A 144179-nucleotide genomic window follows, 5' to 3' on the forward strand; every position below is an offset into this window, starting at 1 on the left:
GAGTGGTACTCTATCGTCAGGTATGCACAAACACTAATACACAATACTTATATATAATTGCCCCCCCCTGTTTTTGAACATTTTCATTTATGCAAATTACTTAGGTATTTTAAGATCCTTAAAGGGACACCCCAACGGCAGAAGAATGCATAGTAAAGTACATGGTGATTGGTGAGTACTTTAAAATGCATTATTACAAACGCAAAATAATATCTGCCACCATAATATCTGCCACACCAATCCAGAGGTGAGGTTAAGGTTAGTGGGCCCCAGGTGCAGTGTGGGTGCTTCACCTAGGCAAGTCACGGTGTCACATGAGAGCTCTGAATAGTAATGGTGCAAATGGAGGCAGGAGAGCAGCGCAAGGGTAAAGTCTTTAACAGCTGAGCCTACCTTCTCCACCAACCATTTCCACTTCCCTGTTTCCTTTCCAGTGGCTCCCCTTTATCTATTGCCTCTTCTTTCTTTGTCCTCTTCTCCCTGGTATCAGCTCCATTGACCAGGTCTCCCGGAGCACTTCTGCAAAAGAGTGGAGCGTCAGCGCACATCTTCTCTCCCGAATAGAGGAATGCAGGAGAGACTGCATCTGTGATGTGCGCCATGCCGCCACGCTTCTGCAGAAGTACTCCAAGAAGCCAGAATATCGCAGACAGATTCACAGAGAAAGAGAAGTGTTTCTGCACCTGTCTTACTCCTCTTGAAGTACTTCTGCAAGCACAGCCTACACAGAATGACATCATATGAGGACACCATCTTTCACTGGGTCAGCACTAGGCAAAGCCCAAGGTCTAATATTCTTATTCATCAAACCATAATGGATCCCTAATCCAACTTCAGTGTCAGTGTCATAATCTGAAACTGGTCAAACAATAAATGCTCATAAATGGAATGTGATAAGCCTGGTCTTCTCAATATGGTTTTATTAAAGGGACCAGTAAGATCAAAAGTCAGAACCTGGCATATATAACACAACAATTAGAAATACAAGAATTAATGGATGTTCATCCTATTACACAATTCACATAACTTTGCATTAGTATATGGCTTCTGTATAGTGGAATTGAAGAAGGATCTGAAATGCCAACATCCTAACCTGGGACCACCGTGGAATTTATATATTAGTATACAGAAATGTACTTTAAATCTTTTATACAATCTCTTCCCCTCTACACGTAAGTCACTAAAGCATATTTTGCCATTTTGGGGAATGTATCACAGAATCTTGTATCTAGTCAACTGCAAAGCGACACAGACACGCAGACTCCTTCCTGTAGATGCATCTTTTTTTGTCACAGACAAATTTGAAAATACTTAAGGCATGGAATATCCTTTTTTTTTTATAAAAGTGGATAGAGTATTTTTGGGGAAAAAAACATTCGTAATTTATCATGTAAACAAAAGTTTTAACATGATCCATTATTTATCTAATTAACAGGGAAGGACAGTCTTCATAAAACATTTCTCAGTCTGAGCAGGGATTATCAAACTCACATACACTGTATGACCAAAAGCATGTGGACACCTGATCATCACACCAGGGGCATTAATATGGAATCCACCCCCCAGTCTCTACCTTTCTGGGAAGGCTTTCCACAACATTTTGAAGTTTGTATAATTTGATCCCATTTAGCAAGAAGGCCCAGCTCTCAGTCAGCTTTCTAATTCATCCTAAAAGGTATTCAATGGGGTTAAAAGTCGCCCAAACTGGGTGCAGGAGCTCAGCAACGTGACCCCCCATTAAGCCAGAGTTCAATATATGACATGTTTAAGGTGGCTTCCTGCGTACATGTTTGCGTGCAATGTTCTCGCACTGTTGCAGCATCCTATCACGTGTATACATCAGACAGCTGCATGCTTAAACAGGAACTACTGCAAAATGTTTATAACTTGTATCATATTAAAAATACATGTTCAGTGTTGCATTGTTTTGTCTTTTTTAACAGTCCTAGGTTTTGGACTAAGGTCATTTTTTTTATGGCTACATATTTGTCTTTTGTCTTTGTCTCCTAGCTGTGTTATCTTCATATCTGGGAACTTCTGGGCTCCGGCTACCCGGAGCCTTTCCTTACGGGACGCGGCCAGGACTGCACACTGACGTCGGCGGGCGGTCCCGCTGACATTGGATGGCGGTCCTACTGACGTCGGGGGCGTTCCTGCTGACGGCAGCGAGTTAACACCCCCATTTAAAGAAAAAATGGGCGGGGCGTGTCAAGACCCCGCTCCCGCGACCCGGATGATTTGGGTCTTGACCCGGAGAACCGGAGGAGCATCACTCACCCGGCAATCTCCGGGTCAAACCCGGAGAGTTCCCAGGCATGGTTATCTAATCTCAGTCTAATAGTCAAACACTGAGACTCCTTATCACACTTATCTCTAACAATAGAGTGTCTCAGTCTAAATCACCAAGCTGGACACTCTGACTAATGAAAATCTATACAGTGACACATCGCCATAAAGAATCAGCTCAGTGTGGTGTTTGAGTAGGGAAAGTAACTCAAAATACAACTTGATTGACAACAATGGCAGCCTGCCGGAGGTTTATGAGAACAAAGTGAAATAAAACTACGTTTTCTTCAATGCTAGGTTACAGTGTACATACCTGTAATTAATTCTCAAGGAAAAAAGATCTTCTGTATGGATTTTCCCTTGTTTAGGATCAAGCCATGCTTCGTGACATTAAGCTTGCCTTACTTTAATTTACTCCTAGCAGAAAAAGCAGATGTTCTAGATAATTCAACAGCTGCAGCAGTTTAAAGCTGTGCAGAGTTTAATGTCTGGGGTTCACATTTTACAATCCTCATGAGTCAGTCCAGCAGAAACCAAATCCCACTCAGCGATCTCTAAACATTCCATCTGGAGTCAAATTATTTTCCCACTCAAATGATCTGTAATCTACACATGTATGAAGAGCTACTCTTTTTTTTATTATTTTCTGAGCTTTTGCCCAAATTATATTTACACAGATTATTTTTTTTTAGCAGTGTTCCGTTTAGGGGAAATGTCAACGTAAAGATTTCTTTAAAGTACAAGAAAAGATGCTTGTAAAATTGATAACATTCATGGATCATTTGCAGAGGATTTCCAGACTAAAAAACACTAGTGGTGATATATCCTATGGATGATTTCCTGAAATAGCCCAGGCACTTCCATTCTTATGTACATAGTGTCTGCCAGCATAAATCCTTTGTACGCCATATTCCTTACCCTTTAGGTCACAAGAAGTATAAGAGCACATTTTTAGTTGATGTCATAGATGTAGTGGATCAATTCACAGTATGTATATAATACTCTTAATACTATTACTAGCAAATGTATAGCCCTAAAGATAAATAGCAGTAGAGCTGTAAAGCTTAATGGTGAGTAGCAAAAAAAAGTACCCAACACCATCATCCAAATCATGATGTAAAAATAGTTTTAAAAGAAAAGTCCTAAACATTTATTTCCTAGTAATAAACGAACTTACCTCTACAATACATATCAAAAGGGCATCTTAATGTTAGAAAATAGTATGCAATTTTTAGTGGTTGTGTTTATGGGCATTGCAAAGAGGACTCCAGAAGCCATTCCGGGGTAGCCCTGGTTTTGGACCATGGAATCGAATAAATGCATAAATGAATCACTGGCTCCATTTGACAACCTGTGTCAATGTAGCAAATCCTACAAGAGAAGATACTGGATGGAAAACCAGGACTCCATAAGCTGCACCATGACAGTGGAGGATGACCTTTAGGCATCATTCTCCCTGGCCCTCCTGGAATGCATGAGGTCTTTATATTTCTTTTGGTGCCTATAGCTTTGACTTCTCCTTGAAGGTTATGTTAAATCAATTTGAATAAGTGCTGGTGGAAACACCCTGTTTAACAATTTCAAAGCTGAACTGGCTGTCAGCTTCATGCAGGAACATTATTTGGTAGCCAGTTGAGCACGGGGAGACATGGAGCTTGAAAACCCTCTTAGTGGTTTTTAACTTTTCTTGTTTCATGTTCCTGTCCATGTGTATCACTCCACCTTTTGACCTATCATATCTGCTCTCCTAAACTGCCTGTAATTCCTGTCTCGCAATCTGACCCCCATTGCCAGCCATCCCCTTCATTTCGCCTGTATAAAAATTTGGTATTTGTGGCTGCATCACCCTCTATCCACCCTCCATCCCCTTTCTTACTAGGTAGCTCCATATGATTTGTAGTTTATTTATGATTATGTGAAGAAGACCTTAAAAGAGTTTGAGGGGGTTTATATTAGACTTGCGCATTCGTCTTCGGGCGAACATGGAAACGAGCACGAAGAGGCCGTTTTTTTGTTCGTGCCGAAGACGCGCCGAAGAGAATACAGTGCCGGCAAAACGTAGGAGAAGACGCTGCCGCAAAAATTTCAAACAGGAGTGAGCTGATCCTTGTCTCTCCAATCAGCTCACTCTTGTGACGTCACGCTAAGGGTCTCGTCCAATGCCTGTGCTGCTGTTTTTTGAATTCTGAAGGCGCCTTTATAAGACCAGAGCTTGCCTGAGAGATCCATTCATTTTTCGCTGTGACTGCTTTGGCAACACTGCTGTGCTGCATCCGAGCGTTACAGAGAGATTGTTCTGTTCTGTGTGAGACTGGTAAGGCTCAGCCTGCCATTTCTCACAGTGTACTGTTCCTCACTTCAGTTCTACTGAATTAATAATATTTAATAATAATAATTTTATTAATGTAATAATTTTTTTATTTCATTTGTCATCAACTGTGTAGTGCTGTTGAGTTGACAGTGCACTTGAGTTGGGGTGCCTTTGCCCTGGGCTGGCACTAGTGCCTACTGCCTGTCCTGCTTAAATAAATTAAATAATAGAATTTATAAATAATTTAATAGAATATATTATTAATAATTGAATACATATAAAATTATATATATATTTGTCAGTTATATATACTATAGTTAGTATAGTATTAGTAATAGTATACTAGTGTAGAGTGTACTGTAGACATTCAAGACATCTACTAGTGTCTAATCTAAAATCAGTAATATTAATAATTAATAATTGAATACATTATAAAACTATATATATATTTGTCAGTTATATATACTATAGTTAGTAATAGTATACCAGTGTAGAGTGTACTGTAGACATTCAAGAAATCTACTAGTGTCTAATCTAAAATCATTAATATCAATAATTCTATAATTCTTATCTTAATAGTTAATTAAATTAGCTATAAATATAATTAATAATTACTACTATCTTATAGTTCAGCTAATCTTATTAGTACTGGTCCTGCAGCTCTATAGTTTGTGCTTTGTTTTAGCAACAGCAAGAGACCAAGTAAATTTTTCTTAATTAATAATATTTCATTTTATTTCATTTGTTTTGCTCACCTCAGTCCATCAGTGAAGTGAACTTGTTGGGCTAGGGAGTGCAGCCGCATAAGTGCTGTGTTCTTTTTTGATCAGCAAGCAGTGATGTTAACTGTTTTGCAAAGATTTTCTCATTTATTTTACATTTTATTTTAATTTTATTAAAAGTACCCTTAGTGTTTTGCTCACCTCAGTCCATCAGTGAAGTGAACTTGTTGGGCTAGTGAGTGCAGCCGCATAAGTGCTGTGTGTTTCAGCAAGCAGTGAAGCTAACTGTTTTGCTGTGACATTTTATTTTATTTCTAATTTCTTTTCAAGAAAAATTGACTGTGTGACGACAACAACTGTACTAAGCAAAGCTTCAAGCTACTAGCTGTAGTACTAAAATAATTCTAATCTTTAATCTTCTTAATCTATAATATATTATATAATATAAATTCTAATTCATAATCTATAATATATAAGTAATTCTTTCTAATTCATAATCTATATTCTATCTGTAATCCATAATATAAATAGTTCTAATCTATTAATATAATATAATATTATATATACCAAAGCAATCTCATTCCTTCGTAGGGAAACCCCCCCCACCACCACCACCACCCCCACCTCTACCGCCTCTACCACCACTAGTGCTGCGCCCACCGGTACCCGCCACGCCATGTCCTCCTAGTACCTCTATATATTTTTGTAAAGACAGTTAGAGAGAGGGCTACACATAGTGGAACTCCACCTAGCGAGGTAGCAGAGGAGCCTGAGACTGAGAGGCCAACTGCAGAGTCTGTTCTTCCTGCTCGCACTACTACTAGTCACGAGTCTCACAACGATATCAGTCTTAGCTCCAGCCTAGCAGGAATTCCATTCGATCTGGCTAATGAAGAACTAGACTATGAGCCAGAGGAAGTAGAGGAGATGAGTGGTCAGGAATCAGATTCCTCAGGGAGCAGTGTCCAAATGACTAGTGCACAATTTTCCCCTGAGCCTCCACCTTCTCCGCTACGATCATCACCATCACCACCACCAGCAGCAGCAAAACCTAGCAAATCTAAACTTAAAGCAATTAGCAGTCCCACTATGGCCAGTACTGTTACCACCAGTCCCACCACCACTAGTTCTGCCTCTGTTCATCCACCCCGAGCAGTAGGAGCAGCACCCAAGGCACACTCCAAGGCTATGCGCGCCCCAATGGGAGCACTTTGAAAATGTTGAAGAAGGGCGCTATGGAAAGTGCAAACATTGTGGGAAGCTAATAAGCAGAGGGAAAGTGTCTGGCCATTTTACCAGTGCTAGCATGAAGCATCACCGTAGCACTCAACACAACGCTGTGCTATTGGGGAAAGATGCAGAAGTAAAACTTAGTGCAGGCAGCATAGCTGGTGGCCGGGGAAAAACCCCAACAGCTGCTTCTGAGCCAATAGCAGCAGCAGCAGCAGCAGCTAGTGCTGGCAGCCAGAGACCAAGGCAGGTTGGAGCACTGCATATCCAGCCCACCCTGGAACAATTTGTTTCATTCCAATCCAAAATGTCAATGCCCAAACAGCAGGCCAATAAAGTAACGCGACTTATTGGTCAGTTCATTGCTGTTGGAGGGGCATCCTTCTCTATGATCGAAGGGGAGCCTTTCAAACAATTGATGGCGGCTGTGGCTCCACAATATACAGTTCCGTCACGTTCCACTTTCAGCAGGAACATTGTCCCCTCATTGTATCGGTCCTGTGTTTCAGCAGTGAAAGAGGAGCTTTCCAAGGCTGCTGGTCAGTCTGTTAATTTCACAACAGATTTGTGGAGTGCACCTAGTGGGCAGCATGCCTTCTTTCTTTGACAGCACACTGGTGGCAGCCCGGTGTGCCCAAGGAAGCTGCTGCAGCAGGCTACCGATCATTCCTTCTCCATGCAGAAGTGATGGATGAAAAGCACACTTCCCAAAATATTCTGCATGCGATGAGGAAAATGTTTAGCCTTTGGGTGGGAGCAGAGGCAGGCACCAATGTTGAAGTTGGTTTTGTGGTAACTGACGGAGGTGCCAATATGGTGAAAGCGCTGCGAGATGGTCATATTGTTGGTGTGCGCTGTGCAGCCCACATCATCCATCTTGTAGTGAAGGCAGCAATGTCAGAAGGAACTAATGTGGCAGCAGTAGTTCTGTCCCGCTGCAGAAAGATCGCTGGGCACTTTCACCATAGTGTTAAGGCTAGCCAACTTTTGAGGGAAGAGCAAGAGAGGTCAGGTCTTCCCGTACACTGCCTACGTCAGGATGTCAGTACACGGTGGAACTCCACGTTAGACATGCTGGAGAGGATTTTGGAGCAGCAGAGGGCAATCCATAATCTTGCCTCAGAGCACAATATTGGGATTACCTCTCCATTGAATATGGAGGATTGGACAGTGATCGCCCAGCTAGTGGCAGTCCTTAAACCATTCAGGGATGCCACAGAAAATTTAAGCTCAAACACTGCCAGTCTGGCCCAGGTAATCCCAGTGTTCTCCCATCTAGGCAGCAAGATGGATGTGTTCCTTGGAAACCGTGAGGCTGTTCAAGGTGGCACTCTACATCCTGACGTAGCAGCCATAGTCAGGAAGCTGAAGGATCTGCTAAAAGTACACCTTCGCAAACGCATGGAAGAGAGTCCCGAAATGATGCTAGCGTGCCTTTGCGATCCAAGAATTAAGGGAAAGCTAGCTTTGAAATTCAATGTTCTCAGTAGCTACCGGGAGCAATTGGTCAACAAGGTGCGTGACTGGCAGCGTAAAATGGGAATGCTGTCCGAGGAGGAAGAGGTGCAGGAGGAGGAAGAGATGATGTGGTCTGCTACTCCTAGCAGCAGCATCAGCAGCAGTGCCACAAGCATCACAACAACACAGCTGAGTGGAGCAGCTGCGTTTTGGGAAGAGGCACTTGGGAGTGTAGTTGGACCATCTGACAGGGCTAGCAGCAGAAAGGAGAGTAGTGCTGCTGAAATGGTCACACTTTACCTCTGTAAAGTTCCTTCTGCACCTAATGTTGATCCTCTTAGCTACTGGGATGAAAAGAAGAGTGTGTGGCCTGCACTCTCTTGGGTTGCGCAGCAGCTTCTATCATGTCAGCCAACCACTGTTCAAAGTGAGCGCGTGTTTTCTATGACTGGAAACATACTGAGTCCACAGCGCTCACGCATGGCACATCATCTGATGGAGCAGATCGCCTTTCTTAAATTCAATCTGCCCAAGTTGGGTTACCCAGCTCTTAGCTTGGAAAATTATTTTTTTTTTCCTCTAATGTTTAAGGTAGTTTCTCCCCCTGGTTGCACGTGTTTGTGGTGTGGCAACGTCTGCTACCTCCGCCGGTGTAGCCAATTTACGTTAGGGCCTAGTGTCTGAGTTCTGGAAGTCCGCTCCCAAACGCCATGGACTGACAGACTTTGATGCTTTGCCCTGGGGTGAAACAGGTGAGCGGGTCATCAATTGCCCACTCATTCGCCTTTCCCAATTCTGCTGCTGCTGCTGCTGGTTGTGGTGCCAGCGTCTCTTCTCTGCCAGTTCGCTTCCTGGCTAGTGTCATGCCTTAAATGTCCAAAATGTTTAAGGTAGTTTCTCCCCCTGGTTGCACGTGTTTGCGGTGTGGCAACGTCTGCTACCTCCGCCGGTGTAGCCAATTTACGCTAGGGCCTAGTGTCTGAGTTCTGGAAGTCCGCTCCCAAATGCCATGGACTGACAGACTTTCATGCTTTGCCCTGGGGTGAAACAGGTGAGCGGGTCGTCAATTGCCCACTCATTCGCCTTTCCCAATGCTGCTGCTGCTGGTGGTGGTGCCAGCGTCTCTGGAAGTCCGCTGCCAAACGTCTAGGACTGACAGTTGTTTGGATGCTTTGCCCTGGGGTGAAACAGGTGAGTGGGTCGCCAATTGCCCACTCATTCGCCTTTTCCATTTCCTTTTCCATTTTCATTTAATTTTTTTCCGTCTGATACACAACCTACCAAACATAACACACACAATAACACATATAACACAGTGACATAACACATAACACACATAACACACACATGTACAATTCACAAATCACAAGGACCTTTCCTCCTGTTATTTGCCCTGGCCTTCACTTCCACACTCACTAGCATTAACACTATAACTCACACTTCACCCTATAACATTTTTCCATCTACATAGCTGCCAACAGACCCAACTTTTTCAGGGACAGTCCTGCTTTTTTCCTGTCCCATCAAATTTAGCTAAACTAGGTATGCTAGTGCACATAGGTATAGCTGGGTAGGGTAGCACTACAACATTAAATAAATATAATAAAGTAAATAATAATAAATATAACTTTAAAATAAAATTCAATAAACCCATTAAAATTAAAATTAAATTATTATTTAGACATAATACATCTTTAACCAAAACAGTGCACTGCTATTAATCTTAAAAATAACCGTACATTAACCCTAAGCTATTTTTTAGTTCTTGTCCAACATTTTTCCATTCGCATACCTGCCAACAGACCCAACATTTTTGTGGACAGTCCTGCTTTTTTCCAGTCCTGTCCAGTAAAAGTTGGGTTGTTGCAAAGTATGCCATTATAAATAGCAAATGTTAGGCATGTATTACAAGTGGTCCAAAATCAATTTAAAAATGTAAAATAATCCCTATTCTTTTATTAAACATCTATGGATGTGTGACTGTGTATGATAAAAAGGAGGCCAAGTTCCATTTGTCTAGGTCATTTTGTGTACAGTACGTCTCGGTACGTGTGTGCAACTCTATTGGTCGTTTCGGCAGGGGGCTCGCCTGCCATCAACGAATGAGGTGCATTCTGCAGTTCTGCGATTCATTTGTTGATGCCAGACCAGCCCCCTTCCGGCGACCAATAGAGTCGCACACACGTACCTTCACGTACCTGCTGCTGCTGCTCCGATGTGTTCTTAACCCCGTATTAACCCCTGCTACGCAGCCGGGAGAAAACGAAGATGAAACGAGCACGAAGAATGGCCACGAATATTCGCCCGAAAAGAAGACGAAGGGGTTTTTTTCTCCGAAGACGAGTACGAAGACGAACACGAAGAGCCCCCTGGTGCCCAAGTCTAGTTTATATGATGATTTGGCAGGGAACATGGGAGTTCTTAAGCTTCAACTTTGATTACTGTGTCCTTAGCTGTATTAATTTTGCAGAATGTAGTAACCCAAGTTACAAAGAACACACTATGAAGGTCATATAAATGATTTTAGTATCTTAAGTGAAAAGTTGAGTGGCAGATAAAAGGCTAAATTGAGACAAACTGTTTTGTGTTTCTGTTTGATGGGTTGGATTTGGGTACCTTAAAGTGAATTTTGAATGTGGCTGCTTTCTGAGGAAGTCTAAAGAGGTAAACTAGGGTTCTAACAAGTAGTTAAGAGGTTAGGAGGTTGATGTGTTTAGTGGAGAGATGTTTTGGAGCACATATATACCTTCCTCAGTATGTGAGGTAATGCAGTTTAAAGTTTATATGAAATAGTTTTGATGCGCAAATCATAGTGATCCTATGACATGAGGTCTTCTAGTGGCATTAAACATGCTAATGTTCCAATAGTAATGATTTTTTCTCTTCATTAGACACTAAACTAGAGACTAAAGAATATAATGCTTAGGAGAGGTGTATTTACTTTGACCTCCTTGAACAGTAGCACTGTTCTCCTTTTTCTCTGGCAGAAGGACTGTTCTCCTCGGACCTGCCATCCTTGGCCAAGTTGGTCTACACCAGAATATACCAGTGGTGCATAGTGAAGTTTATAAGGAGCTATAAAGCAGAAGGAGGTCAGCCATTTTGTTAGGTTACTTTTTGTTTTGTTTAAAACAGTCAATTATATATCAGTGCAGAGTAGAGGCACAGAGAATCCATGGGATTTAATTTCCTAGGCAGGTGCTTCCAATTATTGATTGAACTGTAAGATGTTCTCTTTTTGTTCAAGTTGGTGATAGCCAATTGCCCTACCCTTTGTAACTCCCACCATAATCTGTGCCCTGTGTGCCTCCCACCACAATCAGCCCTTGTGCAGCTGATCCAGCTCTTCAGTGTGCTGCTGCTGCTGACTGGACACACAAAACCTCTCATTGACGGCATAAGACTGTACTGTGTGGCCGCATGTATTTCCATTGTGTTCTTGCCTCAAACATACACATACCTCCCAACTGCCCTGTTTTCAACATGACAGTTCCAATTTTCAAGCCAGATTGGGCTCATAAAAATTTATGCTGCACACATGACTCCCCACATTATGTCTAAAGTGGTTGGTTAGTTTGGTATATTTATTTAAATATACATTCTAACTGGAGGAATTCAATTTGCCTGAGAAGCAATTGTTTGAGACCATGATTACAATTTTGAGATTTTTATATTGTGATGTTTAACTGTTTACCACATGTGTGATTTAATTTATTTACTTTGTTTTACTTTTTAACCATATGTGAGTACATTTTGGTCAGCCTTTCATGTTAAGGTGAAACATATAATGCTTTCAACCGTTTACTTCATAGTAGATTTATTGTCTCTTTCTCGCTATCCTTCTTTTCACAAAGATGTTTGATTCATCCATCCTCCAGATTTTCAATGAATATTGTTAAGGAGATTTTGGATAACTTCATTTTAAATAAATTAAAAAAAAAAACATATTTTTTCCTGGTAGTATGGGCATGAGATATAACATTTGATTTCGGCAAGGAACTTACAAGGCTCCGAATCCCCCTATAGCAAGGTTTATGGAGTTTTTGTTCATCATTAAATGCTCACAATGGGCATATGTTTTTGCTTAGAATACTGTTACGAGTATATTTATGGAGGAGCAAAAAAAAAACCCTTAAATTAGTTCAGCTAAGAACAGCTAGCTTGCCCTCCGGGGATCCCTAAGACCAGGGGGCCCTTTTGCACCTCAAAGGCTGCAGGGTTCTGTATTAAGCCCATACTGAGCACGGACAACACTTGCCCCGTGTTGAGTCATCACTTAAAAGTGTCTCATATTTTAGCTTTCTTTTGTCATTACAAATAAGAAACAAATCCTTACTATAAGTATGGGCTATAACTGAGATGCTAGACAAGTCTCCTCCATAAGCAGAAACCACCTTCCCAGTGCAGAGGAAACTTGCCTCACATTTCAGAGGATCCACAAAACTTCTGAAGAGATCACCACCATGTCTGGAAAGTAACAAGGCGACAGATGGTCACAAAACTTGTTAAATGCAGCCCTGGAGTAATGTAGCAACAACATGGAGACTGTTGTAGAACATCGATGACCAAAGTAAAAACAAGAGTCCATGTTAAGTAACTAAGATGCTTTTTTTGAAGAGAAAACAAAAAGCCTGGTTAGGATATAAAAGCTTTGTTTCGTAGAGTAAAAAAGTATAGACCGATCTCATAAAATTCACTTTGCGTGAGGATGATGCCGCTGCACATAACACAGGCATTTTCATCTTGCAGTGGTTTCCCCTTGCAGTACCCCATCAAACTACACACAGCACAGGCAAAAATGTGCAGTCATCCCTAATTATATTTCACAGAGTTGTCAGGCACATGCATCTGAACAGCATCTAATGAATAGCAGCATCCACCATTTTTCATCATGCTGTGCTGAGTACTTTTACTATGCCAGAGATTAAAGTTTGATGCTAATTTGGCATTTTGATTATAATTAATGGTAACTAGATGTTTCTTATAATGCAAATCAAAACAAAGAAAAATAAGATAAAAACATATCTTTTGTGTGAAATCTACACCAAACTACCTAAAACCATGTGCCCCGGAAAAATCATTTATGGGTTTTTTTTATTACTTTGCTTTGAAATAAGACAGCTGAAAGCAAAAAGTGTTTCCCAATAGTTCTAAATGTTTGCACGCTGCTAGCCCCACCATATAGGTGAACTAGGCAATCACTAGGCAACCAAGTATCAGGGGATGTCACAGCTGGAGTTGAGGAGGCATGGCTAGCAAGGGGCAGCATAAGGTTGGTGGTGCCTGGGTTCAGTCTTTAAAAATCATATACTTATAGGCAAAGCCACCCTAACACCTACTTAGGACCATATTAACCTTCGGCGATGCCATAGGCTTGACCCAGGGCAGCACCACTTGCTGTGGCACCAAGCAGAAATTAACTATGAAGGCTATGCTGACTTGGCAAAGTCCTCCATAGTGTTAGGTGGCTGGTTGGGCAGATGAGTGATTTCCTTTTTTAGCTATCTTAATGAGCAGTGGTGCTATAGGGAGCCTGCTCACCCAAAAGGGTGTACAGCAGAGGGGCTGCGTCCTCCTGGACATGCAGCTGTTGGCCTAGTTGCTCCAGGCCAGAATAGTTCCCTGCACTCATTCACTCTAACACCATGCAGTTAAACATACATATACACCCTATCATCTATCTCCTCTCCCTTGCACCACTAACCCTAGGCTTACCCCTGACACTCTAGCAACATACACTGACTGACACCAAATACTAAGGCACACTCATGCTAACACCATACATACACATAATTATGCTAACAGCAACTCACACACTGACATGTTATGCACCCATGGCAACTGACTTAGCATTCACACTTATTGGTTATATCAGTGATTCTTTATATATTCAAGGTTTTTACTGGCCAGCCACCTCCAGTGGTTGGCAAGGCCTCAATCATCCTTCCAGCTCGCTCCAGAGTCTGGACTGGACATCCTGCCACTGAAGAAACAAGGACGGTTGGAGAGATCATGGATCTTTCTCTTTTTTTATGGCTTTGGAGGGGTGGAAATTTGGTGACTGTGGAGTGGGCATTTAGATGACGGCAAAGCAGGAGGCAGAGGTGAGTCTGTGTATAGGTAAATGATCAGAAAGGGAGAGGGTGTGTGTGTATGTATGAGTACCGGAACTTAATTTTTTACAAAAAAAGCACTGGATATATTACCAAAACTATCAAAAAAAGTAACAATCATAGTAACTTTTTTCCATACTTTGTATGTCATAAAAAAGAACGCGGCCCTTCTGAAAACATGGGCCTTGCAATTTCCCATTTTGTCCTTCTGGTAATAATTTGAAAAATATACTTTTCTCATTGGCTGTAGAAAAGTGCCTGCTGTCCTCCAGATGTTCACTTTGATTATCTCTTTATGTAAATTTCGACACTAAATTGTTGGTGAAACGTAAGCCGCTGTAATCAGTATCTTTATTCAAGGCATAGTTCACATCTGATGGTCTGGTGCTAGAAAAGGTTCGGACCAACTGCAGCACCAAGCAATATTTTTTTAATCTGTCGCTGGCCATACAATATAGGAATACGATTCTCCTCCAAGAAGGAACCATTGGCCTGTCCATGAGTACATGACCTAAAAGGACTGTGCGTCATTTACAGTGACAATGCTGTGACAGACGTGCATGGTAATCATACCTGGGCTGGAGTGGCAGGGTGGCAACCTGGTTATTCCTCCAAACTAGGGCTAACCCTCTAAAGTTCCCAGTCATGGAGACAGTCACACTTCCCCTGTATGTACTAAAATAACACCCGAGGCCTGAAAAAAATATAGACAGATTCTAGTGGACCACCCACAACATGCCAGTGGCCCGGGATAATGGCAATAAGTCTTTGACAATGCATTAGTGTGATTGGAATATTACTCTCCAGAAAACAAAGGTATCCTGGATATCAATTTACAATAATTAATAATAATATTATGATTTAGTGCCATCTTGTGGTCATGTAGTACACTTGCGTAACCATAATCAGAAACATGTTGCTTTTTTGTGATGTAGGGAAACTATAATGTCGTCTTTCATTTGCATAATTTATGAATATGGGCAGCATATATGTAATTTACCTTCATAAATGTATTATTCTAAAGTGATGTAAAATGAAGCTCAAAATATTTTAATGAATGATGAGTGGAAGCATTTTTAATGTAGGATAACTGCAGTGGCAGTTTTATAATTTATAAGGGGCACCATCTATACAAAAATACATTTTTCACCATACTGCAACCCCCCCACAATATATTTTTTCTGGAATCATATATTGTATTTATATGTAATACTTTATACAGTGCCCTCCACAAATATTGGCATCTTTGGTAAATATGAGCAAAGAAGGCTGTTAAAAAATGTCTGTTATTTAACCCTTTGATTGTTTGATTGTTTCTTATACTAAACTATCAAACAATTGCAAACACAACACAGGTATAAAAAAGAATGTTAAATATATGTGTGCCACAATTATTGGCACCCTTTTAGTCAATATATCTATAGTAAAATGTACTTTTCAGTAGATGCATCATGCATCATAAGAACACTATTCAAACTTTGCATCAGTCATATACATAAACCATATTGTGATTTCTGTAATATAGCTAAGAGAAATTTAAATATGTTTGGCTTTTCATCTACTAGCAATTTTAAAGCCACACCAAAGCCACAGTTATTTCCACGACAGATACATTTTTAAGCCCCAGTATCCACTGTTAATGGACCAGGCCAGTAGGTGCTTAGCAGGGTCACATGACATCAATCTAATAGTACGGCATCTCCCTCTGTATAGGAGCAGCAGTGCTGCCCGACACAGAGAGGTAATCACTGGAAAGTGAGTGTGTGGCTGGGTGTGTTGTGTATGGGATACCTCCCAACATTTCAAAATGTGAAAGAGGGACACTTTTATTTTTTTTTTCAAAAATCTCGCGGAACTGATACAAGCAATTGCACTTTACAATGTCGCGCTTGCATCGCCATTTAAAACACACTTTGTTTTTGTCAGCACAGTCATGCATATTAAAAATAACCAACACACTGAATTGAATTCCCATGAGGCTCAGCCAGACATACTACTTTCATGATGCTGGCTGAGCGTCATGGGAAGTGCAGCAACAGTAAAGCTGCAGACGCTAGCTGTGAACTAAAATTCCTATTATTCTCAGCCAGCCAGGTGTCCACCATAATGCTGGCTGAGCATCATTGGAAGAGTAGTCCACAGCAACAGAGATTTTTTTAAATGAAAAAAGGCTAATGTTAGCCTCCCTCCCAGGACCCTTACCAGGGCCGCCCCCCCCTTTTTACCCTTCCTCTCCCTCCGTCCCTGCCGCCCCCCCCCATTATCTACCCCCCCCCCATATTATCTACCCTTCCTCCCCCCCTTGTACTTACCTTTCAGCAGTCCTGCGGCGAATCTCCCTGTTCAGTCTCGGTGCCGGCTTGTAATGCTGAGCGCCGGAAATCTTCCGGCACTCAGCATTACAAGCCGGCACCGAGACCGAACAGGAAGACTCGCCGCAGAGGAGAGAGAGAGGGGCGCCGAGCTTTAGAAAGAAAGAAAAAAAAAAGGGCTTGGGGCGGCGAAGTGCCGCCCCTTCAAAAGTGCCGCCTGGAGCGGCTGCCCCATTCGGCTCCATTATCGGGCCGGCCCTGACCCTTACACACACACACCTGCCCATAAACACACATGATTATAGGGACCTGTCTAGTGACTAGTGGGTGCCACCCACCAGAACATATCAGAGTGACATTACTGGGGCCCCTTTAAAGAGGCAAAAAATGTGTTTTCTCTTGTTCTTACGGCAGATGCCACCGTCATCAGAAAGCAAGGGACTGAAAAGGGTCTGTAAAGAGGCTTAGCGCTAATTCAATGACACTGGTCAGTGCTGCTGGCTATGATTGAAGATAAGGAAAAAATTGGATACAATCACCTTTCATTGCCCCACTCAAATACTGGCCTATCCAGTTGAACACAAGACACTTGGTAATTGTAAAGTATGCATTTGTTCAGTACTAAAGGGACAGTCCAGCCATCATATGCACTTTAATGCATGTGATAGCTGAGCGATCCCTTTAAATGTATGTTGTGTCCCTTGTGCAAATGCATGGGGTATTCTGCTGAATTAATCAAATGCATTTGCCTCTTCCCTAGCTATTTTTCATGAAGGAGATTTGAACACACTTCCCTGCAAGTGATTTTACTTTTGCCAGTCACCTCCTTCTTGACGAACTCTGTTGGAGACCCTATACACGTGTGTGCTGCTGTGCAGGGGTAGGCAGCAACATTCTCAGTGAAGGCCATGATACTAAATGCTCCATAAGCCACAATATAACACACAAGCCTTGTGACAGGCACTGTTGTCCCTATACAGACACTTTGCCTACCCCTGCATCTGAGGAAAGTGCTAACATTAATTTAAATGGGATTGCTTTCTGAACCCTTTAAGATTACAGATGGCACCTGACAAGGCTGGTCTCTCTCTCCCCTCTTGTTTTTTTCTTTTAAGCCCTCAGGGATTGCAAGCATCATAGAAGTTGCACAGCTGCAGTTACCACCTAAGGTAAGTATTTGTTTCTGTTTTGAAGACTGCATATTAACCCCTTAATGACCAATGACGTCCCAGTCACGACATGCAAACCCGGCCAGTTAACGACCAATGACGTGCCTGGCACGTACTGGTATTAAACAAGCTTAGAAAGCGATTTACAATTGCTTTCTTCCCTTAAATGGTGTTGCTGTAATGCCTTGATGTTGAGACATTCAGCAACACCGAGATTTGCATCAGGGGCCATGTCTGGCCCCTCCCCAAGGCGTCAACATTTTAAAAGATTAGAAGGCGATCAACCAAGTCCAAAAATAATAAAATAAATAAAATAATTTTATTAAGTGCTAACATGCTAGTGCTGTATCGTAACAAAAATCCTTACATGGAAAGCGTTAAAATACTAGCATTTTAAATACCCAATGGGTATTGGTTCAAAGATAGGGCATAGGCACAGACTGACCAAAATGGAAAAAAGCACACCCAAATGTGGCATTTTAGCCCCAAACAACCCAACAAACCCATGAATGGGTGGTATCACTGTACCCAGATGTTGCTGAACACATATTGGGGTGTTGTGTGACAGTGACGTATACCAGAGTGGTAAATTCATACCTGAAGTACAACGTGTGTGGGGAAAAAAACACCAAAAAGTACCAAATTTCGACAAAGGCTGGTGGTAAAATTAGTGCATGGAAAGGGTTAAAATACTGGCATTTGAAATACCCTGGGGTGTCTAGTTTGCAAAAATATAAATGGTTTGATGGAGTAAATTAAAATGACCGGCTTCAAGATGGCCCAAATAGGACATAGTCGCAGAGTTGAAAAAGCTCCAAGTTAAAAAAATGTGCACTTCCCAAATGTGGCATTTTACCTCCCAAACAACCCAACAAACCCACGCATGTGGGGTATCACTGCCCTCGGGAGATGTTGCTGAACACATATTGGGGTGTTGTTTGATAGAGGCATATACCAGGAGCTAACAATTCATGCCTGAAGTTCAATTCCCTACATGGAAAGGGTAAAAAAAAACAGCATTTGAAATAACTTGGGGTGTCTAGTTTTCACAAATATATGGTTTGATTAGGTAAAATTGAATTAGCCGGCTTCAAAGATAGCCCACTTAGGACATAGGGCAGAATGACCAGATTAGAAAAAAATGGTTTTGAAATAGCTAAAACGCTACTTCTAATTATTGCCCTATAACGTGCAGAAAAAAAGCAAAAAACAAACAAACATTAAAACAATGGGTATTTTGCAGATGCTTCAAATAAAAGTAAGAAAAAGACCTTTTTTAAAAAAAATCACCATATTTTATAATTGTTTTAATAGTAAATTAGATGATATGATAAAAATAATGGTATCTAAAGAAAGCCCTGGTTGTCCTGAAAAAAACAACATATAATGTGTGTGTGGGAGCACAAAATGAGAAAAAAAGAAAATTACAGCTAAACAGCAAGACTGGAAAAATGTTAAAAGAGCCATTGTGCCAAAGTGTACTACGATTAAGAAACAGTCTTGTCATTAAGGGGTTAAAGTACTTATAGAGTACTGTATGATGCATTTTAAGTTAAAGAGGCTGTCGGAAACAGTTAACTGCCCCTTTTAAACAACAGGGCTGACATTCAGCAGCATCTAGCCAATACATCTGTACTGGGATCAGCATCTGTACTGGGATCAGCATCTGTACTGGGATCAGCATCTATACTGGGATCGGGATCGGCATAGAGTATTCTAGCCAGTCCTAAAAAAGTGTTTATTCCAATGCATTAGGCCTCCTGAGTATATATATAACAGTTGTCTGTTTGCAATAGAGAGAAGATCTGGTCATTTAGGGTCACCAGAGACAAATGAAACGAAGCTCCAGTAGTTTCAAGTGTGAGTGCGGCGCCCGTGCTTGCTGAGCCAGCCCTCTGTGTGTCCCGCAGCGTACTGATCATGTGCTTCTGCTCGTCACCAAGCCCAGAACCAGGAAATGCCGTCTCTTCTACTTTCACATGTATTTCCGAATTATTCCCGACTGTACAAACATGACTGAGGGGATCGGCGGCCACCCCGCGAAGGAGCTTCTCTATCGGCACTGAATTTCCGAGAATTGGATAAGAGCCCGGGAAAATGGGGCCCCTTGGAAACGACTCTCTTCCCCCTACTCTGAGTCCTGCGGTCCCCCCTTACGTGACTCTGGGCTTGACCACCGTCTACACCGTCTTCTACCTGCTGCTCTTCGTCTTCGTCTATGTGCAGCTATGGCTGGTCCTGCATTACAAGCACAAGAGGTTCAGCTACCAGACCGTCTTCCTGTTCCTCTGCCTGCTCTGGGCTTCTCTCAGGGCTGTGCTCTTCTCCTTCTACTTCAGAAACTTTGTGGAGGCCAACACACTGGGAGCCTTCTCCTTCTGGCTGCTCTACTGCTGCCCGGTCTGCCTTCAGTTCTTCACCCTGACACTCATGAACCTCTACTTTGCCAGGGTAAGGACCTAAAGTACAGTCACAATCTTTTTTTTTCCCTGGTGGCCAGTGAGGTCCTCTGCACAACACTTGCATCTCCGTAGGTTATCTGGGTGATCTGAGCTTTTCATTTACCGAAAATCCTGAAACATTAGTAGCAGTTTCTGGATGTCAATCTCAACTTGTTACTTTTCGGACAACATAGTCCGTTATGATTCAGAATCATTTGGGGTTTGTTTTGCTTTCTATGTTTAGTAAATACTTCCCTGTAGGCTGCCCTGACTTGGTATGAAGGTTCTTGTCCATAGATGTAGACTGGCTGTGAAGTACAGAAACCTCTATGTTGCTGTTTTGTGCCATCCCAATGCACCTCTGTGTGAGACGGGTTTACCCCCAGCCTCATTAGAACCCTAAAAGTGTCCTTCAAATACTCTCATTCACTCCACATCATCTGGACGGGTAATGGTCTCCTATGTCTCCAGGGTCTCCTGACATATAGCGGAGACATGGCATGGCATCTCTGGGACCCATGTTCTTATGTGTTTACCCCCTCCCCGTAACCCAGCAACCATGCCAATCTTATAATCTAATTAACAACGGAATAGTAAATAGTATTGCACCTTTCTAGGAGCAGGATCCCTAAACCTACAGTTCATAACCACCAATGTTAGAATTGTATTTAAAAATGTAAAGCAGCCATATTGATTTAAATCATATACACTCAGTGAGATGGTATTTCCATTCAATGGGCTATACCGACTACTTTGCAAAATGTGACTGTTTTATTATAAATAAGAATAGTCCGCCATTATAAATGCTATTATCTTTGTGAGGCTAACATCATGGTATAGAAAACTTAAGCTCCCTGAGAGTCATGCCAAGCACATTATTTTATGGAGAGGGTGGTAGATAAATGGAACAGCCTCCCATCAGGAGTGGTAGAGGCCATAATAATACAGTAAGCATAAAGCTATCCTGAATCTAAGACAAGGATCAAGTTCTTATCTGCTGTATGTATATATGTATATACAATATAGGCCGCACTTTTTTCCCCCACTTTAAGTCTTTAAAGTGGGGGTGCGGCCTATATTCGGGGTCTAGCGCCCGACGTCCAGGACATGCAGTCCCGGGCGCCGGGCAGGGTTAGGATACAGATCCCCCGCAGCGGTGCAGGGGACCTGCATCCTACTCCCCGATACGCTTAGACAGCCTCCCCTGCCAGCACTTTCCACGGGGGGGGGGTGCCGGCACGGGAGGTTGTCTAAGCGCATCGTGCGGATGGTCACCGGCTGCGGAGGTTGTTTACCCGCATCGCCGCAGCCGGTGACCGTCCGCACGATGCGTTTTACCTCTGCCCCCAAGACTTACCAGAGGAGACTCCCGGGTGTCTTGCGGGGCCGGCGGGGGACATCTACGCAATACGCGTATACAACTTCCGGTGCCGGCACATCAGCTGAGTGCCGGCACTGGAAGTTGTATACGCGTATTGCGTAGATGTCCCCCGCCAGCCCCGCAAGACACCCGGGAGTCTCCTCTGGTAAGTCGGGGGGAGCAGAGTCTTATCTCGGGGGGGGAGGACAGTGGCAGCATATCTCGAGGGGGGAGGACAGTGGCAGCATATCTCGGGGGGGGGGGGGGGAGACAGAGTGGCAGCATATCTCGGGGGGGAGGACAGTGGCAGCATATCTCGGGGGGGGGAGACAGAGTGGCAGCATGTTTTTTGGGGGCTTTTTTAAAGAAAAAAACTTTTTCTTTAAAAAAGCACCAAACTTTTAGGGTGCGGCCTATATACGGGGGCGGCCTATATCCGAGCCAATATGGTATATATAATATATATATATATATATATATATGTGTGTGTGTGTGCCCTTTTATGCATTTTTCCCTTGTGTCTTTGATCTGTAGCACCATATATAAATATACAGACTTCTTCATACATTTGTAAGGAAGTGAAATCAGGAACATACTGTTGTAAGAATTTCTTTGCGTTGGGTGTTTTTTTTTTTTTACTGCACTCAATTGATTTTCTTTGAATCACTTGGAAAATCCCTTGTGTTTTATGTGAATTCTCAATATAACAGTGTTTCCAAAGACTCTCAATTAAATGCGACGGGTACGATTAAAATACACGTAGCATTAAGTGGACTGTTGAAGGTGTACTTCATTCTTCAGATGGCATTTCTAGGTTATATCTTAAGATAAATCAATTTAAGAATGAGTTCTTTTGTTTGGAGCCAAAATATTCTGAACAGTGAATAGTCATGAGCTTGCAACTCCAGCCACGACACTGAGATGGGATAAAACATTTTGGAAGCTTATATATTATTATTATTATTATTTTCTTTTTGTCTTGAGACCAAATCATTAACATTTTACATTTTAATAATTGGATTAAAATTAATTATATAAACTAACATTTTATCAAAGTCCTGTGAGTGCTCCTACTTTAATATATACATATAATATGTGTTATTGGCTCGATTATAGGCCGCACCCTTATAGTTTGGTGCTATTTTAAAGAAAAATGTATTTTTAAAGAAAAATATACACAGTGGTTCTGCTTCATACTGCTTCACTTTATACATGGCTTTGACTGCTCCTTTAAGATGTGAATGTCACAGTCTAAAAGATACTAACCTGACATTTTCTTGTCTCCCACACACATTTGTTGCTGAATGCATATCATTGTCCACCAACAGTGTATGTCTGATTCAATAAAGAAGCCTCTGTAATTATAAACTGCAAGAACTGATTTGTGATAATGCTAGCTAGTTCCAACTTTTCTTTGTTGTGTGTGTGTGTGTATGCGATTCATTATGTATTACATGAGAGTTAATATTCCTAGATAAGTAAACGTCCCGTCTAAGGCATTCATATAATGTGAGATTGCAGAAAAAAAACCAGTTTAACAATCATATTTTCTGCTAATAAATTAAATAGCTGAAAATGCACGAAAATGATGTCATCAGCCTATAGGAAATACATACAAAACCAGTTTACGTGCCATGGAAATGTAAATATTTTTCTCATATAAACACGAGAATACCTAATACACAATAGAACATACGTCTACAAGTATATATTACTACCTAGTAATGCGATCTAGTATATATTTGTTATTTTCATGTAATAATCATACTTTTTACAGATTTATAATCAATATATATAATGTATTAACAACCTACCATCAGAGCAGGCGTCTCTTTAAAAAATTGTATGATTATGCCTCCAAATGTAGTTATCTCTCCCCATTGTTGAGTTGCTGACTAGTTCCTTAGGATAGGAAGATAATTTCATTGATTAGCTAATCCAGGCCCTGGCATCTCGGCTTCTACAAGAAGTGACTTCCAAGGTACTAATTTAACCAGACTGCTATTAGGGCTTTGGTGTTCATTTTGTACATGTGCTACTTCTCCCCCATTTATCAAGTGCACTGAAGTGTACCTTGAAAAAAATGACTTTCATTCTGGGGCTTGAAGTTACAGATCCAAAGGAGCGTGATAAAGGCAGGAGCACTGAATAAAGCTCTTCCCTCTTGTGCATGTTTAGTTCTGGGAATTGTTCCACAATATGTAATGCTTCTTTTGGTTATAGGCCCATTTACAGTTTTAGACAAGGCAACATTAAACTAGCAAATGGCGGAACACTGATCCATTAAGAGACTGACCATCTTCTTAGCTCCTGTTGACTAGGAGCATGTGTAAGAAGCATACTGAGGTATGCTCTCCTTTTAGCAGAGGCAGCTGGAGGAGGAGTTACATAAGGCAGACCAAAATTTTCTTAAAGGGGCTGCAAAATCAATTACAGTATAAATTCCATATACAAATAGTGTTTAAGTGGACCTTTATGGAAGTTACAACTATGTTTCCATGATGAATATCATCATGTAAAAGCATCCTCTTTTAAACCATTAGCTGTTGTTGTTCCGAACAAATAATCTTTAGCTCCTGATTATTGGCAGGTTGAAACACGTCAGGCCACAAGTACTATGCTATATAATGATTTAGAGAAATACATGTCACTATTATGGGATTTAAAGTATCTGCTACCATTTGTTGCTGTCATGTGCTTGCGTGTATGGGAAAGTATTTGTGTAGTCACAGGGGCGTTAAATATTTTACAGATCTATCTGTAGAAGAAGAAGTCCTTATCCATTTAACATAAGGACAGGATTTAAAAGCAAAAGACCTTGCAATGAATAGAATGTGTAAGGAAAAAAACATTATACCATGTAGTTTATGTAAATAAGGTACAGTTCTGTGCAATAATTTAATTTGATACAAATAATATCCACATATATGTAATCCGTGTCTTTTTTATTTCACAGGTTATTTTTAAAGCCAAATCCAAATATTCTCCGGAGCTACTGAAGTACAGGTGAGAGCTGTTGCCTACAAATAATACGATTATTTCAGATAACGGGTATAATTCCACTTACAGAGGATTATTTTCCTTTGCTCATTTTCTGGTGATAAAATAGAGAGTCGGGCACAAAGCTATAAATTATCCCTTCCCTATACCCCCATGTATAAATTAAAAAGCCAAACCCGAAAATCAAATGAAAAAGAAAGATACTTTATTTACTGCATAGGACCAAGTTCTTCCAGGAAATGAGGACGGAAAATTAATTATCTGTAAGCACAATTCCAGCTTTCACTTGTCATCCCTGGCAGCAGTACAAGAGTACAGAGTATAGCAAATATGGCATCAAAAACAAAGCCTTCTTTCCCGAAGGCTGTCTCGGCATAGGGGACAGACAGGGCTGAGAAGATATGCAGACTTCTCCATGTAACCATTTTACATATCATGTCTGAAGAGGTATCTGCCCTGCGTCCCCAAGATGTTGGTATGTGGGTATGCCTAATGGATGCTGGACAAAAAATATTGGGACTGCAATGTTACATTGACTTCACAGGGTTACATTGTGATATTTTGTACATTCACATTCTTGTTTCCATTTTTATGTGTATTTGCCATTGTTGAATGTGTGAGGAGTTTAGTCTGGAGGCAATGTTTTCTGTAGTATGCCTTGTCATTGTGTTATGTGTTAATTATATTCATGATGTGTATGTCAGTCTCCCCTCCCCTGGTAAAGTGGCTATATAAGCCATGTCCAGTGCCAATAAAGTGTTCTCTTGCGTCCTGCCTGGTGTGTCGTTGCGGTAGCAGGGATGTCCCACTATACCCCCTGGTTCGTGTCACAGTATCTCTTAGAGTATGATGGTAAAGTGATTATGTATTTATGCTTGTGAGTGTGTTTGTTAGTTAGGAAGGCAAAGAAATCCAGCGCCCAGGCTTCAGTAACCGTAGGTGGAGCTTTCCTCTTACAGCTTGCTGTGCTTTTGAATTAGTGGTCCATTGTGCAATTGTTGGTCTTGCCACTTTCCAGAAAAGGCCACCAGGAGATTAGAATCTACCCGCTGAAGTAGCAGTAGCCTCAGTCTCGAAAACTGGGTTTGGGCAGAGGATCAGTAACTTTGTAACGGTCTGATCTGAAAATGCCCCACATACTGTTTTGCTGGGATAGCCACTTTGATGAATCTCTGAAGCCCTGGGTGAATAAGAATATGCAGACAGGCATCTGAAAGACCTAGATAACCATTTGAAGGTATGGAAAAGAACTCCCAGAATTAATTGACTGCTTTAACTTAAAATGGATATTTATATCTTTCCAGGAAGCACAGATTGAGATTAAGTGAAATTTTGCCCAACACAGACATCTGTTTTTTGTTTTTTTTTACTTTACTAAAGTGAACTGGCCTGCAAAACCACTGTACTCATCAGATCATTCTGTGTAATGTCCTTTGTTTTATTGCCACTTATTTGTTACAAGCATGACCGAGAAGTTAGACAGGATTGGTTCATGTGTAACAACGAAATGCTTCTAACAAAGCGGGTGTATTTAAGGGTTTTCCCAGTTGAAGCCATCCGAGCATTATTGTATTATCTTAAAGCTGATGTCACCTAAAATAAAATCCAGGTTAATCAGTAATGCTTCAAAAATGCTTGAATGCCGTCTTCAATTTTTTTGGGGTACTACGTTGGAGTTTTTATATCGCCGTGTCACTGGACTGCTTCTTATCTCTACACGATAAAGCCATCTAGAAGTGGTTTATACCTGTTAACCCAAAAAAGTTACTATTGAAAGCTATATTTCTACTATGCAACTATGTTTTTCTCCACAGTATGAATAACACCAGGAGTGCTAGACATTTCTTTTGTAAAAAAATAAAAAAATAAAAATATATATATATATATATGTAATTACATTTGCTACATTTTAACACATAATCTGTGAATTTGTAATTAATTATATATAAAGTATACAGTAGTTAGAATTGCACTAATCTTATGGTAGACATTTCTGTCTACTGCGTTACTTATTAAATATTACAAATGCTATATTAACAATCTGTTAAATTAGACATTAAGTGGACCACCTAGTAAATGGGAAGTCATATTAATGCACTTTTTATGGCTTCTTCCAGAAATGACAAAGTAGTAGCTGCAGCCGCCCGTCTCCTATGTGGTCTGATGGTTCAAGCATCAGGAAAGCAGGTGGAGAAAGGGACAAATGCATATGGGGTTTATGCAGACCCCCTAATGCATTTTCAAGCTAGAAAACCAAAAAATCATAGCCTGTTACTGCCCTCATTGGCAGAAAAATTCTCCCTTTGAAATCAATGTGAGTAGTTTCTTTGAATTCGCTCAGGGGGGTCTTGTTATACATTTATTTTTGAGGACCACTCTGTTACAGTGTTGCCTTAGTGCTCCACGCTACTTTATCTTGCAATTTTGAATGGTGCCAGCTCCTTCATGTTGAAATTGCTTTTTGGACTCTATATGTTTGGAAATGTGTACATTAGCATTTTAAACACTTGACATAATCAAGTCAAATAACGTGGAAATATCTGTGGTATGTACTTACTTCATTACATACCCTAATACATAGTAAGTATTGGCTTGGAATTTTAAAGGGACACTCCAGCCATCCTATGACACTGTGTGGTCCCTTTAAATTACCGTGTTGTCTGTTTTTGCAAATGCATGGGGGGATTCTGCAAACGTTTTGCGCATGATATACTCACCTCTTAGTCACCTCCAGCACTAGCTCAGGGAACGCGGCAGATGGGGGTCTATTCAGACCCCATAAACATGTGTAGAAAGTGCTCCAAATAATTTCAGTGGGTGTACTTTTCCTGATTCAAGCAGCCAATCAGTGGCAACAATAGTCATAGCATGGAGAAGCGGGGCAGCTGCTGCAGCAGGGATAATTTTTTTTTGGGGGGGGGGGTTATTTTATTTTTATTTTGGAAGAATATGTATTAAAGTAGTCACAGTGGTATTGTTGGGGACATTAAGTCATGCCAACAGTATATAATGTTAATTTGCAGAAAATACAGCTTGCTGAAAGTCCTTATATGTCAGTGGTACTGTCTTTCCCTCCAGTTGCTATTAAATTGGTTGGTTAAGTGTTATGGGAGTTGTACACTAAAAGATTTTGTATCTACTATTTAATGTTTGGTGGGCTCTACTTCCACTTTTTAGTCTTTAGTCTTCTAAATGGACCATAGGAGGTACCTCGGTGCTGCACACTAACATATCTGCGTGTTTTGTTTTACAGGTGGCCCTTGAATTTAACTTTTCTAATTATCAGCTTGGTGTTCTTGGTTGTGAACCTTACCTGCGCTATACTTGTAAAGAAGGCGGATGCTAACATCGAGGTCATCGTTTCGATCAGGGTTGCAATTAATGACACCCTATTTGTGCTATGTGCAATATCTCTTTCAATATGTCTTTACAAGATATCGAAAATGTCACTGGCAGGCGTTTACTTAGAATCCAAGGTAATGTCGTTTTTTTTTCTTGACATAAGCATGCAGGAGTACATATACAGTATCTCACAAAAGTGAGTACAACTCTCACATTTTTGTAAATATCTTTTCATGTGACACTCTAATTGACCATTCATTTCTAAACCTTGGCAACAAACGTGAGTTTCTTCAGTGTTGTCCCATGAAAAGATATAATAAAATATTTACAAAAATGTGAGGGGTGTACTCACTTTTGTGAGATACTGTAAATTTCATTTGTTTTATTAGTCAGAAATTTGTGTAATGACACTGGTGGTGGTTTCGCAATATCACCATTTTGAAACCCATTTCAAAACTTTACACCAGCATCACCCCAGTCGTTTTTTTTCTCCATTGTGCAACAACCTAAAGGAATGCACCCAAAATAGAATTTGCCACCACTCAGGAACATTAAGGATCACATTGTTTTTGTCACTGCAAGAACTGTTAACATTATTAGTTTTTCACAGATTAGAACAATCTAGAACATGTAATATAACAGACAGTTGTGGTGGGTTATGAAGGGCAGAGTTATAGAGGTATGGATTTACACACCTACTGTGTATCCTTTGACACTTGCACTTGCCATGACTTTGAGGTGGATGTTGTTGGGACCAAGCACAGAGTCTGTACAACTCTGCACCCCCTGGGTCTAGGAGGGGTACAGGGGATCTTTGCTTCTGTGGCACAGACCTTTCTTCCCTGTACTTGTGTGAGCTTTGCATGATGTCCCTACCAGGGCATATATACGTGTATAATACCATTTATAGTGCTGGGCCCTGATATACTGAAGCAGGCTTAGTAAAGTAGCAGAAATGGGACATCTAAAAAGAAAAGAGCGGGTCAGGCATTTAGAACCATACGATTAGTCCACTTACCTGAGATGTAAGATTAGTTGCACAAGAATCTGGATCCCTGCTATCAGGGACAAGGTTTGGTTGTGATACGGCAAAGCAGGGGCAGCAGACAACACAGATTATAGAGATTTACAACAAGTACCCAAAGGCAGAAATTAGGGTTGTTGCAATCAGGAAACATCACAATGTGCAACCGCTTTTCATTTAGATGGTTACCACTAATGAAGAGTCAGGGGTATCTTTGTGCATCTCAGCTGGAATAGTCTTAAATGACCAACACACAATTAATGTACCGTATATATTCAGCACTTTATAGATTGTGTTACACAATGTTTTACATTAAACCTGATATTTTACTAGGGATCATCTGTGTGTCAAGTCACATTTATTGGAGTTACAGTGATCCTACTGTACACATCAAGAGCCTGCTACAACTTTGTTGTCCTCTCCTTGTCAGAAGATTCTCGGTACAGCTCATTTGATTATGACTGGTACAATGTTTCTGACCAGGCAAGTAAAATGTTATTTTTCATTCTCTTCTGATACTGTGAGGGAGATTCATAGATTGAAATATAACCATTCTGGTTTTTTTCAAACCTAATTTGCATTTTAAGCAGCTGTCCTCCAACACCTAACTCAATCCAGGTTGATCCTGTGCTGCAGAATACATGCAGAATATATGATGTAATATATGGCTGTAAGCTGAAGACCAACCTAGCTTGAGTAGCAGTAATTAAGACTGCAACCCATTAATTAAATTTATTAAGAAAGAAAGGTAAAAAGGGGCTTTAGTTTTCCAATTTGTATAATTTTTGAGGTACTGAAGAGAGACTTGGACTTGAACAGCAGGGATAGCGAAACAAATACAGTCAGCTTTACTGGCCCCTTAAAAATGCATCACTTCCCCCTACAATTGGCCTCAACAGTGAAATGCAGAGTATACCCTTCCTTAGGTTTTGGGGAATGAGATTTATGTACATCAGGCCAGGTGATGCCAACTGTGGGCTTTGTAAAGCAAATCTTCTTAGACCTCTGCTGGTTCCTAATGGAACCATCTTCAGAAATAGAAAGGAAGATCCACTGATTTGCTTTTATATTTAGATATATATACACTGATCAACCATAACATTTTGACCACTGACAGGTGAAGTGAATAACACCGATAATCTTATCATGGCACCTGTCAGTGGGTGGGATAAATTAGACAGCAAGTGAACATTTCATCCTCAAAGTTGATGTGTTAGAAGCAGGAAAAATGGGCAAATGTAAGGATCTGAGCGACTTGACAAGGGCCAAGTTGTGATTGCTGGGTCAGAGCATCTCCAAAACTGCAGCTCTTCTGAGGTGTTTCTATCAAAAGTGGTCCAAGAAAGGGAAAACTGTGAACCGGCGGCAGGGTCATGTGCGGCCAAGGCTCACTTATGCACTTGGGGGGCACAGGCTGGCCCGTGTAGTCAAATCCAATAGACGAGCTGCTGTAGCTCAAATTGCTGAAAAAGTTAGTGCTGATTCTGATAGAAAGGTGTCAGAACACACAGTGCATCACAGTTTGTTGTGTATGGAACTGGGTAGCCACAGACCAGTCAGGGTGCCCATGCGAACCCCTATCCACTGCCAAAAGGGCCTACAATGGGGCATGTGAGCATAAGAACTGGACCATGGAGCAATGGAAGAAGTGGAGGGAGTGTGATGATTTGGGCAATGTTCTGCTGGGAAACCTTGGGTCCTGCCATTCATGTGGATGCTACTTTAACACGTAGCACCTACCTAAGCATTGTTCCCTGACGGCGTTAGCCTTTTAAATTGCAAACATTTTCAAATCAGAGCATAGCAAAAATGGTTTAGGAATGGTTTGAGGAACACAACCACAAGTTCGAGGTGTTGACTTGGCCTCCAAATTCCCAAGATCACAACCCAATCAAAAATCTATGGGATCTGCTGGACAAACAAGTCTAATCCATGGAGGCCCCAACCCACAATTTACAGTAGTTAAAGGATCTGCTGCTAATAACTTGGTGCCAGATACCACAGCACACCTTGAGATGTCTAGTGGAGTCCATGCCTCAATGGGTCAGGGCTGTTTTGGCTACAAAAGGGGGACCTACACAATATTAGCCAGGTGGTCATAATGTTATGGCTGGTCGGTGTATATATATATTTCATAGCACTTAGTATTTATGACAGAGTTGTGTCTTTATGTTCCTAACAATAAGCTGCTTATGTTATTTCATTTCTCTAAAACACAGGCTGATTTAAAATGCAAGCTCGGAGACACCGGCTACATCGTCTTTGGAATTATTCTCTTTGTGTGGGAGCTATTGCCAACAAGTTTGGTGGTCTATTTCTTCCGAGTTCGAAACTCTGCACAGGACATGGTGGGTAAAATGTAGCTATATGTAACTTTTCATTCTTGTGGGTAATAAGAAATGTACTGTTTCTGCAACAAACAAAAGGGAATTGAAATGAATAAGCTTTTGGATCAGGAGCATATCCTGATAAGCACTTTATGAACGGTCAGATTTACTTAACACATCAACTTTATTTAGGCTATATTCATATTGTAGCTTATGAAAAAATGAGGCACTGCATTTCAGAAGATTCAAATACACAAATAAGTAAATATATACATATAATGTTGCATTTTTGTCTAGCTATCACTTTTGCAATTTGGATGTGTTAGCCCTGTCTTTTTCTTTTTTTTTTTAATTAGCTGGGCTAATACTCTTTTTAGTCTTTATCTAACAATGGTAGCTGTGTCACTGGGTCTGGGATCGTACACCAGTTAATTGGCCATGATTGTTATGCAGAAGCAGAGCTACATAAGAGAAAAAGACAGTACAAATCTATAGTTCCACTCTCATTTGTTGTATGGTAGTTGGCCACACTTAAAATATAAACAGAGTTTATTTTCTTACCACACTTGTGAATTGTTTGGGCCAAATGTGAGTGAAATTGGACCATAAAGTGTTGGAACTGTAGTTTCATATGCAACCATAACATCTAGTGTTTATGTATTTCATAAATAAGACTCAAAAACTAATTTAAAATGACATTGAACTGTTTTAGGGATATACAGAATTGTGTATTAAAGCTTTATGTTTTGGAACTGAAATTGTACTTATCAGTAGACTTTATTGGATCGCTCTTGCATTTCACAGACAAACTCTGGAATGGTTCCTGGCCACAGTTTTAGCCACAGATCCTATTTTTTTGACAATCCTCGGCGGTATGATAGTGATGATGACCTAGCCTGGAACATCGCACCCCAAAATGTACAGGGCAGGTAGGTAGCATTTGATTTAACTGTTCTGTTTTGAGCAAAGCAATCATGCATATTGACGTTTTTTTCTCTTTCTTCAGCTTTGGACCAGATTATTATGACTGGGGAAGTCGAAATAGCTTTGGTTCAAACACAGGGTCATTTCAGCGAGACTCCACAGTGGTTACGGAAGCATATAACCAGACCTAGATGGCTAGATATTTCCTTTATTTGCTTTTTTGATAGATGTCACTAAGGCAGCAAGTACGCAAGTAAAAGACTGCGTTCTGGATAAACAAGTTATGCTATGACCTGTACCATTAAGGCTAATAGGAATATTGTTGGGACCATTCAGCTTGCACTAATCGTACACCAATATTAAGAGTTGTTAGTTCTCGTCTTTAGTTCTGCACGGACTTATGGAATTCCGCTTGAGGTCAATGAAAAATAGCATAATCGTGTTTTTTAATATAAACTCTCTGAAGTGTTACTAATACATTCATTTACAGGAATGAATTATGTAAATGAAGAGCTAAAACAAAAACTTTGCACTGTTGTATAAAAATGAGTATATTTGCCAGCATAAATGTACTAGTACATTTAAAAAAATGTTTTTGCACCTGATGAAAGTACACTATTGTATTTGATTTCATTTTAGTTGAACTGACTTTTGTTAGGCTGAACGGAATTCATGTTCAACAATAAAGTCATGTTTTTATGGAAAATGTTTCTTTCAAGTTTGATTTATATTCCTATACTTCACACCTAAATCAAAGAGTACAGGGAAAGAGTATGGATCTATGGAGGTCAGTCACAAGACAATGAGGCTTCCAACATGCATGCATAGCAGATGGATTACAGAACATGTAGTCTGGTCTCCGCATGCCCTGATTTCTACAGATTGAACATAGTCATAAACCAGGATGGCTGAAGTCAGCAAAAATACCAGTTTTATGGGTCTGTGTGCATGAAATTCCCTGGAGAATATGTAGTGGACACTCACTGTCCTCTTAATTACTGTCTTGACAGCGCATGGTAGGCTATTAAAAAGGCAATGGTCCATAGGTTTTTTTTTTACTACTGTGACTAACCCAAAAGTCCACCTATAGACAGTATTTATGGGAATTTGTCATGAGGACATCACCTCAGCTTCATGAAACTGCCTAGCCACCAACTAACAAATTGTTTTTACATGCAACCCTTAATGGATAGGACTCATCCATCCATACATAAGCACACCAAGTGCATGCAAAATGTATTGTAAATATTGTGACTTTTTTAAATGTATGCTCACTGATAATGCATCTGCCCACATGCTGTCTACATTACTAGGTACATAAATCTGAGTCATCCATACCTTGGCACAATACTGCAACTTGTTCCCTGTTTTACCACTAAACACCGATACACACTATACCGTGGGCTGTAAATACCTCTCCTTCAGTAGCCCTCTGTTCCTCTAGTGCAGACTCCCCAGGTGTCTAATATCAGTTCCAGACATGGCCTCAAAAGGCTGGATGAGGGAACATCTTAATCTCCCCACCATATTCCATAGCACCATAGATCATTGGAAGAAAGTGTGGCGTGTCAGTTACTTTGTTAGACATCAGTAATGACCTTGGGTGAAGTTTGTATGATAACGTTTCAATTCAAGTTGGCAACATGGCAATTTTTTTCCCAGGGTCCAAGGCAAAACAATATACATAAATCACTGCTTAACCCCTTCAGTACCGGGACGTACCTGGTACTTCCTGGTTAACATTCGCCGGTAGACCGGGACGTACCAGGTACGTCGCCGCCAAAAAGCGGTCCCGCGTCGCACTGAACGCCGGGATCGCGAAGGGCTGGCTGCTACTGACCACTGGGCGACCCCAGCGATCGTGCAGCAGCCAATCGCTGTCACTTTCATGCACGTGATCACTTTAAAAGCGAATCACGTGCATGATTTTGAATATTGACAGATACAATGTTTGTAAGCATTGTATCTGCCTATATTACCCTGTCTCCCTCCTCCTCACTCGTGGTTGTGAGTTGGAGAGAGACAGAACACGTTGTTGGAGAGAGTCCCGAGCGTTTTGTATTAAAAAAATAAATAAATAAATAAATTTTTATATAATTTTTTCACTGCTGATCAGTGTTCTGATCAGCAGCATTTGACCCTAAGGGGTTAATTCTTTTTTTTTTTTTCTTAAAATTGTGGGTGGGTGGCTGTGGGTGGGTTAGTTAGTGGGGAATTGATTAGGTAGGGGTTAGGGTCTAGGGTTAGGTAGGGGAAAAAAATATATATATATAAAAAAAAATAAAAAAATATGGATAGGTTTTATACGGTGGAAGAGGCATATAAAATGTTGGCCTCAGACACCGACACTGCGTCAGACTCTGCCACTGACACTGCGTCAGATTTTGATGTGGGCCAGTTTACCAGCAGCTCTGATGATGCTGCACCCCCAGTTAAAAGGAGCCGTGTTGCTTCTACTACTACTATTACTACTACTCCTCCTGATCCCTCTGATGAGTGGATCCCTGCAGCTGGCACTTTTCCAGATGTTCCCCCCCCTTCACTGCCAATTCCGGCATTCATCCGGATGTCGCAGAATATACCCCAAGCCAGTTTATGGAGCTGTTCATGGGCAATAAGTTTTGGGAGGCGTTAGTTTAGCAAACTAACTTGTACGCTGCCCAGGAATTTAGAAATAAAGCAAACAAGCAAAAGGCATGGACTCCCACTGATGCGTGCGAGTTAAAAACATTCTGGGCACTCACCATGATAATGGGGATAATAAAAAGCCCACTTTAAAGTCGTACTGGAGCACAGACTCCATTATTTCAACCCCAATTTTCTCCAACACCATGAAAAGGGGAAGGTATGAACTCCTCCTCCGCTTTTTACATTTCAATGACAATACCCAGTGACTTCCCAAACATGACCCCACATATGACAGGCTTTTTAAAATTCGCCCCCTTATTTCTCACTTCCAAACTAAATTTCCTGCCGTTTATACCCCCAAGCGAGAAATTAGTATTGATGAGTCCCTAATGAAATTTAAAGGCCGGTTAGGGTTCAAGCAATACATTCCCTCTAAACGCTCCCGGTATGGGGTAAAATTTTATAAATTATGTGAGAGCAGTAGTGGCTACACATATTCCTTCCGGGTTTATGAGGGGAAAGATGCCAAGCTTGACCCACCAGGTTGCCCAGACCATCTGGGCATAAGTGAAAAAATTGTCTGGGACCTTGTTTGCCCCTTACTGAACAAAGGGTACCACTTGTACATGGACAACTATTATACAAGTGTCCCTTTGTTCAAGTTGTTGTTTTGCATGGACACCTGGGCCTGTGGCACCATAAGGCAGAGCAGAATAGGGGTCCCAAAACAGATTAGAGAAACCAAATTAAAAATTGGGGCATCCTTAGCTTTACGCCAACAAGAACTTTTTGCTGTAAAATATAGGGACAAGAAAGATGTGTGCATGTTAAGCACAATTCATGACGATGCCACTGTTCCTGTTACTGTCCGGGGCAAAACTCAGGTCCGAAGAAAGCCTACCTGCATCAAGGCCTACAATAGGCATATGGGGGGAGTGGATTTGGCCGATCAATTATTGCAGCCATACCTCATAATGAGAAAAACCAATACGTGGTATAAAAAGGTAGCCATTTATATAATGCAGATTGCTAGCTGAAAACTGTCAAAACTACCCTAGTTGAACACATTGACTCATCTACTGTTCATAAATATATACTTTTATGGGGTAATTTACAGTGAGGGGCTTCCAAAATCTCCCAAATGGGATATGGGCCCAGGAAACCAATTTCTGAAAATTCCAAATGTGAAAACTAAAATGCGCATGTTCCAGTTTTTCCCTCATAGCTTCCTCAAAAAATGCATGAACCATGCATGTGAGGCCTTGTTGGAACCAGGGGATGTTGGTGAACACAATTTGGTGTTTTTTTCTGCAGTTGCACACATTCTATACAAAATATAATATAAAATCTAAAGCAACATTGCAACATATGCAAAAAAAACAAAAAATATACAAAATTTGGCAGCAATTGGCGATAAAATCCCTGTTTGAAAAGTGTCAAAATTACCCTAGTTGTACACCTTGACTTATCTACTGTTCATAAACATATAATTTTGGGGGGATAATCAGTATCTGTGACAACTATTGCAGTTATTAGACTACCATGCCATTTCAAAAACGTGATGCATGCCTTGCAATATTTGCCCTATACTGGTCAAAATAGATAAAAATCCTGGCCATGTTGGGTGGTTTCCAAATCAGGACAACTTAATGAATATATTTGGGATATTTTTTTCCCATTGGTTCAATGTGTGTACAATTTGTATGTATACAAATTCATTTTTTCCCCACTTTTTCCAGTTTATTTCAAACAAAACAATGTACTACCCAGCTTAATATGGTTTAAAATGAAAGCCCTACTTGTGCTGAAAAAAACAATATATGATTTGTGCGGGTGCACCAATTGATAAGAGAGAAATTACAGTTGAAGAAAGACATGGCAAAAACGGCTCCGGTCCTTTAGCGACACGTTAGTATCAAAATCCCGGTCCTGAAGGGGTTAATATACTGGTACTTGCAAATACTGCCCCCAGTCTTGATGGTAGTTATCCTTAAATAAAATTAGAGGTGATCTGCAATCAAAACACTCACACAGCAAATAATGCCACATATGGCCAATTGTTTACACTTAACAAAAACAAACAACAATAGAGATAGAAGTATTTTATTGTGACTTACAAAATAACCTAGTAGTTTTGGTTTAATGTATCTGACACCGGTATTGAAGATAACAGGCAATAAAACCATACTGTCCAATTTTAACATTTTAACCATACTACATTATGTTTGTTTTATCAGTGTGACTTTTTAAAAGCTTTTTTTTTTTTTTCCCTTCAGTATCTATAGAATATTGCAATATTCAAGAAAGCAGCATGTGATGGACAGGCCCAATGTTTTAACATGACAAAAAGTCGTTTCTGCTATACAGTTTTCCTTTATAAGAGCACTTTATCGTAAAAAACACTTAACCTTTAAAGACTCTGAACTATATACATTTCTTAATTTTTTTTGTAAACATTTTTGCCACGTACAGTAAATAGGGTGTTCACTACTTCCTAACTACAATATATTACAATTTTTAGTGGCAACTTTATTTTCAGAAAATGTCCAAGAAAACAAATGCAACATATCCCGCCTAAAAGTATCATTCACAGTATGTAAAATGACAAACCCGTGTATACGCCTGTGTGTGTGCAGATACATTGAGGTCTTTCTCTGGGTATATGTATGTACGCACCTGAACTGCATTTGCTGAGCCAATGCACGTTTAAGAGATCTGATTTTCTGATGAGGGTCAAATTCAGGGTAGAGAAAAAACCCTTGGAAGTCAAATCAAGAGTAACAACCCACACATAGTAGAGCTTTTCAGTATGATCGGAAACTAGCAATATAGTACACTCCTCCAGGTTTGCTTTCGTTCTTTCACAAGAAAGTCTGGAATGCACTACAGTTTTAACTAAAACAGAACTCGATAGAGTTATACTTGATTGCCAGCTTTCACGGTTGACTAGGGAATGACTAAAATTGTGGCAATTAATTAAAACCCAAATCACTTTTAATGGTGGACCAAGAGAAATCACTCTATATAGGCAAGGAACAAAATAATATTGTTTTAGGGAAAAGCATACACAAAATAATGCATTAAAATCCAACATCTTCTACATGTTATATCTAAATTCTGATGGGTCTATTTGCTTTGCACATTGCAAAGCTAAATTGTCACATTGTAATTACCGTATTTGCTCGATTATAAGACGACCCTGATTATAAGACGACCCCCCCAAATCTGAATATTAATTTAGGAAAAAAAAGAAAAAGACTGAATATAAGACGACCCTATAGGAAAAAAGTTTTACCACTAAATGTTAATTCATCTAAACTATTTTTTTAATAAAAGCTATGAGTGAGAAAAATATTTTGGTTTTATTTCCTTCTATTTTCCAACCTGCCCCCCCCCCAGTTATGCACATCTGCCCCAGAAATGCCTTATACCCTCTATATGCCACTGTGCCCCATGATATACCTTTTAACCCTATATGCCACTGTGCCCCATGATATGCCTTTTGACTCCCTATGTGCCACTCTGCCTCCAGAAATGCCTTATACCCCTATATGCCACTCTGGCATTAAGGGGGTTAAAAGGCATATTATGGGGCAGAGTGGCATATAGGGATGTTTAAGGCATTTGAGGAGGCAGAGTGACGTATAGAGAGTTAAAAAGGCATTTCTGGAGGCAAAGTGGCATTAAGGGGGTTAAAAGGCATTTCAAAGAGCACTCTGCCTCCAGAAATGCCTTATGCCCCCCATTTAACCCCCCCCCAACTTACCGGTGCTTCTGAGTCCCGCAATGTCTTCTGAGACCTTCCCCGACTGTCAGAGAGAATTCCCCGCCGGGGAAGGTCTGCGCGATTGATGCAGACAACCCCCGCTTCTAGCCACACCTTCCGGCTGCAGCGTAAGTTGTCTACGCGAATCGCGTAGACATCTACACACTGCCCCGGCTACACACCGGGGACTCAGAAGCACCGGTAAGTGGGGCGGGGGGGACAGTACGATCCAGGTCCCCTGCAGCTGCGGGGGATCTGGATCTTAGTCGTCTCATAGTCAGACCTATTTGAGTAACTTGCCAATAGTTTACAGTGGGCCTCTAGTTAATGTCTGATCCCTCTTTAGTAGCTCTCTGGGGTATTGACACATTACTTTTCATAAATAGCATTGCTAAAAGGAAGAAATTCCTTTTCGAAACCTTACTCCTCTTACATTACAGACTTCTACCTGTAAAATCTCACATATATGCACAGTTGTCCCCTTGTTTTAGGATACCTATCAAGTGTGGATTGGTGTAAAGTTCTTCTGCAATATTATTAAAACATTTATTATATCCATGATTTCACCATGCATATTTTATATCACCCGTCCTTAGGTTTTTATTAACACGGTATTTCTAAAGATTCCCTTTGGTCATTCATTTCTTCAACAGTTCTCCAGCTGTTGGGGCAAAACATGGAGCTCTGTGGGGAATTGTCCTAACATTGTGTCATAGGTCCCTTTAATATATGTAATAAAAAGATAAATACAATTCTAAGGTCCAGACAATTCTGTATTTGACTACAGGATTTTCCCATTTTATTTGAAAAACCTGCATTAAAGTTTTCCCATTCTCATAGGCCTGGGTTATTCTCTTGACATAACAATAAAGACTCCTATTCTTATGTGCTGTCAAAGTCTATGTTTCGATGGGAAGATTGAACAGTTGGTCAAATGCTAAGATGTAATAATTACCACATCGGGCTTAGTGGAAGAAAAAAAAAAATAGACAATTAACATTCCTTGGACATTTTGTGGCACTCCCTGACTAAACCGTGTTCCACAGTGTGTTTATACGAATGTATAGAATATATACATATATATATATATATATATATATATGATATACATACATATATATATATATATATATATATATAATCATTTCAAGTAACATTTCACTTCTGTAAAAGATGCTTTTGCACAGTATGCAATGACATAGGATCATTTGAAAATACAACAGGAAAAAAAGGCTGTATAAAAGTGTGAAATATTTCTGTAATCTACAGTTTTCTTTCACAAATTAAAACAAACAAAAGCAAATAAATAGTCCAAAAGGATGAAAGTTTCTTTACAGAATTCTTGTTATTGTGCTGCACTTCTCTGCAGAGTATGGCGAGAGCAAATGAAATGGAAGAAGATACACCTCCCATTACCTATTATCACGTAACAACTCATTGAAAGTCTGCAGCTCTTTAATACTTGTTGCAAGCCTGCAAAAAAAACAAAAACAATATTCACCTACTGATCTCCGATTATAGAAACATATATAAAATACAAACTTATTGTAAGCATCTGGGTATCGTAGGGCACCCCTACAGTATGGTATTACATTACATATTACATATTGAACCATTAGTCTTAAACTAACATTTCTAAGTTTGTGTTATATGTAATGCAAGTAATGTAATACTTGGGGTACTTGTGATGGTTCATGTGGGTACTTGCAAGCAAAACAAAACAAAAAACTTTCCTGCACAGATATCTCAAAAGAGGGATACTTCATAGCTCCGGGCACTTTTGGTTTAAGACTATGCAAAATTAAATCAGATGGCAGCTCCCATATAATTATATATAGAATATGTTATATATAGCGTAAACTACAGTTAAGAGGAGCACTCTGGTCCTGTTTTCATGTTAAATGCATATTAGAATTCCACCGTATGGACTCACATTTTATTACATGCAACTTGGTACAGGAATCATTTCTCATTTAACTTCTACCCCTGATGCCTCTCTAAAAGCACTTGCTCAGCAGAAGTCTCATTCTACTCACACATTGAAAAAAGCATCCTAAATCACTAGGATATTACTAGAGTAATAGTGAGCAATGCTAGGAACTTGTTGCTTGTTTAAGGAAAACACACACCAGGTAGGGTACAAACTATTACACACAATAACTGTGCATACTCTATAGTTATATTCTGGTATGGGGGGGGTAAAGATGAATAAAACCTACCTTCCAAAGGCATTTATCAGTGCAACTATTTCCTGTCGGGATAACTGGAATCCTTTCGATGGGCTCTTTTCTGGGAGGCTTTGGATCTCTTTCTCCGAAAACAATATTTTTAGTGCAGTTCCCAAACCTTGGGTCTGATATTAATTGGAATTAATATAAAAAGAGGAAAAAAAAAAAAAAAAAAGACTCTGGTAAGTAGTATGCCTGATTTAAAAAATATAATGAACAGCATTAAAATGCAGTAATTACTATGTAATTACAATGTTTTCAGTAACCTTTCGTTAAATGTTTGAGAAAAGCTAAAGGAAAGTTTTCACTGAAGAAAATGCCCTTTTAGTTACTTAAAAAAAAAGTTTTTATACACACACACACATATATATATATATATATATATATATATATATATATATATATTAGATATACACACATATACATTCACACTATAAAATACTATATACATATATTAATTAAACTTACAATATACCAACTTCAGTTTGTCTTTCAGCACATTTTCACAAATGCAATACATATGGAATAAATACCTGAAGCTTGCCCCATAATCTGCACTTATCACAGCCAACACAGTCCATTATCCGAGATATGTTTTTAAAATGCAAGCGAAATTCCTCCTGCAAATTAAGCATACAAAAATGTTTTAAGGAAAAAACAGTTGAAATTCATACAATTATTTTATCGTTCACATTTCAGCAGCCACTCACTTAAGCCCGCAATGTCTTCAGAATTCTTTTAATTGCATTTCTAATAATACCATCACTGAGTAACTTGGTAGGTTAAACACCCTTAGTTATTTTGTAAGCTTTCTAGTTTCCTGCATTCTCTATATACATTGGGTGTTTGCAGAAAAGAGATTTCAATTCCCTAATATTGGGGAGCTGAAACTCTCCGGATAACGAATTTCTAATATTATTGTCATTTAATTAAGGTTACTATGGTTTTTGGATATGAGCACATTAAATGTCAGAATGAATAAAGACATAAATACGAAATCACAATGGAAAGCAAAGCCACTATTGGGTGGATAAAATGTGTGTTACTTGAAACCTATAAATACATAATAAAATTACTATGAAAAGGGCAAGATCTATTTTTCGAGGATCTGTGAAATGACACATGTTGTGCCATCTAGTTGTACAATCTGCCAAGCAAGCTTAAAAGTCAGTATGTAGAAACGGGAGGTTTCAGCATCTCAAAGCAATAGTCATCAGCGCTCAGGGGGACTTATCTATTATACTCATTTAACTCCTTCGTGACAAAGGCTGATTTTACTTTTTGTACCCTTCGTGACAATGGCCGTTTTAACATTTCTGCGCTGCTCGTGTTTAGCTGTAATTTTCTTCTTTGCCGTTTACTGAACCCACACACATTATATATTGTTTTTTTCAGGACATGAAGGGCTTTCTTTAGATGACATTGTTTTGATTGTATCATATTATTTACTATTAAAAAAAAAAGTATAAAATATGGAAAAAAATTTAGAAAAAAAATGACTGTTTCTAACTTTTAGTTGAAAAATCTTTTACTCATCTATAAAAGGTAATGAAAAAACCTGCTAAATGGATTCTACTATTTGTCCTGAGTTTAGAAATACCCAATGTTTTTATGTTTTTTTGCTTTTTTCACATTATGGGGCAATAAGTACAGGTAGCGTCTTGCTATTTCAAAGCCATTTTTTCCAAATCTGGTAATTCTTCCCCCCATGTGCCATTTCGGGTATATTTGAAGCCGGCCAATGCAATTTACCCCATCAAGTCATATATTTTTGAAAACTAGACAGCCCAGGGTATTCCAAATGCTAGTATTTTAACCCTTTCCAAGCACTAATTCTACCATCAGTCTTTGTCAAACTTTGTGGTAGTTATTTTTTTGCATTTGTTTTGTCACACACATTTTACTTCAGGTATGAATTAAAAGGTTCTCGTATATGTCACTATCACAAAACACCCCAATATGTGTTCGGCAACATCTCCCGAGTACAGCGATACCCCACATGAATGATTTTGCCTGGCTGTTTGGGGGCAAAAGGGCCACATTTGGGACATGTGTATTTTTCAATGTTGAACTTTGGCATATGGGGATCCACTGCCCATGCCCTAAAAATTTTTTTAAACTTGAAGGTTCCCCTGATAGTGACATCAGTGGGAAATTATTTTTACATTTTACTGGTTTTTTTTACTATTTTTTTCTAATTATTATTAATTTTATTTTTTAATTTATTTTTACTAATCACACTGTGATTAGAAAGCTGGGCTCCATTGACTTGCATGGTTGAATGCAGTACCTGTATTCAACCTGCAAGTGGAGCCAGAGTTCTCTAGAGGGTCTGGAGACCGTCTAGCGAACTTTTTCATCTTTTATTTTTTTTTTCCCGGGCCGCCGCCATCTTGCTGATGGCGAAGATCACCGGCAGCTGCGGCTGTGACCGCTCTCCGGAGCGGTCACAGCCCATCCAGAGGTAAGTGTTTGGTGTCGCTGGATGCCTCCTGATCGAGGCATTCCAGCGACAACATTTAAGTTTAGGAGGTGATCGTTGATCGCCTCCTAAACGCTTTTAAAACGGGCGTCCGCCGCCATACAATGTATGGCGGTTGTTGACGCCCCGAGGAGGGGCCAGAGATGGCCCCTGGTGCCGATCGTGGCGTTGCTGAATGCCTCGAGGTTGAGGCATTACAGCAACGCCGTTTGGGTGCAGAAAGCGAACGTAGATCGTAAACGACTTGTTTTTCCGTGTCGTGCCAGAACCGGCAATTGTGATTAAACGCTTTTAAAACGTGTACAATGTATGGCGGTTGTTGACGCCCCGGGGAGGGGCCACAGATGGCCCCTGGTGACGATCGTGGCGTTGCTGAATGCCTCGAGGTCGAGGCATTACAGCAACGCCATTTGGGTGCAGAAAGCGAACATAGATCGCTTTCTGCACCCGTTTAAAGACGTGCCGGTTCTGGCACGTCATTTGTCGTAAACGACTTGTTTTTCTGTGTAGTGCCTGAACCGGCAATTGTCATTAAGGGGTTAAACTGTACATGTGAATTGAAGATAGGGTATCTCAATATACCTCACATATGAGGCATCATGTCTTTCAGTTCACCCATCACCACCTAAAGTGTATTACTTTCCCTTTTAGGTATACTAAATATTTTATGTAATAATTAAATCACACAGATGCTGAATGTAAACTTTTTTTTTTTACTTGTGGTGATAAAAAATATAAATACCTTTAATGATTTGGCTTCTTTTTTATTCCCAGCAAACATGGACTTCTCATCAAAATGCATTGGGAAAGACCTGTTCAAATAAATATTAAAACATAATTCATTGGCAATGTGTGAATATGAAAGCTTGCTGTATGGGGCTATATGTTTAATCACACAAGCTAAAAAAGAAATACAAAAATAAAAGGTGGCAGCGAGGATATAAAGAAAAAGAGTGGTATATCTCAGGAAATGGTGGCTCCTAATGTATCGAGCTCACATTTGAATGATATAAGCAGTCATCAGTGTTTCAAAGCCGCAAAGAGCTTAAATTTAAGAAAGGCAAGGGAATGAAGAAACACAAAAATATAAAAAAAGATAGACATACTGCATGTCTTTAAAGATATCCAGCAACAGATTCTTAGTCTCTACATCTTCTTCCAAGTTCCCGGTGTAGAGGTCAACAAACGATCTCTCAAAGTAAGTGGCAACCTTTGACAATGCACGAAGTTCAATCAAATACAAAAAGTACAAGTTTTTCAACCTTCGCGGACCTTCCCCTTTGGTTTCTACTGGATCAAATCGTTGTTTAAATTCCTTTACATTTGGCCCCCAATGTGGTTTGCCCCATGTACCTAAAAAGGAAACATATCAACATTAAAATCTCTGCCACACCAAATGATGATTATATATTAAACAATGGCACACCACTAAAAAATAAAAGTCTACTCCGAGGACTATCACGTTCCTCAAAAATAAAATTATAAACATATCACTATTTTGGGCCTCATGAGAAATTCTATACAGTCTGTGCCTACTCATTTACAAAATTAATGTTTAGCACAACAATATAGTACTGTCAGTCAAACTACTTTTAACCCAAATGTTCTGTGTCTTCATCAAGGGAGAATAAACAGAAAATGCCCTTGTGAAGACCCTAAATATCTGGTGGATGTCTGTGTGATGCGCGTAGAAACCCCCCTCTCTGCCCAGCACTTCCGTCGGGGCTTCTATGACTCGCACAACGACGCAAAAGCTGAGGATGTCTACGCACATCATGCAGACGTCCACCTACTGCCAGAGAGGAGGATCCAGGTCCCCTGCAGCGCTGCGGGGGATCTGGATCTTAGTCTTATAGTCAGACCTCTATTTGAGGACCGCATATATATATGACAAGCATTTGCTCTGAAAAAACCTTGTCTTATATTCAGGCAAATACAGTACTTCTGTGCTCCATTATTTTTTAAAAGATTACAAGAATGCTTAATGAATACTTCAGAAAATAAACAAAAAGGGTACATACCCTCAAGAAGATACTTAGCAGAGAGATGCAAATTGATGCTGGCATGAAGTCCAGATATAAGACGGTAAAATACTCTTTTCTCTAAGCAAAGGCCTTTTAAAAGAACAGATGTTAACAGATAATATTAATATAGGTATTCAGGCTTGTGTGTATGTACAGAGAAGTATTGTTTATATTTTGATCACCAAATGTCAAAGTTCTACACGTAAAAATGCGCACCTCCCAAATGTGGCCATTTGGTTTCCAAACACCCTGACAAACCTAAGCATGGGTGGTATAACTGTACTCAGGAGATGTTGCTGAACACATATTGGGGTGTTTGACAGTGACATATACCAGGAGCTGTATATTCATACCCCAAACCCAATGTGTATGAAAAAAAATACTGCCACAAAGTTTGACAGAGACTGATAGCATGGAATGAGTTAAAATACTAGCATTTGAAATACCCTAGGGTGTCTAGTTTTCAAAAAGATATGTTTGTCCCAAATAGCACATGGGGTAGAATGACCAGTTTTAAAAAATGGTTTTGAAATAGCAAAACGCTACTAGTAATTATTGCCCTATAATAATCGGGGGCGGCAAAAGAAAGAAAAACTTTGGGTATTTCTAAACTCAGGACAAATAGAATCTATCTTGCAGTTTTTTTTAATAGCTTGTGTAAAACATTTGCAGTCATTGTCAAAAAACTCTGTCCTTAAGGGGTTAAATTGTCCCATGTCATGTAGATGACCAGAAGGCCAATTCACCATGGACACCGAAGCCGTGGAGCATGCATTTCCAGGCAAATATGGCCTACATTATTCCATCCTAGCAACGTTTTAATTTATATTGATTACCTTCAAGCCACTCGTAGAAAGATTCTCCTGGTAATACAAAAACAATATTACAGTTTTAATGTTTGGAACAGAAAAAAGTTAACCCATTTAAAAAGGGAACTGTCCAATGTCAGATTTTCCATAATCCTTATTACCAATGTATTAATTGAAAAATGACCTCTATTTTACATTTTCCTGCTGTTATGTGGCCTGGAGCAGTGGAGCTGCCATGTTGCACCCGCATTCACACATTGGAATTGGAGCTTCACATGGCAAACAATAAATTTGCATTAACAACTTTATAGAGGAATTGTATGGTTTGGGCTCATGCACATTTTGCTGACAAACACTAAAGTGTTCAGAAAGAGTGGAATGAAATTGGGATTCAAATGCAATCTCACTGAGAGAACTTGTAAATTAAGGAAAAACTGCAAGAAATGTTCTGGTGATGTCTGTATTTTAGAGCTGGGTAATACATGTCTGAATTTATATTTTACAAAATGAGGATTAAGTGGAAATAAGACCACCACCATTAGTGGTTTAATCTCTAATATGACAGTTCCCCTTTAACAAGCATATTCCAAGCTCTACCTAAGTACCCTGATAACAACGAAAGTACACATACATACGAAGAAAAATGCAAAACAAATTAACATAATTATTCCAATCCATATACACACACAAATAAATGGTTAATAGAATACTGGAGGGGTACTGGAAGAGAAGGGCTAATACATCTAAAATGTGATGTCCCTTTTTACGAGTTCTAAGAGGTATATTACATACACACATATATATTTTTGTAGATCGATGTACATTAGTATAATGTAAAAACATCTGTTTATTGTAGTACTACACTAACTTACAAACTTTGATTTAACATGCACCATCGGGATCCTCATGAAATGTACTTACCGCCATTGTATGTGTCTGTGCATCCACTCCCTATAAGTACCTAAGGACTTTAAAACTCTGCAGGACAGGGACCTCATTCCCTAATGTATTCATACCTTTTGTACCCCAATCAAAATGTCTGGTTCACTACTCCCCTTTATTATACAGTGCTAACACACTGTATTCAAGGTCTAAATAAATAAAAACATGTATTGTAGAGTTATATTACATGCACATTACATACATTCACTCTCTCCCACACATACTAACACCAGTATTACAAAGCAAATTTGTGTCTTAACTGCTTACAGACCATGTTATCTCATATGTGTATAATTCTTCATTGGGTCATATCACATTATCAAAGATAAAGGTGTGTACATACCATTTTCTCCACCTAGAAAGAAGGGGAAAAAAAGATAAAAGCTGTAAATAATCAGATAAAGATTATAGTTGTAGATCTAATCCAATATTTTAAACACAGGGACATTGTTAAAAGTAGTGAATGCAGAAAACACTCTGAATAGAATAAGACCGATATAATACTGATACAATTTGATTTAAATTAAGAAAAAAAAAGGCCTGAATTTGCTTCAAATGTGTCTTGTGACCACTACGGAAAGTAAACTAGGAGTATTCAGCAAGTACTGATTCCTAAATAAATCGGAATAAAAGACCCCTTAATTACCGCTTCATAAAATAGTAAAGCTCAGAAGCGGGAATTGTGCTAGTGCCAGGGTTGGCTTGGAATGTGTTTGCATTTTTATTTTCCCTAGAAGATAATTCTAGTTCTAAGGGTACATAAAGGAACATGGTTCATCTAGCACTTAAATAAATATCATATGTCATTGTGGTCTGGCCCATCACAGACTAGAATAGGTAAATCTGATGGACAAACAAAAGTACCTTTGTGTTATACCCATCAGGTTTAAAATACATTTTCACATTTCAGAAATTAACTAAAGTATAATCTATAGAATATCTGATTGCAGAAATATCCAACATGTTGCTTCTGAACCTTGGTCCCAGAGATCCCTGCAAACTTGCAGCACTATTTGACATTTGAGAGATGTAGTTCTAGACAGGGAATAATGGAACTCAAAGGCACGGAAATAATTAATACAATATATATGACCAGCATAAACAGCTTTATATATGTCTGCAAACATAAATAATACTGACTTACCTATATTTGGTGCTAGCGGATTTAAAGGACGATAGACAGAGCGAGGCCTAGAGGATATATAAAACAATAATGATGAATAAGTACAGTATATTTCCACATGCTTAGAATTCTTATAGAATTATGCTTTCAATGCACTTTATTACTTGAAGCAGTTTTCTTCATAGATGCTGTTCCATATTCTCCAAGCCGAGGGCCCTTTATAGCCTGTGTATCGTTCTGGATTTAACAAAAGGTCTACATACTGGGCATCAGGAGCTAGTTCATCTGAATTAAGAAAAAGAAGTAAGGCAATAAACTTTGGATATTCTTCTTCTTATAATTACTTATCATTCCTCTAACAACCAATTTTACTTAACATAAGCGTAGCAGCCAAAATTATATTTACAGCTATTATATCTGAAGCAAAAAATGGAAGACATCAGCAGCTTCTTTTGGTATTCACCTTAACTACACTGGGATCCCTGGAAAAGAAACCAGAACATGACTGCTCTTTTTAACACTAACTTCCAGGAACCTAAATTTTAACTATGCTCTTGGAACTTTGCAAAAGCAGCTCGTACAATGCAAGTGATCCTGTTTCCTATTTAGCCCTGAATAGTTTGATAGCGAGGATCTTAACTAGAAGCAGTGACTGATGGTCACTGCTTGACAGTAGGCTGAGACTGAAGGTTTCTGCGGGACCCAAGATATGTCAAATTGAAGAGGATTACGCCAAATCATTTATTCAGATATCAAACAGAGCTACAGAAACTTCTTATTTCAACTATTTGGCTTCAGCCTTATGTTTTAAAACCCGGACCATCTCAGGGCAAGGGAAAAAACCTTTGTTGGGACTTTGCGTAGAAACATAGGATTTGAGTGTAGATAAATTCCCTCATTGTTTATCCTCTACTACTTCTGTTTGGAGCCCGTTCCACTTATCCACCAACCCTCTCAATAAAGGGAAATTTCCTTGCACCTCTAGTTTTAGATTACGAACTCTAACATTCTAACATTTCTCCTCCTTTGAATACATTTTGCATAGGTCATTATCAATAACTAAAAAGCAATAAGAAGCAGAAAATAAGAATTCGTACAAGCATTTATAAGGCCTACAAAATTACCATCAATCTCGCAAAAATGATCTTGTGCATCATCATATCTTGCCCAGTCAATGAAAGCTTTTTTACTTTGGTTACTGGAACAAGGAAAAAAGCAAGGAGAAATAAATATTTAAATACAAATGGAAAAAAACAAAAACTGCTCCCTAACACATTGGTGTGAGAAATAACTAGTTAAAACGTTAAACTGAATATCACATGGAAAAGGAACAACTTCACAAAGCATCTCAAAATAGTTATAACATTTTAATATTTTAACACAATAAAGAGATCTCATAACATTCTTTAAAAAAAAATAAAAAAATCGGAACTTAAATTCTTTAGTGGTGACCTGCATCAATTTTTTGTCTCTGCATCGGTATATTATTATAGATATTTTTTTTTAATTTTTTTTTTTTTTTTTTTAAAGGTAGAAAAGCAAAAAATGCTTATCCAAATGAATGTAACCAATTACATTGAATATGACCAAGTTTAAATACTGTAACATCTTGGGATGTCATATGCACCTGTGTATAATATGCAGGTATAATTTTACACTCAATTTGTAGTGATTTTGAGACTGATCTGTGACCATTTACCTAAAGGGTCATTAATCAGATATCAACTTATTAGGTTAAAAATTGATGACAACTGCCGTGCCTGGCACCTCATGGGGCTAACTGAGTTTAGAAAGCAATTAAACGCTCTTCTGCCAAACTGTCTTTTTGTAATGCCTTGATATTGAGGCATTCAGCAAACACTTCTGCAGGGATCCTGTGTGATCCCTCCCCGGAGTGACAACATGCACCATATCCAATTGTCATCTCCCAAGCTCAAACAGTGTTGCTGAAATGCCCTGATATCAAGGCCTACAGCGGCACCGAAAACCCACCCCAGGATGCAATATGGTCACTCCGGAGACCGACCACAAGTGCCATACCAAGAAACATGTTGTCTCTCCTAAGATGGTGGCGCCCACTAAAAAATAAATAAGTTCCCACGATGGTATGTCCAGATCCCTGCAGGTTAAATACAGGTAGCGCATTAAACCATACACATCAAAGGAGCCCATTTTACTAATCTCAATGCATCGCAAAGCATCATATATGGTTTAATGGGGTAAACTGAATTGACCAGGTTCAAAAAACGCACACCTCCCGAAGGTGGCCTTTTAGCCCCAAAACAACATGAGACATATGCATGGGTGGTGTCATTGTACTCAAGAGATGTTGCTGAACACATATTGTGGTGTTTGGCAGTGACACACACCAGGAACTGTAAATTTGTACCTGAAGCACAATGTGTGTGATGGGGTCCATTTATTTAGACAGGTTCAAAGATGTCCCAAATAGGACATGGAGACAGGACGAACACGTCCCAAATATGGCTCTTTAGCATACAACCCGACATACATATCAATGGGTGGTATTATTGCACACTTGCAAATTTTGACAAAGGTTGGTGGTAGAATGAGTACATTGAAAGGGTTAAAATACCACCATTTGAAAAATTCTGGGGTATCTATTCACAAATATATATTTTGATGGGATAAATTGAATTGGGCATGGGGACAGGATGACCAGATTTGGAAAAATGGTTTTGAAATAGCAATAATGCTACTTGTACTCATTGCCCTATAAAACGTGCAAAAAAGTAAAATATGCTTCAAATAAAATCCATAAAAAAAAGTGTGTTAAAATGATAAATCAGATGATATGATCAAGATAATGGTATCTGAAGAAAGCACTTTGTCCAGGAAAATAAACGAGAGAAGAAACCTACAGCTAAACAGCAACACCGCAAAAGTGTAAGAGAACAGTCATTGTCACGAAGGGCACAAAAATAAGGGTAAACCTGTTTTTTGTTTTTTTTAAGGAGTTAGAATAAAATATTTAAAAACAAAACAAAATAGATCACTTGAAAGAGACAAGTTTAGGCCAATCAACGACCGGTGACCTAAAAATTAACTAATCAGTCAGGTCATAAAAGTAACAAAAAAATATATTTATTTTTATGAATGTGTATGCTTTGTTTTTTACCTTATGACCTGGATGACCCCTCTATCTCTGACAGGTGTCACTGGTGGTAAGCATCAACCAGTGGCATAATGATCAGGTCATTCCTGACCAATAGGTCAATGCTGTGAACTGCTGCAGAATGTTATTGAAATGGAAGCATCTTTGACTTCCACGCCAGTTTTTTTTTCTCAAATCTTTCAATCCTGGTTCTGCATAGGTGCATTTCATTGATTGTGACTAAAGAGTTTGAAGTGTTAATCCCTTCAATGCCGCAATCGCAGGGGGAGTTCAGGGCTGGTCCCTAGACTCATTGTAGGGGCCAAAGATACCCTGCATTGTGTCCCCGAACATACACAATGTATTTTACCCGATATTTTACAGGAAGTACTCTAACCCCACAAAGTAGTTGAACTTGCCTTAAAGTACTATTCACCGCTCCAAGTTCATTGGCTTGTTCACAGGCTTCGAGATCTTCGCCGTTAGCCTCTGCCGAGTACTGCAAATGGTAAACAAATAGGCCAGAGTTATCATCTCATTTATGTCCACATTTCCATAAAGAATCAAGGTCTCTTTAGATAGTTTTTTGCCAACCCCGACTAATTTTGTCATTCACATAAGGAATCTATACATCCATTAATACTTGCCCAACGTAAAAGACAAAGTTGGAAACTGTAGTTTTCTAGAAATTACATTAATGATTATATATATATATATATATATATATATATATATATATATATATATATATATATATATATATATATGTATGTATATACACACACATCTATGTTAACAATCATGGTTTCTTTGGAAATGAGCAAACACATCCAGGTGCCATCAGCTAGTACTGACAAGAACGTCCTCCACTCAGTCACAAGCCGCAGTAAAGCAGAAGGGAGCCTGCAAGCTTAAGTAGCCTTCTCTTCCTTGCACAAGAACTAGAACTGTCCCCTGTCAATAAGCGCATTTTACGACAACCCAGATGCATCAACGCTAAGGTTTAAAAGATATATTAACATTTTTGTTGGATGATCTGAGCTTTCTTCTGTGATCTTAGTTCCCTATTTAAAAGGTGGACTGAGTGTCAGAAATAATTGTCATGCTTTTATTCTTTCCTATACATGTACATACTTTAGACCTGAATGCAACTTAAGTGCTAGGAACATGTGTTTTTAATCAGGTGACATAACTGTTAGTAGGTCTTCTTTGGAATGCCAATGTATCATACGAACGGTCCAATAGGATTCCTAAAATTCACATATTGCACATATTAAGTAAGAACTTGTACCCTAACTGTTCAACGTAAAGGGGTATAAAAACCCATGCTTAGATGGGCAAGGTCTCTTGCTCGTCCATCTTTTCAAGAATACAGAGCCTGCAGTACCTACAAGCATCGTCTCACTACCATCTGTCTTCAGTTAGTGCTGTAGGAATACTACTTTGTTGTAACAAATAAACCTGTTTAAGAAGACTTGGAAACTGTGGTCTTGTTTGCTCTTCAGTACACAGAAAAATTTAGATATTTGCACCGAGTGAGAGATCAATATTACACTTTTGTTTTCATTACTGCTAAGTTGCCCACCGGCTCTTTTGGCCATCCTATATGAAGATGTTCTAATTATCAGGAGAAAGAACCAAAGAATGTATTTTCATAACTTCTAGGTATGTACATTGCACAAAAGGAACAGTACTTGATACAATTCTCTCGCCAAAATAATGAAGTGAAAAACACTTACTTTGTTATAATTTCCTGACTTAATCCCAATTGGAACTTTACTCTAAAGAAAAGAAAATAAAAAAAAAATTAAAAAAAAAAATCACATTATAGAGAATTATTTTGTAAATGCATGCTTTGAAATGTACAATAAGTATATTATTTCACACTTGATAGGATTGTTCCACTAAATACAACCTCGTGTTACAAAACTCCTTGAGGAATGTCATCGGACGGCAAACAGCACAACCACAGCTGTTTAGTTAAATTAACTTCATTAGTCTTGTGGCAAAATTGGGTTTCAAAGAATACCTTTACTAAAACGAACAATGTACCATTATCGTTCCACAGCAAATGTTTCATAGTTTTTAATAGATTGGGTGGAGCCAATAATAATAGGCTGTCACTACACCATCAATTGTCTACGCACTTTAAATTATCCACGCTCCATTTAATAACGTAACTCCGACCATGGAAATTAGTGTAATTATGCTCATAATGGGTACGTGTTAAAACTCAAGTCTGCTACAAAGTGATGCAACACTAAAGCAGCCAACCACTCAAAACTGCATAAGCACATTTTTTAAAGAAAAAAAAAATCTATAAAACCGTATTTGCATAATGCAGATTTTTCCCACGATAAAAAAAAACAAACAAATTCCTGCTAGCCTGTTTATCTGGTTAATAGAATCATTAAAAACAATATTGTTACCAAAGGGTTACATAATACTGAAATTGATTGCCATTCAGCCTGGGGCCTACTAGAAACACATACGTTACGCCACTAAAATTGAGTATCTGTTCAGTGTAAAGCCAAAGATGCACAGAGAATGAGTTATATATATGTTACATTTTTTAAGATATTTAGATTGTTTTTCTATTACTGTGATTTTCTCATACAAGAATTTCATGTTTAGCTAGAACATTGTTTTTAAAACCCAAACTTAAAATTAGTTTTAGTAGTCATCTACACATACCTCTGGACACGGCTCCACATGACAATCTTTAATGGAACAGTGGCTGTCAACTGGCCAGAAGGGGCATGGCCTCTTCAAATTAACCTGAAAAAACAAGTATAAACGTTTTAAATTTTGCGCTGTCATTGGACTTAACTGTTAGGAGGCTGATGTCAAGTGAGTAACCAAGTCAGGCTTCAGTAAGACAGGGATGCGAAAGCTTTATTGATGCCTTAAATAGGCCATAACAGCCAGTAGCATACCTAGCGGGGGGGTCCGTCCCGGGTGCCGCTCGTCAGGGGGGTGCCAAGGGCTAGGGTGACCACATGTCCCGGATCCCAGGCAGCCTCGTCACTTTTTTTTTTTTTTTCTTTTTTATACACGGAGGAGAGAGAGGGGCACTGATGATTGTGTGAATTAATTATGTGAATGAAAGTGTGAATTAGTGAATGACTGTTAAAGTGTTTGTGTGTATGATAGATGTATAATTGATTTGTGGAAAGGCAAAGATGGCACAAGCAGGATGTTTGAGCCTTGGGGACCAAGATGACACAGGCCGGGTGTTTATGGGACAAAGATGACACAGGCCGGGCTGTTTGGGGACAAAGTTGACTCATGCTGGGCTGTTTGGGGACAAAGATGGTAAATCCTGTGTGTGTAATCTGGGTGCTGGTCAGTTTCTATGTGGGCAGTGTGGACGCCAGAGCTGGCTTTGGGTTGTGCAATCTATCATCTATGCCTGTAGTTTAAGCTCTTGCTATGTTTCCATTAGGGCTGCAACTAACGATTATTTTAATAATCGATTAGTTGGCCGATTATTTTTTCGATTAATCGATTAATCGGATAAAAAAAACAATATGCAAATTTTTTGTTTATTTAAAATAATTTAATGAACTGGATGTTAAAAAACAACTTAAAATTTACATTAACATTCTTATTTTGTTATGATGTAATAAAAAAACAATATTTTCAAAGTACAAAAACCCAAACACAATATTTATGAAACAAAATAACCCCAAACATTCTGAAAAGAGGTGGACTATTACTGTTCAAGAAACTTTGCACCCAGCACTTTGCACCCGGCACTTTGCACCCGGCCCTGGCACTTTGCACCCAGCACTTTGCACCCGGCACTTTGCCCCAGCCCTGGCACTTTGCCCCAGCCCTGGCACTTTGCACCCAGCCCTGGCACTTTGCACCCAGCCCTGGCACTTTGCACCCAGAACTTTGCACCCAGCCCTGGCACTTTGCACCCAGAACTTTGCACCCAGCCCTGGCACTTTGCACCCAGCCCTGGCACTTTGCACCCAGAACTTTGCACCCAGCCCTGGCACTTTGCACCCAGCCCTGGCACTTTGCACCCAGCCCTTTGCACCCAGCCCTGGCACTTTGCACCCAGCACTTTGCACCCAGCCCTGGCACTTTGCACCCAGCACTTTGCACCCAGCCCTGGCACTTTGCACCCAGAACTTTGCACCCAGCCCTGGCACTTTGCACCCAGCCCTGGCACTTTGCCCCTGCACCCAGTCTCCAACTCTGCCCTGCACCCAGCCCCCACATTCTGCCCTGCCCCCACACTCACACCCTGCACCCACTCTGCTCTGCACCCACACTCTGCCCTGCACCCAGTCTCCTGCCCTGCCCCCACACTCACACCCTGCCCTGCATCCCCACCCCCACCCTGCCCTGCACTCAGTCTCCTACCCTGGCCTGCCCCCCCCACCCCCACTCTGCCCTGCATCCCCTGAAACCCCACCCCCACGAATCGCTCTGTGCGAACGGAGCCACTCGCACAGAGCGAACCGCTCTGTGCGAACGGAGCCACTCGCACAGAGCGAACCGCTCTGTGCGAACGGAGCCACTCGCACAGAGCGAACCGCTCTGTGCGAACGGAGCCACTCGCACAGAGCGAACCGCTCTGCGCGAACGGAGCCACTCGCACAGAGCGAACCGCTCTGCGCGAACGGAGCCACTCGCACAGAGCGAACCGCTCTGCGCGAACGGAGCCACTCGCACAGAGCGAACCGCTCTGTGCGAACGGAGCCACTCGCACAGAGCGAACCGCAACTAAAAGAAGGCGCGTGTAGCGGAAGCGGGGAACGCTCGCGGAGGTAAGTAAAAGGAGCCGAGTGCTCCAACAACGAATTGATCACTCGATTAATCGATAACGGAAATCGTCGACAACGATTTCCGTTATCGATTATTATCGATTTTATCGATTCGTTGTTTCAGCCCTAGTTTCCATACATTATTATTGTATACCTGCAAATACGGGATTTGTATGTCTGATTCTATTCCTTCAGTGCTGGATTCACATGTGAACAATAATAATAACAACATATATATATATATATATATATAATATATATATATATTTGCTAACAGCAATCATACTCATATCATGCCAAGTCAGCTAGTAAAAGCTGGAATCTGGGTATGCCTGGGCATGATAGGAGTGTGATTGCTGTTAATTTATATATATATATATATATATATATATATATATATATATAATATATTAATATTGTTATTGAATTTTTTTGTCCTATTTTGCTATGTTACTTTAAATAAAATAAAAGTGTGAGTTTTTTTATGGTGGGGGTTTCGGACAGGTAAATGCTGGATTTTCGGTTTCAGTCCAGAATTTTCGTTTGGGTGCATCCCTAAGCCAGACAATGAAGTGGTAGGCCTACATCACATCAATGTTTGGGTTAGTATATAGTGATAGGAGTTATGCTGCACTATTATCAATGTCTGCCTCAGTATATAGTGTTAGGTGTTATGCTGTACCCCCTTCAATGTCGGCCTCAGTATATAGTGATAGGTGTTATGCTGTAACCCCATCAATGTTTGCCTCAGTATATAGTGATAGGTGTAATGCTGTACCACCGTCAATGTCTGCCTCAGCATATAATGATAACAGTAATGCTGTACCACTGTCAATGTCTGCACCAGTATATAACGATAGAAGCTATGTAGTTTTAAAGTGTGTGTGTGGGGGGGGTGCTACATACAGGATCCGCCCCAGGCCAAATACTCTAGGTACGCGCCTGATAACAGCTCTTTTCCATATTCCCTTCATGGCCCCCTTTTCAGCATGGGAGCAGCCCTTGAAAAATTCTACCTGAATTCTCTATCAACATTACAACACGACTATCTCCTACTAACCAGGCCCGATGCCTTGGGGTCATCCTTGACTCTAACCTTTCCTTCATCCCTCACATTCAGTCCCTCGCCAGATCCTGCCACTTGCACCTAAAAAACATCTCTCGCATCCGCCCATTCCTCACCCAAGAATCCACAAAAACTCTGGTTCATTCACTTATTATTTCCCGGCCTTATGTTTGTCACCCCATTGCCTCAAGACTGTAAGCTTGCGAGCAGGGCTCTCTCCACCTAATGTATCGGTTTGTTTTAGTCTGTCAATTCTTGCCTTGTCATACCACTTGAATATATGTACTGTATTAAGCGCTGCGTAAACTGTTGGCATATATTAAAAGATAATAATAAATCTTGCAAGTGTACATGAGAGCTAGAAATCAGAGGAGAGAACAGATGGGGATGAGCGGAGGGACCACGTGGGAGTGTATTTGGAGTTGAGTAAGGAGATGCAAGTATGGGAACCACTATAATGAGCTTTAAAATGAAGTCAGGATTTTGAATTGAATCCTGAAGCTCACAGGCAGCCAGTGAAGAGACTGACAGAGGCTGACATTATTACATAGATGCCACAAAAGCATACATTTATCTGTACAATACTAACTTTATAATATCTAAAGTAGTCCCGCTCTTGCAGTCTCTGCAGCTTTGGAAAAATCTTGTAGTTGTTAAAGGCATCAATGCTTTCGACATCACAGAAGCAGTCGTCCAAGACACCAGTTACCTGAAAACCAAAAGTTACATGGTTATAATTATATAGAAAGAAAAAAAAAAATGATGTTTAGGCATTGCAAGTTCAACTTCTTTATTTCTGTCACAGGAGACCCTTTGCAAACATCTCTAGTAATGGAGTCTTAAATGTAAAATCTGTACTACCTGTGTGCCATATTACTTTGGTTTCCAAAAATTCTTATAAAACAGATTAAACAAATCTCTAGAAATAATGCACAAAGGGCCACATTTACAAAAAACAATTCAGGGACAGATAACGTAACATGGGACCATCTGGAAAAACATTCTGTGGTGTTCCACTAGAACTATGCCTCAGAACCATACATTATAAATATGGCCTATAGATCATTTTTCCTATAATCTGAATTATATTCAAAAAGAAGAAAATGAATTAGGCAAACTGCAATTTCCTAGGATTTCACCCTCCTTGTTTAAAAATGGTGTAATTTGCCTATTGACTCAATAAACTTCAGGGTTTTTTTTAAACATAAAACTATATTGCCTGTTATATCTGTTGTTTCCCATTGATATAGGTAAATGTAATTGTTACATTCAGCAACGCTAAAAAATAAATAGTGTTATCTCTCCGGAGTGATCATTCACCATATTGAAAGGCAAATTCCTTATTGCTTCTTGGGTAGACTCAGCCCTTCCGGGTATACATGGGAAAGGATAGCCACCTTGACCCAACAGGATGCCCAGAACATATATGAACCAGTGCGAAGTTCATTTGGGACCTAATATCTCCCCTTATGAACAAAAGGGTACCACTTGTAGATCGCCTCCACACAAGAGTCCCTTTGTTCATATGGATGAGGTTGATCTGTCAGATCAGCTACTACAACCCTACCTCATTATGAGGAAGACAAAGGCCTGGTACAAGAAGGTTGCAATTTATCTGTTGCTCAAAAAAGCAAATCCTGGAATGAAACTCTCTTTCTTGCAGTCTCAGCTGCAGGTCATTTGGGGGAAAGTATAGAGGCTTATTTATTTATTTATTTATTTAAAGTCCTCCCTACTTAAAGGAACTTACCTCAAAAAAGTATGCTACAACAAGGGGCAAAGAACAGACACCATGTTCTATTGTCCAGATCGCCCTGGAATTTGAATTCATTTTTTACTGTTGCTGCTCTAGACCAAAAAAATTGTAGTGGTCCATAGTATACTCAGGGGGGCCTGCAGAAAACATGGACTTAAATGTGGCATTTTAGCCCCCTAACAACCCAACCTATGCATGGGTGGTGTCACTGCACTCAGGAGATGTTGCTGAACACATTTTGTGGTGTTGTTTTAGTACTCCTTTAAATTCTGCCTGAAACGCAACCTGTGTGAGGGAAAAAAGTCACTGCAAACTTTGGCGTTTGAATATCCTGGGTTTTCTACTTTTGAAAAATATGTACATGTGGGGGATGATGCAGGGTTTCCCAACAGATATCAATATTACATTATCACTAATTTTGAGGGCAAAAAATATTTTGAAATAGCATTATGCAACTTGTACTTATTGCCCTGTAACTTGCAAGAAAAAAACAAACAAACAAAAACATTGGGTGTTTCTCAACTTTGAATCTAACAGGTTTGTTCCCGGTCTTGAAGGGGTTAAAATATAACTTATATCCATTGTTTTGGTTTGTATTGACTGAACAATTTCAAGTTACTGGCCAAAGCTTTACTGGACTCATGTAAGGGACACTTTTTTTTTTTTTTCCAACAATAAGTGTTAATATTTCATGAGGTAATGACCGTTTATTGAGTCGTGATATCGAGTTCTGATAGTGTATATACATTGTTGACCTGCCATGAGAGGTTGTGTGTATTGTAGAAATCTGAGTATATACAAGTAAATTATTTTACAATGCAGAAGCACAATATCAACATGATAGTACGATAGGTTAACTATTACTTTTTGTCTAGCAGATGGAAACTTTTAAATTCCATTTTAGCATATGTGGTAAAAACAGACAATTTCGAAAAGCACCCAGAGCTGAAACAATTTCCTTATTTACTCGATATCTTATCTTTAACCCATATCCGACAAAATAGGCACTGTGCAGCAGTCAGTTAAGGAAAATAGAAATTTATAAGAACATAAGAAAAGGGAGAAGTGTTGGGCGTGTTTAATAATGTTTTATTAGCACTGGAGTCAAGAGCAGGTAAAATCATTAACCAAGTCTCTGAAACATTTAAGATGTGGGGGAGAGGGGGGATTTTCCAGTGTGTACACAGATACTGTATTAACACGTATAACGAACTAAAAATAAAAAATATGTGACACACACACACAATAATTATATATATATACACACACACATATAATTTATTATATTTTAAAACAACAGACTTTTGATTTAATTTTTCCAAAACACACACCTAGTTATCACGCACGACCAGTAGGGAATAGTTGTTTTTCTGTAGCAAGCTGGTTGCTAGGCCACGGCAGGTGGATTTGATTCAGACACTTTAGAGGCAATACAACATCTTAATTTTAATTAAAGCCTTCTCTTAAATTTTAACCCATATACCGAATAGTTACGGGCTACATTTCAGTTTCCACAACATATGGTCTAGAAGTCTGTCGTATTTAATGCAAGTTGGTGGTTAGCTTGCCTTGTGCATGCTGGATTACGCCGCAAGAAACTGGAAGTGCTTTCCTAAGTGGGTATATGCCTTACGAAAATGTGGTGTGCACAGGCTAGATAGCGGGAACAGGAAGCGAGCATTTCACAAGTAGGATTTAAGGTGTTTTATTAAAATAAGCAAGCGTCGCAGAGGCTAAAAATAACAGTCTGCTGGGAAGGTGAGACTTGAATACCCAACACATTTCTAAAGTGGTCAAGAGGCATAAAAGAGCTGGGAACCATTACATTATTGTTTAAAAGGAACATTAAATATTATAATATTTGTGATACCACAAGCTAAAGAAGGCTAGTGGAGGGCATTATATATTATCATAAATGAAAAAAAGATCAAAATTTTCACAGCCTTATTTCTTTATATTCACCTAGGGTGCCAATATAAGAGGGCACTGTATATGTGTAGTGTTAGCATGATGAGTAACAATCGATGGATTATTCTGTATGTGAGTTCTGGGTTTGTATGTATATTATGTATATAAAGCATTACGGTATCTTCCATTTTATTTTTTTTATATCTGTCGTACACTAGGACTTTTTAAAATCTTTTACTAAGGGGTACTTGCCAAATTATTTAGTGCTCAAACAGTATAGCACAATTCTTACCCTTTGTGTTTTATTTACACAGCATTTAATTTTCCATTTCTCGCCCCAACTCTTCAAACAATCTTCTTACCACCACAGACCTCAGGTAAATATAGAAACACAGAATATGACAGCAGCCCGTGTAGTCTGCCTGTTTTTTATCTGCTATAAAGACTCAAACCTTAATCAGTCCTTGGTCTTGTCTTCTGGATAGCTACCCCATGCATGTTTAAATTCTCTTACTATAATTAGCCTCTACCGCTTCTGTTGGGAGGCTGTTCCTTTCAGTAAAGTAAAAGTTAGGCTCCTAAAATTGTATGGCAGACAACTAACTTGAGCTAGCTTATGCTGATATGCATCAATGCACTTGTTCTGGAGATTTTCTACTCGGCTTTTAAACTTTTCGCTAGCTCTTTTTATTACAGACTGAGCTAATCTCAATGATTTACCTGCTACATGCATATTTATCCCTTTAACCTCCCTGCTGTCATCATTGTCTGGACACTTGTACTCAATCTAAATTCTCCAAATCTTGGCCTTTTCTCCAATAATTTATACTGCTCTTTCTAAAATCCCATATTCCTGTTATTTATTGAAATAGGTTATTGTACTCATTCTTGCAGACACGCTCATAAAAATAAATTAGAAAATCTCTTTTTTCAGAAGGCTACCTAGCAATACTCTATTGAGAAATGTGATTTTTATACTAGATACAAACAATCAAGGCACACATCGTTATCAAAATGCAAATATTGACCAAACACACACACAAACATCTGGCATGTCCTATAAAGTCAAACGCTTCAATTTTGGATAAACTGACGTGTCCCTCTGGCTTGTCCTGAGCAAAAAATTAAATGGGCGCTTTGCAGGAAAAATAAACCATCAAGTCTAAAAAGTTTCTTCCTTAAAAATCGACTGTCATGAACTCTGCCAAGCGTCTCTCTCTTAAAACAGCTCTCCCAACCTTCACATCTTAAAGGTGTTAGAAACAAACACATAAAACGGTAACATTTCAACAAGGTATAAAACCCCATATTAGTGTTATAGACGCCACGAATAACAAGGCACCCTAAAAGCTTTCAGGAATGTCCCCCAGCTGGCATCTATAAGTGTAACACTAGCATTTATTATACAGTACCTAGAGAAGGAACAATAAATCATATAGATCACATCATCAGGAAAGCCCCACTCACCTGATGCTTGCTACCAGCAGGGACACAGGCGAGTGCCAAGATGTGAAGGATAGAAAACGCTAAGCAGAGGCTGTCCAATGCGGCTTTGACCATGCTGTTTTCTAAAGCGATTGTGTGCCCAGGTGACCCACCAAGGTCTCCCACTCCCTTTAATAAATTAGGGTAGTTGGAGGAGGTGGTGTCCCCTCCCTTGCCATGGTCACCATGCAGTCTACACAGCCATGTGACAATGCCTACAGAAGCCACAGCAACGTTCCTCTATCAGGCTGTCACGGGTGGGCGGGTCTGTTTATAATGACAGTACCCTCCTTCTACATTAACCCCTTCAAGACAAATTACATTTTTACCTGGTCTTTACTTCAGCCTCGATTTTTCCACATTGCATTCAGATATGTTACTTTGTGTAAAAGCAACAACAAAAAATCATTCTTTGAAAACCATAATAACATATCTGTATACCAGATAAACACAATACAAAGCAGAAATGGTTTATATTCATTATTGAAACTCTTGTGGCTGTAGAACACTATAAAATAACTAGAGTCATTGGTCCCTAATAAAGCATTCTATCCTTGGAAGGTTAAGACACATAATAACTTAAAACTTTAATAAGCTTTTTTCCCCCTGCTTTCTGTTACAATAACGTATTACTGCCTGCTTTTGTGACAAATACTTATGCTAGGAATGATGCTTCCAATGCTGCATTTAATGTCATCCCTGTTAATGGTATTGACAGGGCTCGTATCGGTTGACTCTTGAACCAAGCTACCAGTGACAACAGGGGGGGGGGGGCAATCACAGCACCATAGCCTTGTACGATGACCTCTGCATGAATGAATGGAGGAAGTCAATCCCCCACTTGGACGTTCATGCTCCCTACAGCACCACTGCCGAATGGGTCAGTTAAAATGGAGATTACTGACCTTCCCAACCCGTCTTAACACTATGGAGGACTGTGCATGTCCCCATAGACTCCATAGCAGAGTGGGGGTGTTACATTTTAAAATGGGGGGGTCAAATATAGGATTCGTCCCTGGTGCCAAATACTCTAGGTATCTATATCAAAACAAATACACTGATTGACACCAAAAAAAAAAAAAAGTTATAGGTATTTTCAGTAACAAATTTATTTACTGTATAACTTGTGATCGCAACATTTCCTTTCTTAAGTCACAAGAAAACCTTATCAATTTATACTTTAAATCACCAACAAAGGTCGTTACTCTTGCCAGATTAAACTTTGCATGCAACTTTAGGGTGTCTTTATTCCACAAGCAGGATGCCTTTCAAAAGTGCATACTTCATGAGGAACCAAACCCAAGCAAGTTCTGCGCACCATTGAGTGGATCATCATTCATTCACACCATTGTGTCCTCAAAATGCACTGTGACAGGGATCAAGATCAAAGCCTGTTAGTTGTCCAGCAAAATTACACACTGGCGGCCTAGCAAGCTGTAAGGAAGGGTGTTGCGCGAAAATAGAGTTTCACCTGTATGTTTACTTGAAATGTAATCAGAATAAAGTACAAATTAAACATTTTACCCTCTTTAAAGAATCTCATTGTTATTTTTACAGTTGCACCGATAAGCATCACTAAGGTCCATTACAATGCAAATACAGACCTTATATAAAAAATTAACTTATTATGATGGCAAATGTGCCCTGTCAGCTTGGTAGCTACATTTCCTGTGTGCCATCTGTTGTTTTTAAATCTACTGCTGAAATAAACTAGATAAAATCATCTTGGTTCATCTTGCTCCCGCAAACACTGCACATAAGTATTTCTTAAATCACATCAAACTTCTATAACATTGTTGATCTGAAGCAATGCTTCATTCTATTCAGGTGTCATGTCTTATATGTCTATAACAGTGTCTATAACCACTGTTGGCTCCACACTGCCGCTGCCAGTCCTACCAATGTCTAGTTCTGCCCACTGTAAAGGCAACCAAGGTCACATTAAATAATGAGGGTGAAACAGTTATTTTAAAATAAACAAGGTTTAATTAAATAGCTTGAAACCGCAAAAGTGTTTAATGCTTTGTTAATGGCAATAAGAAAATTCAGCCTTAATTAGCAGGAATGACCATTGGACACGATCATGGAAGTTGGTAGAGCCACAAACATAGAATAACCTTTCAGAAAACCTCACAACTTATCTGCTAAATCAATAACTCTGAACACATATGTCTCATTGTATTGCGCACCAATTTCATTATTGTTAATATTCAACTGGCACACTAATTGGGCATCTACAGAAATGTTTCGGGGGAGGGGGCAAAATATCAGGTCTATCCAAGTGGTGGGACAGAGGCAGAATAGGGCGACTCTTTCAGGGAATTTCCAAATGAGGGGGTACTGCCCCTTCTTGCAGATGGATTCTGACAGATTTGAAAAGGAGATGAATCTCAGTGTATTCTTCCTGGTAAAATATTTTGTAAATTAATAGATACAACTCAAGTTTTTAACCAATTCTGAAAGTATAGAGAAAACAGAGAAACCCATAACTCCATCCTAGCCAAGGAACACGCTGCTCATTTTCAAATTGTAATTTTTTTTTTTGTTATAAAATTATAAGATTATTTTCCAGAAAGGTCCAACAGTTTACTAATATGTTTAGTTTTGCGAGTTTATTTTAAGCAAAACTTAATGTACAAATTGTATTTCGTCTGCCCATATGGTAAGGATTTCTCTATATCTGCAAAAGAGAAAACCATACAGAAAAACAAGGTCACTGATTTAATTTTGGCTTTTGCTAATGTGTTTGACTTTCCGACACTAATTTAAACAGCAGGGTAATTTCCCAAGTGGAGCCAGGAGGCGTCATGGAGAATTTATGGGTGTATTTTTATTTTATTTATTTTTTTTAACTTACCAGGCAGCTTTTAACATGCATGCATGAAAGAATTAACTTGTTTCATTATTTTACGGTACTTGAAAACAATGCACATAAAACTACTTGTACCACCTAATGTAGAGTATTTGTAAAAATGCAAGCATGCAACACTGCAAAGTACCGGTAAATCAATAATAATAATAATAATAATAATAATGAATTTGCTTGCCACCTAAAGAAATTGAAAACAATCTCGATATTCTGTTTAAACATAAGTCAGTAGGTCATTTTCCTTAGCGTTTAAAATTCCAGCTGGCATTATGAGATAACACTCAAAACCTTTAAACGTCCTCTGAGACTCTGCCAATGAAATGGACTGCAGGGTTAAGCATTTTTAAATATTACTACCACATGCTAGAAACGGAAGCAACCCATTTTAAAGAGTCTCACATTTTTTAAATCAAATTGAAATAAATTAAAAAAAAAATCAAACATTCAACCCAATTTATTGTTGCTCCAATGGGATATTATATAAGATCACATACAACCACAATAAGTAGCACACTAGTGAAGTACCATATTATCTTTGTTAAATCAGGATTTAAAACAAGAACTTAAATTAATGTAATCTTGATTAATCTAAAAAATAAAAAAAATCACACAGTACTTCACTAGAGTGCCCCGTCTTCTTCTATGGTTGTATGTGATCATAGATAACATACCATCAGAGTTTGACCAGCGGATGCACAATAACCCAGGAAAAGCAGAAGGTGGCAGAGGAATGTGGAGTAGGAGCAGGAGCAGGGAATTTTGTTCTGTATGTGTGCCACATTGCTATAAGGTAATGGTAATTTCGACTACCAGTTGAAAATATTTCATTGATCAATGGATTTATATTTACTGGAATTCCACTAAGGTCTCTTTACAGAGCATTTGGAGACTAATGATATTAAACAGAGGCTTTACTATATGGTTTCCTAAATGGACTGTTTAGCTTGAAGTCATTTAAAGAGATAGAGCTTATATAGGTTGAGTTCTCATTTTTAGCCAACGTAAACTAAAGAGAACTGGGTTCGCGTCACATTGTTCCAATAAACTTTGTTTATATGCAGATCAAGGGTCCTATGATATCTTCATTACATCTGAAACCCCATACTAAGCAGAACCTTTAGGGCATCACAACTTCAATCCTGACACCAATTGCTTTAAGCTACATGCAGCCAATCAGTGACATGAACAGTTGGACCACGAAGAAGGGGGTTGCTTCAGCAGGACAACCTCTTCTGTGTCAGTTCAATGCTTTTATTTTTCTTTTCATTTAGGAAGAATGCATATTCATATACTCACAGAGCACTTTAATATGTATTCTCCTATAGAACAATCATTTATATGTACATATTTGTTGTTTGTATATGTATTCTTCATTAGAGTTCAATGGATCAGAGGCAATGTCTGAATGACAGGAGAGGGAGGTCTTGTTACTAGTAGGGTACTTCATATAATGGTACTGGGGCTTATACTTAACTTTTTATCAGTGATATGACAAACGATCTGAAAGGTAAGGGGATGTCTTTTTGCAAAAGGGTAGACATTCCTTGTGGAATAAGCAATGTGACCAATGGTCTAGGTAAATTAGCAAAATGGCGGCTGCACTTCAGTGTTGATGATTAGGAGTACTGTGCTGTCAGCGACAACAAAGAAGAAAGGAGAGAGACTCGTGACTTAGAGGTAGGCAGAAAATGCAACAAAGCAGGGGGAAAAAAAGCGGAGTATCGCTGGGGGCATTAGTAGCAGAACGAGGGAGATAGTTATGCATTCACATAAGAGCTAATAAAATGGTAAAGACTAAAGGGTCACAATATGCATAGCTAGGAGGAGAGAAAATAATTTGCCTACCATTCTAAATGGCAAAATTAATGGCTGCTTGTATATGATGGCTCCTTCTGTATGAAACAAGCGCTTTAAGTGATGGTAGAATACCAAATATTCTGTAAGTCATTCACTGAAAGTGTGATCAGAGGACTGTAAAGGGAGTTTCACAATACATTTCTCAGATCTCATTCAAAGAAGGTGGAGAAAATGTTTTCCTTTTTTAAAAGGGGACTGAATGAAGTAAATATACAAAGAACTGAAAAAAATAAATGTGTCCTTCCATCTTTAAGATATCGTTAATAATTCCAGGTAATAAGTACCACTGTCAAAATAATATCACCATATGCGGCGGCCTGTTGTGCTTGCATAGGTATTATATTAAACACATTTAGTGTTACGATGGTTATATCAAGACATGGTGCCCTGGATTATATGAATGCTATATAACTGCTGTAATTTTGACAGATTGTGGCAGTTTCACTTATAAAAGAACTGCAGGACTGTCTGTGACTTAATCACATACAGGAAATCACAAGAAGAGGATGTGGCTCTGTCTTCTCGTATGCCGCATATGGAGCTAAATAAACATTCAAAAACGAGGCCAAACCTCGATGTTTGATAGATTATGTCCTCTGGTCTATGACAACATCTGGTCAATTTTTATTGCATCTGTCATTATATTCTCACAATATATACTAAAAAAAGGCATTATTCATTGAAGGTCAAGTCTATTGATATAAATAATAATGTCTTGGTGAAACGGCTATTCACAGATATCACATGGTACTTTCCACACGAAATATAAGTTTCTTCAACTTCTAAATTTTCCAGGATTAAAATATCTTTCTTTCACTAGACTAAAGTGACAGACTTGCTTGGTTGTTTACCTGTGTCGGGCTTTACACATTCCCAGTATATTCTCCCTTTGCAATTGGGTTCGAATATGAGTCTAACAGCACCCCATCCACATGCAAAATAGAAACTATCATAGAAAGATAGTCTTGCCTTCAATATTTTATCGAAACTGTAAATAAAAAAAAGATCATTACTATTTCTGACATTTTTTCGGGATCCAGCATCATCGCAAATAAGCCTTATAACACAAGTACTAATAACGCACTCCTCCTTACCCGTTTCTAAAGGCCAAATTGTTATGTTATATACTACCTGTTATGTCCTGTCTACTCATTGTACAGTCAATCAGATAAACCTTAAGTGGAATGGCCTCCCAGTAGAAGTTTATACAAGGGGATTTGAACATGCACAGGATGGACATATAGCTATCCTGAATCTAAGATGAGACCAAGGACCGACTGAGATTTGAGATGTTACAGCAGGAAAAACAGGCAGACTAGCTCAGATGGAGGCCAAATTCTATGTTCCTGTGTAAAAATAACCTTCTTGTGCAGATTGAAAAATCTGAAATATAACCCTGTTAGAGAAAGAAAAAGTTGCGCAACTAACCCCCCCCCAGCCTTTTGACCACCAACTGAAATTGCTCTTCGCAGACTCAGTGCTGTGACTCAATGGAGGGGATGTTACCCTACGGCAAACATTTTGTTGGCATAGGTGGTGCAAGCTCTGGTTTCTTTATACACTGGTCTGTTAGAATAAGATGGCAGTAAATAGTGAACCTAGGCGGTCATTCACGTTACCGTCATTAAATTAGACCAAAGACAAATACCACTATTTAGGTTGCAGTATCCACTGCCTACCTCTCATCTTTAGTGAGTAGTGATGAAAACGATATAAATTCACACATACCTACAAAGTTCAGTTACACAGCACACGTCTTTGGCCAATGCTGCCAGGCTTCGAAATCAAGACGTAGCTTCCGTAGGAACGGGGCAGGTGGCACGTATCTAAACTGCCAAGGAAACACTTGAAGCATACTTGTTCCCTGGCTCCCAGGATTATGAGACAGGCACAAGATCTCTTGTTTTAATACAACAGTACAACACATTAACTTTAGATACACTACTCAAAGTCACTAGTATTAGTATTTAAATTGTGGTGCCGGCCAAAGTAAACTTGTAATTAGTGGAGTTTCTACTCATATGTGAGAATGTACATTAACATTCATATGTGCTTTAACAGCCAAAATACATTCATAAAGTAAACTTTTCGTTGCCAGAGGCACGCTGTGCTATTTGCTAACAGAATAAACATACATAAACCTGCCATATTTGCGTGTGGTGCCCTAGTTACAGGAAGCATTACAAAAACGTATATAATCCTACCTAAACACGGCCACGAGACACCGAATATAATTTATAAATTGTAAGCTTGCTTAAAAGCATGGAAGCTCCTGCAAGGAGGGCCATCTTCTGTACCAACTTAAATTGTCATTTTTTATTTTATTTTTCTCTATAATTCCCAGTTAAATTTCAACTTTTTTTGTAGATAGTCGTGGAGCTGTTCAGATCTGTTCTCTGGAAGGGTGGGAGGAAGATTCGGGACAGGAAGTTGATTACATACACGTAATGCAGGCGATTGGTTACCTGGCATGAAATATTTCCTTAAGTCCAAACCTCACACAGATCCTACAGATCACTAAGACTGATAGGGAAACAATAAGACATAGGTAGTAAAAAAAAAGTGAACACAACATTACATTAGGCCCAGGATCATTTGCTAACACTTATTTCAGAAGTATGTTTTATTTTCTAACTTTTTTATGGGGAAAATATCAATCATTAAACGATAATAAAAAGTTTGTGCTTTTTTTATGCACACTTATAAACAGCTTAAATTTTACCCACAGGACAACAAAAATAAATGAAAACGACTCCCTTAGTAACTTCCTCTACAATAAATGGCCACACATACAGATTATAGTACAGAGTTGCAGGGTAGCTAAAATGGGGATAAATGCCATAATTATGAGAGAGAGAAAAAAAAAAAAGTACTGATCAATAAGTAGTCGCTGACCGATCAGGCAGTATTCTGACAGCTTGTCTGTCGGGAATATCGGGTGTCTGTACATGTACGCACGTTTCACACGCACATACACTCACAGCGCATTGTCCCCTTCAGACAGAGTTCAGTATTTAACCCAGAATAACCCTATTGTGCTTCTCTCATTTTTTTGTTAGATAAAATAACTTGCATTAGTGTTTCATGAAGAGTTAAAAAAAAAATTGCCATTGCTAGCCAAGTGCTTCTATCAACAACAGACTCACGACAGTGCATGTACATACGCACATGATAGGGTTCAGCTAGCTCACAATTCGACACGTAATCTCTCTCCTCAGTTACTGTTATTTTTGTGAACCTTGTGTGCACTGCTTGCGAACAAATAAAACTACTTTCGTAAAGTGGGTTTATCTGCCTTCTGCACTCTCTTTGTATATACTTTCTATTAAAGGATAGTTTACAATGTTTGCAAACCACTTCCTCCAACTAACCTTTTGGTGCATTAAGGCATATCAGCTGAACATAAGGGGGTGCTATGGGGATCAAAGCAAGTTGTTGGTCCCGACAGAAGTGCTTATAGGGCTGTAAGCAAAATGAAGGGGGGAGCTAATCTTGAGTACAGTTGATGAAACTGGATATTTGGCACTTGTGTATTATCCGGGCGCCACTTAGGAGAGTACCCACAATGTCGTCCCCGACTTCCGACCTGGAGCCCTCAAGGGGTGTAGGACTGCGCCTCCCTGCTGGCACAGCGTGTCTGGGGGTGCCTGCCTCATGTCTGTTGGAGTGGTCGTAGCAGTGGCGTTCACATAATACTCTAGTACTGGATATTTATAAACAAACGACCATAATACGTTTGATAACGTCTGTCAATAACCAAGATCCATGAGAGTGATATACAGCGTCTCACTACAGTCATACCCTCTGAGGTTACCCGTTAGATCAGTGGTTCCCAGAGCAGACCTCAAGGCACCGTAGCAGTGCAGTACTTAGTAGTTGTCGCATAAATATACATCCACATACGTAACTGAAATTGTAAGTTGCCGCTACAAAAATGACTGCCAGATGGGTCATGAAAACATGCACAGCATCTTAACACTCACTAAAATGCTTCCAAAACCCCCCCAAAAAACAGGAAGAAAGCATTATCCAAAGAACACAGGAAATCAGTAACCTGACAGTTAAGTCAGATAAGAAGCAGCTAGATCACTTTTCTTCCTCTCTGTTATCACGCCACTATCGTTCTAACACAGTTATTGGCATCCGACTTCTTTGTATTCATGTGCTAAAGCAGCGAAGGTATATGGTTTAAAGATGATTACCATTACAGGAGCCATACACGCCAAGCATCATGTGAAGTGCACTGCATAAATTGTGGTCGTATGTCAGAATCTACAATACGTAGCAGCTCTGTGCCTTATGTTTGTCACCCCATCCCCTCAAGATTGTAAGCTTGCGAGCAGGGCTCTCTCCACCTAATGTGTCGGTTTGTCTTAGTCTGTCAATTCTCATCTTGTCATAGCCCTTGAATATATGTATTGTATTAACCCCTTAAGGACAATGGGCGGTCCCTAAACCCATTGAAAACAATGCGTTTTGAGCCCGCACATATACGGGCTTCTTCATTAAGGGGTTAAGCGCTGCGTAGATTGTTGGCGCTATATAAATAAAAATAATAATAAAAAACAGTACTGGCGCGTGTTTCCATAACAAAAGGGGCAAGCATGGACTCTCTTTAAACAATACAGCAACTTTTTGGGATTTAAAAACTAAATATAGCAAAAAATACAATCCCGTTCGATTGTATTTGATTCTCTGAATTGATCATTTTGGTGCAGTGGGCTGCATTGTTCAGATCACAGGACAGGGATGCAGAGGGTTAAAGTGTACAAGGTTTCATTCCCTCACAGAAAGATTTCCCTTGTGTCTTAATGGAGGCGTCACTGCTATAAGCAACAAATGATACAACTGCAAGTTGGCGGAGGAGATGTCACAACACACTAACTACTTCCTGGCCCTGACACCAAATCACTGTGCTTCAATGAAAGGCAGATAAGCAGCACAAGCATTTCGGTTTCATATCTCTCATTGGTTTCACGAGGACATATCTGGGGTTATGACCGGAAATCCGTAGAATACACATCCTTTTACATGAGTTTAAATGAAGGGGGATGTGCTCGTACGAGCATCCAGGATTTACTGCCCATCATCCCAGGTCCAGCTCCCCTCAGGTCACTTACATGGCAGCCGCAGCTCTGCTCAGCCTGCGCTTTCTGGGGCTGAATGGCCTCGGTATTCGTCTGTTCTCCTGAGGCGAGCAGAATGAGCACGGCCACCAACACTGGCACCGGACTAGCCACTCGCATGCTCTGTCCACTTCTCCGGTCCCCGTTAACAGCGCAACTCATGACACACGGAAATCAATTCTACACATACAACCGGGGTAAACGTCGCATCAACCCCTAAGGCCACGCCCTCAGTGACGCAGGGTAATTAGGAGTGGGAGAACCCTCGAAAGGACGTGTAGCGGCCATGTTTGATTCTGGCATTCGCTGGTCACTGCTTTTTGTGTGTCCGTGTTGATCTTTACATTGTCTTTATTCATATTTTACATTTCCTGTCATCACTCCTTTATTGGCTTTCACATTAAAGCCGTACGTAAAGGGTAAATAAAAATGATTGCTCTTTCCTGAAGATACATAATATGTCATCTATAATTACATAAGGGAATAGTACTAGCCAACAAGTGTTTTGGTGCAGTGCTCTCCTCCGGTCTTCTATTACTCAACAACAGTAAGCTGCTGTCATCTAATAATCATGAGTCGTCGCTTATACATACCTGACAACTCTCAGGGTTTTTCCTCACAAGTCTCAAGAGTTTTTACACCAATACTGGTGAATAGACAGATTCTTAATGTCACGCACTCCGGACACCTTAATGATCTACTCTGATTTAATGATATGGTATCTTAATTGGTGATTTTTTCACTATTAATTGGTGATTGTTTCACTATTAATTACATCATGGTTAAAAGTCCTTGTGATATGCTGTAGGAAGGTCAATATTTGGAAGTGTCTTGGGGTCAACTCATTTAGAAAGCTCCCATGGATTTGTATTCCACCCAATCTTCTGATGGCTTGCAGATTATGCTATAAGGTGTTGGGCAAGTGAGTGACCACTATATATTCAGGGGAGTTTCAGTGCTATGACGTTTTCTGAAGCCTGATTGGAAAGTGTACTGATCAAAGGTAATATTACTTGACAGATGGGCCTCTAGTTGCATTAACACACATTTTTCCCAGAAAAGGGAGGTTGGAGACGGGCCTATAGTTCGTTAAGCATTCTGAGTCGATACATATTAATATTATACCCTGCTGCCGATGTATATAAATATTAGCCCCTGCAGCCAATATATATAAATATTAGCCCCTGCTGCCAATATATATATATATTTGTTTTATTTCAAATGTATGTCCTGATGAAAGTCAGCAATGACTGAAATGTCGACTTTGTTTGAATAAAGAGAAGTTGTTAACTTAAAGACCTGGAGTGCTGACCATCCTTTGAGAGTGCTTTGTATGGAAACTGCTGGTTACTAGCACCAGGCTTGGAATATTTGGAATGGTGTGCAATGGACTTTGTGAGTAAATATATATAAATATTTGCGCCTGCTGCCAATATATATATATATATTGTGAAGAACCATGTCTGATCGTCACTGTTATTATTATTATTATATTTATGTGTACCCTGTTTGAATGTGGCTGCAGCTCCAGCCTTCAAAGAGACGATCCTATAATCGGGCTGGGGCTCTTAATCAGCCAGCACAGCCCTGTCTGCCCAGACGGCACCCGCACTACAGGGGGGATAACACAGGTGGGGGAACCCATTGTATCCCTTAATCCCCTCACCTGATACATCCTCTGTATACCGATGGGATTTGTGAGGGGATGTGGCTGATGGGATTTGTCATGGGATGTGGCTGATAGGATTGGGGGTTGGGCTCGGTGCACAGTGAATGTAGATTGTATATAAGTTCTGTGTGTTTGTAATAAAGAGAGTTCTGTTTTTAACCTCAAAGCATGAAGTCCCGTCTCATGATTGAGGGAAGTGCTGGTCTGTGACTGCTTTCTTCGGACAGCCGCAGCGCGTCCGCTTACTGGGAGAGGGAAGGAGCTGACGGGCGGATGTGTCCAGTCTGGGGCACAGGACGATCCGTCACATATATATATAAATATTAGACCCTGTTGCCAATATATTTTATAGTGAAAAAATTGGACCCTACCCAAGCATTTCCTTGGGCCCCGCTCCATGCTCCTTACCATGCAATCACTCCCTCCGCTAATTCAACACTAAACCAACACATGGAACCAGCACGTGCAACTGAATAAGATATAAAAACCCTGTATTTGCAGGTATACATAAATAATGTATGGAAACATCGCATTGCAGGTATAGATCAACAGAACACACAAACCCAGCATTGCAGGTATAGATCAACTGGAAATCACATGTAAACTCAGCACTGAAGGTATAGATCAAATAAACAACACATGGAAAGAGCACTCCATGTATTGATCAACTGAATAAGACATCCAAATCCTGTATTTGCAGGTAAACATAAATAATGTATGGAAACATAGCATAGAAGATACAGATCAACAGAATAACACAAAAGCAGGTATAGATCAATTGGAAATCACATATAAACTCAGCATAAAAGGTATAGATACAATCCCCTAAATTACAGGCACAGATCACAGGTTGCACACCCCAAAGCCAGCCCAGGCGTCCACATTGCCCACATAGAGCCTGACCAGCACCCAAATTACACATACATAGGATGTGCCATCTTTGTCCCCAAACAGCCCAGCATGAGTCAACATTGTCCCCAAACAGCCCCTACTCCCTATCTACCCCCTCTCTCCCCCTTATCCCTATCTACCCCTTCTCACTCTCTTCTCCCTATATACCCCTTCTTACTCCCTTCTGCCCTATCTACCCCTTCTCCCTCCCTTCTGCCCCATCTACCCCGTCTCCCTCCCTTCTGCCATATGTACCCCTTCTCACTCGCTTCTGCCCTATCTATCCCTTTTCACTCCCTTCTCCCTATCTACTCCCGTCTCCCTGTCTACTCCCTTCTCCCTATCTACCCCCTCCTATATACCCCCTCTCCCACGTCTCACTCCCTTCCTATCTACCCCTTCCTCACTATCTACCCTCTCCCCCCTTTGAAGTTCACTTACCTTGTAGAGGTCCTGTGGTGAGAGCTCGAGGCCTCTGTCTCCCTGCTCTAGCGCGGTGCACGCTGCTTCACTGCTGAGCGTTGGAATATGACATCATATTCTGGAGCTCAGCATGAAATGCCGGCATCGCGACCAAGACGGAGGCCTCGCGGAGGAGAGTGAGAGGCGCCGAACGGTTGCTGAAAACATATTCCTGTGTTTAAATTGGGGGGGCACACGGGGGGCACAGCATGGTGTAGGGTGGGTCATGGCCCCCTCTGCTGAGGCTACTGGAGATATGTAGGTGCCGGATCTAAGTCACAGGTGGTTGCCCGCAGGTTTTGTGAGATTGAGATGATTTCTTCCTTGCCCAGGATGTTAAAACTTGTCCACAGGGTGGGGGAATTTGAATCTCCGTTTTTGTACCTCTGTAATGCTTTTGGCTGTCCTTCTGCAATAGGGGTCCAGATGGAAGCTATCTTATCTGAAAGGTAGGCTGCAAAATCTTCACATTTCGAATGTGTGAGATTTGTGGAGGTATGCAGGCAAGATGGCTTGCAGAGCCTTTCCAAGGTGCGGAAGAGCTGGGCCGGTCTGTTGTGTACATGGCTTATTTCACAAGACAGGAATGTGCTTGGTTAGAGAACGCTTATCATCCTGGTTGTGCGTTTTACACCACCTTCTTTCAAGCTTACAGCCTTTTTTCTTCAGCATTCTGATGGTGTTGTCAAACCATGCAGCATGTCGGATGGTTTTTATAGGTTTAATGCGAAGTGGAGCAAGGCTGTTCAGGGAATTGCTCACACTCTTATATTACTGTTGGACTAATAAGTTGGGGTCTTTGCAGGTGCCCAGTAATTCTGTTAGGTCGAGGTTTGATAAAAAGATTGGTGAAGTTCAAACCCTTTAATGAGCGACGTTTGGCTAGCCTTGGAGGGGGAAGTTTGGTTAGCTCTGAGAAGACGGAGAAGTTTAGACAGTGATGATCTGACCATATTACTGGGTTTACTTTTACAGCAGGGATTTCAAGTTCAAGAGTCATATAGGGGGGTATAAGGCATTTCTGGGGGCAGAGTGGCAAGCCTGGGGGCAGATGTGCATAACTGGTTGGCAAATCAAACGAAAATTAAATACTAAAATTTCTCAATCATAGCTTTTACTAAATATGAAAAACAGTTTACATGAATTAATAAAGAAATAAAAGTTTCTGAAGAATATCGTGAAGAATAATGTGATCACTGTTTTGTTCCATTGAAGGGAGGCTAAGATTAGCCTTTTTTAATGAAAAAAAAAATCTCTGCTGCTGTGCACTACTCTTACAATGATGCTCAGACAGAATTATGGTGGACACCTGGCTGGCTGAGAATCATAGCAATTTTAGTTCACAGCTAGCATCTGCAGCTTTGCTGTTGCTGTACTTCCCATGACGCTCAGCCAGCTTGGAAGTAGGATGTCTGAGCCTTATGGCAATTCAATTCAATGTGTTGGTTATTTTTAATATGCATGACCCTGCTGACAAAAATGAAGTGTGTTTTAAGTGGCGATGCAAGTGCGACATTTTAAAGTGCAATTGCTTGTATTGGTGAGTTCCGTTAGATTTTAAAAAAATAAATAAAAAAGTGTCCCTCTTTCACATTTTGAAATGTTGGGAGGTATGCCATTCCATTGTAGAACAATCTGCATGAACAATATATTATTGCAGTGATGTCATCATAATACGGTTCCCAAAACTACCCTGTAATAAAATGAGCACAGAGAGTAACAAGCAAAGTAAGAAGTGCCAAATAGGTATAGGTTATGACTAACCACGGGAAAACTGCTGTTTCGTTTCCACTTTAATAACTGATAACAGAGCAAACGATACTCGAAAAAAAGCGATATTTTCAAAAACCGACATAAAATTCCAGCTTTAAGACGCTCTGCCCAAAATAAAGATGGCCATGCACAGCCTCCGTGTGGTCTCATATGGTAATGACGCTTTACAGTGCGCCCGATTGGGAATGCCGGGAGTTTGACAGTTCGTTTCTACACGTGTGTTGCGAGGATGGAATCGCTGCTTGCAGATGTTGTGCTTTCGAATTGCGGAGATTACGCTGCTCTAATCGATCGTCTCAGTGCGTGGGACGCTACAGGCCCGTGTCCTCCAACGCCGGAAAGCCTGGAAGTCCTACGGATAGTTCTACAAAGAGTGGCAACGGAATGCCTACCGGAGAGCACTGCTGTGCTGCTGCCTCTCACCCATTCCGTGACCGACCTCGCTCTTGGCCGGTGTCTGCCTCTGCTCACGGCCATATTCGAAAAAAGTATTGGCTCTCAGGATGTAACGCGAGTAACCAGAACAGTGTGCGCGGTTTTGCGGCACTGCGCGGAAATTGCTGGGTGTGAGCTAGCTGAGCGCGTCTGCTGTATAGCGCTGGACAGTTTAAAAGGACAATGGAATGAACAGCGGACGTTGCATTCCGCGGGGGAGGGCACAGCAAGGACTGTGCTAAGAGAAGAACAGGGGAAATGGACGAGCGCACCAGAGGCAAAAGCAGGGGAGATGTCTGTAGTGCAAGCTATAGAGGTGTTAGGGGCTGTTGTCCCCACTGTTATACAGCTGTCTCCAGTAGACTCAACACATGACATAGACCAAGTTATACAGACAGCTGTGTCTTTGCTTAGGGAAGGGACAGATGAGGCAGCTAACCTACTCTGTGGAAGGTTGATGCCAAGTCTTGCTGGTGATAGCAGGAGTTTGAAGCTCCTATTAGAGCAAGTGATAAGTGATGTGGTATTACAAAAGGGTGATACAGGTATATGCTTGAGTCGCAGGTTATTAGTACTGAGTACATTATCAGATCAGCTCTTCTCACTGGCATCTCCAGATGGAATTCAGGATTCTTGGTGTTCCAGGAGCTTCTGGAGATCAGTCCAGGAAGGCATGAGCTGCCCTGACAGTTTGACCCGAAAGAGAGCTGTATACATGCTGAAAAGAGCTGTTGACTGGTGTCAAGATACAAGAGCAAACCTAGCATGCAATGCTGAAGGAGGTGCGTAGTAAATCATTTTTTTTGATTGATAGAAACAATGTCATGTATTTTAGTCACTCGCTTTTACATTTGTGGTTTTGGTAGGAAAACGGGTACATATTGTTTTCTAAACTTAAACTTGATAATCTTATGATTGCATTTGCGTTAATACATGGCCAAATGGCTTCAACATTTTGTTAAAAAGAAAAAATATTTCCATTCGAAAATTTAAGACTTATGCCTGTTTTTCCTTTTTTATTTACCTTTTTTTCTTATAATAAATATGGTTAAAGGTGAGAAAGTGTACCCAAGTTTCTAGTGTACATTCTGTGGTTTATTTTTAATTTGTACACCGTAAAGGTACAAATCAGATACAAAGATCCTACCAAAAATGTCATTATATGACATAAAGAAAGCAAGTTGAATTCATTCTAAACACACACTCCACCACCATACAGTAAAAGACACATGCTAACATCTTATGTTCACAAACACACTACAGTAACACACACACACGCTAACATTCTATCCTCATGTACATACATGCTAACACTAATACGCACACTATATGCTGGCATACACGCTAATGCCATATTATAACCTACACATTACAAGCTAGGACCATGCCCTTATACACATGCACACACTTGCTAACACTGTACATATAAAAAATACACACTCTACTACAGTAGACATAGTATAGATATAGCACACATGCACACCGATACTATATATTTTGTCAGCCTTTCACTTTGGAAATTGAAAAGGAGTACAATTGATCGCTTCATTAATAGTGCTAGTTTTACGTTTTCTTCCATACCATGTAATTTGATAATTAAATATGAAACATATCTTATTACCCTTATCTATAATTTATAAAGACACGGAGGCTCATATTATGCATAACTCTTTTCTTTAATCCCTCAGCAGCAAAGAGAGAAAATAAAACAAATACAAATAGTAAACTCCTCCCTTTCTCCATATCACAGTGTACATCCCAAAACTCCTCCTCTTTTCTTTGCTGCTTCCCTCAGATAAGTACATGTTTTATTTGTGCTCCTCCTATAGAGCTAGTTATTACTTGTTTATACTTTATGTTAAGCGCTGTATTTAGTGAATTATTATTTGTACATTGTTGTATTAGTGTACTGCTGAAGTTTTCTTTATACATTCTCTATACCCTTATTCCCACTGCTTTTCTCTTCTCTCTTCTCACTCCTGGGTCGGTTGTGTCCCTAGGAGTTTACCCTCCCCTTCACCTGGGTACCCATTTTGGGCCCCAGGCCCCTCTTTTTATTACCAAACTACCGTTTTTTCTCTATTTCTATTATTTTCTCCGTTTTCGGCCGTCGCGCATGCGCAGTTTTTGCCGCGGCGGCCATTTTGTTGTAGCCTTCTGGGCATTTTTTGAAGTTGTTCCCGCCCCCTATGCCCTCGTTTTGGCGCCAAAACGTATCATTTTTGCTTGGAACATCTCCCTCTATCACACCACACCGTCCTTTTACCTGCCATTTGGTTTTTTCTCTGCCTTGGTGAGTTACTTGCATCACTGACTCCTCACTACTCCCACTAGTTTATACTTGTAGCATGTCTCACAGAGATGGTGCCCAGACTGGAGCTGCTGCTCCTTCTGATTTTGACTGTCAGGATGCCCCTACTGACATGAATTCTGAGGAATTTCGTTCCTTGTTTGACAGCACTATGCAGCGTTCTGTCTCCCTTGCTGTCCAGTCAGCCATGGGCCACATGTCCACTACCCTAGCGGATTCTATAACTTCTGCCATTAGAGCTACCCAGGGCCCCCAAACCCGGGACACTACACTGACCGGTGGCCCTCTGGCCCCGAAGTCTGGACCCCCTAAAAAGGCTAGTGTTAAATCCAGACACACGATTACCCCGGCCTCATTAATCCCTGACACGGGCATGGTACGTCATGCACAGGATGGCACGGTCGCACCGCGCAAAAGAGCCCAGTACCGGGCAAAAATGGTACGCACCTGGAAAAAGGCAAGAGCCGAGGCTTTGAATTCGGATTCTGATTCCGACATAGAGGAGGCTTCTGAAGGGGATGTGGGCATCGATCAGTCCACCTCTGACGATGAACCTATATTTGAAGTCCCACCTATCGGTGAAAGACCTGACCTTGATGCAGACGCTAATGCGCTGCTCGACCCCCAGGGCGAACCCCTGTTCGACCCTGATAATCTAATCCACCCCAGGTCAGCCGACTGGTTCCCAACGGAACACGTGGCAAAATATATAGCTGCCAGGGTTCGCCATCCCCTAGATAAAGCAACCCGCAATAAGTTAAAAGCCGAATGCCCCAGACCCACGGTCCCTGACCTGGCATGCAATACACCTGACGTGGATCCTAAAATCGCCCAATTCCTGGGAAAGACCGGCTGGAGGCCAAAGAAGGGCCTGGACTTTTCCCTACGGAATTGCCAGGATAAAGTTCTAGATGTACTGGGCCCTTGTGCCCGTATCTTTGAGATGGTGGAGGAGGCAATTTCTGGAGTGACCCCCCTGGACCTTATGTCCATAAGGGGGTGGATACAGCGGGCCATATGCTTAATAGGCAATGCCAATACGGCCCTAGCCAGTGAAAGGCGCAGGGCGATCTTAATTAAGATCGAGCCTAAGCTTGTTAACATGGCCACTTCTGAACCTGGTACCTCAGCTAAAGGCATGCTATTTGGGGACAAGTTCGTAAAGGACTTAGGCTCTTTCGTCCAGACATTCACTGCACTGGATAAGGCCCAGGCTAACATGAAGAGAGTGTTTAGCCCAAAGGTTTTTGGAGGGGCCGGCAGAGGTCGGGGCCGTCTGGCCGGCCGTTATCATAGGGGTCCAAACCACGGCTCCCGAGGTCCCAATACATCCAGGCAAACCCACCAGGAATACAGGCCCGCAGCTGCCCCATTCTTCCCGCAGAGGAGCCGCCCTTGGCAAAATCGCGGCGCAAGAGGATCATACCAATCAAGACGCCCTTATGGTGAGTACCCATGCACCCCTCTACCCTCCCAGGGTCGGGGGCAGACTGCGTCACTTTACTCACAATTGGCACAGATTGACTACAGACCCTTGGGTTCTGCAGACTGTAAGGGGATACCAGATAGACTTCCTTACTTCCCCTGTTCAGTCCGTATTTCCTCACGCGATTCAATTTTCCCCGTCAGACAGACTGTTAGTCACTCAAGAGGTTCAATCCCTCTTCTACAAAGGGGCGATCGCTCCCATTCCCATGAACTCCCCCGGTTTCGTAAGCAACCTTTTCATGGTTCCCAAGAAGGGTGGAGGCATCAGGCCTGTCATAAACCTCCGACCCCTGAATGCCTTCATCTCTTACCAACACTTCAAAATGGAAGGTATTCATTCCCTGAGGGATCTCCTACGCACAGGGGATTGGATGGCGAAGTTAGATTTACAGGACGCGTACCTCACCGTCCCAGTGGATCACTACCACCGAGAATACCTTCAATTTGTATGGGACAATCAGAAATGGCACTTCACGTGCCTGCCATTCGGCCTATCTTCCGCCCCTTGGTGTTTCACCAAACTGTTAAAACCCGTAATCGGCCATCTGCGCCGGAAAGGAGTGCGTCTAATTATATATTTAGACGACTTATTAATTATGTCGCAGGACAAACACTCCCTAGAACGCCACTTACATTGGACCACGAGTCTCCTTCGGGATCTGGGTTTCTTTATCAACTGGGACAAGTCTATCCTGATCCCGTCTCAAAAGATGGAATTCCTGGGCTTCCTGATAGACTCGGTGCAAACATCCCTTCACCTCCCGGTAGCCAAGGTCAGGTCGATCAAAAAAGAGATCAGGAAGGTCCTCCATCGACCACTGATTACGATTCGTCATCTTGCAAGGGTCATTGGCCTTCTATCCGCCTCCATTCAGGCGATCTTTCCAGGCCCACTTCATTACCGTGCTCTTCAGCGTTTGAAGATTCGGTCTCTCCGACAGGGCATGTCATACGATCACGCCATTCCAGTGGATTGCGAGGCTGCCGAGGAGCTTTCGTGGTGGCTTCAACACATAGATGGCTGGAATGGCAGGGCAATTTTCGGGACGGCCCCGGATTTAGTGATAGACTCGGATGCCAGCCTCCGGGGTTGGGGGGCTCGATGCGGAGACCGCTCCACGGGAGGGAAATGGTCCAGACAGGAACAGAACCTCCACATAAACTGCTTGGAACTGCTAGCGGGCGCATTCGCCATTCGCAGTTTCGCACAACATTCCTCAATGTTCCGTATTGCTACGTATGGACAACGTGTCCGCAGTCAGGTACATCAATCACCTGGGCGGCACGAAGTCTCAAGACCTGACCCACCTCGCGTCGGAGTTCTGGCATTTCTGCCTAGCCTCCAATATCTCGGTACAAGCGACCCACATACCGGGCATCTCCAATGCAGAGGCGGATTGGAACTCTCGTTTTCTGCGGGACCCGAGCGATTGGCGCTTACGTCAAGACATTTTTCAATGTCTCTTCACTCTCTGGGGCCCACTAGACCTGGACCTCTTTGCGTCCCGTCTGAACACACAGCGTCCGCGTTTCTTCAGTTGGAAGCCGGACCCAGACGCGATAGGCACGGATGCCTTCCTGCAATCTTGGCCGATGGGCAGACACTACGCGTTCCCACCATTCTGCCTCATTCCCCGCACACTGCTGCACCTCTGCAGACACAGATCGGAACTAGTCTTGATCACCCCTTGGTGGGATTCGCAGCCTTGGTTCCCGACTCTGTTGGAAATGGCCATAGATTCCCCACGGTTACTTCCCCACTACCCGGACCTTCTAACGAACATAGACGGTCAACCTCATCCGTTGTTAGTTCAGAAGCACCTTCCCCTAATAGCCTGGCTACTCTCCGGGGACCTTGGGTTGTCGCGGACGTTCCGCAGGCAACTCTCGATCTCCTGGAAGGAGCATGGGCACCTGGTACCAGACAGGTCTATAGAGGTGCCTGGAAATACTGGGTTAATTGGTGCATGGGACGACACGTGGATCCCGTACCTGCCCCTTTAAGTATGGTCTTGCGTTTTCTTACTCAAATGTTTGAGGATGGTAGAGCCTACCGTACAATCAATACATATCGGTCCGCAATCTCGGCGGGACACGTGGGAGTTGAGGGTACACCGGTTGGTAAACACTCAGTCATTTGTCGTTTGTTAAAAGGCATTAGACTTTCTCGGCCTCCTCGTCCTAGATATAATGCGGTCTGGGATGTTACCTTGTTGTTACGTCTGTTTACCCGGTGGCCACCCAATGACGAACTGTCCTTACGCCAATTATCGGCTAAGCTGGTAGCCCTCTGTTGCCTCATCTCATGCAAGAGGGTGTCAGATGTCAGGGCTTTGGATATCTCCGGTAGATCTTTTACCCCCGACGGAGTCACATTTGATATCTCAAGGAGAACTAAAACATCTATTACCTCAGTTTCTTATCCTTCTTTCCCACATAATTCACGCCTGTGCCCCGTCTCCTGTCTAAAGGAATATGAATCTAGGACTAAAGATTTTAGAGACATCTCTCGTCCTGATCTATTTTTGGCATTACGCAGACCGCATTTACCTGTTCGAACACCTTCACTAGCTAGATGGGTTAAGTGGGTTTTAACTGAGGCAGGGGTTGATACTTCTATATTTGGGCCCCACTCTATCAGGAGTGCTATGGCCTCTAAGGCATTTACCTCTGGTTGCAGGCTTGAAGATTTACTTAAAGCGGCCGACTGGTCTAGGGATTCTACATTTAAGGAATTTTATTTTAGACCTACTATTCATTTTACCTCTAATGTTATTGCTCAGCTTTGAAGATGCATAATATGAGCCTCCGTGTCTTTATAAATTCTAAGATTTTACTAGTTACATGACGTAAGGTCATGATTTATAAAGACACGGAGGCGAGTATTATTCCCACCCGATGCCTTAGGGCTTGATTATGATTTATTATTTTATTTGCCCTCCCATTGGTTAAATGAATGTTTATGACTAATAATTTCTTATGTTTTAAATGACTGGGGTCGTTTAATATCCTGTGGTAATACAATTCTGATGGCGTGATTTTACCATATTGTTTTTCCCTTTTTAGCTTGACAAGTATACGTCTGCTAAGAGAATGTTTGAATAAAGTCTCGTTGGGCTTTTTTGTTCGTGGATGATCACGTGGCGGTACTCCGTGTTCCGTTGGAGTTCATTGAACGAAGATTCTGCTGCTGGATCTATGTTTATGACTGTTGGATATGTTATCTGAGCCATGTCAAAGAAAAGAGGAGGAGTTTTGGGATGTACACTGTGATATGGAGAAAGGGAGGAGTTTACTATTTGTATTTGTTTTATTTTCTCTCTTTGCTGCTGAGGGATTAAAGAAAAGAGTTATGCATAATACTCGCCTCCGTGTCTTTATAAATCATGACCTTACGTCATGTAACTAGTAAAATCTTAGAATTTTGGTATGCTTAGATCATTGGACTACTAAACGTAGATAGGGAACTAAAATCTTGTACTGTATTTACAAGCTGATGTGCCTTTATATTTGAAATTATGTTTTGTTTTATAGAACCTGCTTTGTTCTTTTGGTCCGCTGACGATAACAAAATACTTGTGGAGTTTTGGGAAAATTTTATATTGATTATTGAAACATTGGAAGGAAATCAGGTATGTGATAATGTATTTTCTTTAGTGTAGATATTAAATGCCGTTTCTGTTGCTCAAATGGTATCAAATACCATCTAAACAGGTAAAAAAAAAATACATGGAGCGGAATCAAACATTTTTGTAGGGAGGGAAGATAAATGTTTTTGTGTATATCTTGCATTGATCTGAAGGGCTTTTTATGGTAAAAAGGAAATGCATGTCTGTGGGGTTTGTTAAATGTTCTCTTACAGTGCAATACGCATGGCTGACAGTTGCCTGGATCCTTTATGCGGTTAGATATTTTATATAAATATATAAAATTATATTCATTGTTCATTTTATATTTTTCTCTTTTCAGATACATGTTATTAAACCCGTTTTACCAAAGCTGAATTTCCTCTTTGATTCAGCAGTTTTGGAAAATAAAGGTGAGAGATCTATTTCCCCAGCCTGGTTTTGTTTCCTTCTATGCACTTTATATTTTTGAGACTAAGTTGTACGCCAGATAACAAATTACTTTTAGAATATTGATATGAAAGAGTAGATTAGTTGACTGTATACTAGATATAAATAAGTGGGGATATATGTGTAGTACAGTTAAGTACATAAGACATTTTTTGTTCTTCTCTTTAAAGTGTTATAGAAAGGTTCTTAGGCATTTTATGTAAAGATTTGGATTGAATCCCTGGAGCCATCAATAAGAAAAATAATATAGCAGTATTAGCCAAAATGAAAATAGTCTTTAGACGATGTTGATACCTTTTTATCGGACCAACCATGTGAAGTTGAGACCTCCTGAGGGCCTGAAATGCTTATATAACGTTTCGATCTCTTTTGTGTTGGTCAAATAAAAGTTTTCAGGTTCGGCTCCATGGAAACAAATACACCCAAAACAACATGGATGTTTTTTTCGGGAGAGCTGTTCCATCTTCAATACTTAGGAAATAAAAGTTTTAAAATGTGTATGAATGACCAAACTTGTTTTATAAATGTTTGTATCAGAGCAGTACCGTATACCACATCTATATGTGTTATCTGGAGGGTTACTGTTGAAGAAATAATTCAATTGCATATGTTTTTAATGTCATTTTACATTCATTTTTTTCTTTTGTCAAATTCGATTTTAGATGCGTGGTTCTTTCACCCTTCCTGGCATCTGTGTATTTATAAAAGAATGTTTGAAAGTGAAAACAAAACCCTGGCGAAGGAAGGCATCCTGCACTTCTTTGAAATATACTGTGACAAATCTCTTCCAGGATCAACAGTCTATTCAGAGGTATAGTAGATATGTTTGTTTTTTTATTGTATGTAACCTTAAGCTGTAGTAACATATTGTGATGTTCTGTATTTAAAAAAAAAAAATACCGCTTTGGTTATTATTATTATTGTTTTATATAGCGCCATCAAATTCTGTAGCGCTGTACAATGGGTAGACAGGACATAACAAGTAGTATGTAACATAACAAATTGACTTAGAGACAACAGGTGAGGAGGGCTCGGCTCAAACGAGTTTACAATCTGGTTAACGGGTATGTTGGATTTTGTGTGTCAATAAGAGCCTATTTTAAATATTCCCTACTTTTCAATATTAAAATAACACATTAAAGGTGCACTCCTGCCATCATTCAAATAACTGTGTGTTCCTTGTGTATATCATTTTTTTCCTTTCAAAACCTTAAATGTCAAATAAAATAAGGTTTAATTTCCATGACAGGGTGCTTTTTCAGTTAGTTGCATTTATTTATCTTGTTTCCTTTCCTAAGTTGAAATCTTATTGTTTCATAAATGAGGAATTTTTTTATATTTAAACTATATTTATACTTTTTTATGTTTTAGTTTATCATAGGACCACTTATGGATGCAATGTCAGAAAGTGCCATTTATGGCAGGTAAGTATCAATGGGGTTTCATGAACAAAAGAGTAGCGTCTTTTTTATTTAAAATATGGCACTGTCCTTATTGCAGTCTAATTCCAATTACTGGCAGAAAAACAAAGTTTAGACAGATATAGTTCTCCTCAATGTATAATTATTAATGTAGGAGTGCAGTTACAATTAAAATGTGTGTTTCTTGGGATTCAATAAAGAATTAAATTAGCCAAAAAGATCAAGGGATTTATTAAGTTGCTGCTGTTAAATGAATGAGACTTAAGAAAGAGGTTAAACATATAGAACGCTAGTGTTAGCTAGTGTTATAGAAAAATACTAGAGGAATGTGCCCAGAATTAAATGTGGTTTACGTATAGTTTCATGTGTATGGTTGTAATCTTTGGGGAGATATATATATATATATATATATATATATATATATATATATATATATATATATATATATATATATATATATATAGATAGATAGATAGATAGATAGATAGATATCACATTTTTGTAACCATGTCCTTCGTAGTGCATGTTCAAGGACACCATCCATTTAAACTTTCTTTAATTAAGTTTGTGTATTCAATAGATCTGCAGGCCAGCCAAGTGATTCCTGTCCTCTCCTGGGAGCTAAGTTTGAGACATTTTTGGGTGATTTTGTGTCCTCGCTTCCTGAAGAAACCAGAGGTAATGCTTGACTGTATTATGTAGCATCTGTTTATAGCTGCTGTTCCACAACTGCCATGGCCAAAAAATATGGATGGGGTGGTTACAAGGAGCATGATCGCCCAGCAAGGAGGTCTGCCCCTTGTTTTACCAGAGAAGGTACTGCCGACCTAACAGACCTTGGCAAGGTATTCTGCAGCATGCTTGCTTTACTGGACTCTTTTCTAGCGTCCTCACCCTCGCCTTACTGGGGTGGTCTTCATGCTCATCTCGCAGTATAAAAGAGTTACGATAGAGTGTTTTAATATGTTCGAGATTAGCCAGAATAAAAAAAGTTTTGAAATTGAGATATTGTAGCATTATATAGTTATGTGTTAAACTGTTTAATGACTTCTTGTACAACAAATAAACATACACCCTGTTGTGTTGTTTAGGAGGCTTCCTGTTGAAACTTATCAAGAAAATGACCAGCAGAAACTGGTGTGCTGTTCCCGTGTTGTTTATTTCGAAAGCGTTGTCAGCTCTCGCTCCTTGTAAAGCCTGGGGTGTAGAAGGTCTGCTCCCTCTCAGGTGAGGCAGTAACCACGTCATTGTAACGTATTTACTTTACTTCCAGTTTCAGCATAATATAACTTCTGTTCTCATAGTTGCCACCTGTACACTGATGTGTTTTTAACTAGATGTCTGCACAGTTCCTAAAGCTCTCTAATACAGAACTATCTTTACTGCTGCCAACACAAATGCTTCATGGCTTCCTTACCCATCACTATACTAACACCTGCCGGTCTCGTCACTGGCTGCCCGACTTTTACTGACAGTTCTCTAACCCCTTAATCACAATTGCCGGTTCTGGCACGACACGGAAAAACAAGTCGTTTACGATCTACGTTCGCTTTCTGCACCCAAACGGCGTTGCTGTAATGCCTCAACCTCGAGGCATTCAGCAACGCCACGATCGGCACCAGGGGCCATCTCTGGCCCCTCCCCGGGGCGTCAACAACCGCCATACATTGTATGGCGGCGGACGCCCGTTTTAAAAGCGTTTAGGAGGCGATCAACGATCACCTCCTAAACTTAAATGGTGTCGCTGGAATGCCTCGATCAGGAGGCATCCAGCGACACCAAACACTTACCTCTAGATGGACTGTGACCGCTCCAGAGAGCGGTCACAGCCGTAGCTGCCGGTGATCTTCGCCATCAGCAAGATGGTGTCGGCCCGGGAAAAAAAAATAATGAAGATGAAAAAGTTCGCTAGACGGTCTCCAGACCCTCTAGAGAACTCTGGCTCCACTTGCAGGTTGAATACAGGTACTGCATTCAACCATGCAAGTCAATGGAGCCCAGCTTTCTAATCACAGTGTGATTAGTAAAAATAAATTAAAATTAATAATAATTAGAAAAAAATAGTAAAAAAAAACAGTAAAATGTAAAAATAATTTCCCACTGATGTCACTATCAGGGGAACCTTCAAGTTGAAAAAAAAATTTTATTTTTTTTTTAAAAAAGGCAAAAAAAATAAAATATATATATAAAAAATATATTTTTGTGAGCAAGTCCTAAAATTAGCACATTAGCTTAAAACAATTCTCGCATGGAAAGAGTTAAAATATTGGCATATTAAATGCCCATGGGGTGCCTACTTTAAAAAAATGTATGATTTGATGGGGTAAATTGAATTGGCCGGGTTCAACAATGTCCCAATTAACACGGGGGGAAGGATGGCCACACATCTAATTTCCAATTAGAAAAATGCACACGTACCAAATGTGGCCTTTTAGTTCCCCCCAAAAATGACAAACCCATGCATGTGGGGTATCACTGTAGTCAGGAGATGTTGCTGAACACATATAGGGGTGTCGTGTGACAGCGGCATATACCAGGAGCTGTAAATTCATAGGTGTGTGGGGGAAAAATACACACAAAAGAATACTAGTGCAAACTTTGAAAAAATTCTGGTGGTAAAATGTGTGCATGCAAAGAGTTAAAATACCCTGGGGTGTCTAGTTTTCAAAAATATATGGTTTTGTTGGGCATACTGAAATGGCCCGGCTCAAAGATGTACCAAATAGGGCATGGGCAGTGGATCCCCATATGCCAAAGTTCAACATTGAAAAATGCGCATGTCCCAAATGTGGCCCTTTTGCCCCCAAACAGCCAGGCAAAATCATTCATGTGAGGTATCGCTGTACTCGAGATGTTGCCAAACACATATTGGAGTGTTTTGTGATAGTGACATATACGAGAACCTTTTTAATTCATACCTGAAGTAAAATGTGTGTGAAAAAACAAATCCAAAAAAAATGACTACCATAAAGTTTGACAAAGACTGGTGGTAGATATGGTGCATGGAAAGCGTTAAAATACTAGCATTTGAAATACCCTGGTGTGTCTAGTGTTCAAAAATATATGGCTTTATTGGGCACACTGAAATGGCCCGGCTCAAAGATGTACCAAATAGGGCATGGGTAGTTGATTGCCAAGCGCCAAAGTTCAACATTGAAAATGCGCATGCCCCAAATGTGACCCTTTTGCCCCCAAACAGCCAGGCAAAATCATTCATGTGAGGTATTGCTGTACTCAGGAGATGTTGCTAAACACATATTGGGGTGTTTTATGATACTGACATATACCAGAACCTGTTTATTCATACTTGAAGTAAAATGTGTGTGAAAAAACAAATGCAAAAAAAATGACTACCATAAAGTTTGACAAAGGCTGATGGTAGAATTAGTGCTTGGAAAGGGTTAAAATACTAGCATTTGGAATACCCTGGGCTGTCTAGTTTTCAAAAATATATGACTTGAATGGGGTAAATTGCATTGGCCGGCTTCAAATATACCCGAAATGGCACATGGGGGGAAGAATTACCAGATTTGGAAAAAATGGCTTTGAAATAGCAAGACGCTACCTGTACTTATTGCCCCATAATGTGTAGAAAAAAGCAAAAAAACATAAAAACATTGGGTATTTCTAAACTCAGGACAAATAGTAGAATCTATTTAGCAGGTTTTTTCATTACCTTTTATAGATAAATAAAAGATTTTTCAACTAAAAGTTAGAAACAGTCATTTTTTTTCTAAATTTTTCACCATATTTTATACTTTTTTTTAATAGTAAATAATATGATACAATCAAAACAATGTCATCTAAAGAAAGCCCTTCTTGTCCTGAAAAAAAAACAATATATAATGTGTGTGGGTTCAGTAAACGGGAAAGAAGAAAATTACAGCTAAACACGAGCAGCGCAGAAATGTTAAAACGGCCATTGTCACGAAGGGTACAAAAAGTAAAATCAGCCTTTGTCACGAAGGGGTTAAAGAAATTCCCCTACCTACATCTCCTCAATAACTTTAAATTTAGGATTTTTCCTTATGAAACATTTCCAGTTTTTAATGTGAAACACTTGGTTGGTTTCAGGGAAGTGCTACAATGTACTATGACTACGCATCAGATTCTGCTTCGTGGAGCTGCCCAGTGCTTTCTTCTTCAAGCTGTTATGAAATTAACACATGTAGTGAGTATTTATATTACTGTTCTTTGCAACTTGTATCAAAGGCTTTTGCACAGATTTATCCTATTATTATTTAATTCACTTACACAATTTACATATTGTATTTCCCGGGGAGAAAGTGCTTTCTTCATATGTGATGTTTATATGTCTAGCCTATCTTTTAAGAAAATGTTTTCCTAATGTATTCATACTATGATCAGAATGTCTGACTACTGTATTTATTGTACCTTCACCTTATTAAAGTATATAGTCATCTGTAATACATCTGTTCATGTTATCTAAACCATATACACACCCCTCATACGATAGAACTGGCGTTATTGGATACATTATGTTTTGAATGCTAACTTTACTAAAAAAAATTTCCTTCTAGGAAAAAGTGTCTTTTTCCGATATTTCAAGTTTTCTAATGTTCTTTAGACCAGAGGAATCACTGCATAGAGGAAGTAAGCTTTGGAAGGAGGTATGAGTTCAGTGACATGGACATTCTATACACTACATATATGTATAAATATTGTAATTTATGCCCTTTTTTTTTCTTTATCATAGTTGTGTATTTGGCTTCATAACAATGACGACTCTTTCAGAAGAAGTGCTGAACTTGAATGTTTTAATGCTCTTGGGAAATCATCGTTAACGCTTTATACACAATCTTTAGTTCAAGACTATCTTAAAGTGCCAGCATTAACGGGTAACGTTAAAGATACATGTTTGTGCAACCAGCTTAAAGGAGCAATTTTTTTATAGGGCCTAATAAATGTAAACCTTCATTCCAGAATACAAAAAAAAATACAAAGAACAGTGCCACCAAATTTGCTCCATTTTAAAATTGTACCATTACCGTACAAATTTACTCTTGGATATGAATATATGTAATACTGTATAAATAGTCGTGTTTTTTTACATATATATAGAAGATAAGAAACACATGTCAGATGGGTTCGAATCCAGACTCGTTGCCACTATGGTCCTTTTGGCTGCTGACGTGGAGATCTTGAAGAACTCAGAGGTGTAAGTACAGAGATAAAATATGTATATTTTTGGCAAGTATTATGTATAATATGCAGGTACTGACAAATATTCCTGGGAACATCAGTCTAATTGATTACTAATTATTTTATTGCCCATTGGTTATCACCATAAGTTTTACTACACTTTTTTGGTGGGTGATTATTTAAGTACCACCAATATTATATATCATGGAATGTACTTTTGCCATAGCTCCGTCATCTGTGCTTGATATTCAGCTGTTACAACTATGCCATTTTTGAAGCTAGATCCGGCTCTTTATTTCTTATTAGAGGCCTGGAAAAGTGTCCATCCCGTCTTAAAAAAAAATAAATCAATGCCTTACTTGTCTTATCTCCAAAACTTCAGATGGCATCTCTTCATGCAAGAGAAATCCCGCTGATGTTGGCCACACATAATATATAGTTACATCAGTAAATCATCAAGCTACGCAACATGTACCTTCTGCATCTTTTTATATTTTCTCTTTTGTGCAGTCACAAGTCTGCAGCAACACCGACTGAAGTAAAGTGTTTTTTGGATCCTCTTCTGGAGACATTGTCAAAGCTCAGCACTAATGCATACATGCCTACGCTAAAAAGTGATAGGAGTTTACAGCTGCTTTTACAACTGCTTCAAACCTGCTCATCAAACTCCTTAGAGTCAGGTTTGTTGTTTGTTCAGTAATTCATGGTATTCAAGTGTATAACCCAATAAGATCCCAATGATATTTTGTGACTTACAAACGTACTCAAGCAAAAGTGTCCAGACACCACATATGATCACTCATCCAGCTCCACGACACACATTTTTGTTATCCCCATTAGCCTGCTGCTTTGGCAGCCTTACAATGCTGGAGCTGGAGTTTGCGGCACCCCTTGTTGGAAAAGAATGGGCGGCAGCATTAAATTTAGCCATTGCCTTGTCCATTGGTGACCACCATTATTGTTCTGTTTCCAGTAATATCGGGCAACTTGATTTAGTCCAGTTATGGACAAATCATGAAGGAAAATGGGGCCTAGTGGCAAACCTTGAGGTACTCAATTTATTATACTTGTCCCTTTGGAAAATGTGCCATTATAGAATGTTCTGTATGCTATCCAAAGCCAGTTTTGGATACTTAGAAAGTTTCCTATCATTTATAAATTCATTTGTATTCCAGCATCTTATTCTGCCCTGCATCAAAGGCTTTTGCAAAATCTGAATGGATTATCTCCATATTTTTGTTTATTTTTTCATAGTATAAAGAAAGAAGGAAATGTAAAATGAGTGTGTAAAAACATATATTCCAGAAACAATATAGATGCATCCTAATACTCCCTCATAGTCTTTTAAGTCATATCATTCCTGTGTGACTACAAATTTCAGTTTCTCCATTTGTCAATCAGTTAAGTTTCTTAGATTTTATAGCATGACTTATTGTCTTGCATAAACACTTTGTCACCATCGCTGCTTTTATAGCTTGTGAATTTTGTTCAGCAGTCAGCAATAACAAAATGGACAAGAATTATCAGGCAAACAGGATATTAAGACACCTTTGCCCGTGAAGTACACCTCGAAGTGGGTTTTTAATACATATCTTGCTTATTTTAATCTTGTGTTTTATATGGGCTTATTTAGTGAATGGAACGATGAGATCTCAAATTTGTGTTAAAGATTGTTGTTATTTTTGTCAAACTTGTTCATATAGCACCATCATACTACACAGTGCTCTGTGTTTTTATTGAAGAGCACCAGGCAGATGAGTGTCCCTTGGTTGAATAAGTGTTTTCTAGGATTGTACAATAAAAGCAGTTTTTTTAACATCAAACATTGTTTGCAGATGGTCTTCTGGTATTTCTGTGGGATTCAGTAATGACTGCAGCAACAAGCACCATGGAATTTATCCTGCGGAGGTTAAGTGGAGAGCTGAATACCGTAAGTAATGGGATTCTTGAAAACGTAACTGAATGAAATACATGTTACCATTCTTTGCTTGAAGAATGAGTTGGTTTCCTAATAGACTGTGTCCTATAGAATAGAATTGTTTGACCCAAAATAGACTATGTGTTGCCATAATATACAATGTACAATTGCAGCTTGTGGCCCTGGAGAGATGTCTATATATCGTGTATAGGGATGTTGTACCGGAGTATGTGACTAAACACGAGAGCCTTGTCACCTCTGGGAGGCGCTATTGTGAAATAATCCAAAGCAGAAAAATAATACATGACTAATGTTAATAAATGTTAAAAAGGTGCGCAAGGGATAAATTCCCAAATCCATTATTATGTCTTCATAACCACATTGTGTTTAGGAAAATAAATTAACCAATTATCAAAAATAAAAAAACGGGATATATCTAGAAGCTAATACTAAACGAAGACAGCGACTTTAAATGTTGAAGCTTAATTGCTACTCTTATACAGTCATTTCAGGCAAAGAACATTTGCTACAGTATATAAATAATAATAAAAAAAAAAAAAAAAAAATATATATATATATATATATATGTATATATATATATATAATCAAATTAGTTTGTTTTTTTTCTGTACGTAGTGTGGAAAACCCCAGAAATTTACACAAAATACAGAAAATTCAGTGAGGTTTCTTTAATGAATTGTGAATGAAACTTGTAATGAAACATATCCTTTCACCATTTTAACACATCTGTATGTAAGGGTTTTGGACACCTTTCCACAAAATTAGACCATTTAAGCTACACGTTTAATAGTAAATCCACTCTTTATTATTTAATGCACCCAGACCTATGATATGCTGTTTTTTTTCCTCTAGGACAGAAAGGGCTTTCTCCATACAATATATGTATTTGGCATATGATTTAGTGTGAAATTTAGTAATAAGTGGACAAAAGTAAAAACTTTTCCTTACTTTTTTCCCCTGTGATAAACTACTGGGATAGTTCCCAAACTTGAAATGTTCACTTTTCTGCACTGATTCCTTATTTGCAGCAATTAAATAGTCCACTTGTTCAAAATACCCCGACAAAGCTATATGTTTCTGAATCACAGACAACCTGGACTATTTCTTTAGGTACCCTACCAAATTCTGTACAAACTTTAATGTGCTTTTTCCCCCTCCACAAAAAACAAGTGTCTTGCACAGGGAATGTGCAACTCCAGGAAAATAACACAAAATGTATTACAGTTTCTAAGTAAATGGCACTAGTCATAGTCGTATACGGTGATCAGAACAGTGGAACCCTTTCTCCCTGCCTCCCAATCAGTGTATCACCGTGTTTATGAATGTTGGCTTTGCCATGGGACTGCTTTGATAGAAACAGATAATTTGATGGCATTAGCCATCAAGTCTGCCCATTTTTTCTGCTCACTTACATTGGTCTACTGCTATCCACAATCAAGTCTGTGTGGAACATCAAGAGGTTAAATATGCAATATGTAGCACAGATCCTATTGAGTTGTTCTTGCAAAAATGGCCCATTTAACTGCAAAATGTCCCTTGAAACCCAGTGATTTAACTATAGGTGATGCTGGGCCATCAGGATATGTGTGTCTATTTTGCACATTTGAAACGTGAAATATATAATAGTCCAGTACTTTGTAGGTAAGGGCTTCTCTGTGCTGTCAAGATGTGTGCAATCACCAGTACAGACCTGTCCAAGATTCGCTCCTTTGCTGTCTGGACACCACCCGATGTTGCAGAGCGCCTGGATATGACATGCTATGCCAGAGCCTTTTCACAAGTGGCAATCCGTTTTGGAGAGGTCTGTACTGGCAGCTGCACAGACTTCTCAACCGCTGTTGTGTTGTGGCAGGTACAACTGGATTGGGGAGTGGATTAATATTATTATATTGTTATTTTTATTAACATAAAAAATGTTACATGTAATTCCTTTCCTTCCCTAGATTCCAGATTTACAGCGTTGTGATTTATATCTTGCTGTATTCTCTGAGTTTGTATGTTTGTCCTCGAGACTTGGTTGGAAAAGAGGTCCTTCAATATGGAGCTTTTCTTTTTCATTGATGAAAAACTCATTGCAAGTTCTGCAACAATACAATGACGAGCAAGTATGTTTTGTATTCAGCAATGTACATTTTCACTGGCAACATATTATGTAAAGTAGATGGTTTCGTAATTCTTTTTTTAATGAGATAACCAAAGGTCTTATACCCAACTTTCTTATAGAAATGACTATACATACAATATCAGCCATGTTAACAGCATACAGAATAATCTTTACATGCAGAGTATGCAGTTATCTGTAGTTACTGTAGTGTAAGTGTACTGCTGATTAACATGGCGGTAGGGACCCGCCAAAAAACTTGCGGGCGGTCTTTCTGGGGTTGCGGGCTGGCGCGGGCGGTCAGGCACTGTACCTGCTGGTCCCGGTAATCCCGCGCAGTCCTGCAAGGATGTCTTCTCGCTGCTCCATTACAGTGTCTCCTATCTTGCTCCGCCCATGAACAAGGCGGGGTCTTGTGATGTGACGTCACTTCCTGTGACTCCGCCTTGTTCCTGGGCGGAGCAAGAGAAGAGACGCTTTGAGGGAACAACTCGAGGGCAGCCTTGTGGGACTGCGTGGGAAATCAAGTAAGGAGGCGGGCGTGATTGGCCACAAATGTGGCGGGAGCGGGCGGGATTGGCCACAAATGTGCTGGGAGTGGAACACCCACATTCGCGGAGCGGGATTCAAAACAGCGGGAGCTGGCGGGAGAGGGATTAAAAAAGCAGTCCCGCGCAGGGCTCTACATGGCAGGACTGTATACTTTACAGGGCACATCTATAAAGCAGCGCTGTTAAGTTGCTTATATGGAATATGGCTCGGCATTTCCTTTTAATGGTCCGAAGCTATAATATTGATAAGACAATGTGATGCAGCTTGAGATCCGGTATAAAATGGGATGCATTATGGAAGCGTGATTTTCTGTGAGTTGAGTCTGTGTGAGACATTATTCTAAGCATAAAGCAAAGGTTGCATTTATTCAATTATTACAGAACTGGCAAAATAGGTTGACCCAGATTACTTTTTATTTCCCACTAGAACCCAAAGGTTGCTGATCAAATACAAAAAGTAGTCAGTATGGCCACCATGGCTTCAGTGTGTGGTGCGGTTTCCTCAGTGGCTGAACGCACGGTTGAGACGCATGAGTTTGTCAGTGTTCTCCGTAATTACTTTTCGTCTGTTCAGCTGAATAAGACGCTTACAAAACCTCATATTACTGATGAAAGGTATGTGAAGAAATGGAAAAAAGCCTGTACTTTAAATGCAACTGAATATTTTGAATTCAGAGCTGCTGCTCAAAGCAGTTTTTTCTAGGCAATGTTGATCGGTTGTGGGGTTAACATTTGGGGTTAAGTGTAAAAAGTAGCTCTGGTGCAAAGTTTGAAAGTTATCTTATTGTAACAGCCAATGAAATGATCCATTCTATTTGTGATAAACCCTTTTTTTTCTCTTAAATCTTTGCACTTTTTTAATGCAAACTTGAAAAAAAATAAAAATACAACAAAAAAAATAAATACTCCCGCTTGAGTGAATAAACACTCATCAGTTCTTCTCTAAAGTTTATTTTTGTAAGGTTAAAGGGTTTGCACACACACATCAGATAACATTTTTTACATGAATACCCTTTTACTGCACCATTAATGTAGATGCAGTTGATGAGAAATATTGATTCAACTGAAGGTCACTTATAATGTATTTATGAAGAATAAATATAGGAGAATGTGAAACTGGGTATTTACGTGCAAAGTTAAAAATTTTTACTACGAAGTGTTTAATGTTTTTAACAAAATATGGCCCAAATTCTTTTTGCAGTTTTTTAGAAGAAGGTAATTCTCAAGGATGGGGAAAGATTGTCGCTCGCTATCTACACGACCAATGGCTCTGCATGTACTTTGTTCTTAAAAAAGATAACCTACTGAGCCTTGAAACTGTAAATCAAGCTCAGCACAACCGTAATGTTCAGACAACAACTCTACAGGTGGCACTTGATGCTCTCTCCGTTATTCCTTCTCATCAGGCCCTTCCAGTTTTTAAGTGCCTAAAGCTCCTTCTACCAAAGGTAAGGGTTATAGGTATATCTAGAGAGTGTTGCTAGAAAAAAGCTAAATGGGGTGAATTAAATCTGGGTTAAGGCATTTACGTTGTGGTATAAAGGAGAGGCTAAGGGGGAAGCCATATTAGATTCTAAGACTGACCATACAAATACATTTTGCTTTGATTATTCATGTACGTACGTCTGGATTATCTATAGTTCATGACTAGCTTTATGTGCAACAATCGTTGTTTTTAAAAATGTATAACATTACACTATAGACCATGTGCAACTCTTCTAGTGACATTTTTTGTACATGAGGAACTGGAGAGTTGGATTCTCCAACATCCGGAAGTTCCCAGCTTCAAGGGATTTTAGGCAGTTTCGTTAAACAAGAGTGTAAACGATAAAACAAATAAAATACAAAATGCAATTGTTACGTACACAATGATCATGTTAGGAATCAGGAATGCCTCATTCATTTATTTTTTTTTATCTCAGGTTATTCATTCTTCAGAATCATTGTGCGTGGAGTCTATTCATCTAGCTTGGAAAATTGTTTCCTCTTTGTGCGGTTCACAGTTGGCATTCTGGCCACATTTAAATGCATTCGTTGAGCTTGTGTTCAGTGAAGAGGTCCTTTCATATGCTGCTTCCACCAAGAGTGAAGTGTTTGTCCAGATTAAAAAGGTACACGTGACATATTTTTCTAGAGAAAAACTGATTACTGTTTGAGGTTACTTAGCAGTGTCCTTGGTTTTGAAAGAAAAGCAAATCATGTCCTTTTAAAACATCAAATGGATCAGAAATACAGTGTAGACATTGTTTCTGTTTTAAGTGACTATTGTAGCTGGAAACAGCTAATTTCTAATGGGATATCTTCATTGGCGTACAGAGGCCCTTTATCAGCAACAATCACTCCTGTGTTCCAATGGAATATTGTGTTTGCCAATCAAAGTTTAAATTCAGAAGGCTAATTGATCATTAGAAAAGCCTTTTGCAATTATCTTACAGCTAGAAATCTCCTCATTTTCTGTGAACCCCAGCTAAATGACCCCAAACTCTTGAATGGTAGTGTGTGTATCACTTTCTTTCCCCCTTATTGTAATAGCTCTACTGAATGAGCTGGTGCTGTGTAAATGTAACTTCACGCTGCTATATATATACACATCATGCTAACACTTCATGAAAAACAGCAAAGCACTCGTTTTTAACAGCTGTTACTAGAAAAACATGGCTTTAGTGCTCCTTTAAGAACTGATGAATTACACGGATATATACTAGTGCAATCATTAGAAGCAATACCATCATTTCTCTCTGTATTTTTTCTTTCTCTTCCAAGATCATACAGCAAATAATCGATCTGTCCAGCACGAAGATGGGAGTCTATTATGTCTTTGTATCTCATTGCTGTCAGACATGGATAGAGAACTCTGTTATTAAGGACAGCGCGTTACACTATGCCAAACATTACATGGAAATTCTTCTAGAAGCATGCACATATGGAACAGTGTTCAGACGTGATCAGAGGTATTACATCAATGTCACATCTCCTATTAAAAGTAAAATTTTATGAATATCCGATCTAAGATGAACTGTTACATAAGTTAAATATTCTTTGAGTACATCAGGTCTGTCACCTAGTATCCTTGTTGCACATGGACACAATCGGTGACAAATAGGAGTATCAGGAGAGTTGTGGTTTTAGCTCCTAGTCTTCAGTATGCATTATGAAGGTCCAACCCTAGTGAGCATTGACTGCAGGACGAGATTAGCAGGCCCTCTATAATGCATACATAAATCGGTGAGATTTGTTCTCCTTACCCAGCTCAGTCCTTCTTACAGGAGAAGCCTGCCAGAATGGATAATGAGCCTATTACTGTGGTGAATCGTGGCAGTAAGGGGACCTTCACTTGTGCTTTTGGTACTCAGACTTTGCCTGTGAAAAATGTCTGCGGGCCACAAGCAATTATGGTTTAGTAAGATAGAGAAGCAGTGACATCAGGTAGAATGAATAAGTTGTATTCAGCACATGCATTCACTTGAACAGTAAGGGAGAATGCACGATAGATCACAAGTTAAATTGTGTTACATGGTGTACAGTAACTTGGTTTACTAGCAGCAGCTACTGCTCACAATAGAAGTTTGACATGTTATTTTCTGCCGTCCTTTACAGGTTGATTCAGGATACACATGCGTTTATTGAGAGTCTGGGAGAGGATTGTGCTGCAAATGTTGCCGTGAAGAGGTTAGTCTGTTTGTTTAGTTTCAATGCAAACCCATAAATTTTTTTTCTCTCTTCACAACCTCATTAGTTAATGCAATTTGCATGTGTGTGTATGTACTATATGTATATAGTTTTGTTTGTGTATGTTTAATATATACCGTATTTGCATGATTATAGGCCTCGCTCCCCCCCACTTTAAAGACAAAGTGGGGGCGGTGCGGCCTATAATTGAGGTTTAGTGCAAGGATGTGCAATTCATATCGCCCGGCGCTTGGGACATGCAGTTCCGGGCTACGGCGGGTGCTTTTCTTTTTCATTTAGCCCTGCTGAGGGTAAGCAGCAGGGTTGGGATCCAGATCCCCCGCAGCACTGCTGTGGACCTGGATCCTCCTCTCCGGCAGCCGGTGGACGTCTGCGCGATGCGTGTAGACAACCTCCACTGCCGGCACTTCCGGGGGTGGGGCTTCTAAAATGGAGCACCGGCTTGACATAACCCTCCAGTGCTCCACCGTAGAAGCCCCGGTGAAAGTGCCGGCAGCAGAGGTTGCGTGCAGACGTCCGGCCGGCCCTGCTAGACACCAGGGAGTCTGGGGGTGCATTGGTAAGTCGGGGGGGGGGGCATAAAGCATATCATGGGGGCAAAGTGCCATATTGTGTGGGGGAGTGGTATATCAGAGGAGCAGAGGGGAATATCTATGTATTTATGTATTTTTTTTCTTTAAAATGGCACCAAACTTTAAGGGGCCAGCCTATAATCGAGCCGATACGCTCTATATATATTTGTGTGTGTTTTTTTATGTGTATAGTACAATTTTGTGTGTTCTTACAATCTCTGCCTGTTCACTGATGAGTCTTAGCAGTCAACAACGTTGTGTATGTGTATGCATGCATTTGCCGGAGTCTCCCTTTTGTAGCTACATTCAGCAATAAACCCTGAAGCAGCTGCCATTCAGGTAGTACAAAATGAATTCATAAAGAAGCGCCATAAAAGACATGTTGAACTTCTGGGTTTTTTAATTTTATATTTATTATTATTATTATTACTCAGGAAGAGCAGCTCTGTGAAATAGGTATAAGAATAGTGACAGTTTTACTATTACCGGAATGGTTTATGACAAGTCTTTCGAAATCAATTCAGTTGCGGCTTTGTGTATATACCTTTTTTATCTTTTTGCAGTATAAACAGAGATGAGCATTACGTAAGGACTGCTGCCCTGAGATTTCTCTGTTTGTTAGATGGATCCAATTCTCTACATAAGGCATTTCTTGAAGACTTTATTGTTCGTTTACTGGATAAGGTATAAAACCTACTTTATTCGTATACCAAATTGACAGAATTTATATATTTTTATTCCTCCCCTTTTGTTTGAGGGGGAGTTTCATGAAAACAAAATATAACCATTAAATAAAAAATCTAATCTCTCTCACCCCCTCTTCCCCTGTTATAAAATAGTTCCAGTTTTGGCATAATGTTTTCAGGTAGCTGCATAGTTGCCATTTGTACGTGTTCTAGCTCTGTTATCCGTAGCCCAATCTTCTAGACAAGCACCCAGACTCCTCATTCTTTATGGCAGAAAATAAAATGACTCAGTAGCCCAACTGTACGCTCTGAAAACCTATGGAGGAACGGACCTTCATTAGTATTGTCATACAACATCAGCACAGTGTGGTGTTTGAGAAGAAAAAGTCACCCAAAATATCACGACAGACAACAATGGCAGCCTCCAAGTCTGCAATTAAAGGAAGTTTAGAACAATATGAACTGAACAAGGTTCCTCACTGGGAGTTTAGGTTTTATTCCAATGAAGTTTTAGAGGGGCATTGTTCTACCATGTTTTATATGGAAAATGATTAGTCACATACTGTACTGAAAGTACAAAAGCCAATAATAGCTGCAGAGACTCTGACTATAATAATAGAAAAGTGTGGCTGCTAGCATTGTGTGTATGGAAGAAGGTCACCATCCCAAAGACTGTGGCACCATAAAAATGTTAACGTCGTAGAATGCACCAAACATCAAATGTATGACCACATGCACAACTCAGTAAGCAGTATGATATTACAGCGTTGTGTTTTATTTGTTTTAGGATGTACTTGTGTCCAAATCAAAAACTAGATACTATGGGAATTCTTTGCAGCATCGAGTGAAAAATCGTCTGTGGCAGACTATTCTGATTCTTATTCCTAAACTTGATCAGGTAATTATGCTTTTTTTTTATCATCTCCAAATAAATCCTAAATTCAGAGAGTAAATTGGAATACATGATGTCCCTTTTTATTTTCAAAGGTAATATACAGCTTTTAGTGATAATGTATAGCCCCTGTTACCTTCCATGTTCAGAGGTCAGCGCTGTTTTTACTATAGGTTTCCACTGTTGTCTGCTTGTATAGGGTGCCACTGGGTCTGTACATTAAATGAATAGTTTTCATGTTATTGACTTCACAACAAATTATGAAGAGCTTGGCTGGTCCTGTGTAATGTATAGTCAAATTGTGAAGGCTCTTGAAACATTGAATTGTGTGTAAAGCTCAGATTCTCTTGCTGGACAAAGTTACTAGTGATGACCCTTCATAATGAATAGTGGAGTGAGAGTTAGAACACAACTCTTCAGCAACCTTTTTCTGACAACTTACTTGATCAATATATCCCACTGAGTTCAATGCTGAACAACAGAAATGGGACTGTCAGTGTTTAATTATTACTCATGCATCCTAATTCAAGACTATCAGCAGTGTTTTTTTGTCCCTATCATCATATATTTGGCCGTTACTTCAATTATTGGTTGGTTAAATAATCTTTAATTGTACTTAACATTATCTTGGTTTTTTTTCTTTTTTTTTTTTTTTTTTTTTACATAAAGCATGACTTACGTAAAGAAAAAATAAATAAATGAATATAATATATATATATTTTTATTTGGCATAATAAGTAAAACCCCTTGACAATATATTTTATAGTTTTATTGTTTTTTATATATATACCGTATTTACTCGATTACAAGACGACCCTGATTATAAGACGACCCCCTAATATCTGAATATTAATTTAGGAAAAAAAGCCTGAATATAAGACTACCCTATAGGAAAAAAGTTTTACTAGTAAATATTAATTCATGTAAACATTTTTTTAATATTTAATAAAAGCTATGATTGAGAAAAATATATATTTTTGTTTTTATTTCCTTTTATTTGCCAACCTGCCCCCAGGCTTGCCACTCTGCCCCCAGAAATGCCTTATACCCCCCAATATGTCACTTTGCCTCCTGAAATGCCTTATACCCCCTATATGCCACTCTGCCTCCAGAAATGCCTTATCATAGCATATCATGGGGCAGAGTGGCATATAGTGGGTATAAGGCATTTCTGGAGGCAGAGTGGCATATGGGGGGCTAAAAGGCATTTCTGGAGGCAGAGTGGCATAAAGTGCTTCTGGCTCCCTGGTGTCTAGTGGGGACAGTGGGTGGAAGCCGGCGTTGGTTCCGGCGGTGCTTCTATGACTGAACACCAGAAGGTCATGTGACACCGGTGCTCCGTCATAGAAGCCTCGGCGGAAGTCCCAGCAGTAGCAGGGGGTTGTCTGTGTCCATCGAGCGGACGTTCACCTGCTGCCAGAGAAGAGAATTCCCTGCAGCGCTGCGGGGAATTCTCTCTGGGCTCGTAGACAACCTCCACTGTGCTTTCGCCGGCGCTCGGTGATAGAAGACCTGGTGGTAGTGCCCGCAGCAGCCAGGAGGATCCAGGTCCCCTGCAGCGCTGCAGGGGATCTGGATCTTAGTCTTGTAGTCAGACCTTGTCTTATAACCTTGTCTTATAATCGAGCAAATACGGTACTTTTCCTCCCTTTTGAAAGTGGCCGAGACGAGAAGGTAGGTTTATATTCCAATTTATGTCTCTAAGCTCTTTATCGTAATACAAAACATTAAAATAACCAGTTTTGTGCCCTATAATTTTTTCTATGTTGAATAATACATGTTTCCAATGTTTTTTTCTGCATTTAATAGGACTTTGTATCTGGAATCATAGAAAGGATTTTCCAAGCTGGATTCAGCAATAATCAAGCTTCTGTGAAATATTTAATAGAATGGGCTTTAATTTTAATACTTCATACATACCCCAATTTCCTGCAGCAATTCTGGGACTGCTTTTGTTGTGTAAGTTTTCAACATATGTATGTTATATAACTGGCTTTTTTTCTTTAAATATACGTTTTTGGTGCACTGAAACAATGTGTCATATTACTCCAACTAAACACAAATGTATTAAAGGTACCTTGCACAAACAAGGGCACATCAGGTGGGAAAGGGAGGATAAAAAACAGAACATAAAATAGCAGGAATAGATATACAAGTAGTAGGCAGAAAAAAAACCTACAAGGGGAAAATTGAAGGCAAAAAAGGCAAATATAGCTTCTGGACTGGACATACATTGAACCAATGTCAATAAAATTCTTCCATGAGGAAGGAATTGAATAAAAACCACTGGGGAAATCATGAGGCGGTGGCTTGTTGGGCATCCTCTTAGACTATGTGTCTGTTACAAATATGCACATTTACATGTGTTCGCACATACTGAACACTTCTACATATACACAATCACATACACACAGATTTACGTATACACACACACACCTGCCTTGGCTAAGGATGGGACTAATGCCTGATGATCCAGGTGCCAATGACAATCCTGTCCTGCTTCTCCTTTGCAATCCTTGCATACTGCCTGTTTCTAAGCCCTAGCATGTGTTGATGTATGCTGGTGCTCAGACTGAGCGAGCCATTGCGGAGAGTGCTTTCCTAGTGGCCGCGCTCATCTCTATTGGTCAGTCTCTCAGTGCATTTACTGTGCGCTGAGGGACTTATCAATGTAGTGAGGCACTGGCACAGCAGTATGCTTGTACTGGGGTGATTGCCCCCTGGACCAGTCCCCCCCTGAGCACAAAGAATGATGTGAACGGATCGTGAGCCACAGCCCTCCAGCAACTGAGCGACCAGATTCATGATAACTTTTACTTTTTCTTACAGAGTGAAGAACAACTTAAAACTAGCATCTGTACATTTCTGTCTGTGTTGCCTCATTTTGATGTGATTCTTGAAAAAGTATCAGAAAAGGTATGAACTATTTTTTTTTTTTTTTTAAATTGTGCATAAATTCAGAGCTTGTCCATTTGTGACTCTGTCAGTACACTGTACAAAATAAGGGCATATGATGGCTTTAAATTTCTGTGGTGTTGCTTTTGCTTAACCTCTTCATTTTGCTTGCAGGAGATGTATTCTGTTGAATACATCTCCTTATATGTGATATTCTTACCTCCAGTCAGCTCCTTTACAGTGGAAGCTCTCTCCTGCCTCTGATTGGCTGCTTTAATCAGCCAGTTAGTGGCAAGAAATCTTGCACCATGGAGGTGGAGAACAGCTGTAGCAACAAGGCTGCAACTTCTAGGCCAAGTAAGTGGTTTTCCATTTTGAAGAATCCATATTAAATTATTCACAGAGCATTCTTCTTTAATGGTGATGTCAGGGACAGTCCTTTCAAAGCTGGGGAGTGTTGGCACATGTTTGCTTGGGAGCCAAGTGCTCCCCATCTAATCTTTTAGCACATATGCCAATTAGAGCTTACCTTGTCTGGGAGCTTGGTTTACTTCGGTTCACACGTGGTGCAAACTGCAGTGCTTTCATGGTGGGGCCACATCGCGCTATGTGACTTAGTCAAGCACTATCCTACCAGAGCAGGTCTACTCTGCCCCTGACTTGAAGAGATCCGCGGTTCTGCTGTTCAGAGCCCCCTAGAAGGAGATTGCAGAAGAGTTTAGTTTTTTTAGCTTCCTCACTTCACTATGCTTTATGACAGGGAAACCAGTCAACTCCAGCAAGAAGGTCTGAGCTGGCCCTGCATGATACGTAGGTAATATGTTTTATTCATTAAAGCAAGAGTTTGCAGGGGAGTTAGAGTTTCAGCTCCTCTGTATTAAGTAGGAAGAATGGACACTGGCAAGGTTCCCCAGTAAGATTCGCTCAGTTAGGCCTTTATTACTAATAATATACGGAGGAGGAGGCCAAAAAGATCTTACTGATTTACTTACACATTTTACACAGGTTGTACCTTCATAATGTACAGTGAATGAGTTGTATCCACGGCTGTACCTTTAGTGAATAGATCCCAATATGAGGGACATGTCACTGATTGACTAAGCACCTGGTATGTGGTAAAAACGAATTAAAAATGAAGATGTCGATTTTGTTCTAGTTGCCAAGTTTGAAGAAGGCTCTAGTGACTGTTCTCCAGTGGTGCTTTAGTCACAACTTCAGTGTTCGGCTGTATGCATTAATTGCTCTGAAGAAGCTTTGGTCTCTGTGCAAACAACAGTATTCACAAGAATTTGAGACACTATCATCAATTATTGAATCCAGTCTTCATCAACTAGAAAATCTTCAAGGTGGTGGGTGAGTACTTTTATTGCAGTTTACTAAAGAAAAAACAGTCTAGAGAGAAGCTGTATGCTAGATAGCAATGACATAAACCGAACCGGTTCCCAAGAACGACAAGTGTGTGGATATCAAAATCATTGTACGCTAGGAGTCCCTATCTTCTCGCTTATTGTGAAGAAGGTCATTTAGAGATTAAAGGGACACTTCAGCTATCATATGCACATAATAGCTGAGTTATTAGCTATTATATAATCTGAAGCTTTGCCTCTAGTTACGTTTATGCAGATTATAAAATGGCTTTTATGTGTAAAGATTTTGTATCATAGTAAGGGTTCCAGACAACTACAGCCAACTTTCTTGATCGCTAGACAAAACCATTTAGTGTGTTGTTGCTGGGTTGTACTTTGAGTCTGATGCTGCAGGTGTTGTGAACGGCTTTAAGAAATCCAAAGCATGTCACCTGCCAGCAGTGTGAAATCTTAAGCTGTTTGGCAAGAAATGCTGAATTTTTCCTCTTTGATCCAAGGACGTCTCCATCTTCCTGGACCAGTCTAAGTCTAAATCACATATTGTGACCATTTACGGTGTATAGCAGGAGTTTGTTGACTTGGAATGTTTCCTTCTTTGAGACTAGTACTGGAATGTAGACATGTTCCTGTGTCTAAACCGTAGAGTTGGACGTAAATATGAAACTACAGAAAGCTGCTTCACCTTTTCTCGAAGGTGCACAAAGACTCTGATGCTCCTCTAGGTCCTGAAAAATGCCTCTTGAAACATGTCTTGGATGTCTTTTAACCCGTTGTCGACAATTGGCGTGCCTCCTCTCCGATAAGGGTTTTTTCAGAGCAAATGCTCTGAAAAATACCCTTCGTCTTACAATCCGATCTCAAATAGAGGTCTGATAATAACACTAAGATCCAGATCACCTGCAGCGCTGCAGGTGACCCGGATCATCCTCTCCGACAGCCGGTGGGCGTCTCCCCGATGTGCGCAGACATCCTCCGCTACTGTCCTCTACTTCCGCCGGGGCTTCTATGATGCAGCACTAGTGCTCCACCATAGAAGCCCCGGCTGGAAGTACCGGCAGCAGCAGAGGACAACCTCCGCTGCTGCCGGCACTTCTGACATGTAATTAGAAAGCGATCACAGATTTCCAAAAACTGCAGCAAAGGCCCGTCTGATCGCATTAAAAGAAGATTAGGAGGCATCAACAAGACATTCGGCGACACCGAAAACTAACCCGAGGACGCACAATGACCGGTCAGGAGAGCAGTCACAAGCACAATAGCATGATATTTTGGCTCTGATGGCAGCGCTCATTAAAAAAATAAAATAAACAGGTTCCCAAGAGGGTCTTTCCAGACCTTCCTGAGAACCCTGGCCCCTACAGGTTGAATACAAGTACTGCATTCAACCATGCAAGTCAAGAGAGCTCGGCTTACTAATCACAATGTAGTTAGTAAATAAAATAAGAAGAAAATAGTTAAACAATAAATAAAAATGTGGTAACCCGTAAAAGTAATTCTCCAGTGATGTAAACTGGGTGGTTCCCCTGATGGTGACAACAAAATGTAAAAAAGTTCAAACATATACCGTATTTGCCCGATTATAGCCCCCCCCCACACTTTGTCTTTAAAGTGGGGGTGCGGCCTATAATCAGGGTTTAGCGCAGGGGTGTGCAATTCGTATGGCCCAACGCCCGTGACATGCAGTTCCGGGCACCGGGGAGGTGTTTTTTTCTTTTTCGCTTTGCTGTGGGCAAGTAGCAGGGTTAGGATCCAGATTCCCCGCAGCGGCGCAGGGGAATTGGTCCCTCCTCTCCGGCTGCCGGTGGACGTCTGCACGATGCAGACAACCGCCGCTGTTGCCGGCACTTCCGTCGGGGCGTCTATGATGGAGCACCGGTGTTACATGACCATCCTCCGCTGTTGCCAGCACTTTCGCTGGGGCTTCTATGACAGCGTAAGAGCCCCGGCAGAAGTGGCGTGTAGCAGCAGAGGTTGTCTACGCGCATCGCGCAGATGTCCACTGGCTGCCCCCACTAGACATCAGGGAGTCTGGCGGGGGGGCACACCTTCCAAATGTAGCCATTTATCCCCCCAAAAAGTGGTACCACTGTACTTGGCAGATATTGCTGAACACATATTAGGTTGTTTGGCTGTGAAGGGGCTGGAAACTCATACCTGAATGTCTAATATATTGGTCATGGGCCTGATTTCATGTTCAACTGCCTTTGTCTTCTTGTATTTTAAGGAATGCAAGGAAAAATTGGTTACGAATTCAGGAACATTTCTTTTTTTCTACGTTTCATCCTTTGGAGGACTACAGTATAGAGGTATGACTAAATTGATAGTTAAGAAGAATGCTTTTAACATTTTGTGAATGCAGGTTTCAAGTTACTGTGTGGAAATTACTCCTGCATGTTTGTACTGTTTTGTACCTCCCTTACAAAAAAATTACTGCAGTTTTACTGCATTTGTACTTCACTGTACTGCAGTTTTACTGCACTTTTTTTTTTTATACTGCAAACCTACAGTTGTACTTCAATGTACTGCAGCTTTATTGCATTTGTACTTCCGTACAAAAATAACTGCAGTACAGTGAAGTACAAATGCAGTAAATGTGCAGTAATACTGCAGTAAAAGTGCAGTATTGCAGTTTTTTCATGTCCAAAAAACTGCAGTATTACTTCAGAAAAACTGCAGTAATTTTTTCGTAAGGACTCTGTCTGTTAGGGGTCTTGTGGGAGCCCTTGAACAGCTATTATAGATACTTGAAGCATATTATTGCCCTTAAAGGCTACGTAGATGTTCGGAATATCTTTTGAACGTGTGTCTTACTTTTGAATTTAATTAAATTATTAAGATTATCAGGTAAATCAGTATTAAATGTATTGTTAAACCTCTGTATATCATAGGTTTCAGTAAGTTCAGATGTAGGGCTGCAACAACTAATCGATAACAATGGATAATGAAAATCGTTGCCAACGAATTAAATTATCGATTTGTTGAATCAATTTTATCAAATGTAAGATAAGGGTTTTTTCAGAGCAAATGCTCTGAAAAATACCCTTCGTCTTATTATCAGACCTCTATTTGAGATCGGATTGTAACACTAAGATCCAGATCCCCTGCAGCGCTGCAGGTGCCCGGATCCTCCTCTCCGACAGCCGGCGGGCGTCTCGCCGATGTGCGCAGACATCCTCCGCTACTGTCCTCTACTTCCGCCGGGGCTTCTATGATGCAGCACCAGTGCTCCACCATAGAAGCCCCGGCTGGAAGTACCAGCAGCAGCAGAGGACAACCTCCGCTGCTGCCGGCACTTCTGCTGGGGCTTCTGTGATGGAGCCCCAGCGTCACATGACCTTCTGGTGGTCAGTCATTGAAGCTCCAGCGAAACTGCCAGCCAGCAGCAGAGGTTTGTCTACGCACATCGTGCAGACGCTTACTGGCTGCCTCTACTAAACACCAAAGAGCCTGGAGCACTGGTGGAGTAAGTACATTTATTTTTTTAGCCAATTAATCGAAAAAATTATTGGCCAGCTAATCAATTATGAAAATAATCGTTAGTTGCAGCCCTATTCAGATGCTTCTGTCTACTAGGGATGCTCAGGCACCATCTGTTCCTAGATTAGATTTAATGTTAGTAAGGCTTAACATAGCCTGTATTAACCCTTGAAAGCACAGATTTTACTTTTACCAGGATGGTAATTTGCCACTGGTCGGTACAACTTTACATTCCTAAGAGTATGTGGTATACTAAACTGGTAGTTTCTAGGAGTTTTCAGTGGGTTTTCACTGTGTTGTTAAGGGCTAAACACAATGATGTTCTTTAAATCTGTGAGATGACGTTCAACAGATCCTCCCTCATTAACTATGCATTATGCAGAGCAAACAGAGCAGTCCAGGACACACTCACTTGAGTGGGCCCTTCATAATGCAGTACACAACTTGGAGTGGAAGTATTCACTGAGAACATCACTATACACTTCTAAACAAGTCTTGCCAACACCCTTCATTCCCTTTTCTGTACGTAAAAACTATTTGCTCAGCGCGTGTCTGAAATAGTTTTTTCTTGAATTGTACATGAATTTAATGCTATATAAATATTTTAAGGTATATGTAAACTAGATAGAACATTTCTAAATATTTCTGAATGTATATATAGTTAGTACTGTTGCCATAAATATTTCGTTGTAGAATATTTTAAACTAAATGCTGCTATAAATATTTCGATATGGAAAAATAACATTTAATGAATTTCAAAAGCCGCTAGAATGTGGTTATGTCTGCTCATCGTATGTGTCTCAAAAAGCTGGGAATTCACCCTAAGTTCTTTGTCTTTGCCACCCCTTTTTCTCATTACCACCAAAGTGACTTCCCTGTAATATAAGCCTGCTTTATAATATGTATACAGTTATATAATGTTAAATACTATGTGTGTATATCATTCCATGATCAGTCCCTCACCCTCTTTCAAAATCATGATTTTGTAACTGTGAAAACTCATTTCAATTGTTTTATTTAACTAAAACAATAACATTATATAGCAATCATATTATTGTATTTGCTTAAACATCAATGTTAAACAAAATATCATAAAAAAAAAATACATAACTAAGCTCTATTTCATGCCGAATAACCTTTGAACTATAATGTATCTTAAATAGAAAACTATATTTGGATAGATTTTCTCCACAAGCGATTAAATAAAAAAATGTCATTGAAATTAAAAAAAAAAAAACAATTTTAAATCATCAATTTCAATCCACCCTGATTCTAACATTATGCTTCTTTTTACAGACTATATTTTACACGCTTCCAAGTGTATCAGAATTGATTGAAGATGAGTGGATTCCATACCATAAGTTTTCAGTCCGTGGAAACATGTCTTGGAAGCTGTCAATGCCATTGACCAATTCCAGAACTATGGTTTTTAATCAAAAGCCAAATGATTGGTTGCAGCAAGATATTGGTAAACTTTTATGTGTCATTTTATTTTTATTTAGAGATGTTCAGTGCATTGACAGGGTTGACAAAATGTAACTGATGGGCCTTACTTGGAAAGAGCAAATCGAATGAAACAAGGCAAGAGCAAACATATAATATAAATCTTGCCAAATACCCCAGATATTACAGCAATATCTGCACAATAAATATGCCCTTAATATCCTGTTTATGAGCATGTATATTTTTCATCAGGTACAGATGGAGGAGATGTAGACAATCATATAGAATGGGCAGATATCCAGAAAAAAATAATTCCCTGGAAAAACAGTATCCCCGATTTGGACTTGGATATGGTTTTGCAGCATCGTGCTGCCAAGCTTGGAAAATCAAATGGGAGTTTAATTGTGATAGCATCTCTTATTGATAAGCCAACTAATTTAGGTGGTAAGTTGTTTTTTTGTTTTTTTTTGAGGTTTTTTTTTTTTCTTCTCGTTTTATATAAAAGTTAACGTAAATTCATAGATGGTGAACAAATGTATCGGATGTAATCATTTGGGATTTTTGTGGTAGAAGGATTAACCCTACTACATATACATTAGGACATGGGGGGTTAACTTGGTTATCCTAAGAGCCACAGATGGGCCTGGATTTTTAGAAAATCCTTGTGTTTAACACATTTCATCTAATAATTTCCAACTATTTTAACTGAGCGGTCAGTTCTCATGCTGGAATCTCTAAAACACCTGGCTTGGTTGTGGCGCTCAGAGCCTGGAGTTTTGACACTCCTGCAGTAGTATGTTTTAAGTATACATTTAAAAAATGAGCCATTATGTGCCTAAATTGTAGACAAAGTGGGCGCTGTTCTGTAACCCATTAAGATCCTCATAAGCCGTTAACTATCTAAGGATTATGCAGCTTGTCTGCTACTCGTCTCCTCTGGTTAATTTTTTTTTCTTCAAATCTTCAACAATTTAGTGATTGAACTCAGCAGGGTCTTGAACTTTAGAGTTAGTCTGTTGCTGTAGCATTTTTGTTGCGTTGAATTTAAACAATAGATTCTTCATAAACCAGTGCATTTCAATTCAGTAACAACGTCACATTTTTCTTCCCGATTTTGTGTTTTTAGGTTTATGTCGGACTTGTGAAATATTTGGTGCTTCTGCGCTAGTTGTTGATAGTCTACATCACGTGAATGATAAACAGTTTCAGTATCTCAGTGTGTCTGCTGAACAGTGGCTTCCACTTGTTGAGGTATGGAATGAAGTGCATTGGTGTGGCTTCATGTTTTTGTGTATCAGAAAAATACCCTAAAAAAAACAAATAGAAATGCTGATGTTCATGCACATGCAAATATAGATCAAAGACCAAGCTTCTTCCCACACTGCTGCAAATCGGCTGTATAGCATGGGGTGGGTATGTTAATTTTGTTAAACTTCTGGTACATTTCAGGTAAAACCATCTCAACTGATTGGATACTTGCAACTAAAAAAAGCACAAGGTTACACGATCATAGGAGTTGAACAAACTGCAAAAAGTGTGGATCTTACTGAATATTCTTTTCCAGAGAAATCCTTATTGCTACTTGGGTAAGTTCAGTGAGTCTGACCTCTTCTAAGCCTAATGTCCATGTATCTCCAATAAGAGTGCTAGCAGCAAAATATAGTTGTCACAGACCCACAACCTCCTGAGGCGCAAGATGTGAAAAGTTTGTTTCTGTTGATGTTTCTATGCTCCCTATCTAAAATATTTTGCAGCTTATCTGACTTACCTCTTTGATAACTGTTTGTTGCATTTAATAAAACAAAATTAACAAAAACTGTTTTTCATAAAATCTGGGTTTAAAAAAAAAATAAAATACCATCAAAGTTTAACATGCAATCCTTGGCTTCCATCACTCACCCTTTAACTTCCTTACCAGCGTTGCTCTCTCAATTCCAGCAATATGCTCAGGTTTCCAATCATTAATGTACACAAAACACAAGCATTATCTCTAAATTTACCTGGTCCGGCATTACGTCTGCTCCGCGAATCCTATGCCTTTGATTGGAGGAGAGATTATCTCCTGTACTTGGGAATTAAACTTCCTCGCCTGCTACCTAAACTGAATGAATTTAACATTTGTTCAATTTGGAAGCAGGCTCTCCAGGACCTCGATAGGTGGCGCTCCTTTGATTTATCCTGGTTAGGGCGTATATCTTCTGTTAAAATGATGCTTCTGCCGCGGCTTCTATACACCTTTAGAGCAGTCCCGACCGCTGTCCCTCGTAAATTTTTACACCAAATACAAGTAGTTCTGAATTCTTTTATTAATTTTAAAGGTCATTCATCTCCAGACAGGCGTTCTATTCTCCCAGGTTCAGGGGAGGTCTGGGAGCACCTGATATTTTATCCTACTACCATGCAACTATTCTGGCGCAATCGACTCTATTTCACTACCGGGGTAACCTGCCTCAGTGGGTGACCCTTGAAAACACCTATGTCCATCCGTATTCGGTTGCCCAGATTTTATGGTTACCTCCTCCTTATCGCTCGAAACTTCCATCACTCCCTCCCACCACACTATGTACACTTCAAATTTGGTCCCACCTGGCTAAGCGTGATTCGGCTTTATTGCACATCACTAAAGCTACTCCGCTCTCCTCCCTTGAGTTATTAATACCACATTTGAACCTATCCCGTTGGTATGCTGCCCACTCCTTCACAGTGGGAGACCTCTTCGATAAAGGTTCTTTCCGGACCTTTTTAGATCTTAGTTCTACTTACGAGCTACCCTCCTCCGAGTTTTACAAGTTTCTGCAGATCAGACACCTGCTGCAATCTCAAACGCCCTCGTTAACCATTGATGTTTTCTCATCTGATCCGATCGTTCAATTATGTTCAAAGACCTCTTCCCCTCAAGGTGTGATCTCTATTTGTTACAGTTCGCTCCTAACCCATCTATGGGATAATAAATTACCACACATGCCAGCATGGGAACGGGAGTTAGGTGTCACCTTCCCTCTTGAGATGTGGCTTGACTCGGAGGAGGCAATCCGGGGTGTATCGCACTGTAGTAACCATATTGAGCTACAAAAGAAAATAATTTGTAGATGGTTCCTCACCCCGGCTCGACTGTCCCATATGTTTCCGTCCTGCTCGCCTTTCTGTTGGCGGGGTTGTCCGGACAGGGGCACCATGCTTCATGTGTGGTGGCTATGTCCCTCTGTTTGGAAAAGATTGCTATATCTTTTAGAATCCACACTGCACATACACCTCCCTTTTACACCACAATTAGTGTTATTCCACATGTTTCCAGAGGATATTTCTGTTTGTGTTCAGAAATTGGTGATTCATTTCTTTTTAACTTTAAAATTGATGATAGCCCGTAACTGGAAGTCGGCTACTCTCCCGAAACTCGTTGATATACTCCATCATCTGGAACACACTTACCTTCTGGAAAAATTGTCATTCCAGAATTATCAACGAATGCCTTTATTCGATAAGGTGTGGGCTCCTTGGACACAAATCCAGCTTTCCCCGCTGTGGCAGGGTTGATCGTTGTGGTCTTCCTGTGAGATCGTGCCCGGTCTTTCCTTTCTTCTGTGTCGGATTGCCATATGGTTCTCCCGATGGCTTGTCTTATTTTGGTCTTGACATGGTAGCATTACGATAGAGCACTATTTTGTCTTCATTTTTCCTCCTTCTTTTTTTTTTTTTTTTTTTTTTATATTTATTATGCTGTCTGTTCTCCCGGTTGAGCTCCTTTAGCCGTAAGGCTCCTTAGTCGAGTCTCGTGCCACTGATGCGGTTATTCTTTTGTTGCTATTGTGCATTTATGCATACTTACCACCTGTGACTCCTTATTGCGACTATTGCCAATGTATTACATTGTTTTATTTGCTGTACTATCAATGTTGCTATTGATTATTTCATGTGTATATTGTTCTGCAACTTTGACTCAACGAAATTGAAAATGAAAAACTCAATCAAAAACGTTAAATTTTAAAAAAATAAAATAAATGCTTCCCTTTAAACCAAGTCATCTTATCAGTGTTTTCATTGTGATTTAATTATATAAGTCTTTCAATAAAATGAAGCAAGACATGCTCCTTGCTTGGCAACCTCACTTTAATTGTAGTCTTAATTTAATTAGATAAAAAGCACTAAGCGTCCCTTTGAGAATTTGTCAGCTTGCCTAGTCATGCCATTAGAAAGCGTATGATGCCTTTGAGCTTGCAGTCGCAGCACTACAGAATCCAATTATAAACACTTAAACCATAGGTTTACAGGTGTGAGAATTGTCAGCACGCTCTTCTGCCATCATACTCTATATGTGCTTGAACCGTATAAGTAATACATTAGGTACAGACTACAATCTGGGGTTGAGCATTTTTTTTCTTCTTTCCCCATGTGGATTTTTTTCCTTCAGCTTTACTCACTGAGACTGAAAATAAATGCAGGGCCTATATCTATGATCACTGATGTGTTGTAAATATATATTGTCATGTATAGTTATATATGTACTGTGTGTGTATGTGTATATATATGTATATGTGTGTGTATATATATATATATATATATATATATATATATATATATATATATATATATATATATGCGCACACACATCTTTCATGCCTACTAATAAATTGTTACTGGCTGTCTGATAAAAATGGGGTACATGGACATGCATAGTTCATTACTAAAGTAATTCTTTCTTCTAATGTATTTTGCATTTACATTTGAAAAGTATTTAGGAATTTGGATTTTTTTTTTTTAACCATGAAATGGTTAAATATGACATTTTGAGATCGATTAAATAAATGTAAAAAAAAATGAAATATAATTTAATAATTTTAATCTTTTACATGTGACTTCCCTGTAGCAATGAACGAGAAGGAATACCTGCCAACCTGATTCAACACCTTGATGTTTGCGTAGAAATTCCTCAGCAAGGAATAATTCGATCTCTGAACGTCCATGTGAGTGGTGCAGTCTTAATTTGGGAATACACAAGGCAACATATACTAAAGCAAAAAGCCACCTAGCTTGTGTAAATTAAATTATGCTAATTTTTTATACAAAAATAAAAAAAATGGTTTTATTGTTTTTAATCTTGTAAACTATTATTTGTACAATTCAGAATAAAGACAAATTAAACTAATTTGGAAGTTATGTAATCTTACGAAACAAGTAAAAACTGTTTTATTCTATTCATTTCAAAGCACAGACTTGCCAGTTTGGGAATAGGGGCACTTTTCTATAGTTGCATATTCAGCAAACTGATGGTTCGCTCATTCCATGTAATAAACACGATTGCTATAAGCTCGCAATATCTGATTTAGATGTTTCTACAAGTGTGGTATCTCATGGAAAGTCTTCCATATTTAAATATATATTCCTGTGACATGAATCATATATAAAATGTTAAATTACTGTGCCTCAACCCATTCCGCGGATCGCATGCATGGCACTGCATTTTTTATTCTTAATATGTAAAGTGAAGTCAACTTTAACACATCAATATATTACTACTATGCAACCATTACTAAGGAGGAGTATTAATACTATAACTGTACAAGGATATGTACAAACAATATGGGTTCTTGCACACAATCCCGAAAATCAAAGCAACACAGAACATCCAAGAGGTACAGATAAATACCGGTATATTTAAATGAATGGATTATTACGGTATATGGTTATATGAACCTGAGGAGCCTGCTTCCATCCAGACACAATAGGCGTTTTAGGAGCATGTGACACTAGAGTTGTGGGGTTATTTGGATGGATTTTACAATTTTATACTCTATATACGCATGTGTGTCAATTTTTATTGTTCATTTTACAAGTCATCTTTTTAATACACTTTATTATAGTCTTTGGATCAATTCATTTAATAGATACCCAACCTAAATAGCGTAGCGTTGTGATTTATGAACTCATAATGGAGTCTTCATTATGTATACATATCTGTCCGTGTGACTTTTCTATTTACAAAGTGGTATAAACAGATTATATCCAAGGATTATACAATGGCTGTGTGAAAAGTCTTGGGTGCCAGTCTCATCCATTCTGTAAGTACTTCTGTCTGGATAAAGTTAGCTCATGACTACAAGAAATTCACTCCCCAACTCATCCCTACTACTGAAGACGAATAAAAGACCAGTGTTAACAAGGCAATTGGTCATAATATTAGGTTTGACCAAGGCTGTTTGAGTAAATTAAAAGAAAAAAAATAAATAAATTCATTATTTTGGTATATCAATAATCATATCGTCTTCTCCAGTCTTGCATTTTTTTTAAAATGAAAACACAAGGCACCAATGACCGAATGAAAGAATAATCTGGAGGGTTTTCTGATGGCTCCGAGTAACTCTTTGGTGACTAGCCCAACGCATGCTCTTTTTGAAGTAAAATATTTGGATTATTTATCAGTGTTCCTAAACATGATTTTGCAATACATCTTTGTTTATACAAATATATATATATCACCGTACTGTATATATTTTGCCAATGTGGCCCCAATATGTTTTTTTTATAAAACTACAGTATATTATCCTCAGATCCTTGCAAACAAAGGATAATAACTAGTTTTCTGCAAGATGGTACCACACCTAATAAAATAATCATGTATTTCACACAATCCAGAGATTGTTTTTATTCCAACATCATCATAGATTTATAAATGAAATCTGCCTGTGTGTCTCATTTAATAAATATTATAAATACTTTGAATGACTCCTATTTGAGGCTTGTCAGCGACAGATCCGCATGTACTTTTAAGGTAGTTCATTTACGCTGTAGGTTTGCACAATACACTATTAAAGGGGAATCGGAATTAAATTGGGAGGGAGACTTTTATTCAAGAGCGCTGCTCCAGGAAAATTGAATTTATTGCTCAACGAATATGAATTTAAACTTCTACTTACCTTTTGATCAATGAACTATTAGTGTAAGGGTTGCTAGGTAAAGATGATATATAGAAGCCTGATTGGTGTGGCAGTATCAAAGAAACAAATTGAAGGGTTCTTATGATGTTTTTATCCTGATCCATGGCATCTGGTAATGAGCAGAGCACAAATGTGGAATTGCTATTGGAATAACCTGTACCAGCAGTTGCACAGAAGGAACACAGAGAGGATCCAGTCATTGTTAAAATGCTGTCTAAAGCCCATGTCTTTTTCTCTCTCGTGTGTGTGTGTGTGTATATGTAATTATATATATATTATAAATATAGCACGTAAGACATCAACTAATGGCCCAAATTCTTTAGATAAGGGGCTGTTATTATTAAAGACAATGCTGAATGGCCCTGATCTCCTGAGACTAGACTACAACTGGGTAAGTGTGAATGGGGACACTACATTGCGGTATATTTTAGTTGTTTTTTTTATTTATTTTTTTACTACATTACAGTAGTATTTACACCATGTTTAACTGAATTAGATTTTGGAAACAATATTTAGAAATTGAAAATGTTGTAGTTAGCTGTTACACATATACCGTATTGGCTCGGATATAGGCCGCACTTTTTCCCCCCACTTTAAGTCTTTAAAGTGGGGGTGCGGCCTATATTCGGGGTCTAGCGCCTGCATGTCCCGGGCGCCAGGCAGGCAGCGGGGTTAGGATACAGATCCCCCGCAGCGGTGCAGGGGACCTGCATCCTACTCCCCGATACGCTCAGACAGCCTCCCCTGCCAGCACTTTCCACGGGGAAATCCAGCACCGGAAGTTGTATACGCGTATTGCGTAGATGTCCCCCGCCGGCCTCGCAAGACACCCGGGAGTCAGCTCCGGTAAGTCGGGGGGCAGAGGAGGACAGTGGCAGCATATCTCGGGGAGGGAGGAGGACAGTGGCAGCATATCTCGGGGGGGGGGGACGGACAGTGGTAGCATATCTCGGGGAGGGAGGACAGTGACAGCATATCTCGGGGGGGGGCAGAGGGGCAGCATGTTTTTTTGGTGCTTTTTTAAAGAAAAAAACTTTTTCTTTAAAAAAGCACCAAACTTTTAGGGTGCGGCCTATATACGGGGGCGGCCTATATCCGAGCCAATACGGTATTTTACTAAAAGCTGCCCCCTCTCTGTCCCGTTACATCCACTATGGCTGATGGATGTTCCCTGGCAAAACTAGATGGTGGTAGTAGTAAAGTATTACATTGATATAGCCATGGTCCCCACTGAGTCAGTTGGTTCCAAATTATTGCTCTTGCTGTATTGTTCAGCAGTAATGAGCAGGTGTAACATGTAGCTCTAGGGACCTGAGCCAAACAGGGATAGAATACATATTTTCTAGTTCCTGGAGGGGAAAGCAGATCTGAGCAGGAAGGATTGTGTCCTTTTAAACTAAACAATGAAAATAGCCCAAGAATTTGTCAAAGCAACTTGTCAGGCATGAAACTGGGTTTACAAAGCAGAGGATGGAGCTGACATTAACCATGCTGATTTGGATCAAGCACAAGTGGCTGACTTAAGAGGTATCTGGATATAAAAAGATCTGATATTCAACACAAATGAAAGGGTGAGAGAGAGAGGGGATATATTTTAACCCTTTGTATGCTCTCCTCTAGCTTTCAGAGGGTTAAAAGAAAACAGAATAGGAAGATTGCATGTATTTCTTCCCATGTTTTGACTGACTGTTAAATACCAATCTTCATGTTTAAAAGTCTGTCGCAGAAATCCTGAGCAAGGCAGACTATGTATACACAATCTACAAAGGGCTGTGAGAAGAACCTGGTCTAGCTTTGCTGGGGTGTAACTTCAGGACCACAGCATCTGGCCGATGAGGGTTGCTGTGGCTCAAACTAGATGTTTTCCTTATCTAAACAGAGGCTTGGGAAAGGAGTGTCAATATCTGGTAATGAAGTTTGTGGATGTTAAGAAGATGGCTTCATGGTTTTTGGATGCAAACAGGCATCTTCTCAGTACCTCCAGTAACATGGGTGAGTAGCACACAGTCCCTGATTTATTTTTGCAGTGTCATAGACTTCCTTCTTCTCCTATTATAGTCCCTTTGGACTCCAGATTTATGTCCAGTCTGACACAAGAGTTCTTCTAGATTCTCTCGCTCATCCGTGCACCGAATGATATAGTTTCTAAGTGACTATTTCATGGTGGATAAACGTAAGGTAGATAACCTCCTTCCTGACTTTTTCTTCAATACCTGTTATTTATCCTTTTTGACATGCCTATGTACTCGAGGAATTAGCATCACTGTTATGTTCCCTTCATCTGCACAACCCAGGGATGGATCTCCTCCTTCTTTGCTACCTTGCATGGCTTACCCAAGTGATTGCTGATCAGGTCACCTTCTCCAGCTTACTGACTGCAAAATCTAAACAAGTGTCAGCATTACCAATCACCTGTCTGTGACCATTCTGTTTTCTGTGGACAACGTTTGGGCTACCACTGCCTCTTCTTCAGGAAAATGACTTCAGTTCCCTGAGAGGATGTCAGAAAACATTACAATGGATAGTTCTTTCTCAGCACAGTCAGGAACACAGTTGCCCTGGAAATTTTCTAAAGGGGAAATGGAGTCATCTTTCGCCAGCAGCGCTAATGTATATAATAGCACCAGCAGCTTTCTGTGGGATTGGCAAAGCAACATGACAACACAACATGGGGCTTCCATTGGTCAAAGAGGATCTACAGGCCTGGAGCGTATATTCCTTGAGATATTAATCATCTTTATGTGCATAGGAGCTGTAGCAGGTCAGTGGTGCATCATGCTTTTAACCATTCCAGTTGTATATATAGTCCAGAGCTTTAAAATCTTACATACTCAGATTTGATGTTCATAATGATTAGCAATCCTGGAAGGTATGTACAATGAGTGTGTCACCAAGCCCTGGTAAGGTAGATCAGTAGATCAGTACTCTGTTATGACAAACAGCCTACATGAAGTGATCTGATGCTGATATAGAACATGTTTGCATAGGGTATTCATGATGTGAGTGTTGGAGAGTTTGATCATGTTCCTATGTGGTATTTAAAGGGAAGCACTTGTGGAAAGGATCAGAGTTGTGATGACCTATTATGTACTCAATACTGTTGTAGAAATCCAACAACACCTTGCATCTAGATACTGCATATTTTTTACATTTACCCAAATTCTAACCCTTTAAATTGGTATGTCTAACTTCTTATAATGGTAAATAATGTGATTTTGTACCTGTGGTTTATCTAATAAATTAGTATAAATCACTTATTTAGGGGGCTCTGCCATAGAAAAGGAGTTTCACTAATTCAGTTTAGTTTTGTACAAGGCTTGGTACCTTATTATTATGTTTTCTGCTTAATAACTAGTCACAAGACTTTCTTTCTTCCCAGTTTTAAACAAAAATCTAAAGCTAGATTTGTACATTTTATCTTTGTTTCAGAGGTTTTGAAACAAGCAACTCTCTTTTGCCTAAAACAAGAAAGTCAATTATATAAAATGCTGAAAGTTAAATCTACACACACACCAACAAACAATGGAGTGATTGATATTACGAAATGTAATGACTACATTGTTATATAAAAATATATATTACTATTTGACCACTACTTGCAGTATGGACATGACACCTGGTTTCTGGTTTCCAGAACACCTAAACTTAAGGCTATCAGCTATTATCTGTAAAATTACCGGACAAAAAAACATACAAGTCAGATGCCACAAAAAGTAGTTTTCTTACCTTATAATTATTTGTTTTATATAGTGCCATCAGATTTAGTAGTGCTGCAATTATTATGATGATTTCTCTACTGGGCAATTGAGAATCCATAATCAAATACACTTAGTCTACTTTTATATTGCACTGATGGTGTGAAATGGCAATGGAGCAGAAGCATTTAGATAGTATTATTCTCACACCATTGTAACATAATTGATCTTTACACATTAACCTCACAGTGTGAAAGTGGCGCATCAAAGTCTGAACTGTGTAGATCACAATAAAAACAAGAACTAAAGTCGGTGAGGCAGAATAATTATGATATAATTAAGATGGAATGTTATCCTGAACTTTGCACAAGGAATATTTCAATTTTGTGCAAGGTAAGTGGAGATGTAGTATTTTGACTCCAAAGTTTGTTCTCATTGGGACTGGGAGTGAGTCATAGTTAACTGTTTCAGATTTATCAGATGCATTACACACATTGTATAGTGCTGTTGCAATCACACTATATACATCTCTGTTTATTACTCATGTCTTGTACATTTTATTTCAGGAAATATACTGGTCATTGTTGTCATTGCCGCAACTAAAGGGTTTCACTCAGTGACTTCACTTTTCATTATCAACTTGGCTATAAGTGACTGCCTTGTAGGCCTGGGTGTAATGCCCTTTGTAGCGTTATCCCTTCTGTATGATGAGTGGAGCAATATAAATGTAAGTAAATGGTCTTGTTGGGCCTTCTTTGTCAAGTAACTTTGCGTACGCAAAACTACCATTAAGGGGGACCTGTCACAGCATGCAAATAAGGGAAAGTGGACAGATCTTCCTTTTCTTCTGTCTCCTTTGTCTTTCTCTCTTCTGGTAACACATCTTTCCACAGGATTCAAAGTATTTCAGGCAAACAGGGCTGTCTTTAAAAGGGTATTCCAGCCATTAATGCATACGGTAGCTAAGAGGTCCCTTTAACTTGATGTAGTGCCCCCCTTGCATGGGGATGATTCTGCAGAATTGGTATTTGGCTCTTTCCCCACCCCCCCAGCTATTTGCTGTGAAGGAAATGTGTTCACCAATGTGTTCACCAATGTGTTTAGTGTTCTGCCTACACAGACCTCTACCTCTGGAAGATGTTTTCGGGGCCTATGGGGTCCCATCGGGCAAATGCCTGGTGCTCCATACTGGAGCAGCAGATAGGGTGCTGCAGTATATGACCATGGCTGGATATTCCTGGCCACATGATGCGTAAGCATAAAAATGTAATGTGAGGCTTCTCATATTAAGCCTTTGGCTTTACTTACGTCATTTGGTGTCAGCCAGCCTTAAAGTGCCAGGGACACCTCATTATCCCCAGTCTGCTTTTGTCCCATGTTAGACACCTGCACCTTTATGAATGCATAAAGTATGATGTGATTTTAAAATATAAAAAAAAAAGAAAATGCAATGGATGAGTAATATTCTTAATAAAGTAGTATTATTTTTACATGGTACTTCTGAAGCTCACATTAAACACTTTCTTTTCTTGTGTAGGAACTTTGCTTGTTTGTGGGTTACGTCTCTTCTGTATACTGCACTGCTTCAGTCCTAAGCGTGGCAGCAGTGTCCTTGGACCGCTACTGGGCAATAGTGGACTGCCTGAAATATGACAATCCATGGACAACTCAGCGATCGCTGTGTATTATCATATGGATCTGGGTTCAGGCTGCACTTACTTGCTGTCCTCCCTTGTTAGGATGGAGTCGGCTGGTGTATGTTCCTTCAAAGTACACTTGTACCATAGACTGGGCCAACAGCACTAGCTATGCACTGTTTTTCTCTGCTGTTTCCTTTTTCTTACCGGCATCCATGCTTATTTACTGTTACATAAGGATAGTCATAATAGCTATAATGCATGCCAAAAAAATCAGGATTTTAGAAAACCAGCTGCAAAAAAATTCACCAAGGAAGAAAATTGCTGATGTGGAGAAGCCAACGTGTTCAAAATTAATTTATATTGTGAACTGCAAACTTTTAACAGACCCTCGTTCCTGTGACAGTCAGAGTGTCTGCAGCTTCAATCCAGATTGTCTAAAAAACATAAAGAGAGGTTTATTTGCTGAAAATGATTTCTATGGAAGGGATCGCAGTGGCCGCCTACGTGTTATCTTCATGGTTGTTGTGTTCATATGTTGTTGGGTGCCTTATATGATTCTAAATATAATTCAGGCTGTAGGAGCCACAACTTTACAAAACACCACCAACATATCTTCGCCAGTCCTTACTACAACCTATTGGCTTATGCTACTTAATTCTGATTTAAACCCATTGTTATATGCTTTGCTAAGCAAACGGTTTCAAAAAGCATTAAAAGTTCTTTTAAGGAAAGTTTGCAGTAGAGTTTCCTTAGAAAATGTCCCCCATTCATTGCAACGCCGAAGGACAAGTTCTAACATTACAGGCATCTCTCATATCCACTGCTCCAGTGACCAACATAATCCAGGAGAAAACTCAGATGCTTCTACCAGCCCTGTTCCTAGCAGGCATAGTAGTCAACAGGATGATGAAGCCATCCCTGGCCAGTTTCTTGAGTACAATCAACTAAGTGTCCCCCCTAATGAAACGCACAGAGTAACTGAACACAGTTGTGTTTTAAACCCCAGAGATCTACCACATCAATTTTTGCAAGTGCCTTCTTCCACATCTTACCAAATCAGACTACCTACAGTCCCTTCCGGCAAGAAGTCAACATTGGTTTGTGGCAATATAACCATCAAGGTTAGCTATGAAGATAACTAGGGTGAAAAAACTGCGTACTAAATCTCTATAGCTCCCCGACAAAGTACTGTGATCAATTTAAGATTATTTTATACTTTATTGTTTTGGGGAGCTACAAATGTCTTCAAATGCTCAAAGGAGTTGTCATTGTTCATGCCGGAATTATTCCTGACAACTTCAACAATGATGAGCCGTCATGCAATGTAAATTATTGAACATAAATTGCAGTGTGTGGTTTCCTGTGCCATTTTTTTGCTAAAGGTTTTAGTTTTGAAATTATTGTATATGCCTAATGTTAGCAGTTTATTTGTTTTTTTCTACCGGACTGCTTATATGTGTAAAAGAAACAATGTCATGGCAAACAAACACAATTTGATATGCATGCTACCTCTGATATAATCTGGTGCAAAAGACTATCCTCAACAACTTCAATTTATTGAATGTAATTATGTAAAGCAATTAGAACTGCACACATCAAATGCCAAGAGTTAATAAGTATTTCACAAAGGCAGGTATTGCTAGGTCACATTTTTCTTAACTTGTCACTCAATTGTCATACTACACAAAAATGGGCAATAATAGGTTGTTGTCATAAAAACTAAAAATGCTTAAAAGTTTCTGCGTGGTTTTTATGTGATTAAAACTATCCATTAGGGATTATTATTTGGCCATAACAGAGACCGCAATGTCTTGTGTACGTGGAACAGCACCTTTAAGAGGAGATGGTGCTGTCAGTTCTTTGTGAATACATTTTTGTTTGTTTCCCATAAAGCTTAATCTTATTTATTAATGACCTTCAATATCATATATTGACAAACATCTTGTAAATAATAAAATAGACACAATTGTATCCATACTGTATTGTTTCAGCGATATAATTTATACAATGGTTTTAACCCCTTTTTATTGGGAATATTTTGTACCCAGAAACCAAGTGATTTTTTTTTTCATTTTTACGGTTATATTTTTCAACCATGACTTTCCTTTGTAATTTTACATACACCCACACAAATTATATATTGTTTTCTCAAGGACAGAAAATCTATGATACCATAGATACCATTTTAGATTTATAGCCCAATACTATGTATGAATAATATATTAAAATAATGAAAATACTTAAGAGAAAAGAGTACTTTTTTGCTATAATTGTCCCTAAATCAGTTGACCAAAATACATTCTTAGTTTCTTGAGATTAAAAAATATGCCTATGCATGTTAGGTTTTTTCAATGTTTTTTGTAAGATACAGGGCACAAAATTGAACATGCCTCTTCGCTTTTTCCAAAATTTTAATATTGAAATCTCCAAATTTTGTTTTTTGAAGCCTATGTCTTACTTGGGAATTTTTAGCTACCAGCTCAAAATACATCCACAAAACTATATATTGTTGAAAAGATATGCCACAAGGAGCATTTAGACAGTTATCGTGCAACAAGACACCAAAATGTATTGAGCTGCATCTCCACATTACCAAAATACTCCATATGCATAGGTTTTTGTACTCATTTGATTGCACAACACATATAATAGGGCAAGTTAGGTGCATAAAGAAAAGGGTTAAATGAAAATACACTCTACAAACAGTTTAAATGGAGAAAAAAAAACTTTTTTCCCCCAAGAATGTCAGCCTTTTGCTTTTGTGCACCTACATATGTGGGCCACAACTCCCATCAATCTTATCAGCCTGGCTAAGGGTGATGGTAATTGTAAACCAGATTTTTAGGCATAATTTTTCATTATATATATATATATATATATATACACACACACACACACACACACAGTATCCACATTTTTAAAGGCTGCTGATCAGTCTCTGACCAATCAGCAGCACTCACTCCTTTATTGTAAAAGTGAAGTTTCCATTTATAAGGGAAGTCTTGAGTGATCTGGCATGGGGAGAATGAATAACGCTTCCCATTCTATGCCATCAATATAGCTTTTTGGGTGCACAACAATTTTTAAATATGTCAGCTTGAGCAATGGCATCCCAACTATCAATTAATAAAACAACTAGTTTTCAGGCAAGAATACAAATAATTCCTGGCTTGTTGAAACTACATTTCACATGCATCAAGATAATGCTGTAGGTTATGGTCAGCAAAATGTAAAAATTTGATGCGTCCTGGAAACAACGGCAAATATAGCAACCATAAATGGAAGGTATATATTTCCTACCAATACAATTAACGTCTTACATCATACCTCTTTTGTTTTTTTAATAAAGTGTGTTGCACAAACTTTAAAAAGTTAAAATTAGAACTTGGGAATGTGGCTTCAAACCCCTTACATAAACAAAAGGAAACAAATGATCATGTTTTGGTACTGTAATCGCAGTTTAAAAAGGAACAATTATTTTTTTTTTTTTTTAACAAGACTTGTTTCTGTAACCTCGAAGTTAAGGATTTTAAATAATCCATAAAGAAGTGAATTGATAACTGATTCAGAGTAGACAAAAACTCAATTTACAAGTTTGTTAAAATAAACCCTGTCATATATAGGCTTTTTTTTTTTTAAGTAAGTCTTTGGGACTCCCAGTCGTAGCAGAATATACTCACGTTGGCAAAAGTAGGTTGGTTGGCGCTCTGAAACACCCATATTAAAGCATATGTACACAGAGCTGGCCTTATGTGTTCTGGCGCCCTGTGCGGACTACTCCTCTGGCGCCCCCCATCCCCCCCAAAAAAGAAAGGAAAGAAATCCCCCCCTCTGCCCCTTCTCACTATCTACCCCCTCTCCCTATCCTTACTTACCTTGTTGCCGGAGTCCTGCGGTGGGAGGCGTCCATCTTCCCGCTCTGCGCGCTTCACAGCTGAGCGCCAGAATAATTCCCGCAACGGACTCACGGAGAGACACGGAGAAACGCCGTCAGCCCTGCCCAGGACTTAAATTAAAACACCAGGTTTTTTTGTTTTAACTTTATTTAACATCCTCTGTGTTAAATAAAGTTAAAAAAAAAAACGAACAAAACCCCCCCCCGATGTTTTAAGTCCCGGGCAAGCGCCCCTGTTGCCATGGCGCCCTGTGCAGCCGCACACCCCTAAGGCCGGCCCTGTATGTACATACATGCAAAATAATATGGCGGGAGCTTAACTATTAGACACACATTCTGGATAATTATAATTATTTAGGGAGTGCTTCATTTTTATGTGACACAAACACTTTCCTCTTTCTAGAAGCTCCAGCCTCTTAATCACACTCCCAGGTCAATAACACAAAGGGCAACCACATGAAATAAAAAAGGTCTGTTCCTTTAACCGCATGTTTTACATGTTATAAAATGTATGTTCATTACATATGTACTTCATTTCAATTATTTAAATAATGTAATTTGCAATCGTCATTTATTAGGCATTAAGTTCAGTGTTTTTCTAGTTTCGTCACTAATTATACACAGAAATGGTCTGTAACTCTTGTTTGCTTATTTTTATTAAATATTAAAAAAAGGTTTTCCGGTTCTTTGGTAGGAAGCTGTTTTTCAGGACCAAGTAATGTTACTATTCCACTTTCCATTCCATTCACTTATCATGGTTTTTATAGAAGTTCACTAATGTGACATTTATGCACTTTCCTCAAATGTAATGATATTCAGTCTGATACTTGGGTCCTCTTTACAATGACTGCCCATCATATTTTTTGTGATGTCTCTGGGGGCTGAAATTCACCGGCTTGAACTTTTTCTTTGAACTTCAGGTAATCCCGTCTTTTGTCAAAATATTTAATCTGCCAGAAAAGAAAGAAGTAAAAATACCGTTTAGCAGTTAACACAATCTCCAGTACAACCTTTGCATAGACAAATCAGTACATGAACAAATAATAATAAAAAAGCTTTAACAAAATGATATATTGCCCTGCGCACGGTTGTCATTATGTTATATACAGTTTGCTTACATGATCACTGACAACAAACAAAAAATATAATTTTAATTCTAACTTGTTGGGTCTTGTGGAAAAGGTTCACAGACCAGTGATTTAAATGGTGACATACAAGAAAGAAGGGTCTGTTGTCGGAGGTGACTAAAGTTTTCAGCAGGCAAAAGATCAGAGAAATCTGACCCTTCAGACCTATTTGTCGCCCTGGTTTAAAACCCTAAACTGGTCCTTTGTTCACATCCTAATATCCAAATGTAGCACAAAATAGGAAGGTAAAAGCGCTAAGAACAATAAAAAGAGCAATAAAATAAATAGTCCTATAAATAGCAGCAGCCCACTCGCCAAGGTTTCCTCTTCTTGGCTTGGTAAATAACTTGGAGGTCACAGGAGATAGTGGTTGCGGATAGTGGAGAAGAAAGTCACTTTCTTCTCCACTATGCGCAACCACTATCTCCTGTGACCTCCTAATATCCATGTGATTGTAAGGGATATGTACAAAACAAATACGTTACATAAACACTCCGTAAATAAATAAAGACACTGACAACAAGAAATGGAGAAAACAGGCCGTGGTCTTTTATTTAGCTTACATTGTAACATAAACCAAATACTTCATAACATAAACCTTATAACCATGATACACTCTTGGCCCAAGCCCCAGAGTGCCACCATAACAAATACTTAAAGACCATCCGCCCTAAAGCCAGGACAGTCACAAAATACCAATGGTTCGCCCACAACAAAAAGGGGGGGGCAACCTCAACCCCAATAAAAGCCACGACATAGAATATTATATTATTATTATTTTTATTTATTTTTTATATATATAAACATAGGGTGGGAGGGCGGGCGCCTCAGCAGAAGTTCCTCCATTCTTCAACCCTTGGCTCTCCCGCTATGCCGCCGCTCACCAGACGCTACAAGAGGTCAGTGCAGTCAGCTTAGCGGTTCGCCGCAGGTCTGAAACACCTCACCTCAGGTGCCCTATTTATAGGGCAAATTCCCGCCCTTAGCGCAGCGCGAGACCCACTTTCTCCTCAGAAACGCAAAAGCGCGGTTAAACTAAGTGGCACGCGACACCCTTGAACACAAAGGGGCGCGGCCAACTAAGCGGCTCGAGCGCATCCAGAACTTTCTGGCCCTACCTAAGCTGGAAACTAGCCTGACCTTAACTTGACCCCTCTATCCCCACAACCACATGCCGCCCAGACTGCTAAATAGAGTCTGGGCTTTCCAAATGTATTCAGTGCATCAGCCACCTTCCCAATAAAGCCATATTATGTCACATTTAAAAAGGTTTCATCCTGTAACCCTTTCAGTAGTCCTTTTTGGACTCTATGAAAAGTATCTATTTTTCTATTAAAGTGGTTTTCATACAATTTAAAATTGTTGTGTTTGTCTAGAGGACTAAGCAATTCCAAAATGGCTTGTAATGAATATTCTACTTCCGGGCAGCTATGATTACTAAGGATTACTAGACAAATCAAAAGTTATTTGGCAACGAGGGAATACGTCTACTGCTTTACATCTAGGACGTGCAGTGTTTTCATTTAAAAATATAACACAAGATGAAAGGAAGCAGACATGCATCATTTGAAAAATGTTAATGTAAGTGCATGTACAAATATTTATTACACAGAACTTCCTCCTGAAAACAGAGCTCTGCCTGAATAGTAATGAGCGACAGTCTTATCAGTTATTATCAGTAACATACCCATTGTGCCGGACAGAGGTTTTCAAAACAATGTCTGAGCGTTTGACATTTGGATTGATCATCATTATTATCATCCAAACACTTCCAGTACTGGTCTCGAGAATCCCAACATGCTTTTCTTTCCTTTGCCGTGGGAGCGGCCATTTCTACCACTGTAATAAACATACAAAAGACTTTAGGATGAAACAATTGTATGACATGACTGTCAGGAGCAGGATGAATGTTCTAGGGAGGGAACGGTGGTATAGGATCTTGGGAAATGCTCTTTACAAAGGGCACAAGATAGAGAAAGAGAAAGGGGACATCTGTTTAGATGGGAAGATGATGCTACAGCCTCATTTGTTCATACTCTGCAAGCTCAGAAAACCCAGTGCGGCTGACAAAAAAAATCTCTAACTGGAATGCTTCTTGGGAGTTCACTGAAACCGCAATCAACTGAAGTAATCTCAGCATTATAAAAAGGCATGACAGATTGTTAACAGTAGGGTAACAAAATATATCACAGATAACAGATTAATAGAAGAGTCCCATAGCCACATCACTCCATCAATCACCGGGCATCCGAACACGTACCAGATGCATTAGTATAGACGCTTTGGTTGGTCTGATTGGAGTCCTGTAGCCATGGCATCACGATTCCTAAAATGTTAGTGCTAGTGCCTAACTTTTTGTACTACGTTACGCTGATCACTTCCTAATTCTTCAAGCATATTAAGCCATTTATGTTGGGCTACTATATTTTACATCGCTTTGTCCAGCCATGGCATACTATGGCATACAGCATGGCTCATTTGGACTTAACTATTTCCGAAAAAAGCAGCAAGTGAGTAAATAAAAAGAAAAATCTTTACTGGTCCTTAAAGTAGAGAAACAGATATAACCCCCCCTTTAAAGGAACAGCAATGGTGACCTATACACAAGATACAACAAGAGTTGAAGACCTGCCTGGGAGATTCCAATGAAGCCTTATGGCAGCTTTTTTCCTGGCAAGGATGGTGGGCTTATGATGGCCCAGCTCACGGGCTTACATTCTAAAAGGAATTTTCTGGGTAACTGAGACAAATGTACGGGGTACATAACCTATAGCAAATATATTATGTTTAATATAAAAAAAGCAGTCTTAAGTAATACCCATACTGAGCAAAACTTGATGAAAGCTTGTAAAAGTGTACTTCAGAATTTCATTTTGGTGAGTCTTTCCATATATATATATATAATATATCATACACACTTATCAGAAGCACTAAATCGAGCTTCCTGCACCTCATTTGTAAGAAAACGTTACCATTCTACAGTGAATACAGTAATATACACTGCAATGCAAATTGCTAGCCAGTTATTCCCATAAATCGTTCGATGGCCACAGTATTTTATCAATTATCTAGCACAAGGAGAACATGCTTCACGCTCTCACCTTGACGGGGAAAACTGTAAATGCCAGTTCCTGTCGTGGTGACGTCACGCGACACACGGTCACGTGACGGCTGTCACGTGATGTGGAGAATTGGCGGAAGTCTCTGCCAGAGAAAATTATGGCTGCGGTTTGACGATTTCACAAGGAATTTTACTTTGTTATTAAAGAAATCGTAGCACAAATGCACGATGTATCATATTTTTAATATGAATCCTCCAATGTTCGCTGGCCAGTAGATCCAGCACCGGTATCCTGCATTTTGTGTGTCACGGAGACCTTGGATGTGGGATGGATCGGAAATTTTTTTTTTTTCTTATTTGTCGATATTCATTCCACTTTGCTTAACAGTAAGAGGAGAACTATACATAGATTGCAAACAGCACTCAGAGGGTGAAAGCCCAATTGCCTTAACGCATTTAACCCTGTATGTTACTTCTCTCAACATCAGCAGGGTTATTCCAGTCATTATCTTATCTCCACTTTATCATTAATCCTTGATTGACCTTTCCCCTTGGCGGTCTGGGCAACGCGTGATCCGATGAAATGGAGATGAGAAATATAAAAGGACGTAATACATTGTTCTCTTGTCAAAACCCCCCACAAACTCCAAAAATAAAAATATTTAAAGGAGCCTCTCTGATGTCACCATGGCATGGTATCATCCCGGGGGTTAAATCTAGTAATCTGCAAACACTCTATAGGTATCTCTAGTCACATATTTCCTGATATAATGCTTTGCAAAGTAGTTGAAAATGATAAATAGAAAGAAATCCCTATTTGATAAACACAAAATATATTAACCGCTTAAGGACCAAGGCTATTTTACATTGTTTACGCTACAGGTCCAGAGCAATTTTCGTGTGTTTTTGCTAATTCTTTTTTCAGCTGTGATCTTCCAGTTTAGTTTATCCTCAAAAAAAATATATTGTATTTTTTCAGGACAAGTGGGGTCTTCTTTTGAAATTATATATATTTAATATGAGAAAAATCTAGAAAAAAGCCCTTTTCACCAATAGAAAATATACACAGGCAGTGCAAGTGGGAAAAAAGCAAACAAAAAATATTCAAATATTTGTCCTGATTTTGGAAATTCCAGTAGTAGTAGTTTTTAAAACAATTAAATATGCTGGGAGTTTGGATTCAATAGCGGCTAGAAAAACCAAAAGTGCGGAGCAGGGATACGTGGACAACCTAAAGTATTTTTCTAGGTGCATTTTAATACCTTTTATTTAACCATTTTAGTGCCATCCTGTGCCAAACATTGTAGTATTTTTTTCCCATTTTTAAAAAATAGTAGATTTCTTTTGCCGTTACATGCACGTTTGGGAAAAACTCCTGCATTGTATTCAGCAACACTCCCGTGTACAGAAATACATGGGTATGGCATGTTTTTGGACGATGCAGTGTTAAAATTGGAACATGCTCATTTTTTATTTTGATTTATCACTTTGTTGGGTCCATGTCTTTTTTGGGGCACAGTAGATGTCCGATATTTCATTTTAAGTGCATAACATTTTCAAAATCTAGACAGCACTGGGAATCAATGCAGCATATTACACACAGCACCCTTTAAAGTTGGCGTAACAAAACTATTTTTCACAATCACTTTGCAGTGGATATGAGAAAGAAAAAAAAAAGGTACTTGATTTGTGTACAGCAACAACCCCACAGTACAGCAATATCCCACAAACATGGATATGTCATGTTTTAGGATGATGTGGGGGTCAAAGTTGGAACATGTGCATTTCAGTTTTCAACAGATCACTTTACTGGTCCTGTGTGTCCTTGGAGGCATGGTAGAGGATGTTTGACAGGCTGGCAAACACCTAGGCACCAGGACAAAATTCTCAGTCGCCATGACGACCTGGCACCTGGGAAAATTGATTATAAGATGAGGTTTGTTTGAGAGCAAATGCTCTGAAAAATACCCCTCGTTATATAATCTGACCTCAAATAGAGGTTGGGTAATACCACTAAGATCCAGATCCCCCACAGCACTGCAGGGGACCCGGATCCTCCTCTCTAACAGCCGGTGGGGGGTGTCTGTGCGGATCCGATACTTCGGTTAATTCAATGTCACTCACAGCAGTTACTACTTCCCAGTCCCTCCCTGCAGTCACTCTGATTGGCCCCACCCCTTTCTGCTTTCCAGTCCCTCCCTGCAGCCACACTGATGATTGACCCCGCCCCTTTCCTTATAGTGTCCACACTACTCAGCAATTCATCTAACAGTAAGTATAAAATTAATATTTGGGCTGCTGGTGTTCGTAACCTGGCTTTCCTAGAATTCTTGTTGCAGTGGAATTGTGGGGTCCGATATCAGCCGATAAATGGGTTGTCTTCAGAAATGACAACATGGGTGTCTTTCATGTGATCAATCGTTCTACCTCTCGTTTTCCACCCATTATGGCTTTGTTGAGGCACTTAGTATTACGATGTTTGCAGTTCAATATCTGGGTCAAAGCGCGTCATGTCCCTGGTGAGGCGAATGTTATTGCTTACGCATTATCTTGCCTACATTTCCAGTGCTTCAGGGAGGCCGCACCGGAGACTGCAGTTACGGGGCTACCCTTTGCACACACTTTATGGAGCCTTGCATCCCCAACCTAGTGAATTTGCTTTGGGATTTGCTGTCTACGAATATGTGGAGGACCTACTTTCGTGCATGGAGAGCTTGGTTAACGCTCGCAGGATGAGGAGGGTGATCTTAGGTCAGAGGATGGCCGGCTGGGCCGGGGGGAATTGCCCCCCAGGCCGCCCTTAATCCGGGCCGGTGGGCCGGACGGACGACCGGCAGACAAGCATTCAATGCAGCCGCAAAGTCAAAAACTAAGCGGCCGCGAGCAAGATTGAATGCGGCCGTCATGCCAGTAGTGTACCTGGCGGGGGGGGGGGCTGCCGCTCATCTGAGGGGTGCCACCATGCCGGCACGCCTTCAGAAACGATGTGCGCGGCAACTGTGGCTGTGCGCCGGGACTTGATGTCAAATCCCGGCGCACAACACTGAAGCCACGCCCACCGTCTTCTCAGTACACCGGAAGGACGGAAAGAAGAAGAGGAGGAGGAGGAAAAGTGAGAGTGAAAGAAGAAAAGGTAGGACAAGATTCAGGGAGAGTGGATTAGTAAGTGTGTGAGAGTGATGGGTGTTATGCTGAATGTAAGTGTGTGAGAGTGATGGGTGTTATGCTGAATGTTTGTGAATGAGGGTTTCAGATAGCATGGATGTGTAAGTCTTGGGGGATAGCTTGGCATAGGGAGTCCATAATCACATTCCTTTCATGCCCAGATTCCAGCATGTAGTGGCTGCCTAGGCATGATAGGAGTGTGATTGCTGTTATAAATAATTTTTTGGTCCAACTTTGGTGTATTAACACTTTTATTGGACAGAATAATTCAATGACAGTATTAATATATATATATAATTGCAAACAGCAATCACACTCCTATCATGCTAAGTCAGCCAGCACATGCTAGAACCTGGGCATGATAGGATCGTGATTGTTGTTATATATATGTGTGTGTATATATATATATATATATATATATATATATATATATATGTTAATATTGTTATTGATTTTTTTGTCTAATTTTGGTGTTACTTTTAATAAAGTATTTTAAAGTTTTTTTTGTTTTTTTTCTCAGTTTTGGCCAAGTGAATGCTGAATTTTCAGTTTCAGTCCAGAATTTTCATTTCGGTGCATCCCTACTATATACTATGCCAGTCACTAAAGTGGTAAGCCTACACCACATCAATGTTCACAAGGGGGTTAGTGGCTGCGCTCTCACGGATGTGTATGAGATATATAAAAGAAAAAAAAACACAATAGTGCAATATGTCTCAAAGCTTATTTGTGTTTGAAATAAAGGCCAAAAAGGGCTACTCACATTTGGTAGGGGCTTCTTCAGTTAGCCCCAAAGTATACGCTTGGGCGATATAATCCTCGCCTTAAAGATTTCTTTGGCAGCACTATGTAATATGGGCTTCTTCAGTTAGCCCCAAGATGTGCATTTAGGTGGTATAATCCTTGCCTTGGAATTTCTTTAGCCTCAGCCTTTGAAGCAGTCTGGAGTGTCCACAGTTCCTTTTTGGTGAGCAATGATAGAGTTGCTCACTCCTCAGCGCATAGGTGGTAAAATCCCCACCAAGGATATAGTTGTGGCTGACAAGATATTTTGTCTTATAAATTAAAAAAGGTCCAGGTCTATACACTCTGAGGAAGCCTGTGCTAGGCGAAACGCGTTTGTGTATTATTTTATATTAACCCTTTGTTGGTTTTTATTGTTTTTTATTACCAAAAGTTTAAAATAAATAAGTTTTTTTAAAAACTTTTTTATCTTGCTCCTGGACCTTTTTTAATTTATAAGACAAAATATCTTGTCAGCCACAACTATATCCTTGGTGGGGATTTTACCACCTATGCGCTGAGGAGTGAGCAACTCTATCATTGCTCACCAAAAAGGAACTGTGGACACTCCAGACTGCTTCAAAGGCTGAGGCTAAAGAAATTCCAAGGCAAGGATTATACCACCTAAATGCACATCTTGGGGCTAACTGAAGAAGCCCATATTACATAGTGCTGCCAAAGAAATCTTTAAGGCGAGGATTATATCGCCCAAGCGTATACTTTGGGGCTAACTGAAGAAGCCCCTACCAAATGTGAGTAGCCCTTTTTGGCCTTTATTTCAAACACAAATAAGCTTTGAGACATATTGCACTATTGTGTTTTTTTTTCTTTTATATATCTCATACACATCCGTGAGAGCGCAGCCACTAACCCCCTTGTGAACTACTCTACCTGTCTAAGCCAAGAAGAGGAAACCTTGGCAAGTGGTTCTGCTGCTACATCATCATCTATAATAACTTTGTTTTAAAAAGGACTTTTTTTTTTTTTTTTTTTGCTGTTGTTGTTGTTGTTGCTTTTAGCGCTTTTATCCTACCCCTTTTAAGTCTACACCACATCAATGTTTGGCTTAGTATATAGTGATAGGGGTTGTCAGTGTCTGGCTCAATGTATAGGCACACATTGACGGTGGTACCGCATAATCCCTAAGTATATAATGATAACACTTTTGCTGTACCCCTGTCAATGTTTGCCTAACCATAGAAACTATGCAGTTTTAAAGTGTGTGTGTGTGTGTGTGTGGGGGGGGTGCCACATACAGGATCTGCCACAGGTGCCAAATACTCTAGGTACGCCTCTGCATCATGCGGCTGTCAGACCCAACGGCCATGCCTCAGCTCCTCTTCCCACGTCTTAAAAGGGGTGTGATGAAGAGCTGAGGCATGCGTGCACACCGGCCACTTTAATTTCATTAGGCGCTGGTGGAGTGACTGCCGCACGGCGACAATGTCGCTCGGAGCCGCTTTGATGGTGCAATGGGCCAGTTGACTAGACTTGCCCCCCAGACCTTAGGCTGCCAGCCCTCCCCTGATGGCCGGAGCAGGGTGACTGTCATATTTATCAGGTTTGATTGCTTGTGGGGCCACTGGATCCATGGCGGAGCGGAAAATTGCCGCTCTGTCTTTTATGTTTACGTTGGTTGGCTGGCAAGAGCCGAGTTCTAATTTTGTTATTAGCATAAGGTTCCTGATAAGAGGCACTCGGTTTCCTTTGCCTTGTTGCATAAGATTTTGAGTGTTCTTTCCCGTATTTGTTTTGATAGTTATCAAACATTATTTTTAGGGTGGAATTTTCTATAGCCTTTTATCGTGAGTTACGGGTTGGTGAGGTTGTTGTGCCTAGAGCTGATACTGTTTCCCCTCTTACTATCCAGGATGTTGTGCAGATATTTATTATACGATCTAAGACTGACCAGGTGGGTAGAGGTGCTTTGGGCAGTATTCAGCCTACTGGCATGGACTGGGGCCCTGTTGCACTGTTTCTGTTCTACGTCCGGCCGGTTGGGTTTCCTTTTTAATTCATTCCACTGGTGCATCCTTGACTAGATTTCAGTTTGCTCAGGTTTTACAATCTTGCTTATCTCGATGTGGTGTGTGACCAATTTCTTTTTGTTCTCATTTATTTCGGGTAGGAGTTGCCATGGAAGTGGCTAGGACTGGAGTGTCAGAAGCAGAAATTCAGCGTTTGGGTAGTTGGGAATCCAAGAGGTTTTGCTTGTATATTCGCCCTCAGCTTCTTTAATTATTCTTTCAGGAATAAAGGACACTCCTTTATCTACTGGGCGGCTCGACGGGCTGATGAGCGGGTGTATGAGAGGAACTTGGGTTTCCAGTATGAAGTGGCCAGAATTCGTAGGCGGTGTATTCGTGGCATGCAATGGGTTCAGATGCATCCTGAATTTTGGTTGTTAAGTAGGTTTGTTCCAAATTCTATTATTTTAGTCGTACATACAGGTGGCAACGATTTGGGGAAGTCTCGCACCATTGATCTAATTTATCAAATTAAGCGGGACATTGCACATTGTTTTGCCCTTTTCCGGAATGTTGTTATAGTCTGGTCTGAAGTAATCCCAAAACCAGTATGGTTGAGTGGGTTGGGTGCTAGTGCTTTAGAAAAATGTAGCAGGAAATTGAATGTCGCTGTGTCACGCTTTGTTACATACATGGGTGGAGTAGTGATCCGGCATCGTGACCTCGAGGGTGATAACAGAGATTTGGTTCGACAAGATGGGGTACATTTAAAATGGCATTGGTTTGGATATTTTTAGGGCTGCAACTAACGATTATTTTAATAATCGATTAGTTGGGCGATTATTTTTTCGATTAATCGATTAATCGGATAAAAAAAAACAATATGCAAATTTTTAGTTTATTTAAAATAATTTAATGAACTGGATGTTAAAAAACAACTTAAAATTTACATTAACATTCTTATTTTGTTATGATGTAATAAAAAAACAATATTTTCAAAGTACAAAAACCCAAACACAATATTTATGAAACAAAATAACCCCAAACATTCTGAAAAGAGGTGGACTATTACTGTTCAAGAAACTTTGCCCCAGCCCTGGTACTTTGCACCCAGCACTTTGCACCCAGCACTTTGCACCCAGCACTTTGCACCCAGCCCTGGCACTTTGCACCCAGCACTTTGCCCCACCCCTGGCACTTTGCACCCAGCACTTTGCACCCGGCACTTTGCACCCAGCCCTGGCACTTTGCACCCAGCACTCAGCACTTTGCCCCAGCCCTGGCACTTTGCACCCAGCACTTTGCACTCAGCACTTTGCACCCAGCCCTGCACTTTGCACCCAGAACTGCCCTGCATCCCCTGAAACCCCACCCCCACCCCCGCGAATCGCTCTGTGCGAATGGAGCCACTCGCACAGAGCGAACCGCTCTGTGCGAATGGAGCCACTCGCACAGAGCGAACCGCTCTGTGCGAACGGAGCCACTCGCACAGAGCGAACCGCTCTGTGCGAGTGGCTCCATTCGCACAGAGCGATTCGCGGGGGTGGGGGTGGGGTTTCAGGGGATGCAGGGCAGTTCTGGGTGCAAAGTGCAGGGCTGGGTGCAGGCCACTCGCACAGAGCGATTCGCACAGACATGAAGAATACTTACCTCCGGAACGCGTCACATCCGTCACGCAGTGCAGAGCGTGTAGCGGAAGCAGGGAACGCTCGCGGAGGTAAGTAGAAGGAGCCAACAACGAATCGATCACTCGATTAATCGATAACGGAAATCGTCGACAACGATTTCCATTATCGATTTTATCGATTCGTTGTTTCAGCCCTAGATATTTTTAATCTTGGTTTGTAGTCTTGGATTGAAAAGGCACTGGCCTTGGAGAGGGCGCAGCCGTAGCTGAGGCAAGCCTGAGTCGGCTGTGGTGGCAGGGAGTCATGGCCAGCCCCTATTTGTTGGAATATCTAGTGTCTGGAGAAGGCTTGGGGAGACGAGCTCTGTGGAGGCAAACGGTACCCAAAATGAGAGCTCTTGGTAATATCTTGGGGTATTTGCCTGTCGGTAAACCCGACAAATGGCAGGATGTTTATGGTTATGATGTGCTGGTTCATGATGTTTTAAATAAAGCTGTGGCCGACGCCCTTACCCACATATGCTGTGTTGTGTATTTCTTGGGGAGGTTAAGGGCAATGCCAGGTTATGGTTTGGTGGCTATGGGCCTAAGCAGTCATAAGCTTATATTGTTGTGTTTAAAATGTTCCATTGCCTACAGACGTGCTGATCGATGTATTATGTAATAGTTTTTTCCCACAGACATTGTATTTAGGTATGAATTTACAGCTCCTGGTAAATGTCACTTCAAAACAATACCCCAATACATGTTCAGCAACATCTCTTGAGCACAGTAATACCATCCATGCATGGGTTTGCCTGGTTGTTTGGGGGTCCAAAGGGCCACATTTGGGAGGTGCACATTTTTTATTGTTGAACTTTGACATTTGGTGATCCCATGCCCATGGCTAATTTGGCACATCTTTGAACATGGCCAATTCCATTTAAGGTGGATTAAGTCTTATGCTTGTTTTTAATATGGGGTGGGGGTAATTGGACTGTCTGCCAGTGCTTCCCCTGTGCCCTGCTCCGCCTCTGCTGCTCAATTTCCTTTCTTACTCTGAGACATAACTGTAATGATTTGGTGAGGTAGGACCCCGGATGGCAGAGTGAGCCAGGCCAAACAGGAACCCGAAAGTCAGAGAACCAACAGGGTCAGACAGGTAATCAGGATAAGCCGAATCAGAATCCAGAGACGAGGTCAACAAGCCGAATCAATACCAGACGAGCAGGAATCAGGAGCCGAATCAGAGAGACAGGAACGAGGTCAACAAGCCAAGTCAAAACGGAGCAGTCAGTCACAATCAAATGCACAAGCAAGTAGCAAAATACACCAACCAAGGGTGACAAAGAAGAGGAACTCCAGGTTTAAATAGGGAGAGGAGGAGGCGTGTCCTGCATGAAGAGGTCACCCGAGGTTATAAGAGCACATTACAAATGTAACAGTTAATATTAAGTTTTGACCACACAGTGGCACTGTGACTTGTGTGCTGAGTGGTCTGCCATTTGGTGAAGACGCTGACCAGGTAGCGGTGGTACTCGCTGCCCAGGAAGCCCCCTGAGGAGGAAGCGTCGCGGGAGCAGCCATGGAGAGGGACCGGAGAGGCAGGTAAGTCCTTACACCTAGCAATGATGACACCCCCAATGAATTTTCCCATAGAAATCTTTACAAAGTATTTTTATGGCAAAAAAAAGTACTGCTGTCCCATTTAAAATGGAAGAGTTAAAGGGAGTTAATCCGATCTAGGAGTTTAGGCTGATGTGAGGTTTGGGAAGAAACCTGTAAGTGGATCTTTTATCTGTTTATAGCCTCTTGGAATATAAGGGGAAAATGAAATGGAGACTGAAGAGAAAGTAAGCAAAGCTATAGAATAATGAAAAAGACTGGCTTACGTGTGAGCAGATGAATGATGAGAAATTTATTAAAACGGGACGGGGTTAGCAAAATTGATGGGTAAAACTGGCAACAGAAAATTAATACATCAAAGGAAAACGACCAGGAATGAAATGTTGTGGAAAAAGAGAAAATTATCAAATAAAACAATTAAAAAAGTGAACCGGGAACAGAGATTGAAAAGGATTTTATTTGCCAATGGCTTTAGTTCACAGGATCTTAAACCTACAATGGGGTGGGAGACACCTTTGGGCTGGATTAAACCCTACTTGTGATAGTAGTGGTGCAAAATACTTGGTTAACTCCATATTTTAACGGGAATATATGGTTGCAGAACCCAGACTGCACAAAAATGCAGTGTAAAAATGGTACATAAAAATGAAAGTAAAACAGCTTCTACAAAGCAATTCAATTGTGTGCACAGATATGAGCACCTCTACAATGGATACATTTTGTACACATGCATTCTAGACTAATAAGTATCAGTAGGGTGCCCGGTGTTCCAACGGCCCCCTAATGCGGGCCTGCAGCTTCCTGAAGAGTGGTGCAGGAGAGTGAATGGGTGAATGAGTGAGTGTTCAGAGGCAAAAACGGGACAGGCTTGGGTCAGTGTTACAGGGTCACCGTACCCAAGGCTGGGTTCCCCGGTTTGAGGGCTGAGGAATCACCAGTCAGTCCCTCATACGAATAGCTCCTGCTATCCACGGATCAGTCAGACCACCATTTGTAGTAAAACAAGAACTTCTTTTATTTACAAACACACAGAATCTATATATAATCTCAATGCAATCTGCACCGAACCCAACCCCCAACCCTATGAGCCACATCCCATCACAAATCCCACCAGTATACAGGGGATGTATCAAGTGAGGGGATTAAGGGATACAATGGGTTTCCCCCCACCTGTGTTATCTCCACCTGTGCGTGTGCCGTCTGGGCAGACAGGGCTGTGCTGGCTGATTAAGAGCCCCAGCCAGGTTACCTGATTGTTCCTTTGAAGGCTGGAGCTGCAGCCACATTGAGTCTCTGGGCCGGTTATAAAATAAAACACAATATAAAATATTACCGGGTCACGGTATCAGGAACTGGACACAAAAACGCTCCATGACCCAGCTACACTTCACACGAATATATGAGCCAGCTAGCCTGGCCCTGTCACAGTCAGAGTTTGTACAGCTTCAGGGGCAGAGTTGGCACAGGCAGGCTGCTTCAAGGGCAAAGTTGGCACAGGCAGGATGTTTCAGGGGCAGCAGTGGCACAGGCGGTACAAGCAGGCTGTCTCAGGGGCAGTGGTGGCTGAGGCAGGCTGCTTCAGGTGCAGAGTTGGCACAGGCAGGCTGCTTCAGGTGCAGAGTTGGCACAGGCAGGATGCTTCATGGGCACAGTTGGCACAGGCAGCCTGTTTCAGGGGACAGAGTTGGCACAGGCAGGATGCTTGACGGGCACAGTTGGCACAGGCAGCCTGTTTCAGGGGCAGAGGTGGCACAGGCAGGCTGTTTCAGGGGCAGAGGGCGGGACAGGCAGGCTGTTTCAGGGGCAGAGGCTGGGACAGGCAGGCTGTTTCAGGGGCAGAGGCTGGGACAGGCAGGCTGTTTCAGGGGCAGAGGCGTACCATGTCAACATCTGGCACAGTATAGAGTTATGCTGTACCATATCTGTTCAGTAAATGTTATTCATTTAGTTAAATTCAAATTTACTTTTTCAGGTTTCTAGTTTTTTCCAGTTGACATACAGTTTACAAATTTGTGAAATAAATATCCTTGCCGTGGGAGAGGGTGCCACATACAGGGCCCACTCGGGTCCCAAACACTAAGGGCCCCTGGTTACTTGACAAAATGTTTGGGTATTATCCCTAGTCTTCAGCCATATTCTATTAAATTTAGATTGTTGTATTTTAATTAGTGGGTGATTTATTACTTTATATATTCACAGGGGATTGTTTTGACATACTTTGTGCTTGTATCCAATCTGCCAATAAGGCCAAATGAAGTTGTAGCCTCCAGTAAAATTATACAGGCATATGAGTACCACATTGTGAGAATGCCAGAAAAGCATCCACAGGAAAAGCAAAGGAAGGGAGATGAAACAAGAAATGGTCAGAAAGCAGTTCTCAGAATAATGAACCTGTTATAGAAAAGTCTATAAGAAGGGAATGTGCTCTACAATCAACAGAGTAGCTTGATGATCTTGTAACATATACAGGTTATATACCACCCCAGTAAAATAAATGTGCCCCAATAATGAGAAAATGAATTTAAAAATATATATCTGTTTTCATTTCAATATTGATAGATCAAATGTGACAATTGTAGGTTGGACCACTTCGTGCTTGGTTTGGCCACCAGCTTTTCATCACAAGAACAAGAATGTTGTAGTGTACTAAGATAATGTGTCATGCTGTCAAACTGATCCATGGGCCACCCAATTAGCTCATGTCTTAAATAAAAGGTTCAAGAACACATGTGGGGGCAAATGAATGAACATATCGGTATTCACAACACCTTATTTTCATGGACATTTGTACTTTAGTTATTGCTTACCCTTCCTCTTATAAACATAAGTTTCTGTTCAATATTTGGACTTAAAGATGTGCTGTGACCTTAAAGGAATACTAAATGTTTTTAATGATTTTGTTGGAAAAAAACATTATACCATTTATAGAGAATTATACCTGGGTGTTACCATATTCCAATGCATTTCCAAATGAATTGCCTAGTCTTGTGTATTGCTGATTGCATATGAATAAGAAGATGGGAGTCTTTAGCAGAAAGGCATACCTTTTACTGGTTATATAGAAAAAATATGTACATGAGCTTTCAGGACCTCAATGTCTCTTCGTCAGATGGAATGTACCTGTGGGACTATCACCAGAACAGCTTAACTACCATTAAGCTATGCGCACTGAATTTTGTACATCTAGCCTAGAGGACAGGCATCAGTCCCCTTGCTGCAAAACCGAGGGTGCAGGAAAATACAATGCTGGCTGTATATCATATTTGCTATAAAGTAGTTTTGTTCTTTCTATAGCAAGGAAAATGTTGTTGAATGGTCTGTAACTGACCAGCTACTTCAATGAAAAAAATCCTAATTGGAGCGATCTATCTGTAGATCAGGAAGCCTAATATGGCT

General features: G+C 40.0%; 4 protein-coding genes across 4 annotated transcripts; 2 read left to right on the forward strand and 2 right to left on the reverse strand.

The window, feature by feature from the left end:
* Window positions 1-19698: 19698 nt before the first annotated feature.
* On the forward strand, window positions 19699-32210 carry LOC149283390 (integral membrane protein GPR137B). The gene is made up of 7 exons (XM_089497619.1): window positions 19699-20052; window positions 24359-24408; window positions 27656-27878; window positions 29102-29251; window positions 30988-31116; window positions 31900-32024; window positions 32102-32210. Exons 1-7 carry the CDS (start codon window positions 19699-19701, stop codon window positions 32208-32210), a joined length of 1140 nt encoding a protein of 379 aa, XP_089353745.1.
* Window positions 32211-39825: 7615 nt separating this feature from the next.
* LOC149283391 (ERO1-like protein beta) lies at window positions 39826-72104 on the reverse strand. The gene is made up of 16 exons (XM_089497621.1): window positions 71979-72104; window positions 57573-57692; window positions 53831-53914; window positions 52876-52917; window positions 51556-51635; window positions 49146-49219; window positions 48186-48306; window positions 48043-48089; window positions 47242-47253; window positions 45984-46010; window positions 45145-45237; window positions 44230-44476; window positions 43866-43935; window positions 41175-41261; window positions 40633-40766; window positions 39826-39886 (listed from the first exon to the last, which is right to left on the reverse strand). The coding sequence occupies exons 1-16, from the start codon at window positions 72102-72104 to the stop codon at window positions 39826-39828; spliced, it is 1425 nt and encodes a 474-aa protein (XP_089353747.1).
* A 4904-nt stretch (window positions 72105-77008) lies between these two features.
* Window positions 77009-116313, forward strand: LOC149283392 (tRNA (guanosine(18)-2'-O)-methyltransferase TARBP1-like). The gene is made up of 31 exons (XM_089497622.1): window positions 77009-77954; window positions 82095-82145; window positions 84548-84645; window positions 84983-85052; window positions 85752-85900; window positions 86461-86513; window positions 87091-87188; window positions 87602-87737; window positions 90585-90681; window positions 91052-91141; window positions 91228-91369; window positions 91593-91689; window positions 92184-92353; window positions 93509-93603; window positions 95279-95413; window positions 96692-96879; window positions 97466-97712; window positions 98187-98375; window positions 99028-99215; window positions 99862-99933; window positions 101090-101210; window positions 102000-102110; window positions 103914-104063; window positions 104934-105020; window positions 106156-106352; window positions 108591-108672; window positions 111140-111311; window positions 111539-111730; window positions 112413-112537; window positions 112736-112872; window positions 116151-116313. Exons 1-31 carry the CDS (start codon window positions 77009-77011, stop codon window positions 116311-116313), a joined length of 4848 nt encoding a protein of 1615 aa, XP_089353748.1.
* Window positions 116314-128302: 11989 nt separating this feature from the next.
* Window positions 128303-130406, reverse strand: LOC149283393 (cytochrome c oxidase assembly factor 6 homolog). The gene is made up of 2 exons (XM_089497623.1): window positions 130263-130406; window positions 128303-128398 (listed from the first exon to the last, which is right to left on the reverse strand). Exons 1-2 carry the CDS (start codon window positions 130404-130406, stop codon window positions 128303-128305), a joined length of 240 nt encoding a protein of 79 aa, XP_089353749.1.
* Window positions 130407-144179: the final 13773 nt, after the last annotated feature.

This window comes from Sceloporus occidentalis, unplaced genomic scaffold, assembly GCF_023333645.1.
Source record: "Sceloporus occidentalis isolate IW3139 unplaced genomic scaffold, rSceOcc1.0.p SCAF_105, whole genome shotgun sequence".
In the NCBI taxonomy this organism is placed as follows: Eukaryota; Metazoa; Chordata; class Lepidosauria; order Squamata; family Phrynosomatidae; genus Sceloporus; species Sceloporus occidentalis.

What these genes read in the sequence shown, in the direction of transcription:
- LOC149283391 (XM_089497621.1), bottom strand. Translation starts at nt 72,104, where the DNA reads ATGCGAGTGGCTAGTCCGGTGCCAGTGTTGGTGGCCGTGCTCATTCTG. An exon ending in ACTACTTTAGATATTATAAA is followed by an intron (nt 53,915 to 57,572) that starts GTTAGTATTGTA and finishes TTGTTTTTTCAG; the next exon opens with GTTAATTTGAAGAGGCCATG. An exon ending in TGCTAAGTATCTTCTTGAGG is followed by an intron (nt 44,477 to 45,144) that starts GTATGTACCCTT and finishes TTTCCTTTTTAG; the next exon opens with GTACATGGGGCAAACCACAT.
- LOC149283393 (XM_089497623.1), bottom strand. Translation starts at nt 130,406, where the DNA reads ATGGCCGCTCCCACGGCAAAGGAAAGAAAAGCATGTTGGGATTCTCGA. An exon ending in ACCTCTGTCCGGCACAATGG is followed by an intron (nt 128,399 to 130,262) that starts GTATGTTACTGA and finishes CTTTTCTGGCAG; the next exon opens with ATTAAATATTTTGACAAAAG.
- LOC149283390 (XM_089497619.1), top strand. Translation starts at nt 19,699, where the DNA reads ATGGGGCCCCTTGGAAACGACTCTCTTCCCCCTACTCTGAGTCCTGCG. An exon ending in GAAACTCTGCACAGGACATG is followed by an intron (nt 31,117 to 31,899) that starts GTGGGTAAAATG and finishes TGCATTTCACAG; the next exon opens with ACAAACTCTGGAATGGTTCC. An exon ending in CCCCAAAATGTACAGGGCAG is followed by an intron (nt 32,025 to 32,101) that starts GTAGGTAGCATT and finishes CTCTTTCTTCAG; the next exon opens with CTTTGGACCAGATTATTATG.
- LOC149283392 (XM_089497622.1), top strand. Translation starts at nt 77,009, where the DNA reads ATGGAATCGCTGCTTGCAGATGTTGTGCTTTCGAATTGCGGAGATTAC. An exon ending in ATCTTGAAGAACTCAGAGGT is followed by an intron (nt 91,690 to 92,183) that starts GTAAGTACAGAG and finishes TCTTTTGTGCAG; the next exon opens with TCACAAGTCTGCAGCAACAC. An exon ending in TTGAAAAAGTATCAGAAAAG is followed by an intron (nt 105,021 to 106,155) that starts GTATGAACTATT and finishes ATTTTGTTCTAG; the next exon opens with TTGCCAAGTTTGAAGAAGGC.